Source organism: Cyprinus carpio, chromosome A13, assembly GCF_018340385.1.
Source record: "Cyprinus carpio isolate SPL01 chromosome A13, ASM1834038v1, whole genome shotgun sequence".
In the NCBI taxonomy this organism is placed as follows: domain Eukaryota; kingdom Metazoa; phylum Chordata; class Actinopteri; order Cypriniformes; family Cyprinidae; genus Cyprinus; species Cyprinus carpio.
In genome coordinates this window covers 16,763,936-16,908,114 of record NC_056584.1, presented here as the reverse complement: position 1 = coordinate 16,908,114, position 144,179 = coordinate 16,763,936, and the positions used below count along the sequence as shown (strand labels likewise).

The 144,179-nt window shown below is 37.0% G+C and overlaps 5 protein-coding genes across 13 annotated transcripts in view; 4 read left to right on the top strand and 1 right to left on the bottom strand.

Moving 5' to 3' along the window:
• Positions 1-11,592: 11,592 nt before the first annotated feature.
• On the top strand, positions 11,593-13,710 carry LOC109079609 (GTP-binding protein Rhes-like). Its single transcript, XM_042769032.1, has one exon. The coding sequence runs from the start codon at positions 11,740-11,742 to the stop codon at positions 12,364-12,366; it is 627 nt and encodes a 208-aa protein (XP_042624966.1). The 5' UTR covers positions 11,593-11,739; the 3' UTR covers positions 12,367-13,710.
• Positions 13,711-17,004: 3,294 nt separating this feature from the next.
• Positions 17,005-31,520, bottom strand: LOC109079608 (phosphoribosyl pyrophosphate synthase-associated protein 1-like). Of its 3 annotated transcripts, none has more exons than XM_042769028.1 (12): positions 31,286-31,520; positions 30,750-30,802; positions 28,897-28,963; positions 28,324-28,496; positions 27,969-28,084; positions 27,821-27,876; positions 27,004-27,149; positions 24,296-24,334; positions 20,089-20,159; positions 19,861-20,007; positions 19,293-19,481; positions 17,005-17,390 (listed from the first exon to the last, which is right to left on the bottom strand). In XM_042769028.1, exons 1-11 carry the CDS (start codon positions 31,366-31,368, stop codon positions 19,323-19,325), a joined length of 1,110 nt encoding a protein of 369 aa, XP_042624962.1. In that variant the 5' UTR covers positions 31,369-31,520; the 3' UTR covers positions 17,005-17,390; positions 19,293-19,322. The 3 variants fall into 3 exon arrangements, with proteins under 3 accessions (XP_042624962.1, XP_042624961.1, XP_042624963.1); XM_042769027.1 differs by having other exon boundaries at positions 17,005-17,386; XM_042769029.1 differs by lacking the exon at positions 24,296-24,334 and having other exon boundaries at positions 17,005-17,386; positions 31,286-31,517.
• A 14,378-nt stretch (positions 31,521-45,898) lies between these two features.
• LOC122147244 (NACHT, LRR and PYD domains-containing protein 12-like) lies at positions 45,899-109,904 on the top strand. 7 transcript variants are annotated; one of them, XM_042769023.1, is made up of 9 exons: positions 45,899-46,007; positions 46,635-46,731; positions 52,918-53,937; positions 66,410-66,481; positions 77,939-79,876; positions 102,091-102,264; positions 104,104-104,277; positions 108,105-108,278; positions 109,053-109,904. In XM_042769023.1, exons 3-9 carry the CDS (start codon positions 53,777-53,779, stop codon positions 109,246-109,248), a joined length of 2,889 nt encoding a protein of 962 aa, XP_042624957.1. In that variant the 5' UTR covers positions 45,899-46,007; positions 46,635-46,731; positions 52,918-53,776; the 3' UTR covers positions 109,249-109,904. The 7 variants fall into 7 exon arrangements, with proteins under 7 accessions (XP_042624957.1, XP_042624954.1, XP_042624958.1 ...); XM_042769020.1 differs by having other exon boundaries at positions 66,407-66,481; XM_042769024.1 differs by lacking the exon at positions 104,104-104,277 and having other exon boundaries at positions 66,407-66,481.
• Positions 109,905-126,559: 16,655 nt separating this feature from the next.
• Positions 126,560-138,133, top strand: LOC109101431 (erythroid membrane-associated protein-like). The gene is made up of 4 exons (XM_042769602.1): positions 126,560-126,780; positions 127,204-127,365; positions 137,155-137,201; positions 137,316-138,133. Exons 1-4 carry the CDS (start codon positions 126,560-126,562, stop codon positions 137,870-137,872), a joined length of 987 nt encoding a protein of 328 aa, XP_042625536.1. The 3' UTR covers positions 137,873-138,133.
• A 4,671-nt stretch (positions 138,134-142,804) lies between these two features.
• The window catches only part of LOC109064157, a 2,265-nt gene continuing 890 nt past the window's right edge, over positions 142,805-144,179 (top strand). The window contains exons 1-2 of the mRNA XM_042769601.1: positions 142,805-143,601; positions 144,030-144,179. The exon at positions 144,030-144,179 is cut by the window's right edge and continues 76 nt beyond it. Coding sequence (XP_042625535.1) covers positions 143,468-143,601; positions 144,030-144,179 — 284 coding nt within the window. The 5' untranslated portion in view covers positions 142,805-143,467. The remainder of the gene's footprint in view (positions 143,602-144,029) is intronic.

Sequence of the window (144,179 nt, the reverse complement as noted above, 5' to 3'; positions counted from 1 at the left end):
CCTTTGATTGCATTCCATGTGTTTAGTGTTGTGTTGTTACTTATGTTTGCCTTATTCCGTGATGTATCCTCAATGGTCACCATAGAGAGGGAACTAAACAAAGCCATTAAGACAGATAGAGGTCAGTTCACTGGAACTGGATCATTATACTCACCTCTAACCCAATTCAAAGATAGCTCAGAGCATAATTTGTATACCTGAGTTACATAATGCTATTCCTGTCATCACAATATTTGTTTTTTTAGTTGAGAGGTAAACTAAGCCACAGTAGTGCTGTAAGTGTGAAAATGTGTGTAGTAGTGAATGAAGATTCAACATGAAGTCAAAATCTATGCTGTTTTTAATGCTCATTCTTGTTCATACTGTGTGTGATTCATCAGTGCATGTTTTAAAAAATAATAATAATAATAATCAAAATCTAATAACTTTCTCCACCTCTGAAACAAATGTTCTGAAATATGTGTTTCATGTTGACTTTTAAAGAGCATTTACTGTATATGAATGCACATTTATTTGAATGCATATCTAGACGTGTGGACATATAGCGTTTCATTAAGTATGCTTAGTGAAATATTTAGATTATTACTTTTGTAATACATTTATAAAAAAAAAAAATTCTTACAGCATTTACTTCATATTTATTGTCAGTCTTTGAAAATTGATATGTACAGCTGAGAAAGCATATTCAAATGAAACCCTGGAACAGATGATTCAACCATCCCTGAAACACAATCTTCTAAAGTTGCACTTCTTATGATATTCTATTATACATACAGTAATATTCACTAGATTATTCAGCACATTAGAGTACACCACCAGATTTGAGGCATACATTACTTTTTGACCTCTAAAGGCAAAGGTTGCTCTGAAATATCCAGCACAAACAACATGCCAGAAATCTGGCAGTGAAGGACAGCCTGTGAACTTCAAGATTCAAAGCCAGCATTGTAGCAGATATCTCTGTCACCAAAGGGAGTGTGATAGCATCTCATGGTTATTCATGTAGGGAAGAAGGAGATAACACTGGCAGATTTACAGTGCGGTGTTGTATACTCGTTTGAGTTTCGAGTTAAATCCATCCACAGGGTCGGTTGCTATTCCTGTAGCATTCAGCTGGGCTAATCCATACATCTACAGGCTATGTACTCAAACCTCGCCATAGCTGCACTTCTAATAGCAGCCCTGCTGTCTCTAAGCCTTTCATTATGATTACAGCCAAGCTAGCGAGACCAGGTTTGTGATGATCCACAAAAGCCAATTCAATCCTCACAACAAAACCACTATCTACCATTTAAGAGAACCTGGTACTTTCAAAGCCATGTTTGATTCATGAATCAAGAGTGTCCCAGAATATCAAATGACTGAGAATTTAACATTCTCTAATCAGGAGCGTGTTATCCAAAAGCATCATTAGCCAACTATGGGCAGTTGTTACCATCATAGTTCAACAATTCTGTCTTTCCTGAATCCATAGTTACAACGAACATTCACAAAAATAAAATAAGCAAGCTAACATGCATAAAACAGCCAATTAAATTGCTGTATTTAAGAGTATATTTGCATATGTGATGTGATAGTACATTGGTATATAGGTACACAAACATCAGACATCATGTTTATTCATTAGGGATGTTGTAATGGCACATTGGTATGCACATATGCAAACATCAGATGCTACACTCTAAAAACTCCTGGGTTATTTTTATTTAACCCAAACGCTGGGTTGAGCCTTTTGGGTATTTGTTTTATTTTTATTTTTTTGGATGGGGGTTATATTTTCAGTGTTTGGGTTGTTTTTGTGTTATGCCTGGGTCCTGGATTAGAAGTAACCCAGCGGTTGAGTTATTTATCACAGGGATTTTGCGTCCTTTTCAGGAGAGAGCAGTTTTAAGCACCATCAAATAGACACATTTCTATACTGTATATCGTTCAGTTTTATGCAGAGCAACATAGAGGGGCGTGGTGTGAATCATTTATACAAGTGTCGCGTCGGTCTTTTCATGTGACGGAAAAGTCTGATGCTTTGCATAAAATAAAAAATTGGATTCATAAAGATACAGAATATAAATACTTTGGATGTTTAAATATGTCCTCAGAGCGGTTTACTGTTTGTTTATGGGCAGGCACGAGAACCAGCGTCGTTATGGTGGAAACTGAGACTGGACGATTACACGTGAATTACTTCTGTTTAATGTTGAATTTTTACTTCTAATGTTTGTTAAACGAGTTTAAATGTAGGCAATATGTATAGAATATGTATTAAAAATGACAAAAACAATGCTGTAAATGATATAAATAAAGGAAAATAAAGGAAGTCATCATGCAAACCAGTGGTTGTGTAGAGTATTTTACAAAAGTACAGAGGATTTAAGTTAATCTGTAAACATTATTTCATGTATGAAGTAAATAATACGCCAGTATTATAGTAAAAATGAAACAACCCATTATGCTGGGTAAAATGAACCCAAAATGTGTTCTGTCCTATATTTAACCAGCCCTTGGGTTAAAACCAGTGTTTTTTAGAGTGTATGTTTGTTGATGAGGGATAATGCATGAACAGTGTGACATCATTCTTATTTCATGATTTGTCATGTCCTTTTTAGTTTTTTTATTTTTTATTTATTACAACACTTATTAATACACTATAAAAAAATATATAACAAAAAAAAAACACAAAAAAAAAAAAAAAAAATAAAAATATGTGTAAAAATATAGATAAAAATACACTTAAAAAATTACAACATCTCTGAACATGGCCAGAATGTGTGCGCATTGAGAAACACGTTAAAATTTGTCATCTTAATAGGGTAAAACTGCGCGTCTTTAAATGTTTTACGGGAACATGGCAAAAACTGATTCAGTTAAGGCACTGAAAACTGCCTTAACACATCCAGAGTATGCGTGTCTACACATACAAAAGAAACATGTTAAGAAGTGCCACGTTAACACGGTCAAACACAGCTTGTTGACAGAGTCAAATTTCACCTGTCCTGTTTGAAGAATTTTGGCTCCGGCTGCCTTCCATATGAACGAAGAATGTGCGATGGCTGTGACTGGCTAGACAACTTCTTCAACAGTGCCTCATACTGTGGTTGATAAGCAGCAAGTTACATCTTTATTCTGGAAATGCACCTTTGATTACATTTATTTGCTTTGATGATTCTTTTCCAAAGTGATTTATGAGCACAACATATTGTGTCAGTATATAGGAATGCAACTCTTGAAGAATCAGTGAAATACTATAAGAATGCAACAAAAATTGTGAAATCAGTTACACTACAGACAAGACCCTGATACCTGGGCAAACGTTTAGATAAGCTGAGATTGGAAGATTTTGAAAGATTTCTAGTGAGGTCTGTGAATGAAACAAATGCCACTAAGCACACTTTCTAGCCTGCAAATGGCAGACCTTTTCTTCTAAAGGCTAATTCAAATACACCAACAAACAGCAGTGGCTGTTGGGTTTGGTTAAATCAGTGACTCTAGGTCTTTCTGTTTTTCTGATGGTTTTCTTTTTTTGGTTGTTTTTGGTTCTTGTTCTGTTGCCATTTGTTGGTGTTTGTTTTCACCGACTGAACATGTTCAGTCATGGTTGTTGGGTCATGAAATGTTTGAGCAATCTGGTATGATTTTCAACTCCAAAAAACCCTGGAGATATTGGATTTGATCACCATCTGTTGCCATAGCAATGAGGTAAGCACAGGGCCGTCACTAAAATTCACAAGGCGAGACCGACATGAACCAAAAGTCTGATTTATGCTATATACAAAGGTTTATAACTAATTTTAGAAGGTATCTCTGTATCCATCGCTGATAAACAGTAGTGTATAAGACTGATAAAAGCCTATTACTAAACATTAACACCTTTATACAGGTTTTTAGTAGTTTAACACTTCTAAAGCCAAGTGTATGTGTCATTCCTAGTGTTGCACATAGTGAATTATTAGGGCTTACATGAAATCAGAAATGGATCAATAACAGGTTGTGTCCATGCAGTGTAAAGGGCCCTTAGGATCTTGTCATACAGCTCAGTCTCGTTTGACAAGGCCAGTGCTCTTCAGTTTGAGTCTTAAACTATAATCTGAAAGACAAATAGGCAGAAATGCAGTACGATTCCACAGGCACGTCTAATCACAGACACGAAATTCAAGTCAGAATCTTATATTACAGTCAATATGGTGCTCAAATGTGGTAAAAAGGATATGAATCATAATTGTGTCTGTTTATAAAACTACATTCCACATTCAGCTATAAAAAAAATATACATATTCAAGTCACATTTCACTTCTTGATAGACTTGATTTTCTTTAAGCAAGGTATGAGTTGTCAAAAGAGTTCATGAGATTCACCGATCTATAGAAGGCAGTTGTGACTGAAAAGTCGAAGATAAAAATTCCAAATTATTTCTAATTCCATCCTGTCAAAGAAAAAAGGTTTAGTGTCTGATCATGCTTCCTACTGGTGATGGATGAGGAGATAAACCCATACAATGGAAAACGCTTTGAGTGCCTAGAAAAGCGCTATATAATTGCAATGGATTATTATTATTATTCCGTACTGAACTCCAGAGGACACAGGGTTTTTTTTGGTCACAATATAGGGTCATTTGAGTTGTGGATGGCAGAGAAACATGCCAGAGGACTATTTTTCTAATAAAAGGTTCTTGGATGTCAAAACATGTTCATATGATTTGATGAAATAAAGTGAAAGTGAAAAAGCCAAATATACTTAACAATAATCAAAATATGTTCTCTGCATTTAACCCATCCGAAGTGCACACACACAGAGCAGTGAACACACACACACTGAGTGTAAATACGCAACACAGTTGAACACACACACCGGAGCAGTGGGCAGCCATTTATGCTGCGGCGCCCGGGGAGCAGTTGGGGTTCAGTGCCTTGCTCAAGGGCACCTAAGTCGTGGTATTGAGGGTGGAGAGAGCGCTGTACATTCACTCCCCCCACCCACAATTCCTGCCGGCCCGAGACTCGAACTCACAACCCTTCGATTGGGAGTCCGACTCTCTAACCATTAGGCCACGACTTCCCCCATTAAGAAGCGACTGGTATGACATCTTTGGCTCTTGAGGCATAAATGACCTGAACCGAATGGCTACTATCAACTCTTGAAGAGGATGGCTTGACTTCTCCATGACACAATTATTCCAGCTAATGAATTTTAAATAATGGGATAATTATAAAGTATTAGCTAACGTCGTGACTTCAGGCTTTAGATAAACTAATTTATTTATTAGCAATCAGAAGATTAATAATAATAAAGTAATTTAAATACACCCTATAGACAGCACTTCAATTACCACTGAATTTATATTCACAGTACGTTTATGGTAATGAACAGACCATGAAGGTAAACAGAGTCAACTTTCTGGAGTGCTTAACATCCAGTCTATACTTTCGGAACTTCCAAGCCTCTTATTTCTCTGAGAATCTAAGAATGGGCAAAACAATGAAGATAAAATACCTATTTTTCAGCCTTTTGACAATACTAAGTATAAATCTCAGTATTTGCTCTGAAATGGCTTAGAGTAGTGGATCTCAACCTTTTTGACTCCAAGGACCCTTCAGTTATAGTTAGAGTTGTATATTTGGCAATACTAGAAAGAAATTAGATGTTTTAGCATATTGTCTTGTTTTTTAAGTCATCTTGAGTCTTGCTGGCTGAGAACCACTAGCTTAAGGATCCTCTTTTTTCAGAGGAGAGTACATGATTTATGAAAATGAATCAAACTTACCAACTCAGAAGCCATCTCTGCTCCTGATGATCAGACAGTGTTTAACGGCAAAACATTAAAAAATGGCCAAATATTTGGAAAACCCAGCTTAAACAAGCAACATTCGGTTTCTTGGTTAAACTGGTCTCTATATTATATATTATATATTATTATATATTATATTATATTATATATTATATATTATATTACTACATAACTTTGTTGAACAGAAAGAAAAATTCAGGATTTTCTCAGGAAACTACAGAGACATTGAGATTAGTGAACCTGTTAATAATATAAAGGTGATAAATGGGGATATCCAAACTAGCGAATGCTCATGATAAACATTTAGACATTTAATTTCAAACTTTATTCTGAATTTCCTATTAAATAGATTCAAATATAAAAGTTTGAAAGTTAAAAAAAAAAAAAAACAATTATATCAGTATATCATTTGGACACAAATGTTAGTGTTTTCTTGAGAAACAGCAACCAAGTTATGGACTCATTTCAACTAATTTTTTCAAAGAGAAACACTTTGAAAGCTATACTTCACAATGAATTTTAGATTTCCAGAGGAAAACAACAAAAGGAGCCCAGAGTAAAAGTTCATTCCTATTACTGCTGCATAAAGAATGAGTTGGCAAAGCCTCTCTTCCCTCCACCCTTCTATTTTGGGCTCAGAGACGTCAATAGAAGGTCTTTCAAGTCCGCGTAACACCACAGCCTTCCTATCATTTGTGGTTTCAGACCAAAAAGCTCCTGAATGATACAAATTCAATTAGACCGCATGCCTTCAGAGCTTCTGAAACTAGGTCAGATTTTGTGTGCAAATAAAAAAGTACTCACTTTAACATTTTGGATGAGTCATGTGGGTCAGTGCCTGTCTGGCGGAGCGGCCCGACGGACCCAGAAAACGAGCCTCTCATCTTTGAGTGTTTCTGCCCATGAGGCAGATGATGAACTGCTTCATCACAGTGAGAACGATGATGTGCACTGTGTTCTCATTACGACAGATAATCGTCAGTGTGATCTGCCTCTCAGTTGCATGGTTTGCTGATATGTGCAGTCCTGAAGGCACTTGTTTTAGAGTTCAGGGACTTTAGAGTCCCACAAAAGCCAGCCACATATTACTGTAGTTGGGTCCAGTCTCACACAATATTTCTGTTATAACATCTCTCAGAAAAAAAAAAAAAAAAAAAAAAGATAAACTCTCACTGGGGCGGTACCCTGTCAAAAGCTTCTAATATGTGCACTTTAGGTAAAAATATGTACTTTTAAATTATGTACCTTAGCTTTCGTACCTTCGGTTATTGCCTAGTCACAGCTTTCTACCCATTTTTCTGTGAGTATATTTTGTTGTAAATATTGCTAGCAGTTCTGAGTTTGAGGAAACAAAACCTTCCAGCAAAGCCATGATAAATTCCCATTCATTTACAGTAATACATTTTTTAACAATAACATAAAAAGGTCTGAGGTTATGTGATGACACATACTTCTGTACAGAAGTCAAAATTCATTGTGATTTTAATAGTTCTACTAATAGTTCCTTTTTGCATTTTCCAGTATAGAACATACCTTTAAAAGGTGTGGTTTTACATTAGTGACAGTTTGGCAAAATTTTGCGAGTCCATTCATTGTCTATTGTCAATAGTTTAGCGATGCATGAAGCATTAGTCAGTCACTTTTAAACTAAGCAGCTTTCTGTTGGTCAACACTAAATTTGCATGACCGACTTGAACCCATTGCGAAATGCATATGGGGAAATCATTTGCCCTCGAGTGAAATTTCCTATTGAATTCCTATTGAAAATGATTTTGCCCGCAAAAATTCTCCAAAAATTCTCCATTGATAAGTGGCAGCGTCAACGGCAGCGTGCAGTTTTATAACAGTGTTTGTTATGTGATTAATTTGTTGAGCTGGTTGGGTGGGTGGGTGTGGGGGAGGGGTACTGAACTAATTTTGAAAGGCCTTTTGGAAAACATGAATGGGAAAATACTTCTGAAACCAAGGCTGCTGAAAAATATACTGACAGACACTGCTGTTCTCTTGACCCACTGTATGAACATTGAGAATAAGTGTGCTGTTGAGCTGAATTTACTACTGCTGCACTCTCAAACACTTTTCACTGCCGTTCTAGCATTGTCAACTTATCCTGGATAATAAAATGCAGATGCAAGTGGGTGACACATCACAATGATATGTCTGGATCAGATGTGCCATTTCAGCTGAAGAGGGTCTTTCAGCTACATCCACAGTCAGCACTGCTGATTGTAAACGTAAAAGATGTGGAACACGAATAGGATCTTTTGATGAATCTCATCCATTGTCAACACAATTTTGAAACATGAAACTACTTACATTTGACGCTGTATGCCGAAAGAAATGTAATGCATTGTGCCTTACATTATGGTTCATTTACACCATCATGTATGAAACGTCTTAAAACGTCACATGAAAAATACACCCTGATACTTGGGAAACCAGGCAGTCTCAGCTGGACAACATACTGAACGTTCATTATATATTCATGAAGATTTTCCTTGTGAGCTGAAAATTTGCATTCTCAATATCACAATGATTTCAACTGCCTTTTTGTTTTGCCAGTATTTCCTGAAGAACGTCATTAGACTTGTTTTGTCAACCTTCCTTGTTAAGAGTGATTTTTTTTTAAACTCTATAAAGCCTTCTATATCATATTTGATGCAACAAATTTTAACCAAGTAAAAAGTATAGCTGTAATAATGTCTCTTGACAGGTTGTGGAACATGTCTTTTTTTTCTGTGAAATCTTTATAATTTTTATAAAGTAAACATAAGAAAAAAATATATAATCTTAATTCCATGAACTTTCCATTTTAATGAATTGATTCAAAACTGATTAAACAATATATCATGTATTAGCATTTGTCATGAATTAAAATATTTTATTAACAATATCTGTTTACTGATGCATATATATTTGATGCATGCATAAAAAAAAAAAAAAAAACATGATAATTTCCCCTTGTGTGCATTTGGTGATAAACATGCCTTTATTATGCTTAACAAGATTTAGATGTATTTAAATTAAAGGTGGGGTAAGTGATTTCTGGTAGCCTATGTTGACATTTGAAATGACCAAAACAAACATGGCCCTACCCCAAAAGGGTCTCGCCCCTATTTTGATAGCTCCGCCCCACACATACGTACGCAACCCAGGCAACGATTAGTTTTGTGAAACAAAGCAAAACCAATGTTATACAGTGTGTACACTATAGAACTCATTATAATCAGTGATGCTACTGTATCCGATCACAGGACTTCCGCTCCTTGAGTTCTCTCCAGCGCTGAAAAGCGGATCTGATATTTACACGGGTCCTATTTCTTGCCTTATGTCTTCTTTTGTTCCGCAGACGGTTTCCTCTTTTGTTTTTTTATCCGCCTTCTCTATCTTTCTGTCGTCGCCCGGCTCGGCTAATGTCCGTCCTGTGCACTGAATGCTCTCTCCTCCACATCATGAGTAGACACGCCCCTTACTGCTGATTGGCTACAAGTTTGTTTTGCTACTCGGCCCAAATCAGTTTTCTTAAGCGTCTTTGAAAAGTTGCTTACCCCACCTTTAAACATTTCAGATCTGTTTGGCTGTCTGACTGAACAATGGTTTTCAGACATTCAGGAGATTCATATTTCAAGATACTTATACTAGATTCTGGTTTATATTCTTCAACTCTAATTGGCCAAGTGATAAAATTATTTGCATCTCATGAATTTTGCTATGCTTGCACATAAGTTCAATGATGCTGATCTACTTATTAAAATTATAATAAATAGTAACAATAATAAAGCAGAAGAACCTAATGTCTTGGTATAAACAGCATTGAAGAATACAGAAATTTGAAGTTAAAACTCTACAAACACACTTCACATACTTCACACACACACTTGCACACCAGTTTAGGTGGTTTATGAAGACACATTTGTTACTCTCTGGACCACAAACCAATCATAAGGTTATATATATATGTCAAAATATAAAGTATGTGTCATCTGGAATCTGAATAAATAATCTTTCCATTGATGTATGGTTTGTTAGTATAGAACAATATTTGGCAGAGATACTACTATTTGAAAATCTGGAATCTGAGGGTGAAAAAAAAAAAAAAATTCTAAACATTGAGAAAATCACCTTTAAAGTTGTCCAAACGAAGTCCTTAACAATGCATATTACTAATGATAATAAATTTTGGATATATTTACAGTAGGAAATTTACAATATATCTTCATGGGAAATGATCTTTACTTAATACCCTAATGATTTTTGGCATGAAAGAAAAATTGATAATTTTGACCCATACGAAGTATTGTTGACTATATTGGTACACCTGTGCGACTTATGACTGGTTTTGTGGTCCAGGGTCACATTTGTATAATGACATGGGTATTACAATGTCAAGGTGGTTTATGAGGACACTTCCTGTGTCCCTATAATTCTTAAAAAACTATAAGACTTAGAAAACATACTAAATGCAGAATGTTTGGTGTGAGGGGTAGGTTTAAGGGGATACAGTTTTTATAGTATAAAAAACATTACGCCTATGGAGAGTCCCCGTAAACCACATATACCAACATGTGCGTGCACACCCTTCCGTGCACCACATGAGCTCACTGTGCCATATTATCTTTCACCAAGTCTCTTCTATGCTCATCTAATGAGCTAATTACTGTTCACAAGCCGATGAGCAGACATCTAAAATGTGAAAGGAGAAAAACCTGTTCACCTTTAGCCGAGTAACCCTCTCATTATTCACAACTGAACCTCTGAGAGTCATATCTATTCAGACACATTTGAATTATGGATCTAAAATCCAGAAAACATATACATATTTATTTTAAATACATAATTAAAATGCAAATTATGTGCAAGTATGCACATTTCATATGCAAGATCACTTAAATGTCTGCATTTCCCCTTTACACATACGCTTCTTGAACAGAAAATGGAACAGGTATGAGAGGAAACTCAAAAGGGCATTTTATAAATAAATAAATAACAATTGTCATATGAATAAATATACTGTTTGAGACAAAATGATATTACGCAATGCAGAAAATGCGCATTGCCACTGAAATATTCAGAATTTTTCCAGTATTAAACCATATTTTATCTCTATATGTGTAATGATAAAAAGATTTTACAGGACTCATAAAGAATCGTTTTATACTACAAAAACAGTGTTTCAATGATCAGTCCATCCTTTGCATTCACAAGACTGCCTTCTGCCTGAAGGATACACTCTAGTGCATTAAAACAAGGTATCTTGACAGCCAGTATGTGAAGAATAACACCCATGATGCCTTAAAATTCAGCTCACTGAGTGTTGGAACAGCGCTATAGTGTGCATTATAGATACACATGCTTTTTTAATGACTGATGCTGTTTATGTTACTTCAGGCAAAATCTGCAGCAATAATGAATTTACACACAATAACAATCATATGTGTTTGCCATATAATATCAGAAAATAAGATGCACTACTGCTGGACTAGTCATGCAAGTAACTTTACACTGTGCATGCAAATATACAAACTGACAAAATGCGAATCCAAGCTCTTTGGATATTAAATTCACAAATCTTATTCTAAAACACATGATAATTGAAGTATTCAAGGCACAAAACACATCTGACAACTCTCCACTACATCACCTCTCCTTCAACAGCAAGAACTTGTATCTCATCTGCATAGGGTCTTGTGATTGGCAACAGGAGATGCTGCTGCGAGCTGATTGGCTGAGCTCTGAAGAGGGCATGGAATCCCTGCAATTGAGAAAGGCCATAAATAGGGCACGAGAACACACAAAACACAGATGCAGCTGCAACAGCTTACTGTTTGACATTTCACACACACTGAGACAGCTACAATCCAAAGATCCAGAAGTCCGAGGTCTTCACAGGGAGCTGCAGGCAAATCCAGACTATAAGGCTTACATACAGTAGAGAGAGCTTGGCTTTGGGATTGGCAAGGATGTCTCTGGAAGTGAAGGAGAAGACAGAAGTGCGCTTGGTGTTCATGGGAGCTGCAGGCGTGGGAAAAACAGCTCTGATTAAACGCTTCTTGCAAGACAGCTTTGACCCGAAACATCGGCGCACAGTGGAGGAGCTTCACTTCAAGGAGTATGAGGTGGCTGGAGTCAAAGTGACAATTAACATCATGGACACGAGCGGCAGCTACTCCTTCCCAGCCATGCGGAAGCTCTCCATCCAGAATGGAGATGCATTCGCCCTGGTCTACTCTGTGGACGACCCCGAATCGCTAGAAGCCGTCAAGAGACTGCGTGAGGAAATCCTGGAGGTCAAGGAGGACAAGCTCACACCCATCGTGGTGGTGGGCAACAAAAAAGACAGACAACTGGAACGGAAGGTGTCGGCAGATGATGTGCTGGTAAAGGTGGAGCTGGACTGGAACAACTGTTTCCTTGAGGCCTCGGCTAAAGAAAACGAAAATGTGATGGAGGTGTTCAAGGAGCTGCTCCAGCAAGCAAACCTCCCCAGCCTTCTCAGCCCGGCTTTGCGGCATCGCAGAGAGACCTTTCCCAAGGACATGAGTCTACGACCGCCCATGAACAAGACCAACAGCTGCTCTGTCTCCTAAAGTTGGCAAGAAAAAGATTATTGAGAACGGAAAGGGTTGAAGCAAAGCAATGACGTGGAAGGCTCTTTGATGGCATGCAAAGATGCTTTTGTTACATAGCGAAACTTCCCATAATCCTGCTCAAAAATCAGCATCCTCGACGGTGATGAAGGAAAAGGGACAATGATCAAAAGTCAATGAACTGTTGCATTTGTACAAAGAATCTTGAATGTTTTGACAGTGGTTTTGAGTTCCTGAAGTTCAGTTGTGTGATCGGTGTAAAGAGCTACTGCAATATTCACTCATGTATATGTCAAAATGTTCTGACTTTTATGACAGTGCAATATTGTAATGTTGTAGCATTAATGTTTTTTTTTTTTTTACCATAATTTAAAATTTGACTCATTAGTTTGCAAATCATTGCACCACGTATTTAAGTCACCGTGTCCATTTTTCTAAATGTTTAGCACTGTGCACATGCACTTTTACTCTGTGGAAAACTCATATGATGCACTGATGCCTTTCTTTTTTTTTTTTTTTTTTTTTTTTGATTTTACTTGCAGAGGAAAATGTGCATATATATTTCACTCTCCATTCCTACACTCAGAAAAAAAGGTACAAAAGCTGTCACTGGGGTGGTACCTCTTCAAAAGGTAAAAATATATACCATCTAGTTACTATTATGTACACTTTACGTACAGATGTGTAACTTTAAGGCACTTATATGCATGTTTTACGGGTAAATAAGGTAGAAATGTATAACTTTTGAAAGTATACTAATCTATTTAATGAGAATGTTTAAATATTATCAAAATCTCTCTCTCACTCTATATATAGTTTTATTTATTTTTTTCCAAAGGCATTCATATATTGAATATTTGTCTACTAATTTCCAAGTACAAAGTAGAAGTTGTTAGATATGTTTTAAGATCATGAGAAATCAATCCAATCCAGTGACCTCAAATTGTGTCCAGATCTCATTTAATTATCAAATTTTATCAGTCCTAAAATCCAGAGAGCAAACAGCTCAAATTCCATGTCCACAAGTATGCAGAGAGAATCCTACAGGAATTATCAAATATTGCCATCTTGTGGTGCTTCGACTGACTTGAACTTTCTCACTTCACATGCTTTGTGTGTGACATACAGCGAATACAGCGAACAATAAAGCAACGGGGAAATGTGTTGTGTGTAACAAAGGCTCATTGTTCCTTATAGACAAAACAGGATGTCAACTAGTTCCTAAAACACAGTTAATGACCTATTGAATGACAATGTACGACCCATTATATGCATGTTGCATCAGCAGCACATAACGTTGCACTGCAGCTCTATCCAGAAAATAAAGTGATATTTGGGTTACCATGTTAAGTATTTTCTTTAATAGTGGCCATAACATATAAATGGCTGGGAGTTTTGGTGAAAGTTGTTTAATTTTTCAGACTCAGTACTGCCTGAGAGAAAAGCTGTTCTTATGTCTGTCTGTTCTGATTCCTCAGTGTTTTACAGCAGCAGCCAGAGGGCAACAGTTAAAAGAGAAAGTGGGCTGGATGTGTGGGCTCTGAACTGATTTCTCAGCCCTTTTTCTCACTCTGGAGGTGTAAAGATCTTAGAGTTTGGGCAGGGATGCATTTATTGCCCTCTCAACACTCCTGAGTATTTGTCTCCTGATGTCTGATTTGGTGGCTGAACCAAACCAGAGAGTTATAAATGAACACAGGACGGACTCATTGACGCGGAGCAGAACTGTGTGAGCAGCTCCTGCTCCTGGCAGGTTGAACTTCCTCAGCTGGTGTAGGAAGTACAACCTCTGCTGGCCCTTTTTAAGCAACACTGCTAAAATATTAAAGGAATAGTTTACCGGAAAGAAAAAAAAAAAAAAATTCTGATTAAACTTACCCTCAGATCATCCAAGATGTAGATTTAGAGAAATTCAGCATTACATCACTTGAAGTGAATGGGTGCCACCACAATGAAAGTCCAAACAGCAGAGAGTAACATCTAATAATCCACATAGCTCCAAAGCTGCATGTTCATAATAAACAATTTCATCAAGTCTTTTCCCCCCCTGACCATTGTATCCAGCAAAAATACCCTAGTCCCAAGTCCATAATATTGCTTTCTCCAGTGAAAAAGTCATCTTGTCTGAATCAGGAGAGAAATATGCACAGATCCAGCACTGTTTATAGGCAAAAACAGTTCAAAATAGTTCTAAACAAATGCGTTGGTGGATTTGGATGTGAGAAGACAACAAGGGACAGGCTTTACCAGGAGTGATGGTTTAAATATTGTTAAAATGTCTTTAATGGATTTGTTTCTTACAGACACATAACTCTCTGCTTTAAAATGCTATAACTGATGGACTGGAGTCCTGTGGATTATTTGTGAATTACTGTGATGTTTTTGTCAGCTATTTCGACTCGCACTCTGACGGCACCCATTCACTGCAGCACATCCATTGGTGAGCAAGTGATGTAATGCTACATTTCTCCAAATCCAATCCAGCGAAGAAACAAACTCATCTACATCATGGATTGAAATGTTCAGCTTTCTAACCTTAAACTTGCTTTTACTTTCTACACTTTCTGTATACTTAAAACAAATGAAATATGCCAAAGCGGCAAGTGAAAATGTAACAACGAAAAACAGTTTAATTCATAGTTTTCACGTGACGTCACACTCTTTCATCAGGAACGCCCACATGGAGGGCAAAACAAGGCTTTCTTCCACTGACCGCAGAGTTATTATTATTTTTTTTTTATATGAGGTCTGCATTAATGTGGTAAGACAGTGATATATCAAGGCCAAAATCAGTATACACCTTACTGATGATGCATACTTTGTACAGGCAAGCAGATGAACCCAGAATATAAATTCAATGCACATGCAGTTTAATATTAAATATTTCCCCACAGTGCATTGTGTTCAGATTCGGGGTATAAAGTATGCAGCATTAAAAAGGTGTGTACTGAAATTGATCTTTTAATCATGTTTTAAAGGCACCTTAAGTGTTTTCACATTAAACATTTTAGAATGTAAAGCTGTTTTTTTAATTAAAATATTGTGGCGGATGTTTTATATGTGTTGCAAATGGCCAAAACTTGTATTTTGTTCACATATCTTTGTTTTATCCTTTTGAGAGATGATATTAATATTTGTGGATTGTAAACTAATGGAAAATTGACAGGCGTGTGCACAGTTTTATTGATGTTTTTAGTCATCTTTGTATCTTTTCAATATGAATTATGCATTTTGATTGCCTTGAAACAAGACATTGTGTCAAACATCTCTTTTTGCACTGCACAGATAAAATGGAGGTTTGGAACAACTTTTCTAAGTAAAGACGTTTCACAAAATTTCTATGCACTAAAATACAGTTAGCCATTTATACACACAAACTGTGAGTATTTCCTCTTTCATATGAACAGTAGAGACAAGGTGTATTGTTTCCTGAGGCCAAAAGCGGGAAGTGACCTCTAAATGCTGCTTGTCTAGTTCCTCTTTAAGTCTGGTTTAAACACACAGCTGTCTGTTCGTCAGTCCTGACTTACAGCCATCCTCACACAGATAAGTGTTGCTCTCTCAACACTGTTTCACAGATAAAAGAGGTTTAGCCCTGCTACAGCTGGAGAACAATCGGAGGTATGGGTTTTTATGTTTGCATATTTGATCATCATTATTCTTTTGAGATGTAAAGATACTTGACAAAGGTATATATCTGACTGTCAATAAAAGGTCGATATTTGATCTTTTTAGTTCTGTAATGATGTTGAATCTCACAAAATCTGTTTAAAATGTTCAATTCTGTCACCGTTTATTCACCTTCATGCCATGACTTTCTTTTTTTTAGTAGAACATAAGAGATGATATTTTGGTAGAATGTTGGTAGGAATATAGTTTTGAAACCCACTGAATTTCATTGCAGAGACCAAAAAAATATATAAAATAAAATAAAAAATAGTATTAATTGAACATGGTTAGGTGGCATTTCACTTAAAAATGTAAAGAATTAAGAATTTATTATATTTTCCTCAAAGAAAATGTAAATTGTAGAACCATTAAGATGATTTGAATTCATCCAAATGAAATGAAATAATAAAATATTTATAAAAATATTTATATATATAGCTATATATATATATAAATAGTAAAAAAATACATACACATATATATATATATATATATATATATATATATATATATATATATATATATATATATATATATAGTATCATAATACTGACACCATCATTCCCAATAGAAAATCAAACAAAACACAAGTGCAGATGCATAATGGTAATGACAATACTCATGAATATAGAATGCAAACTACTTTCTTAAAAACATGCAATTTTTTATATACCAAAAAAATATATATTAATTTTGATTCAGTGGCAAAATGTAACCTGGACACATGTTTCTGAGTTTTGTTTGGGTCCCTTGACTTGGTCTAAGCTCCTCAGTGTCATGTGACTAAACCTGAGGAGTTCAGAGCAAGTAAAGGGTCTTTTACTAACTCATCCTCTAATACTGAAGACCACCGATGACATCACATCCTGACATGATGGAGATTCTCAAATAGTACCTTATTGCTTGAGTAAATTACATGCAATTTTTTTTTCTGTGAATTCAGTTCAATAAAGATGCACCTGAGCAGCATGAAGCAAATCACTTGTGTTTATTTACAAAAATAAGATTGCAAAGCAACAGCAGATTCAATACACTGTAGCAAAAACGCATGTTCTCCGTTAGGTTGGACCATATTTGCACTAATAAAAATATAGCTAGAACAGCTCTGAATAAGGTTGCCATAGCAACCACACTCGCTCTCACAGAGTGAGGCACTGGGAAACGGTTAGTTGATGCACAATTGAGGAACACAGAGAAGTGGAAGACGATGTTAAAAGAAAGAAGTATAGCTGTGCTTCAAACGAACATTGACAGACAGCTCGACGCAGAGACAAATGCACACAGAGGGAGTACAGGGACGTGCAGGGGCCGTGCTGGTCCACGTTTTCTTCATCCGTCAGTGATCCCCGGTCTACCTGACACACAAAACTCATGCATTGTGGTTATCAGCTTACCATTCGGTTTTACAATCCTGTCTCAACCACCGCTAAGGTTTAATCAGGAAGCAAAAGCTAAATGGTTTTATCTGATCGGGTGGATGTCACTGCTACAAAGCCATGTGTTAACAGTATACTGCATTTAGTTATGCTAAAAAATGTCTGTAGTATATAACTGGCTTAGTATTGCTAATATGTTTCATTTAAAGGGATACTCCACCCCAAAATGAAAATTTTGTCATTAATCACTTACCCCCATGTCGTTCCAAACCCGTAAAAGCTTCGTTTGTCTTCACAACACAATTTAAGATATTTTGGATGAAAACCGGGAGGCTTGTGACTGTCCCAGACTGACAAGTAAAGTGTCAAGGTCCAGAAAAGTATGAAAGACATCGTCAGAATAGTTCATCTGCCATCAGTGGTTCAACCGTAACGTTATGAAGCAACAAGAATACTTTTCGTAAGAGAGGAAAATAAAAATTCCTTGTGGCCGCGCCACAAGGATGTGCTGTTTTCTTTAAAATCAAAGCTAAATACACGTAGAAACAGCGCATCCTTTTGGCGCGGATGATACAGAAGAGTATACGCAGCATACAGTGATATGGAGAGACACAGAGGAGACCGATGACAAAGGAATTGTTGAATAAAGTCGCTATTTTTGTTTTCTTTGCTTACAAAAAGTATTCTCGTTGCTTCATAATGTTATGGTTGAACCACTGATGGCAGATGAACTATTCTGACGATGTCTTTCATACTTTTCTGGACCTTGACACTTTACTTGTCAGTCTGGGACAGTCACAAGCCTCCCGGTTTTCATCCAAAATATCTTAAATTGTGTTCGGAAGACGAACAAAGCTTTTATGGGTTTGGAACGACATGGGGGTAAGTGAATAATGACAAAATTTTCATTACAGATCTTAAAATTAGCACACAAATGTAATAGACTGAAACTGAGGAGCATGCCATTTTTGCTGGCTTAGTTTTGTTATGTAGGAGTACAGATGCATTTTACGAGAAGTATTCACAGTACTTGGTTCATTTAGAGCTCATTTGTTTGTCGTCTGGAGTAAACATTCATTACACAAATCGACCAAGCAAAAACATTTAGAAACCAGCATTTTCTGTAACATACTACATTTTGATTCCTTAACGTGCACCACAGATTTTAAGTGTTTAAGGAATAGTTCACACAAAAAAATAATAATCAGTATTTACTGTATTCACACTCCAATCCTGTATGACTTTGACTCTCACAGGGATATTTTGAAGAATATGCTGGACACTCTTATAATATTACCAAAAATGGACAGTTTGCCTTTAAGAAAAAGGCCTTTAAGACAAAAGTAATACACAATTTGAACGACAAGTAAATATGAAAAATATTTCATTTTTGGATGAACCACCCCTTTCGTTTTGAAGCAACTATGGCACAATTAAACCAAAATGAACCAGAAATACTGGTAAGCAGTGACATCATCAGTTTTCTGACAGTAAAGTAGACGTGTAACACTTTACAATACCAAACCATAAGCCAACAATAAACAAGGAGGTGCGAATAATAAGAATACTTCTAATTCATTAATTCATGCTAAGTTCAACATTCACTAATATTAAAATCAAAAGTTGTGTCTGTTCAAACTAGACTAATATGAACTAACAATGCACAGTATTTTGATTGACTAATGTTAAAAAAAAATTAATAAATACTGTAACAAATGAACTGCTCATTGCTAGTTAATATTAGTTAATGAATTAATCTTACTGTAAAGTTTTACCAGTAGACCTAAAACTGTTGATTTTACTGCAGAGTATCACAAAGTATAAAAAAAGCACCTCTCAAGTGTTTAAGGGGAAAATATTTCCCTTAACTCTACACCTCACCTTTGTCTCTAATGTAAATGTGCTCATTGGCTAGTCGTCTACTGTGATATTGCGGAACAGGTAGGCCATGGACTCCCCATTGTGAATGCGTCGGATAGCCTCGGCCAGGATCATACTGACATCCACTGTCTTGATCTTAGGACACTGCAGCTTTTGCACCTCATGAGGGACAGTGTTGGTCACCACAACCTAAAAGACCATAAAGATATCCCAAACATTTGGTCATCATTTCATACACTTTTTTTTTTCTTCTTTTTCTTCAAAATTCACATCAATATTTGATGCTGAATGTATTAAGCATCCATGTACATGAAGGTAAGCAACTGCTGATGGACATCAAACCCATTCTCTGGAAATAATGCCACTTGTGTAAGAAAACTTCATGAATTTTATTTTCACTCCATATGAAAGAGTTACAGCTGAACTCTTCTGAAGAATAACCTTCTCTTCCTAATCCATGCCCAAACTATCAGTTTCAACAGAGTCACAGTAAATCTGGAATTGTCATACTTCAAATGTGAATAGCATCACTTAGTTTCAATGTGCCATGATGAGCTGAAAGACTCACTTCATCTATGGCGGACTCTTCGATGAGGCGCGGGGCGTCTGCTGACAAGAGGCCGTGGGTGGCCATGACGTAGATCTTATAAGCTCCTCTCTCTTTCAGAATCTCAGCTGTTGCCACAAAGTCCTCCACATCATCGATGATGTCATCCTACAGGACGGACACAACATGCATGGTTTGTCCCATCAACCAAAAATGATCATCACACTGATAACTAGTCCAATTTCTTACGACAATGATGGCGATGCGGCCTCCAACATCTCCGACAACAGTGATGGGTGGTTTCTCCTTGGCCATCATTACTATAAAGACAAATATCAACTAGTTTGTCATCTTTTCAGGAAACAGTTTTCAGACCAAGAGGCCAAATCAATCACATGTCATCATCAAAGTAGATTGGGTAAGATGGGTTCAAGTTTATGCAGTGGCCTAGAAGTTTAGGCGATGCCCCAACCAACCCATATACTCAAATGGTAAAACTAGAATTCAAAGAGTCCAGCATGGTCCCCAGTACACATTTTGTAGCACTAGCTTGATGGAGAACGCTCCCCATTTTACCCCACCTACAATTCAATCCAAAAAGGAATGAAAAACTCATGCCATGCAGAAGTCAAAATGATCAGTTCTTGGTCCCCAGTATACCCAATCACAGAAGCGAATATCTAGAGGTTTACACTAAGAGTCAGTGCAGGAATCTACTCATCAATCTGTCCTCGAGTCAACATGACAGACTCCAGGACACTGCTGTAATTTAGGAGTGGTCAAGAAGGGCTAATGTCATTCATCCAGAGGAAGGACACAGGAACACAGCCAAAACACACACTCCGATCCAAGTAACCATGAGAGAGAAAGACTTGTGGGTCGATTTAAGAATACAGGGGGGTTAAAGGAGTTATGCATGCCTTCAACACATGCCTTTCAGCAAGAGCACGACCCACAGAGCTGTTCCATATTCATACATTCGCTTTTACAGGCTAATGAGGCTTACAGACACCTCTCCTAATTATATTCAATAGACTGCTGCTGTAAGGAGATGCTGTTCTGTAAAACTGCATCTTTGAAAGGTGCCGTTCACAGAGGACGGGTTCTTGGCTTAAAAAGAGCTACAGTTGTTGGGAGGGCAACGATAGAACCAAATTTTCTGAATGTCATAACACGCACGAGATGCTGCAAAGGTTTGTACAATATTTCCCTTCATATTTCATGCAAAGGTATTTAACAAGTGATTTTTTTTTTTTTACATTTACAGCATGTTGACTACTTCATGTGTACTGCACTTGAAGAACTTTCTTTAATCAGATGGTTTTTAATACGTTTTTCATAAAGATAATGTTACTTGAATCATGTTGTAGTTACATTTTTAGACTCACTAGTTAAATGTATAATAATAATAATAATCTTGAATCAGTCAAACATTCTATAGAGAATTCTAGTGGCAGATTTATTTGGAGAGCCTATACAAAAAAACTGTGAAATTGCTGTCTGCTGTCGTTGCAGACATCTTGTGGTGTTATCAGCCAATCAGCATGGCAGTGATGATATAATTTTCCTGCAGTGATTAGTTACATGGCAGAGTTTATCTAATAATGCAGCGACTATCAATGCAGACAGTGATCTGCTGATACTGTGGGATCCTGCAGTAAACAAAAGGGAAATTCTGCTTCAGCCAAAATAACTGATGGGCCAAAATCATTGACCAAAGTGTGAAATTTTATGAACACTTTTCCGGTGACTCATTTTGACTCTCAGTGTCATTAGTGCACACAGTGTGAACACACAACAAGTAAATGTCAGCAGAGATGTTTAAACATGATGGTAGAGAGGCAATATTTAACATTTGTTTGCCTAAAAATATCAAGTTGCTGAGGAACTTTACTACAACTGGTTTAATTTTCATCCGAGAACACTACACCCTGAAAAACATAAAAAAAAAAAATTCAAATTTAAAAATTAATTACCAAAATGTATTCAAATTTAATTACCAAAACTTTATTTTCGGGTTTTGCTTTTCTACTTATAAAAACTTATAACCTTACAACTTATAAAAAAAAATATTTTGGTGTTGGGGGGGGGGGGGGGGGGGGTGATATTGCAAACACATATCACGATTTGTTTTCAGGAAATTCACAATTCTTTGTCATGTTGGTTTTACTATTTTGCATGTTTTTCTTTGCAGTACAGCCAAAATGATTTCCCGATTTTAAAAATAAAGCTTTACAAGGTAACAAAAAATAATGGCAGATATTTAGGCCAAAGTAGGTGAAGATAAAAATCTTTGTCATTATTTTATATTTGTTATTAAAAAATAAGATCAAAGATATACATTACAAATGCACATAAAATACAAATAAAACCAACAGTGCTTTAATTTTCTGGTATGGTAGGTGTATTTAGCAGAAGTTCGCTGTATAAATCATACATCTATTCTTATTAAAACAACTGTATTAAAGTTCTTTAGTCAAGAGCAGTTTTTTTTTTATTTATTTTTTTCATTAAGATTAAATGAATCTTTCACCCAAACATGAAAATTCTGTCTTCATTAACTCACTCTCAAGTTGTTTTAAACCTGGATGAGTTTCTGTTGAACATAAGTTATTTTGAAGAATTTTTTTTCAGACTATCAAAGTCAATGGGGACCAGCAACTGTTTGGTTACCCACATTCTTCAAAATACCTTCTTTTGTGTTCAGCACAAGAATGAAATTAATACAGGTTTGGGACAACACGAGAGTGATAAAAAAATAAAAAAGTTATCATTCTATGGCTAAAAAACCCCTCAAACATCAAAAATAAACACACTCATCACTTTTAGTCTGCTGTCACTGTAAGAGCTGTACGCATCTAATATACAGACACGCAGCCGTTTTTCTCTCAACTGTTTGCTTTCATTTTAGACATAACCAACTGTGTTTATATGTAAACCTTGTGTGTTTTGGAAAGTATTAGTGTAATCAGATGCAGAAGATAACTTAGTCCAGCAATCAAGCGCTGTTTGACAGGCTTTTTAATGTTTAACCGCCAAGGCTTTAAAGCACATGCAAACAATGTACTTAAGTGCAGTGTGCCATGAGTGTAACTCTACCGCTGAGTTCACATTTGTACAGTATATCGAGAACCGACAGAATGTGTGCTGTAGCACATGATACTATGATATTTCTTCAAAAGCAGATTGGGGAGACATTTTAATTGTCCACGATCAAAAATTGTCATATGGCACATTTCGGTGCATCACTACTTGAGAATGTGGAGCTCATGGCTCTAGACAATGAATATAAAAATGGCTGATGTTTGTGTAGTGCCTGTCAACATACAGTAGACTATCAATAATTAAAAATAAATAAACAAATAAACAACAGAGATGGAATGCAAGATGACGTCCTGTGTGAGCGACCCCAACAAGTGCTGATATATAGCAAGTTTAAAGTATAACAACAGATATTGTAAAATTTTCTAAATACGGTTTCTCTCTTTGTACTTGTGAACACATAGCATATGCTGACTCCATATATGCTAGCTTATTTTTATCAATTTAGTTATTTTTTCTTGACCCTCTATCAGACCCTATAATTCTACATACTACATGATCTAACAGTAAACACCTTCCTCTATTTATTTATTTAAGGTCATGTGTTTCCAAGACGATGCAGGGACCTTGGTTACAAGCAGCTAAAAGACTACCATTTGAGAACTCTAGTCTAGGGGTTTTCATAAGCAGGCATGGAGTGTTGACTGGCAAGATGAGCCTGGATCACAAATAAAGGCATTTCTCTCGGACAGACATTCAATGGTTCCAGTTCTGAACGATGGTAATTACATGGAATTTGAAAATAAGCACTTCATTTGAGGCTTCTTAGTGCTGTTTGACAGAAGCACTCTGAAGCTTAGACATTTCTTTTTTACCATTATTAGGTACAAATTATTAAGGCTGGGTGGTATATAGGTAGATATATTTATATATAGAGCCACTATGTGTGTTTTTATTGCCTATTTTACAATGGCTTCTAAATATCAAAATTTAGTCACAAACTATGTTTTATTTCAAATGAAAAAAAAATGTATAAGATGAAGTACATTTCATTTGCAAAAGTAGTCATTAAGACATTGTTATAAAAAAGTTTATAATTTAATATTTGAATTTATATTGAAAATAACTAATATGTGATATATACTGTTAGCATGATATAAAAATACCTGTGATATTTTGGACATACCGCCCATCCCCACTTTGTATAATAATATTATTAAAACAATTTTTAACTGCTCTTCATAATATTGAGGGAATTCTAAGAGTAAATATCTCTTGCTGTTTACTCAGTATCTTGCTTCAGAGTGCTGGGATCCCAGACACTGAGAGACCTCACCCACTGCACACATGCAATAGGAACCATTTGAGCGTGTTCACTGCTGTGATCGGTAGCAAATAGAGTTAACCATCGTACTTGGGAGCTCTATGCCTGGGAACGGAGCTTGTTGTTTGCCTATTACCAATAAATAAACATCACGTTAAACAAAAATCCACACACAAATGATAAAACATACAGACAAGAAACCAGGACTTCAACAATCCTTATTAAACCATACCAAAATATACTATAAATAATGATTAACTGCGAGCCGGTTGAAAATCGATTCAAATATGTGACGATTTAAATCGGTTGAGATGCTAAACAAATCGCAATTCATTTAGGTGTAGGAGTTTATATGAATGCATGTCTGAGGGGAACTTACTGTCTTTGGAAAAGTTTAGATGGTATTTTTTCTTTTCATCTTGCCTCTGTATAATGCATATTAAAGTTCATAAGTGCAGCGCTGCTTTGTTTACAGCAGAAACCAAGGATACGCTTTAAGCTCCACCTGCTGGCAGAGAGTGAATCTGCATCTCATTCAGCTCATCCGCTGTTTCATGCAGATGTATAGTTTCACAAAACTGAAGTCAAACCATTCTGTTTTAGCTTAAGAATTTCTAAATTATACAATTTAATTTAGATTAAAAACTGCTCATATTGCATGAATGCAGCATCTTTTTTTGGATTATGATTAAAATGCAGTGGTTGCCTCTAATTTTTAATGGAAAGAGCACAAAGCCTTGTTTTGTTTATATGAAGAGATTTCTTTTTTGTGTGTTATTTATTTGATTTGGGCTTGTTTTAAAATTTCAATTTAGTTTTGTTATTTACATTTACATTATATTTTAATTTTGTCACACGCTTTTATCCAAAGCGACTTACAAATGAGGACAAAAGCAGCAATGAAAACCAACAAAAGATCAATAATATGCAAGTGCTATATTAGTATATTATTATAGTTATATTTCTATTTCATAAAGAAATGTGCAGCATTTTGTCCAAGCAATAATAAAAGGACACATATAATTTATAATTTATCTTAAATCTCATTTTGTTCAAAAATAAAATCGTGACTCGAGTCGTGAAATCAAAATCGTGAATCGAATCGTGAGTTGAGTGAATCGTTACATCCCTAACTATAAAAGCTTTCAAATTAACTTTTCTTAAACTTTTCTATTAAATTTAGTGCTTTGAAATTGAGCAAAGTGAGGGTCTTTTTTAAGGATTGTCAAAGTCCATATAAAAAACATAAATGTACATAGAGCCACTTGAAGTGAACTTCTCTCAGGCATTGTAAGTATACAAAGGCCAAGACACACATCACACTGGACGGCTCAGATATTAATATACTAAATATCGTAGTTTCTTTATGATCTTAATTCCCTTCAACACTGACGTAACTGTGCGTGCAAGAAAAACAATAAGTGAGAATCTTGAAACCTAGAACGATTAGCACATGGAATTGTGAAAATAATAGCTGTGTCTCAAAACCTAGTTTACTGGTGTCGTTCTAAACACACCAGAACTGAACTTCGTCATGGAATATAATTCTCGTGACAGGAAATAATTGTGGGTCCATAAATGCACATGCTTCAGACAGATCTATTTTTAAAGAATAAAAACTAACCATTCTGATCACTAGATAAAGCCAAACAGCCACAAAATTAAAACCAAGACCCCATTTTGACATATTTGTGTGTAGCTATTACTCGTAAATGTACCAGTATCATGCAATTAATGAGTTTTCATGATTGATCATTCCTGTCACTATTGAGTATTTGTTTTTTTCTAGTTGGATTGCTCAGTAGGTTTGGAACTGAACAGAGGAGACTGTGTAAGCAACTCATTTTAGTAGGTTTTGAGACAAAGTCTTTGCAAGCATCTAGAGACAGTGATAAATGAATGGGGGAAGATTTAACAAAAAAAACTGAACTCCCTAATCTCTGGAATCAGTCATTTTGTGAACTGAATGCTGCAGCCGAACCCTTAATTATCAGACTCATTTTATGAACTTATGAAAACATGTCCTGGTCACATTTCACCCAAAATCAATAGGAAAAGCAAACAGATATTTTCCAATTTATTTTGGATAAACATAATTTGCTTTCAGTCGAGTCTTTTCTACACTTTGTTTGCAATGTGGCATTATTTTCATGACAGTTAAGCACATGAACATTCATTAAATTTTCGTTTATTTATTTTTTTCAGCAAGAATTTAGCTTGATAGAAAACCTAAAAACAACAATAAAAAAATCAAATTGTATTCCTTTTTTTTTTGCTTTTAATATTTAACAAAAACACTTTTTTGGGGGGGTGGAATTTCCATTACTCATTTATTCTTAATACTGTAATACAATACAGTAAAATATTACTATAATACAATGTTTTTACTTATTCAAAGGCAATACAAAAAATACTACCATGAGGTCCAAATGATTCACAATTTAATGACTTTTTATTTATATTATTATATTATATTACTTTAATAAGAATAAAAATAAAAAAAAAATTTTGCTGAAAAAAGGTCACAATGTAAACAAAAAATCTCAAGTGTCCCACAAATATTAACCTTAAATTTCTTTGTGAAAAATACCATTATCTACTATTACTTTCTTTTGATTTCAGGGGTGAAATACAATCAGGACATATTTTTGACAGGTTTTGTGGTGTTGGGAGAAGCCCAATCAGCTGTCTGTCTGATCTAGTTTGTGCTCATAACCTGGGTGTGTCATAGTCAGTGGGTTTGGAGCTGTTGGGATGTGCAGCAACAACCCACAGATTCACCGTGTGCTGGCTCTTACATGGCAACTCCAATCCAGGGTGACCAAAGGTGTTGCGGACACATGGAGGAGAATGCCTCCCATCTGCCATGTCTGACTCTGAACACTGAGCTTCCCCATGCATGACGGCCAGGCCAAGACGCAGACGCTCTGCATACGACTGAGCCCTGAACAGACAACGGCAAGAGAGGGAAGACAAACAGAGATGTTCCTTATGATCCTCTCGGCTGTATTTTTATATGAGTGGCTTGTTATGGTGTCCCGAACACTTACTCAACTTTTCCTTAATAATCGTCAAGCTTTAAGTTCACTCAAAAATTAAAATTTTGTCATTTTTTCCTGCAAAAATGTCTTTCTTCTAATGAACACAAATGAAGATATTTTAAGGAACCAAACAGCTGCTGGAAGCCCTCTTTTTAGTTTGTTTTTTTTTTCTTCCATGGCTATAGTTCATCCATTAGTACATTAAACACACCTTTTTGAGTTGAAACAAAGAATATCTTTAAGTTGAGTTTACTCACATTTTTAAGGCAGCAGGTGAACTTTTGTTTCTAAGTTTAACCAACTTGACATGTTTTACAGTGTGCTTTTAACTGTTTGGTTACCAAAATTCTTCAAAATATCTTCTTTTGTGGCCATTGCATGTTTTCTTTATTCGTTTCGGCTGATTGAATAATGCTTTCATCTACAAATGTTACGCTCTCATCTCTCTTTAACAGATTTCACTATTTTCCACACCCAGATTTTCCCTTAAAATCAGAAAATGTAAATAATTTTATTTATTTATTATTTTTTTAAGTCTGCAAATTCCTTCTAGCACAATTCCAGGAGTTGTTACCTTTTTGCAGCAGATGGGGACTTGGCAACAATTATAGCATTTCTATAATCAGGAATCTAGGCAAAACAAAGGAGAAGAACAGAAAATTACATTAATACATATTTTTTTGCCTTTATATAAAAAGTGTAGTTAATACTGTAGTTATTACCTCCTCCTGAATGTACTGCAGCAGGAATGGAGAAGCCCGCAGGTTGTCCACAGGGAACGTAAAGAAGCCCTGGATCTCTTTCTGGTGCAGATCCATGGTGATTATATGAGTCAGACCTAGTTAACATTGCAAACAGTTAAGAGCTGCTAAAATAACACTCTGGATTATGATGATATAACACATCACAGACATTGGATATTGTATTATGTATCTAATTTAGAGCAGTCAGAAAAAGCAGTCAACCAGTGTCTATGATGCATGTATAATAATAAAGACTGACTGTGGTGTCCACATTTTTGACTGTTACGGTGAAAACAGAAGTAGGAACAAGACAGCCATCATCATAAGCCCTTACCTGCTTTAGCTAACATGGAAGCGAGCAGTTTGCACACTATAGATCCTCTCTTCCTCATCTTACACTGTTTGCTGTAGGGGAAGTACGGGATCACGCCGATGATGTTCTTGGCACAAGAGGTCTTCAGTGCATAGGCCATGATCAGCAGCTCCATAATAGCAGTGTTGACATCTCTGACAGTCACAGACAAATGGACTTTAGCTAATTGTTGGAAAGCGCTTCTGGGCCTGCTGAGAACTGCATTCTGAGACATGCAATTTAGCAAGAAGCTAAGACTTCACTTTAAACCTTTTGTGTTCCAAGGAAAAACAAGTGGTCAAAATGACATTAGGGTGCATGCTAATAATGCACTATTCACGACCAGAAAAATCTCGGCAAGTATATGGTGAATATATGGCATATAAAGCTCTAAGCAAGTCTAGAGATACTTAGATGACAGCACACGCAATACCTATGTGGGTTATGACCACACAGCTAAAAGTCACAGGCACAAATAAGTTTAAACAGTATGAAATTACACTTCAGATTAATAAGCATGCAGATCTAATATTCCCGAACTGGATCCACTCTGACCTGGGAATGGTTTGGATGATGAAGATCGTTTGTCCTCTCACAGACTCTTTGATCTCAACCCTCGTTTCTGTCAGATAAAAGCAAAAACATCAAAATATCAATGGAAAATCAGTTATTTGGTTGACTTTAACCTGATTGGGCGAACCTCATGAAGAAAATGCAATATTTTACCCCAAAATAAAAATAAGAAACTATATTTTTAATAATGAAATGAAGTCTATTTTCTAAGACCATCATTTCATTATTAATAAGATTAATTATTTCTTCTTCTTAACAATAATTATTATTCCATTCCATTATTAACCATTAAGACCATAACTACTCTTCACATCAACAACTGCAATTATATTAACTGCATTAAAAAACACGCATTCCCATTATTAAAATATCTTCAGATTTACTACATTTGATGTCCCTTGATAACATACTATGCATTTATTTATATATTTATTTATAGCCTTATGAACTTCAACAGTAAGTCTCATTAACTAAGCATGCATAATCACACATTTGTTAAAAAAAATGTGTTTTTGTATGAAAATAAGGTGTTTTCAAGAGCAAATCATTATTTAGCAATAACTTTCATACTAAAACTAATTCTTAATTTTAATAAATAATAATAATAATCAATCTGGGTGGCCATTAAATCATGTTAAGATGAAATTGTATACACAGATATTTAATCTAAAATACATTTCATCATAGAAGTTCTCCTGTGCGTACAAATACAAAAAAAAAAATGCAATGCAAAATGCAGTTTTGTGTGATGCACTAAAAACATTATTGTTATGAACTGTGCTGACTTTGAGAGCAATAAACATGAAGTGTTTGAAAATTATAAATCAGTAACTTAAATGACTGTAATGAGACATCTGTTTAAGTCCATGTCAAAATGCGACAGGGTGTAAGGGTCCAGAGCTGGGTAGATTACTTATGAATTGTAATCAGTTACTGATTACAGATTACATGACAAAATTTGTAGTCAGTAATATAATCTCTTAGATTACACATTTTTGGTAACGTAATCTGATTACTTTTTGATTACATTTAGATTACATTTGTGGTAACCCTTATTTTTGATATCACATAAATTGAATTAGCCTAATCTTGTACTATTTTGACAGATACAAAGAAAAAATATAGTCCAGAAAATATATTTAATTCACCAACAAGAGCCACAATAGCTTCTTTTTCAAGTGCAATGTATGGACCATTTCTAAGTCAAATATTTCATCTCAAAACACCTGAAGTGCATAAGGTAGTAACAATGAAGAAAAATCAACTTTACAAAAAATATATTAAAGAACATGAAATTCCCAGCAATAACTTTGCTAGATCAAAGATTTCAGTGGACAGCAAATTAATCCCTGGTAGGCAGATCTTACACTGAACAGTGACATTTTTCCATTTTTTTTTTTTTAAATGAAATGATGTCAGTACATCAAGTGATTAAAGGCTGCGTTCCCCTCCATTTTCCATTATCTTAGCTGATTTCTTCTGAGCGTGATTCTGACATCCCTCCCCCTCTCCGCTGGAAAAACTCGCAGAATCACAAACGTATTTAAGCGGCAGGTTTATTAGGAAAAAATATAAACATTAAAAATAAGGAAATTTAGGAGAATAAATGATTTGTAAACAACTTATTACCATTGTGTAAATAATATGTAATCCATAAAAAAGTAACTGTACTCTGATTACGAGTATTTTAAAAAGTAGTTTACTCTAATTACAAGTACTTGAGTTTTGGAATCTAATTACGTAATCCAGATTACATGTAATCCGTTACTACCCAGCTCTGTAAGGGTCACACTCCCAGCGACAGAGTATGTGTGTAAATAAAGTGCATTGATCACCTCTGTTTGACTCCTGGTAAACAACAGACTTCCCCAGCTCAACTCCCAGACGCCTGTGCAGACACAAGCAGACAATCAACACAGGCATGCCAAACCTTTCCTATCACGAAAGTCACTTTGAAGCAGAGCTGCATGACAACCTGATTGAATTATTTCAGGCACTGTTTGCAATGAATGCAGACTACTTTCATGCACAGCCCGCCCCACTGTATATGATTAGCCCAATGTTCACCTCTATTCCGTGGAGAAAACACTGCATTCACTTTCCACAGTAAGTACACTCAAACCCTGGTGCTCGTATACTTTATAAATCAATCTTTCAGTTATCAGTCCAAAGCCACATTGTATGCAGCAGCTGGCATCAAAATAACGGCCTGAAGAAAGCACAGGCCAGACTGCCGTGTGCTCTGCTGAATCTGATCTAACTTACAGGCAGAAATCCCAACAGCACTGCTGCACATTCACACAACATCAAGATCGGCATCTGAAATCAAGGTCCTCGTGAAATACTGAGCAGCTGGTCACGGGAGACTTACTCGGTAATCTTCTTAGCGAGTTCAGTGCACGCCGGCGTGGAGTTGGCACAGAAAACGTGGTAACCACTTTTAGCCACGTTCATGTTAACGTTACCTGACGGACAACGGCGAATCTGAGAGGTTTACGGGACTAGCGCTACAAAGCCGCTGCGTTATCTAGCAATGTGAATGATATAATAACCGCTGAAGAAGTGCAACTGCTGCTCTGCAGGTTTACTACAGTTTCCAAACAACCAGTCGATTTCTTCTGCGCGAGTTCCGCAACAAAATAGTTTATTACCGCCACCAACTGGTATGGAGTGTGGACCAAAATAACTGAGGAGCGTCTCGCTGCAGCCTGCGGTGGACATCCAACCCGGCCCACATCCAAGTGTGACGTCACAGACCACGCCCATGTCAAAATACGTCACATTCTCAATCATTTTGAAACAGGAAGAAGCATCGATAATAAGAAGGTATTGTTTGCCAACCGCTAAAAATAAGGTATTGTTTGCCGTGTCGGTAAGTAAAAAAATATCTTTGTTCTTTACCAAACGTTGACAACTTTAAGAACGTGTCCGTCATTTGTGTGCATGTGCATAAACAACAGTAAGTATTTTTAATTTCAACTTCACACAGGCACGTTATTGCTAGCAACAAACTTAATATATTATATATATATATATATATTATATATATATATATATATATATATATGTGTGTGTGTGTGTGTGGTGTGTGTGTGTGTGTGTGTGTGTGTGTGTGTGTGTGTGTGTGTGTTTGGGGGTGGGGGGTGAGATGAGTGTTTTTATGTTGGGGGGTCTATATCCACACATGTATGTATATATGTATGTATGTATTCGTGGCATGCATGTGTACACACACACACACAAATACATACATATATACATACATACATGTGTAGATAGATAGAGAGACAGATAGATAGATAGATAGATAGATAGAAGGCACAAGTCTTACAACATAAAATCAATTATGAATCAATGTGCAATATTTTTTATACCCTTCCCCCCCACACATAACACTCATCTCACCCACTCAGACACACACACTTCATCCCTCTCACACATATGTACTTACCTGCCCCCCACCACCACCACCACCACCACCACAACCACACACACACACACTCACACACACATACATATGACATCTTTAATGATATAATCTGATCACAGTACCCATGCACAGTAACTTGGTTGGGCAACCGCATCATTTCATTATGTGGTGCTGGATAACTCTGTGTATGTCACAAATTATCTTTGTATTCTTCTATATTAACGAAAAGATCACATAATGTTTGTTTGTCATGTTTTACAGCATTCTACACATTTTCAGTCCAAGCCTGATGCAGGGCAGTTCTCCCGGGTTAAGGGGTCCCTGCTGCAGTTTCACCAGTAAAGAAAATTACTTGTTACAGTTCACTTGAAGGACCACATAAGCCATGCAGTGGTGCATGGAGGTATGGTGAGAGCATTTCTTTAGATATATTGATTTTTGTGGTTTAAAATCATAAATATGTTTATGTAGAATGATGAGGTAAATAATTTTTAGTGGACACATATACCCCCAACACGTATGTATTCTCTATTTTTAACAGGAGCGCCAAGAGGACATAAAGTGGAAGTTTGTAAGGGACATTGGTCCAGCATGGTACAGAGTCATCGTGGGTTATTCTGTGGGGAGGTGACAGGACCTGCCATTCTCCAGATGGACAGTAAAAATCAACAGAATGCCATCAGAGACTACCTGGAGGGAGAATCGGAGGATATATTGAAGCAAGGAATCTCTCTGTGTAGTCTATGTATGTATGTGTGTGTACTGCATGTCAAGAACTGTTTATCTGATCATTCAGCTGTTCATTCAGCTGCTCAGACTTTATAATATTTGGAGCATACCTTTTGTTAAAACACAACCAGTCAAACGTTTTTGAACAGTGAGATTTTTTAATGTTTTTAAAGAAATATCTTCTGCTCATCAAGCCTGCATTTAATTTAATCCGAAGTACAGCAAAAACAGTCCAATTTTAAAATATTTGTATAATATTTTGCTTTTGTAATATATTTTGCTATTTAAAATAACAATTTTCTATATTTCTATTAAAATGAAATTTATTCCTGTGATTTCAAAGGTGACTTACTCCAGTCACATGATCCTTCATTCTAATATGCTGATTTGATGCTCAAAAAACATTTTATTATTATTATGTTCATACACTGAAGACTGGAGTAATGATGAAGAAAATTCAGCTTTGATCACAGGAAAAAACTGCATTTTAAAATACATTCAAATAGAAAGCAGTTCTTTTAAATTGTAAAAATATTTCACATTACTGTTTTTGCTGTGTTTTGGATCAAATAAATCCTGGCTTGGTGAGCAGAAGAGACTTTAAAAAATAATAAAAATCTTACTGTTCAAAAACTGGTGGTGTATATTATTATTATTATTATTATTATTATTTATTTTTTTTGTAAAATTGTACATGTAATTATTTTTGTAAAATAATAAATATAAAAATACCCAATGAAACAATGGATGCCTTTTTCATTCATCTTTAAGTATGTGGAGGACCTGGACATGTTTCATATCAAGTTGTGATGAACAAGGCCTGAAGGTCAATGTCATGTTACTTATATAATCTATCAATGCAATCTTTATTCAGCCTAAGTATGTGTAGCCTACTGCATATGGGGAAACTGTTGATTCTATCATTCAAATGTTAACACTTTATGATAAGTGGAATAAATCTTTAGAAAATTAAATGACAATTATACAATACCAACTTTTACAATAATTTTGCATACTTTTACAATACCAAAATCTAATTGTCCCCTTTAAATTTGATGCATTTCAATTTTGCCTTGGGTAGGTCAAAATCGTTTTTTAATAAAAGTGAATTTATATCATTACATAAATGAACAAGGTAAGGTTTAAAAGTTTTAATTGACAATAAGCCTACTTTAATCAACATAAGCGTTTTAGGAGCTGTTATGATGACAAAATCATATTAAATATATATTAGATTTAAGTTGTGCCATTTTAGCCTAGACATCCTTTACAAAAATAAGAAAACGTGTATTAGTAAAACGAAGGACAATATTATTTTATTTAAATCCCATTAACTTCCATAAACTGCATCAACATACTTCCGGGTTTCCAGGTACGGGGATGGGGAAATCACATGAGGAGACGTATTTGATATGGGCGTGACTTTCGTTTACGTCACACTTGGACGTGGGCGGGGTTGTGTCGGGATGGGCGTGACTTCTGACGTCACACTTGGATGTGGGCGGGGTTGGATGTCCACCGCAGGCTGCAGCGAGCCCTACTTGAAATAACTTGCTACCTATAACTATATATATATATATATATATATATATATATATAACTATATATAACTATAATATATATCCTCTCCCATAAATTAGTTATTTTAAGATACTGAAAAATAAAACTAAACATTAATTTCCCGAATTATTTTGTAAAATGTCTCCTAGTATAAATTGCATTTTTATTTTTACTAAATGTTGCAGTAGAATTCTTCTTTTAATCTTGTATTTCTGACAGTATAGCATAACACTGTTTCTTTACACCTTCCCGAATCATGTTTACCCATTTTATAAAGTGTACTGTTTAGTCTTGTACGTCTAAATGTCATCCTTGATATTATTATCTGATCTCTCCTGTTTTTTCCTGCACTTCTCATCTCTCCCACTGTCTGTAAAATCTGTTATAATTCTGTTAACATTGGGAATAGGTAACAATAAATATTCATAGCCTACTTATTTTCACAAATGCATGCGGTAAATATATAATATACAATATTTATGGACAATATTTTCATTATATATGAAAATATATCAAATATTATACATTTTGTCCATACTAATAAATAGATTAGGGTATTTATTTGTGATGTTGTGTTATTTGTTGTGCATTGCGTGCTGCTGTCTCGCTATAATGTGCTGAGACTGACAGTTGATCTCAGCGCATCTCAGTTCTGGCAAAGATGCCTGTGTTCTCACGTCCTTCCAAGTTCTTTCAGTGTAGCTCGACAAGACCGGACTCCACGAGAACGTAAATCAGTTCTTAGCGCTCTTGGAATCCCTCACGACACCGGGTGTACTTTCTCAAGATTTAAATCAATATTAAATTAAGATATTATTTTCTCTATTAACAAATGTGGCTTAAAGGATAAAAGATAAAGGATAGCATCCTCCACACCCCTACTTTCTGTGTAGGCAAATTGTAAAGGGTCAAAGCTGGTCTCTGTCTTCTGTAAAATCAAAAGAAATATACGCAAATATAGACTACGCACACACCGTCTCAGTAAGTTTGTCAATATTCAAGTCAATGAACTGTCCTCCGTCCAAACTTGGACTCTTTTTTTATTATTTTACTCGCTCTCTACGTAGCACTGATTTATACACAGGTAACAAATAAACTGTGTTAGGATCACTGATCTATATTATAGATCAGTGGTTAGGATATTTTTGCATGTGATGTCATATCCTGCTCTCGCCCCTTTTCGCATACTCAGAGTCTAGTGTGACCTGCAGCTGCACAACTCCAATCAGCATTGGGTGAGTGACTTTTCTGGTATAAGCTAAGGTGAGGATGTCACGGTCAATTGTACTTTTTGCTTAAAGTTAAAATAGTGCATCATTCAGATATGCCTTCAGTTAACATATAAGAATAAAAGAGCACAGACAAGGGGAAAAACAGGGTTAGCCAATCAGTTTTGATAGTTAAAGGGATACTCCACCCAAAAATGAAAATTTTGTCATTATTCACTTACCCCCATGTCATTCCATAACCCTTAAAAGCTCAGTTTATCTTCGGAACACAATTTAAGATAGTTTGGATGAAAACCTGGAGGCTTGAGACTGTCCCATAGACTGCCATCAGATGGCAATCTGGGTGAAGCTACAAGAACACTTTTTGTAAGCGAAGAAAACATCATCCACATCCACAAGGATGCGCTGTTTTATTTCAAATCAAAGCTAAATACACATAGAAACAGCGCATCCGTGTGGTGCGGATAACACAGAAGAGCATACACAGCATACGTTGATATGCAGAGACACAGAGGAGACCGTTGACAAAGGACTTATTGGATAAAGTCCTTATTTTTGTTTTCTTTGCTTACAAAAAGTGTTCCCGTTGCTTCATATAACCCAGATTGCACGTCTGATGGCAGATGGAGTATTCTGAAGACGACTTTTATGGACCTTGACATGGCCTATTTCCACTTATAAGTGAAGTATGCCGCGAAAGGAAATTCAAATTCACACTCACATGTTAACAGGCCATTTTTTGTGCATGCACTCTGAGGCAAAGTGGAACGCCGACAAGTGGTAAATTTATACTTTTGACTTTAAAGGGATAGTTCACCCAAAAATGAAAATTACCCTATGATTTACTCGACCTCAAGTCATCCTAGGTGTATATGACTTTCTTCTTTTTGACAAATGCAATCGGAGTTATATATATATATATATATATATATATATATATATATATATATATATATATTAAAAAAAAAATGTTGTGGTTCTCCCAAGCTTTATAATGGCAGTAAATGGTGGTTGAGATTTTGAAGCCCAAAAAAGTGCATCTGTCCTTCATAAAAAGTACTCCACACTGGGGGTTAATAAAGGCCTTCTGAAGTGAATTGATGTGTTTGTGTAAGAAAAATATCCATATTTAAAATTTTATAAACTGTAATCTCTAGCTTCCAGTAACTGGCAATACCCGCTTCCTACACAGGGCCGCGAATCTCACGCATTCAGCGTGAGACTCACCAAATTGACACTTTTCTCATGCCACACGTCCATTTTCTTGTTGAAAAAGTAATAGAATATTGGCGAAATAGATTTGGTATATGCTCATGTGCGTGTTTGTGTTTGCGCTCTGGAGAACATCAACATTTTCTATTTGTTTTTGTAGTGTTGAGCAATGTAGCCAGTCATAGACAGGTATGTTGATTCTTGAACAGCTGTGATTGCCCATTCCTTTCAAATAAATGCCGGATTTTGTTCCCGCTCGCTCACAAATCCTTTTACTGTGACAATGTAAATAAGAGGTTCATTGATTATAAAGGAACTTTGTGAGATTGTGATGAATTAAGACTGTAAAGCCCTAAGACTGGCAAGAGCGGAATCCAAATCTTCAATACTTATCTTGCTTGATCTATCTGCTGCTTTTGACACGGGTTAATCACCAGATCCTCCTGTCAACCCTACTGACAAAGGGCATCTCAGGAACCGCACTCCAGTGGTTTGAGTCTTACCTATCAGATAGGTCCTTCAAAGTATCTTGGAGAGGTGAGGTGTCCAAGTCGCAACATCTAACTACTGGGGTGCCTCAGGGCTCAGTTCTTGGACCACTTCTCTTCTCTGTCTACATGCCATCATTAGGTTCTGTCATTCAGAAACATGGCTTTTCATACCATTGCTATGCTGATGACACTCAACTCTACCTCTCATTCCATCCTGATGATCCATCGGTAGCTGCTCGCATCTCAGCATGTCTAACAGACATTTCTTGCTGGATGAAGGACCATCACCTTCAACTCAACCTTGCCAAGACAGAACTGCTTGTGGTTCCAGCAAACCCATCGTTTCACAATCACAATTTCACCATCAAGTTAGGCACATCAACCATAACTCCTTCAAAAACAGGCAGAAACCTTGGAGTTATGATTGATGATCAGCTAACTTTCTCAGACCACATTGCTAAAACTGTCCGTTCCTGCAGATTTGCTTTATTCAACATTAAGAAAATCAGGCCCTTTCTTTCCGAACATGCTGCACAACTCCTTGTTCAAGCTCTTGTTCTGTCCAGGCTAGACTATTGCAACGCTCTCTTGGCAGGTCTTCCAGCCAGTTCTATCAAGCCTTTACAATTAATCCAGAACGCGGCAGCAAGATTAATTTTTAATGAGCCGAAAAGAATACACGTCACACCTCTATTTATCAATTTGCACTGGCTACCAATAGCTGCTCGCATAAAATTCAAGGCACTGATGTTTGCATACAAAACCACCATTGGCTCTGCACCCCTTTTACCTAAATTCATTACTTCAGACTTATGTGCCCTCTAGAAGCTTGCGTTCTGCAAGTGAACATCGCTTGATTGTGCCATCCCAAAGAAGCACAAAGTCACTTTTACGGACTTTTAAATTAAATGTTCCCTCCTGGTGGAATGACCTGCCCAACTCAATCCGAGCAGCTGAGTCCTTAGCCATCTTTAAGAATCGGCTTAAAACACATCTCTTCCATCTTTATTTGACTCTAACTCTTTCACTCACTATTCTAATTCTACTTAAAAAAAAAAAAAAAAAAAAAAAATAAAAACACCTTTAAAATCTTTTTATACTATATATATTCTCTTCACATATAATACAAAAATAAAAAAAAAGACCCCAAACACTAGCTTGCTCTATTCTTTTTCTATTCTATCTGTTTTCTTTTTATTTTTTATATTATTTAAAAGCCCTTGCTATGTATACTGTGTTTAGGCTAACTGAGACTTGTTATAGCACTTATATATCATTGCTCTTTTGTTGTTTTTGATTGCTTCCATTGTCCTCATTTGTAAGTCGCTTTGGATAAAAGCGTCTGCTAAATGACTAAATGTAAATGTAAATGTAACTGAAGTGACACCCTTTTAGTGATTATAAAGATAGTGCTATTTGCGGACTTTCTAGGCTAAATATAATGCGTTCAGGATTTGAATAAAATATGATGTTTGTGCTAAGGGCTATATATATATGAAGTCTATATAAATAAGTATTCATGTCAGTCATTGTATTACACAATATGAATACATGAGTCTGAATAAATTTGTGGGAAAAAAAAATAGGCTGTTGTATATGCGTATGTTGTATAGCAGGGATAGGCAACTTCGGTCCTGGAGGGCCACTGTCCTGCAGAGTTTAGCTCCAACCCTAATTAAACACACCTGAACAAGGCAATCAGTGTTTTCGGAATTACTAGATAGATACAAGCAGGTGAGTTTTTATGAGGGCTGAAGCTAAACTCTGCAGTATAGTGGCCCTCCAGGACCGGAGTTGCCTATCCCTGTTGTATAGGCTGTAGGCATATATAGGCTATGATCAAAATCACCAAAGATTATAATAGAATGGTCAGTTAAAGTGTCTGTGAACCAGGAATTAATACAAAATGAACATGCACAAAACTACACATGCAAATATTTATTTGTATTATGATTTATTCTTTTCAAAGAAGTGAGTGACACTTGAAACTGCGCAAGTGGTTTGCGTTATTTGAATCAGAATATGAAGCAATCATGTGGTTGTGTGCAAAATTATTAAAGCTCCGGTACAGTGCTTCAATGTGAGATAGTTAGTTTTTTTGATACAAGCTTCAAAGCCTATGTGTTGAACGTCACACCACTACATGATATACCTGTTTGCCATTGTTGAACCCATGCCTGTTTTATGACCACATCTGTAAATAAAAGCATATGGATCCGCACGTCTCTCTTCTCGTTCACCCCGTAACAGAATACTCGGCCACACAAGGATCCAGTGGCTTTTCTAAAGGACTCTGGCCTGGTATGGACACAGCTAAAATGCTATTAGCTCTTGAGCAGGGCACATGATCACTCAAGAGCTATATTCAAGCGTATCTAGACATTGCTTATTTCTTTGATTTCCCAGACTGTGTTTTGAGAGACTTTTTCGGTGAGGGCATTAATCAACTCCAAAGTCTAAACTCATTCACGAGGGTCCGCGTTCATCTCTAAGTCAGTTTATGGACTATGCTTTGTTGTGTGTTGGCTCTTCATTCACTGTGGGTATCGCAAAGAAGGAATGCGACACCACGTCTGTGTCTGAAATAGCGGCCACACCGGAGCACGTTAACAAAGTGGCAGCGACAGCGGGGTCTGTTCACAAAATGGCAGCGACAACAACACCCTGTCATGTTGATCTTCAAGATTCAAGTCAGTTCACAGCTGATCTTCATGAGTCAAATCAAGTAACAGCTGATCTTCATGAGTCAAGTCACGTCACAGCTGATCTTCATGAGTCAAATCAAGTAACAGCTGATCTTCATTAGTCGAGTCAAGTCACGTCACAGCTGATCTTCATTAGTCGAGTCAAGTCAAGTCACAGCTGATCTTCATGAGTCAAGTCAAATCAGAGCTTCCATTCCTGAGTCAAGTCAAGTCACAGCTGATCTTCAAGAGTCAAATCAAGTCACAGCTGATCTTCATGAGTCAAGTAAGGTCACAGCTGATCTTCATGAGTCAAGTCAAGTCACAGCTGATCTTCATGAGTCAAGTCAGGTCACAGATGATCTTCATGAGTCAAGTCAAGTCACAGCTGATCTTCATGAGTCAAGTCAAATCAGAGCTTCCATTCCTGAGTCAAGTCAAGTCACAGCTGATCTTCATGAGTCAAGTCAAGTCACAGCTGATCTTCATGAGTCAAGTCAAGTCACAGCTGATCTTCATGATTAAAATCAAGTCACAGCTGATCTTCATGAGTCAAGTCAAATCAGAGCTTCCATTCCTGAGTCAAGTCAAGTCACAGCTGATCTTCATGAGTCAAATCAAGTCACAATTGATCTTCATGAGTCAAACCAAATCACAGCTGATCTTCATGAGTCAAATCAAGTAACAGCTGATCTTCATGAGTCAAGTCACGTCACAGCTGATCTTCAAGAGTCAAATCAAGTCACAGCTGATCTTCATTAGTCGAGTCAAGTCAAGTCACAGCTGATCTTCATGAGTCAAGTAAGGTCACAGCTGATCTTCATGAGTCAAGTCAAGTCAGAGCTTCCATTCCTGAGTCAAGTCAAGTCACAGCTGATCTCTCATGAGTCAAGTCAAGTCACAGCTGATCTTCATGGGTCAAATCAACACACAGCTGATCTTCAAGAGTCAAGTCAAATAAGAGCTTCCATTCCTGAGTCAAGTCAAGTCACAGCTGATCTTCATGAGTCAAGTAAGGTCACAGCTGATCTTTATGAGTCAAGTAAGGTCACAGCTGATCTTCATGAGTCAAGTCAAGTCACAGCTGATCTTCATGAGTCAAGTCAAATCAGAGCTTCCATTCCTGAGTCAAGTCAAGTCACAGCTGATCTTCATGAGTCAAATCAAGTCACAGCTGATCTTCATGATTCAAATCAAGTCACAGCTGATCTTCATGAGTCAAATCGAGTAACAGCTGATCTTCATGAGTCAAGTCACGTCACAGCTGATCTTCATGAGTCAAATCAAGTAACAGCTGATCTTCATTAGTCGAGTCAAGTCAAGTCACAGCTGATCTTCATGAGTCAAATCAAGTAACAGCTGATCTTCATTAGTCGAGTCAAATCAGAGCTTCCATTCCTGAGTCAAATCAAGTAACAGCTGATCTTCATGAGTCAAGTCAAGTCACAGCTGATCTTCAAGAGTCAAGTCAGGTCACAGCTGATCATCATGAGTTAAGTCAAGTCACAGCTGATCTTCATGAGTCAAGTCAGGTCACAGCTGATCTTCATGGGTCAAGTCAAGTCACAGCTGATCTTCATGAGTCAAGTCAAATCAGAGCTTCCATTCCTGAGTCAAGTCAAGTCACAGCTGATCTTCATGAGTCAAGTAAGGTCACAGCTGATCTTCATGAGTCAAGTCAAGTCAAGTCACAGCTGATCTTCATGAGTCAAGTCAAGTCAAGTCACAGCTGATCTTCATGAGTCAAGTCAAATCAGAGCTTCCATTCCTGAGTCAAGTCAAGTCACAGCTGATCTTCAAGAGTCAAATCAAGTCACAGCTGATCTTCATTAGTCGAGTCAAGTCAAGTCACAGCTGATCTTCATGAGTCAAGTCAAGTCACAGCTGATCTTCATGAGTCAAGTCAAGTCACAGCTGATCTTCATGAGTCAAGTCAGGTCACAGATGATCTTCATGAGTCAAGCCAAGTCACAGCTGATCTTCATGAGTCAAGTCAAATCAGAGCTTCCATTCCTGAGTCAAGTCAAGTCACAGCTGATCTTCATGAGTCAAGTCAAGTCACAGCTGATCTTCATGATTAAAATCAAGTCACAGCTGATCTTCATGAGTCAAGTCTCAGCTGATCTCCCAGTCTCGTCACATCTCAGATGATCTTCCAGAATCATGTCACGTCTCAGCTATTCGTCCAGAGTCATGTCACATCACAGCTGATCATCCAGAGTCTTGTCACATCCTGTCTGTTGCACCCAAAGTCCTTCGGTATCCCAGTCTGGTATCCAGTGTGAGGGATGCACTCCTGATGTCTGCACACGCAGCTGGTATCCCCCAATCAACTCACTCTAGCCCGCCTGTCCTTGAACTGATTCCCCTGTTTGAATGCACTTCCCATGATGGGGATCACTTTTTTGTTTGGGCTGCATACACCACCACAGAACCTCCTGAGGTGGCAGGGTCCACTATGGTGTCTCAAGAGGTGGTGGCTGATGCTGCAGAACCTCCCGAGGTGGTGGCGCTCACTCCAGATCCTCCAGAGGTGGTGGCTGATGCTGCAGAACCTCCCGAGGCAGAGGCGCTCACTTAAGCTTCTTGTATGGTGGTGGTGCCCAGCAATGCACATTCAGTCTGTCATGTCGTGGTCAAAGGAACCATTGCTGAACTTTGTACCTGTCCTGTTAAGAGGAACACTAATGAACTTTCCCTGTTTCCTGATGGTAAGCCTGTAGAATCTCCAGATGTGGTGGCATCCGCTGCAGAACCTCCAGAGGTGTCAGTGGTATCCTCTTGTGAACTTTCGTCCTGTTCTGTTCCGGCCAAGGAGACCGTCTGTGATCCCTCTGGCTTTCTTGTCATGGCTATGGAGGCCATCTGTTAACTCTCTGACTGTCCTATCATTGCTACGCTTATGAACTTTTCTCCTGCTCTGAACCGGCCAAGGATGCCACATCGGAATTCTCATTTTGGTCCGATCCCAACATGCAGATCAACTAACAACATGGACTTCCGTCCGATTGCCACCAGAGGTCACCCTTTCATTCAGTGACTCTCACACTACACAAACTGTTGCATGTCATCCCAGGCTACATATGACAGCATCCATTGGATGGATTACACACACAGCTGCTGCCAATCACACACCCTACATAAGCCATGGACTCTCTCTCTCTCTCTCTCACTGCCAAGTATTGTTTAACGCTTATCAATTACCAAGCGATAACTACTCTAAGGAGCTATTTTTAGTTTTCATAGTCTAGTCTTAGTCTTGCCTGTTTTCTCATTCTGATTCTTGCCTGTGTCTTTTTGATTGCATTTTTTTTGTCTCACCATTAGACTCTGTTTGCCCCTACCTGGACTACTTCTGTTTATCTGGATTTTATCTTTGCATTGCCCTGTTGGACTATGTTCACCGCTGATTGACCCGCGCCTGTTTCTGGATTATCTGATTGTCTGTTTTGTGTGTGTGTGTTCTCTACAGGCAGTACTACAGCACTTCAAGAAGATAAAGCTGATTTGACATAGATAACTGTTGTCATATTTTAATAATAATTCATGTGTGTGTGTACTCTACAGGCAGTATCACAGCACTTCAAGAAGGTAAAGTCTTTTAAGCTTTTTATACATCTTTATTTGGTAGCCAGTAAAAAAAAATGTGCAAAGTTTTATTATAAACCCCCGATGAAATGAAAACATTAATTTTTCATATTTACTTTTTAATCAACATTACTTCACCATCTTCCAAATGTCTGTAGTTTCAACAAGTTCACCAGACTTTGATTGCTGGGGAAGGACAAATGTTCAAACAAGGAACATAATGTTTAAATATCAAATATCATATCTAGCCTTAAGCAAAGCACAAAAAAAGTCATACTTGGATTGGTTATAAATATGATTAAGTATTAAAACATTTATTGACTATACAATATAATATATTTATGTATTGTTTGTTTTTTAGTATTAGTATTACTTTTGGACATTTAAACATCCATTTCCAAATGTATTGTTTGCTTTTCAGCATGATATGGCCCATATACAATACATCTTTATTATAAACCATGGTTGAAATTTGTCTTTGACCACACCAGTGATACCGAATACAAACACATACCACAAACAATCATATAAAAAAATCTCTAAATCCAATTGCAGCACGTACAAAGGATCTTTTATAGATATTTATTTTTGCTCTAGGTCAGGGGTGGTGAACCTGTTTGGCATGATGAGCCAAAAAATAAATAAACAAACAAAAAAAACCTAATACTGCAAAGAGCCACACAGATGTGCAAGCAACAGTATCTCACAATAACTTATATGCCTAATTACATAACACAGTAGATTTCATAAGTTTAAATCAGCCTACCTCCTTTTACTTGACTCAGTGGGACACCTGACAGTCCTTGGTTTCAACAGTCTTTTTATGTCTGGCTTGTATTAACAGCAGATTTCTGACTACAGTAAAATACTACTCTTTAATACTGTAAATTCCTGGCGATATTTTGTATTTATTTATTTATTTATTTTACACAGTGTAATCTAGACTGTAGAATGATTAATCCTGTGAAAGACAGTCATGTGACTTTGCATATCTGAATGTAAACATCAGAAAATGTATCATGTAACATTACCGACTCTTTATACTTGAAATATGTGTGTATTCTTCTGTTCGGGGAGTATGGGTAAATGAGTCCAGAGATAAATTTTTGATAAACTAAATGAACATTTGTTTCTGCAAAGAGCAATCAGTGTTTATGCTGCAGCATGAAGTAGAGAAGTGCTGAGGTTAGAGACAGTCTGCCAGTAAGGATTCTGTTTTCTTGGAATAGGCAGGATAAATTAGAAGATAGATATATTAAAGATTCTGTGATCTGTTTTGTTAGTTTACTTGCTCTTCAGACGGGACACCATAAGGTTGGTCTAGACCAGTGGTTCTCAACCACATTCCTGGAGGACCCCCATCACTGCACATCTTGCATGTCCCCTTTGTCTGACACACCCATTTCAAGTCTGTGAGTCTCTACTAATGAGCAGTTTACCTGAACCAGGAACCTTTGATTAAGGAAACATGCAAAATGTGCAGTGACGGGGGTCCTCCAGGAATGTGGTTGAGAACCACTGGTCTAGACCACCTGTGAGGTTGCCAAACACCCCAAGTGTCTGTGTATTAAGAATTTCCATGATAATATATATCAGAGTATATGAGCAAATGTAAAATATCAGATTTGAATCAGTATTTTAATATTTTATTTTATTTTATTGTTTATTTATTTATTTTTATGTAAATTGAGATGTGAAAAAAGAAATAAAAGTAAAATAAAAGTATGAGTCAGTCAATAAAATAGTGGTTGTATTTGGGGGTATTCAGGGAAAACATTTTATTGCATCTTATTAGGCTATGTTTTTCTGTTAAATTTGGTCATTTATGCCCATGTTTATATTTCTGTTATCAGCAGTTGTACCCTGCCGAATTTAAAATAAATCTTGTCCTTATACATTGACAATAAGTGCTTAACTTGATTTATCCTGATACAAACCTGAAATTATATTGCTGGATTTTCATTTTGATGTTCACAATAACAATGTACTTATATAACAGTCTGTATTAGTGTCCAGAACAAAAGCGTAGCACATAGCCCAACGTCTTCACGTTCAGTTTGGGGCGCTGGTAGCTTTAAGCGGAAGTCGTCGAAAGTGAAACCAAAAGTGACTGAATCAGAGACGCCATTTCGGAGGACTTGAAGTCTAACAAATGTCTTCAGTTGTCACGGTAAGTTTGTTAAAACGTTTAATGGCTGTAATGTGAAGACTTAACGTCTAAACAGATCTTATGTCGAACTCAAACACGTCAAAGTTGTTCGCTTCTGTCCAGAGAGCAACGAGCACGGTGGAAACTATAAAGGACAAACTCATGTCGCATACCGACCGCGATAGGCAAAAGTTCACTTAAATGATGACCAAAGAGCCGTCCATTAGTTTGGAATTTCGGGTTAAATAAAAAAGACTCTGCAAAAGACTTTTGTATCAACTCTGATACTTTACCAACTGCAAACCCACAGCGCCAATCCGAAAGCTAGTTTCAGTGATTAGTGTTATTACTTTGACAAAATACTTAATACAACCAAAAATAGTATGCATACTGAGCAGTGTTCGTTTCATTATCTCATCTGGGCTGACCCGTGTGGGGCCTTAATGGAAATTGAGGACAAAACTGGCTGGGCCCCAGTTAGCCCAGGTAACACCCATCTGGGCCCCACATAAGCTTGTACATCTTCAAGCATGTGTAATTTCAGAAATGAAAGCATTATAAAACTGACTGCTATTCTTTGTGGAGCATAAATTAGGCTACTGTAATTTATTTTGTACTTTGAAATGAGATGGTTTCTTTTATGAAAAGGGGCAGCCTTAATGCAGCCGACAGATGTGACATCTGGAGGATGTAGCCTTCAAAATCAGAGTTTAAAGACGTGGCATGACTCGACGTGACTCTTCCAGTGAGTGACCCTGTAAACACAATGAACTGGCACAGATTGTATTCTCTAATAGCAGCATTAAAGGGTTAGTTCACCCAAATATTAAAATTATGTCATTAATGACTCACCCTCATGTCGTTCCAAACCCGTGAGACCTCCGTTCATCTTCGGAACACAGTTTAAGATATTTTAGATTTAGTCCGAGAGCTTTCTGATCCTCCATTGAGAATGTATGTACGGTATACTGTCCACGTCCAGAAAGGTAATAAAAACATCATCAAAGTAGTCCATGTGACATCAGAGGGTCCGTTAGAATTTATTAAAGCATCGAAAATACATTTTGGTCCAAAAATAACAAAAATTACGACTTTATTCATCATTTTCTTCTCTTCCGGGGTCTGTGGTGAGCGCGTTCACAACAGTGCAGTGACGCTTCTGACGTGTTTTCTTTGTTATTGGGCGCACCAGAAAACACGTCAGCAGCGTCGTACGTCAACATTCACAGCAGTCGCGTTCACAACAGACCCGGAAGAGAAGTCAATGCTGAATAAAGCCGTATTTTTTGTTATTTTTGGACCAAATTGTATTTTCGATGCTTCAACAAATTCTAACGGACCCTCTGATGTCACATGGACTACTTTGATGATGTTTTTATTACCTTTCTGGACGTGGACAGTATACCGTACATACATTTTCAATGGAGGGTCAGAAAGCTCTAGGACTAAATCTAAAATATCTTAAACTGTGTTCTAAAGATGAACGGAGGTCTTATGGGTTTGGAACGGCATGAGGGTGAGTCATTAATGACATAATTTTAATATTTGGGTGAACTAACCCTTTAATTATTTATTTTATTTTAAATCCTGGTGTAGACTGCATGATTTGGGTTGACTTCAATAAAGTCATGTGAATATTTTGTTAAACTGTAATGTGCATGATAACAAAGCCATTTCAATTTGGCTATATTTCAGCTATATCATACATAAGGGATAGGCATCGTCATTCCTGGTGTGCCAATGTCCTGCAGAGTTTAGCTCCAAAAAAAAAAAAAAAGAAACTCACCTGCCGGTAGCCTTATGCTGTGTTTGAAATGCCATACTATCATACTACTCAGTACATACTACTTTTTATGCAATACCCAGTATGTATACTGTGCATAGTATGCAAACTTTCTGTATGCATGGAATACCTGGATGACCTACTATATTTGCCAGAATCTGCTAAATATACTGTAACCCAAGTAGGCTGAAATCAGTACAGAAGCTGTGTTTGGAATGGCATATGCAGTATGCAATGTGTATACAGGGAATAGTACTTATGTAAATTTTGTGCATGGAATTTCCGGATTACCTGCTACATTTGCTGAAATCTGATGTATGCATCTGAAGACACTGCATGGGATACTGTTTCCCAGAATGCAATCAACCTGCGTTCGAATCCGCCTTTTTACCAAACTCGTTCTTCTCCTCCCACCACAACACATAATATAAAAAAATCAATTATTAACAAAAAAAAAAAAATAAATAAAAAAAAAGTAAAAAAAAAACCCCTAATAAAAAAAAATACAGTGTTATTGGGTATGGTTAGCGATAGGTGTAGGAAGGGCTTTATTGTCCCAATATGGCGGTATCCATTTAATAATATTAGTAAATATAATAATTAACACTCAATATTTTATTACATACTGTTTTATAATGTACTACAGTACTGAAGGATAAATATCTGCCACCTAACTACTATTTACACTTAGCCTATAGCTAAAGAAAATACTCCTATTTTAGTGTGAACAGAAATGATTATTATTTGCACTTAGTCTAACTAGTATATATCACTTTTTCCACTTAGTGTAACTGCCAAAAATAAAATAATACTGTTGTTAAGTTAAAGACAGCTCAGTGTTAATTCAGTTATGTATGTGAAGTTAATTAACTATTAAATAAGTTCAATTGGGCAATATAACATCATTTACTAGTATGAACCCTTATTAACAAGCCTCTGTAAAAAGAATGGTTAGCACATTTATTTGTAAGGTAGAAGCTTCCACAGCTGTGCTGAATTAAGGTTCAGTGTTTGTAAAGTGACGACACTGTTGCATACTAATCTGAAACAATTGTATACTGTTTCACGCACTATTCTTAAAAAAAAAAAAAAAACAGTAGGCACTATACACTGTAGTAAGCAGTATGTTAGTATGCCAGTTCGAACACAGCCTTAGTATTCCTGAAGTCGTTGGTTAGCTTCTTCAGGTGTGTTTGATTAGGTTGGAGCTAAACTCTGCAGGACATTGGCACTCCAGGACCGATGTTGCCTATCCCTGTGGTACATATGGATTGCTCTGTTGATCAAATGACTAAAGGTATGATGATATTATGACTAATTATATGATCTCATTGCTAAATTTATGATGAGCTGTTATCAGATGACTGATGATCTCACTTGAAATATTTACCATTATTATTATTATTAGTATTATTATTATTATTATCGCTGAATGTTTCGAGGTATCTGAAAATATTATATCACTGACCCAGAGAATTTACATCAGAATATATTGTAGTGAAACATCTGATTTACAGCGATTATTTTTAAATTAAAATCACTATTAAAAACAAAAACAATATACAGTCCAACATTGACCCAAAGTCTCTTGCTGAAAGTACAAACCTGATTCCAAAAAAGTTGGGACACTGTACAAATTGTGAGTAAAAAAGGAATGGAATAATTTACAAATCTCATAAACTTATATTTTATTCACAATAGAATATAGATAACATATCAAATGTTGAAAGTGAGACATTTTGAAATGTCATGCCAAATATTGGCTCATTTTGGAATTCATAATAGCTACACATTCCAAAAAAGTTGGGACTGGCTGGAGGACCAATTTGCAACTTATTAGGTCAATTGGCAACATGATTGGGTATAAAAAGAGCCTCTCAGAGTGGCAGTGTCTCTCAGAAGTCAAGATGTGCAGAGGATCACCAATTCCCCCAATGCTGTGGTGAAAAATAGCAGAGCAATATCAGAAAGGAGTTTCTCAGAGAAAAATTGCAAAGAGTTTGAAGTTATCATCATCTACAGTGCATAATATCATCCAAAGATTCAGAGAATCTGGAACAATCGCTGTGGGTAAGGGTCAAGGCCGGAAAACCATACTGGATGCCTGTGATCTTCGGGCCCTTAGACGGCACTGCATCATATACAGGAATGCTACTGTAATGGAAATCACAACATGAGCTCAGGAATACTTCTAGAAAACATTGTCGGTGAACACAGTCCACCATGCAATTCGCTGTTGCCGGCTAAAACTCTATAGGTCAAAAATGAAACCATATCTAAACATGATCCAGAAGCGCAGGCGTTTTCTCTGGGCCAAGGCTCATTTAAAATGGACTGTGGCAAAGTGGAAAACTGTTCTGTGGTCAGACGAATCAAAATTTGATGGACAATGACAACCCAAGTTGTTATCAGCGCTCCGTTCAGAAGCCTGTATCTCTGATGGTATGGGGTTGCATGAGTGCGTGTGGCATGGGCAGCTTACACATCTGGAAAGGCACCATCAATGCTGAAAGGTATATCCAAGTTCTAGAACAACATATGCTCCCATCCAGACGTCATCTCTTTCAGGGAAGACCTTGCATTTACCAACATGACAATGCCAGACCACATACTGCATCAATTACAACATCATGGCTGCGTAGAAGAAGGATCCGGGTACTGAAATGGCCAGCCTGCAGTCCAGATCTTTCACCCATAGAAAAACATTTGGCGCATCATAAAGAGGAAGATGCGACAAAGAAGACTTAAGACAGTTGAGCAACTAGAAGCCTGTATTAGACAAGAATAGGACAACATTCCTATTCCTAAACTTGAGCAACTTTTCTCCTCAGTCCCCAGACATTTGCAGACTGTTATAAAAAGAAGAGGGGATGCCACACAGTGGTAAACATGGCCTTGTCCCAACTTTTTTGAGATGTGTTGATGCAATGAAATTTAAAATCAACTTATTTTTTCCTTAAAATGATACATTTTCTCAGTTTAAAACATTTGATATGTCATCTATGTTGTATTCTGAATAAAATATTGAAATTTGAAACTTCTACATCATTGCATTCTGTTTTTATTCACAATTTGTACAGTGTCCCAACTTTTTTGGAATCGGGTTTGTAAAACACCCATTACAGACAGAAGCCAAATGCAGCACTGAACTGTACTGGACCTGAACTGTGCTTAAATCTGCAGATTTATACTGTAACTTAAACTTGACTCTGATAATTTACACACAACTAAATGAAAGAAGAAATAACTGCATGAATCAGTGTATAGTATACCAGCTTTTCTTAAAGGGATACTCCACCCCAAAATGAAAATTTTGTCATTAATCACTTACCCCCATGTCTTTCCAAACCTGTAATGACAAAATTTTCATTTTGAGGTGGAATATGTGACCAATCACGGAAAGTAGGGACACAAGTCGGTTCGGGGGCATTTTGAGTTATTCACATATTCTGAAAGTGTAGTCTCCAAGCTTTTCAACGATGTGTAACACATGGAAATCTGATCATATTTGGAGAAGTTATGGCCATTTGAAGGTAGGCACACAAAAAAGCTCAAAAGGGAGAAAATGGCCTCTAAGATTGTGCAGTTCTCACCTGTTCTCACCTGCTGGGAGTGACAATAGGGCTCATTTACATCTCATTTAGATAAGCCATACCGCCTGTAAAGCTGCATGGTTGCATAACAACGACAGACGCAACGGGAAAAATCGGACCGCATACTATTAATAATAAAGGATAATGTGCATTGTAAAATGTCAGTAATTGTAAATCAGTAAAGACTTTTATAAAAATGATTTAGAGGCTGAAATATGTGAGTTTTATCATTTTATAAAAAATTTTTTGTCAAAACTCTATTTGAACTTGCATTGTAGATAACGTTGCAAGACACTCCTTTAAAATCTGGCCATCATTTTTAATTTTTAACACAAAACGACAAACTTTGATGTTTATGGAAACTCCCCCCACTAAGAAACAGAAAAGTATTCTTGCAGATCTCGTTGCCTCCAATGAAATAAGTCGTTCGGGCACACTCCCAAAAAAACAGGGTCTTCTTTGTGGATGTTATCATCTCCGAAGTTTGCACTGTGCGTCTGTTTGCCTCTAAATGTCCAATAATTCGCATGTCCTGCCACTCTTTTTCCACAGCTAAAGAATCCAGTCCTATGTTGTACATAATGTCTGGAGAAAGCTTCTGGCTACAGGACTGTCTCCCATGCAGAGAGTTCTCTTTTCTCCTCGTGTAGCATTTACAGTCAAAGTTACGCATTTTCCCCATTTCTCTGTCTTTATTGCCATCAAATGTTACTATCGATATAGCCTCTGATATCTTACGGTCCAACTCGTCTGACGCCAGTCCGATACATTCTTCCTCGTCTTTATCTTCGCTCAGTTGTAGATTAGGGATATTGTTCAGTCTTATTATGCCACTTTCATCGTCGCTCAGATCGTCTTCAGAATCAGTGAGCGCTTGTTCATAAGCATCCGGCTTGTCGAAGAAGTACTTTCAAAACATTTTCGCCGGCCAGAGCGCTGCATAATAATTAGCCACGCTTCCCTTGGAGGGCGGGGGCAATAACAAAAGAAACAAAAGCCGGCTTATCCAGTATGGAAATACACACAGACAGTGACATGCCCCTACTGCGTGCTAGAATCTCCGAAAAACAAGCTGATTTCAACCTCAAAATGTACACTTTTAAAAATACCAATACTGCTATCTCAAACACGGAGAGGCTTCTTCGTGATCTCAACTAACAGATTCTGCAAAAAAAACGAAAATCACCAATTTAAAAAAAAACGCTTCTTTCTCATTTTGCTCGAAAGTTGTGCTGCCGACTTGTGTCACTGGTTTCCGTGACGGGTCACATATCCCTTTAATCCTGTATACAGTATGAATACAGAAACAAGCAAGAGAAACATCTGTAAAAATATATTAATTTGAGAAGGAATGTAAAACTTGGTCCGCAGTATCATTTGGGATGAAGATGATAATTTGACGTTCAGCTTCAGACCTTTTTTTGAAAGAGCAATGTAAGTTACATGACACCGCCTGGCAACTTCAGTCACTGTGCCTATTTACTTCTGCTCATCAGATAGTACTGAAATTTAATTGTGTCAAAATTCAGTCTATGTTATCTGTTTCCACATACAGGCCTGAAATCATGTTTCTCATCTAGAAAGAAGAGAAGCAGAAGAACAGCGTGTAAAATGAGTGTGTATGAGGAGAGAGAGCAGGAGAATCCTGTTGACACTCAGAGAGCAGCATCTCCAGGATTCAGTTATGTGTCTATGAAGAGCAACAACTCCATGTTTCAGCCCCCTCATCTCAGTGATGTTGACGCTAAGAGAGCAGCATCTCCAGGGTTCAGCTATGTGTCTGTGAAGAGCAACAACTCCATGTTTCAGCCCCATCATCTCAGTGATGTTGACGCTCAGAGAGCAGCATCTCCAGGATTCAGCTCTGTGTCTGTGAAGAGCAACAACTCCATGTTTCAGCCCCCTCATCTCAGTGATGTTGACGCTCAGAGAGCAGCATCTCCAGGGTTCAGCTCTGTGTCTGTGAAGAGCAACAACTCCATGTTTCAGCCCCCTCATCTCAGTGATGTTGACGCTCAGAGAGCAGCATCTCCAGGGTTCAGCGGTGTCTCTATGAAGAGTAACAACTCCATGTTTCAGCCCCCTCATCTCTGTGATGTTGACGCTCAGAGAGCAGCATCTCCAGGGTTCAGCGGTGTCTCTATGAAGAGTAACAACTCCATGTTTCAGCCCCCTCATCTCTGTGATGTTGACGCTCAGAGAGCAGCATCTCCAGGGTTCAGCGGTGTCTCTATGAAGAGTAACAACTCCATGTTTTTCAGCCCCCTCATCTCTGTGATGTTGACGCTCAGAGAGCAGCATCTCCAGGATTCAGCTGTGTGTCTATAAAGAGTAACAACTCCATAATTCAGCCCCCTAATCTCAGTGATGTTGACGCTCAGAGAGCAGCATCTCCAGGATTCAGCTGTGTGTCTATGAAGAGTAACAACTCCATGATTCAGCCCCCTGGTCTCAGTGATGTTGACGCTCAGAGAGCAGCATCTCCAGGATTCAGCGGTGTGTCTCTGAAGAGTAACAACTCCATGTTTCAGCCCCCTCATCTCTGTGATGGACCTACTGTGACCTCTGACCCTGTGTGAGTATCCTGAAGTTAAATGTGAAATTTAAAACATGATGATTTACTCACTGAGGTTCTTTTCTCAAAATATAAATGATAATAACTTGGGCTGTCATGATCCCTTGAATAAATCAGAGTACTCTATTATAAAAAAAACTTGATTGCATTTTGGAGTCTGCCCTTGCTGCAGCCTGTAGCGTGATAACTTTCTGGATTAGATCCACTACGTAGTGGACATTTTACACCCATGCACTTTAATAGGTTCCGAATATGTCATTAAAGTATAACACTCATCCACAAATAACCAAAATTACATCACAATACAAAAACTTTAATGTCTGAATTTGTCCATGAGTACCCATAAGTTTTTCTTCCTACTGGCATTTTAAAAGCTTGTATAGTTTTTTGAAATACAGAATAGCCTGTATTTTGTATTTTATCACCAGGAGACTGCTCATATAAGTGCTGTAATATTGTAATCTGTATTGTATTGTAAAGAACTCCACAAAGCAGATCCATCTGTACTACAAAGTACCTCACATGGCTCTGGGAGGTAAATAAAGACCTCCTGTAGCGAATCGATGTGTTTTTGTAAGAAACATAGGGCTGCACAATTTGGGGAAATTATCGGAGTGTGGTTTTTCTGGTTAAAATTGCGATTTGTGATTTAAATGCTATTTTTAAAACAAATTAAAAAAAATAATAATAATAATAATTATATATATATATATATATATATATATATATCACACACAATTTATGATAATATATTAACAATACTAATTTTATTTTAAAGAAAACTATTGTCTTACAGAAAAATGCAGGGTTACTTGTTAAAATACAGGCCTATATCTGCACATCATATTATACTGTTATAATAAAAACCTTCGACAGTCATTCTTATCAGGAGGTATGTAAAATCAAAAATGAAGTCCATGTCTTAAATATGAAATATGAGCCTTTTATCCACTGTGGGGAAAGAAAAAAACAACAACTCCTTTACACTTCTATACACTGGAGAAAAACATGGATTTTCATATGTTTACTTAAAATGTATTTATAGAGAAGTATTATTTTTCCTATTTATGGCCAAAAGAGGACCAAGTGTGCATTACTGAGTGCTGAACTCTTGTAACGTCTGTTTCATTAATACTGGACACCAGTGGGCACCCTCTCGCAGAAACTCCACGTATGCATTACAGAAGTAATAGAACACATAATGCTTCAGGAAATCCCTAATATGGTGCAAAAGGTATCTAGCAATTAGTGATGGGAAGTCCGGTTCTTTTCCGCGAACCGGTTCTTTCGGACAGTTTGTTTCAATGAACTGGTTCAAAAAAACGGTTCACTGGTTGTTTTACTTCATCACGTAATGATGTCAATTCTATCATCCCAGCAAATGAAATACATTCAAACACATTCAAATAAAGTAATTTGTAATCATAACTTAAAATATATAATAATAACCATCATCATCATCATCTTGGATAAGTTTCTTACATTTACGTTTTGCAAAAGCACCCGATACTGGCACTGATGTGCAAACGCAGATTTCAGATATGAAATTAGAGAAAGTGAACTCTTCATCAACTTTTTACAGAAACCGTAACAGAACCTTACTGTACAGAAATCCAGCTCATAAAGCTTAAAATATAACCTGCATACACGATAGTAAATAGAACATGTCCGAAATATCAAATGTGTCCAAAAGAAAAGGTTCTGTAGCAGTACTGTTCGTTCGGTAGAACACACATGCTCAGTATATCAGCTGCTCCTACTCTGCACAGCGTCTTTCAGTGCTATTGGAGTTACAGCAGTAACATACTCTGGGACATTGGTTTATTTCGAGTCGTAGGGATAATAAGGCATGTCTGAAAGTGAGAAACTTTAGAAAATTGTGGATCAGTGCTGACTCGAGATGCAAACTGTTTAGAATGATTCAGTCCAATTTGGTGAACTCCTTTTCACTAAAAAGAACCGGTTTAAAAGAATGATTTGTTCATGAACCGGACATCACTACTAACAATCGCTCTGACTGAATTAAAAAAAGTTAGAAATGTATGAACTGATTAAAAATGAAGACAATAGACAAACGACTGTGACGGTATGTTTTTTTTTTTTTTTTTTTGTATTCTTCAAGCCATCTCTGGTATTTTCATAAAAATTAAGTATATTTATAATACAATGCTAATTGACATAGACGTTTTTACAGTATAGAGTATATTTTCTGTCTCATTCAGTAATAGGAAGCCACATCAGATCAGAAAATTATTTCACAACACTCAACTGATGTTTTGGAATAAAATCATGTTATAATGTTCTCAACAACAGGTTTATAAATGCTTATCATTAAGTTTAAAAGGATGTTTGGAGTATGTTGCTTAATCAGATGCACGTTATAAGCAACTCGAACTCACAGCACTTGCAGAGATGAGTAGCATATATTTATTTCATTAAAAATCGCAGCCTTTGTGATTCAATAATCGCATCAAGCCAAATCGCGATATCAGTTCGATTTCGATTAATCGTTCAGCCCTAAAACATATCCATATTTAAAATGTTATTACCACTTTTCTGTAACTTGAGCTAACTGTCGTATGCAGAAGCCTTACCAGGGCAGATGACATAGGACGTCGGCATAGTGTATGTGCCGGTGTCAATATGCTAGTCTCGTGAAAACCAATGTTTGTTTACAGAAGCAAAGGAAGCAAAGTTTCCTTACTTTAGCAAAGGAAAACCAGTCTCCTCTTGGCTTATATCGAAATCCTCCGACATTTTTCTTTACAAATCCTCATTTTGTACTTTTAATTTGTGCCGCTGTTTGTGCACTTTTTTTTTTTAATTAAGCAACTAGTTATTTACAAACAACACGCCAGTATCAATACATTTTTGCATTAGAATATACAGAACAGGTGCACAAAAAAATGCTAATATACCTATTTTATAATAGATATGATATCTTGCATTTTTCTTTTTCATCACTTTGAGGGCTTTTGTATAAGATATAAACTCATTATAAAATGCACAAAACATTGATTTGGCCTTCAAATACTTAGATTTGTGTATACAGGAAGTAATCTTTGTTATTGTTCATTACAAGTACATAGATAATGTTCTTCACATCGAAATTTCTAGTGTGAGGTATCTTTGGGTAAAGCCACATACATACAGTGAAAAAATAGGTGATCTGTGGTTTCAATATCATCACAAAATATACATTTATTTCAAATCCAAATCTAAGTCGTACATATTCACTGGATGAGTATAATCTGAGCTTGAATGTGTGCCGTCTAAATCAGGTCCGCAGAGATGTTCACTCCAAGATACTTGAAGCTGCTCACCCTCTCCACAGGGCTCCAGCTAATCATGAGAGGGGTGTAAGTCTGCTGCTGTCTCTTTCTGAAAACTACAATCAGCTCTTTTACTCACATTCAGAAAAAGACAGTTGTCCTAGCACCATGATGTCAATTTCCCTAATTTATCCTAGGTATGTGGTCTCATTGGCTATGTTTACATGCACAATTTTTGGTTCAATCGGAATGAATTCAGTCAGAGATGAATCTGAATGTAGTGTTTACATGAGCGCTAAATAAAGTGATCGGGCTGATGTGCACACTTATGTCACAAGCTTCAAATTGGAATTGATTTTTTTTTTCATGCACACTGCACAAATATATAGAGTTTCTCACTGTTTGCACATAATAACCACTCTCCTACATGGTTTTATTTGTTTTCAACAGCAGAAATAATATTTAGCCTTTTATGGACAAATATACATATAAACTGCTGCGCCATGCTGCTCATATTTATCACGCAGTAAAATGCCCCTTCCTGTGCACAAAAATCCAAAACAATGAATGATAATACAAAACAAGAACCCTTCTCAACTTCCCAGAACCCAGCTAAACTACACATTTCTAATTAAAAGAAAAACATTTATAATAACATAACACAAATATATTATTTTTATTTTTTTTATACATATTTGGGTGGTGTAAAAGGCTGTTATTGTCAGGAAATAAATTCTGAATCTAGTAGCAAAAGCAGTAATTCGTTTATTGAACAAAGGCAGGGAGTAAATAGACAGGATGGTCAGAATCGTGGGTCTCAGATGGATGAGCAGACCTTGGCAGCGAGGAGACTGCAACGGACTGGGTGATGACCGCTGATGCACACATCCGAGAGAGAGCCAAACACCAACCAGGAACAAAACAAAACACAGGGAGCCGGAAAGTGAACTGGACAGAACAGAACAACAGCAGGTGAGCACACCAAACGATCTGACAAAAGACAAGAGCAAACTCTCCACATAAATAGCAGTCCTTACAGCTTCAGGTGTACTGAGTAGATTAGCTCATCAGCTGATCAACATTACCCCAGCAACGAGCGCTGCCAACATGTGACAGGGATACAGACAAAAACAGGAAAGAACGCACAGACCTGTGAACCGTGACAGTAACCCTCCTCCTAAGAGCGCCTCCTGGCACTATCAGAGGAACCTTCCTGTCGATTCTTATCATCGATAAGAGAGTGATCCAGTATGTCCCTTGTGGGAACCCAACTTATCTCCTCTGGACCGTAACCTTCCCAGTCCACTAAATACTGGAGTCCGCGTCTCCTCCATTTAACCAAAGAAACAGGTTCCCCATCTACGAGATGTGGCGGTGGGGGAACCGGAGCAGGCGGATTAACAGGGGAATAAAAAACATGAAAACCGGAATGGATTCTCATGTACACCGGTGGAAGTTTGAGGTGGACTGCCTGCCACTGGACTAAGAATTTTGGTGACCGTGAACGGTCCAATAAATTTGGGAGCAAGCTTATTACAAACGGAGTGGAGAGGAATATTTTTGGAAGAAAGCCACACTTTTTGACCAACGACGTAGACGAGAGGTGTCGACCTGAAGGAGAGCCTGTCTGGCCTTCCTCCAGGTGCGGCGGCACCTCTGGACAAAAGCGTGGGTAGAGGGAACCATGACTTCAGATTCCAGATTGGGAAAAATTTGTGGATGGTAACCTAAACTACACTCAAATGGAGATAGGCCCGTAGATGACACTGGTAATGAGTTGTGTGTGTACTCCACCCATGAAAGTTGCTGGCTCCAGGAGGACGGATTCTGAGAGACCAAACATCGCAACACCCGCTCCAAAATTTGATTGGCCCTCTCCTCCCTCGGGAGGCCATGTATACGAAAGACATGATCAATGACAGCAGTCGCTGTCTCTCTGGCAGAGGGTAATTTAGGCAGAGGAATGAAATGGGCCGCCTTCGAGAACCAGTCCACTACGGTTAAAACCACTGTGTTGCCCTGAGAGGGGGGGAGGGCCGTAACAAAAATTGAGCGAAATGTGGGACCAGGGTCTCAAAGGGACTGACAGCGGCTGAAGGAGTCCAGCAGGGGGTCGATTGGAAGTCTTACAAATGGCGCAAACAGAGCAGGCCGAAACAAAATCCTGAGCATCACGAACCATAGATCGCCACCAGAATCTTTGCTTCACCAGAAGCAAGGTGCATCTCATCCCTGGGTGACAAGCAACCTTAGAGCAATGGCCCCACCGGATAAAGTCGGACTGTAAACTCTCAGGCACAAATAAATGACTAGGTGGACAATCGGACGGAGGCATTATCCCTTGTAAGTTAGAGTGGACCTTCGACTTGATCCCCCAAGTTACCATAGAAACAACAAGTTTCTCGGGCAAAATGGACTCTGGAGAAGATGGACGCTCTGAATAATCAAAAATGTGAGACAAGGCATTGGGTTTGATGTTTTTAGAACCCAAACAGTACAAGATGGAAAAATCAAAACGACCGAAAAATAGTCTTTATGAAACTGATAACCACTAATTCAGAGAGTGAAAGGCATTGCCTAGCAATGTACTATGTTTAAAACATAAGCGGCATGAAAATGACAGTGCGAACATACAGGCATTATATAACGGGTAAATTTGGCCCGTAAATTTAAGATTTAAAAATCTATTATTAACGTTTTAAAAACAGCCACGGGTAAAGTTCACCCTGTGGCGGTTCTAGTGTTAAAGCTACCATAATTCCAGTTAGTGTCACCTTTAATTGGGCTCTTGAATCTTGATGCCTTGTGTTACTTTTTACTGTTTGCTATGGCTGTGTGTTTATGAAGCACATTTGTTATAACAAAACAAGACAAAGAAACATGTGATTGGATGATTCTGTTAACCTGCTGGTGATAAAATCATGTGAGTCACTGAGCTCGTCTAGTGTCTAATCTCTAATTATATGTTACAGGTCCCGGGCAGTCGGGAAGACTGTAAGCAGTAATCAACTTGACATTAAATGAGAGAGAGAGACAAGAGTTAGTTGTTTCCTTAATGGTCCTCTTTGTTGTCTTTTAATACACATAAATGTTTGCATTTCAGAGTCAGTAAGACACTTTGAATCACAAAATGATTCATAAACATGTTGGTACAAAATAATACACACTGTATAGATCAAATAAGCAATAAATAAATAAATAAATAAATAAATGATAACAACCTTAACCAAATGTACAGGAATGCCCTAATTCTTACAACTTGCCTGAATTCAGGTAATGTTAAGTATATTAAGTAAACAACTCAAGTGAGTAACTTATTTCAGGTAAGTGATAGTGTTACATGAGCAAACTTTTCTATGACATACTGTAAGTGTCTCAAAATTATTAATAAAATAAATAATCAATTGAAACAAATTATTTGGACATTAAAACATGTAAATTACAGTTTGGTATAAAATGTAATTAATTTAACTAACAAACTTGACATTAAATGAGAGAGAGAGACAAGAGTTAGTTGTTTCCTTAATGGTCCTCTTTGTTGTCTGAGGATGCGCTGCAGTCGTCATGGTAACTCTACTCTCTCAACTGCCACCCAGAGTTCAGAAAATGCAGCTGAACTATTCAGTGCAAAACTCATCATATATTTAAGTAATTAAAATAAAACTTATATATACATGTAAATAGAAATGAACATATGTAAAAATAAAAAGGAAATATATATAAATAATTTAATATGTGACCCAAACTATATGTAGGGTGGTCACATATAGATAGTGTTGTTATTGATTATAGTATTCCTGGACTTCTTCAGCATTGTTGTGACAATTAGTTATAATGAAGGATTTAAAAAAATAAATAAAAATATTTTGCAAACACAGACGTCAACAATCAGTGTGAGGTCTTACTATTTTGTTTATTCGGTTGTATTTTTTGCTGTTGTTTTTGTTGTGAGTTTATATGAGTTCTGTTTTGTGATGTTCATAGTTTTGTTGATTGTCACCATTGTTGAGATTCACATGCTGTTTTTTGATGTCTTGTGTGTCGAAATTGTGCAGTGATTTAACAGGCGTTAAAACTTATTTTTATGCATAATTTGTTTGAAATCTTTTCACATTTGGTTGTTGTTGCATCTCTTGCTGTAGTATCACAGTGTTGATTAGTTAATATTGTATTAATTGTACACTGTAAGAAAAAGTAATGAGGATATTGAAGATCATGATGAAGATGTTTATTGCAGAATAGCATATACAAATTAAATTTACCACCCTTAGTCAAAATGAACCCAGAACATCCTAAGTTCAAATCTTTTATACATTTTCAGTTTACTACCCTTCATGTAAATGAAGTTGCTCCTGTTGTAAAAGCTGTGGTCTGTATGTTAATTAAGTTCTGACACCCCTTTGTCTGAGGTGGTTCTCAGTGTCCCACACCTGTCCCATTCACCATTTGCTCAGGATGTGATCATCCCAAATGGTCTATAAACAACATAACTTTTGACTTTCTTCTTCTCTATAATTATTAAGCCATTTTTGGAAATGAGCATGATCAAACATATTGTGGAGTGGAAGCTGGGTCGAGGCAGACTATAATTTCTTACAACACTTTTGGTAAGAAGTAACACACTTCATGATATAATGTCAGCATTAATATATAATCCAAAAACCAGTCAGCATCTTGTGTGACCACCATTTGCCTCACACAGTGCAACACATCTCCTTGACCTAGAATTGATCAGGTTGTTGATTGTGGCCTGTGGAATCTTGGTCTACTCCTCTTCAATGGCTGCCCAAAGTTGCTGGATATTGGCAGGAACTGGAACACGCTGTCGTATACGCCGATCCAGAGCATCCCAAACATGCTCAATGGGTGACATGTCCAGTGAGTATGCTGGCCATGCAAGAACTTGGATGTTTTCAGCTTCCAGAAATTGCGTACAGATCCTTGCAACATGGGGCCGTGCATTATCATGCTGTAACATGAGGTGATGGTCGTGGATGAATGGCACAACAATGGGCCTCTGGATCTCATCACGGTATCTCTGTGCATTTAAAATGCCATCAATAAAATGCACCTGTGTTCGTTGTCCATAACATACGCCTGCCCATACCATAACCCCACCTCGACCATGTGCCACTCGATCCACAACGTTGACATTAGCAATCCGCTCACCCACACAACTCCATACATGCTGTCTGCCATCAGCCCTGTACAGTGAAAACCGGGATTCATTCGCGAAGAGAACACCTCTCCAAAGTGCCAGACGCCATCGAAGTGGCTGGTCTCAGACGATCTGGGAGGTGAAGATGCTGGATGTGGAGATCCTGGGCTGGTGTGGTTACACATGGTCTGCAGTTGTGAGGCCAGTTGGATGTACTGCCAAATTCTCTGAAACGCCTTTGGAGATGGCTTATGGAAGAGAAATTAATATTCAATTCACAGGCAAAAGCTCTGGTGGTCATTCCTGCAGTCAGCATGCCAATTGCACGGTCCCTCAAAACTTGCGACATCTGTGGTATTGTGTTGTGTGATAAAGCTGCACATTTTAGAGTGGTCTTTTATTGTGGCCAGCCTAAGGCACACCTGTGCAATAATCATGCTGTCTAATCAGCATCTTGATATGCCACACCTGTGTGGTGGATGGATTATCTCGGCAAAGGAGAAGTGCTCACTAACACAGATTTAGAAAGATTTGTGAACAATTTTTGAGAGAAATAGACCTTTTGTGTACATGGAAATAGTCTTAATCTTTGAGTTCAGCTCATGAAAAATGGAGGCAAAAACAAAAGTGTAGTTCTGTGTAGTTGTTTATTAAGAACTGAATATTTCAATTCAGAACATTTTACACCAGTGGTGTAGCAAATCACCCCCGGACCCAAATGCTCAAATATTTGTACGGCCCCCCCCCAAACGTTATAGTTTAATGTGGGCTCCAACACTCCTTATTATTTTCTGAAGTAAATAAAATTACAGGACTATTCACAAGCTGTATTATTTACGGTTTAAATGCTTGGAAATAATATTTCATGTTTTTAAATGTATTTAAAGTCTGTTCTTTATGTGCAGCGCGCTAGCAACCCAATGTTTTTTTTACTTTTAATAGAACACAAATTGTCTTTTTTATCATGAAACACAAACAATGGATCTATTTTTCCAAATTAATGTGGCATGAGATTCAATGCATTCACCGCATGTTCAAGCGGCATGTGAATCAATCATCTTTTTCCTCTTTTCTACTAGTTCCAGCACAAAATAAAAATTAATTAATATCAGAGGGCATGTTAAAAAAAATCAGAACAACTTAAAACGAATGTCTCATGTAATCGAAAAATTAGTATTTCGAAAATCGTCAATCAAACAGCTTGTGAATAGTCATAACAGTCGTAACATAATTTACCTCAGAAACGCCAACAATAGAAATTTGCCAGCAGTGTTTTATCATTTTTATATAGGCTATCAGTCAGTTAACCGCCACATTATTTTTTTTTTATAACAATATAACAGCATTTTTTCGGCAAATTAATTCACAATGTCCTTGGTATTTAATTTATTCTCAAGGAAAAAATGGCTACTTTCAATAGTCTTTCAGTAAAAGATAATTAAAATGAAAGAAAGAGAACTAAAACGGTGCCAGTGTCGTTTAAGCTAGATGTGATACAGTATTTTCTACTAGCTAGATTGCTAAAAAAAATTTATCCCAGTCTGAAAGAAACTTTTCATGTTTTTCATAGTTTTCAACCATAAGTTAACAAGACCTGTTCACACCAGTATAAGACAGGTGATCTGCAGAAAAACAATCTGGGGCTGAATTTTCTCAAAACATTTTATCTAAGCAAGAGTTATCATGTAACAGCTTAAGCTTTTAGCTAAGAGTTTCCTCTTAAAACCCTTTGTTTCGATCACCAGCTGGAGTGCCCTTGATAACCACCAGAGGGCACTCCATCCCATACCTCTTTCACTCTTGGACTTCATTTCCCATAATCCTTTGTAGGCATGGGCCGATTACCGGTTTCAAGGTATATCGTAATTAGAAAATTACACGGCTTCAAAACCACTAATATTGTCCATTATACCGGTCCTGCGGTATGTGCCATTTTCCATGTCTCCTCAAAGACTGGAAGAGTAGGAATCCCTCAGGCTGAGTGCAGTGTAGAGAGGACCCCTCCTCCTCCTGTTGGTGCAAGCGAGTGGTCAGTCACGTGTGTGTGAAGGTTGGCAGAACTTAAGGCCCAGGTACACTTCACATTCAGCGTTCCTTTCCGTCTCGCGCACAGCCGCGTTCGCACAACTTTCAAAAGTATACTCAACTGCAGATGAGCGCGGACAGATGAGCTGGACACATGCGCAGTATCATGGGGTTTGCGGCTGTCCGTGAGCCCTTTGATGACAAAAATAACGTAATGCCGACGGTGCGCGGATGGTCGAAATATACTTTGGCCTTTACGCGATTGGCAACCGGACGTTTTTTGTCTTATTGAAACTCTCTGTTCTGAACTTGCACAAACTGCGTTGCAATGCCATCATTTTCCAAATTGTCATTTAAGTGAAAATATGAAGTCTGTTAAACGTCCGTTAACACAGACCAGAGACGCTGAAGACGCACGCACAGAGAAAAATACTGCAGCAGGCAGATCACTCACTGTTCATGATACACAAACTATTGAAAATCCTCAATATTGATTTGGGGGTTTATATGAATGTGTTTCTGAAGGGAGCTGACTGTCTTCTGAAAAGTTTACATGGTATAATTTCACAAAGCTTGTCAGAACATTCTGTTTTTGCTTCAGATTGGCTTATTATTAAATCAAATTGTGTATGACTATTGTTATATAACTAAATGATATGAAATTATATAAATGATATGTAGACTAATTATATAACTTAAATAACTGTAATTACATATTTAGGTTAAATAAAGATGTCAGTCTTTTTTTTTCTTTTTAGGAAACAAATCAAAGAAAATAATTAACTAATACTACTGTTTCTAATATTATGTATGTTGCTCAAAAACAAAATATATTTTCATTTAAAAATAACACATTTCAGAGCTGTAACAACAATACTGTGAAACCGTGATATTTTTGCTTAAGGTTATCATACCGTCAAAATCTCATACCGGCCCATGCCTAATTCTTTGTATTGATTTATCAGCACTCATTGTTTGCACCTTTGTCTCATTAGCATTGCCTGCTCACCATATATAAGCCCAGTTCTCAGTGTCATTCATTGCTAAATCTTGTATATCATTGCTAAATTTTGATAACCCGTGTTATGACCTTTGCCTGCTTTTGGGCTTTAGACTCATATCCAAGTGTTTTTGCGGAGTTTGAAAACTTTTAGCGCACAGAGGTGCCAGCGCAATCACTTGACATTTTTTCCTGATGACTGTGGACTGTAAAGGGTCTACTTTTATTTGTGTGCGTCCACAATATCAACAAAATGTTGTGCTTTTGTAAAATAAGGAAAACAAACAGAATGTGCTTTTAGTCATCTGGGTCTCAGTGAACTGGAGCGTGGCACAAAAATTAAACACAGCGTATAGGCTACTTGCCTTAGAGACGTGAGAAATATATCTATAGAAAGCTTGAAATTTCTACTTTTAAACAAACCAATTCAAATCAAAAACAAAAACTCAATGAATATGTAATCTGTATTAAAGTTGCACTGCTCTCTAAAGGCGTCTCACTGTATTATGGAGATAAGTCAGCATAATCAGCTTCATCTTTGCAGCCAAGAATGACTTAGAAAACACTAGTTTAATAATAAATAATTAAAATATCACCTTACTAATTTTTCCCCTTACACAATTATGGTCAATCCCTTTGCCATTGCTTTGCGGCAAGCTTTATGTGTGTGCTTGAGTGTGGAATAGGCTATGAAACCTCATTATGGTTTACTTCTTGCCCAATTTGTACATGAAAAAAAAGACAATACTTTTAAAGGGAAATTATCGTGAAATGTTTCTAAAATGTTTGTTTTGAGGTGATTGCTGGAAACAGTCATTTTAGGATGGTTTGTGATTTTGTGAACTTTTTACAGATTTAAGAGCTGATTTTAGCGTAAAGATGCGTAAAGATGGAAAGTTAGGACTGACACGCCCATTAGTGTCTCCTAAATCGGCAAGTTAGGATCTAATTTTACCCTTATGTTTTGTGAATACGACCACTGAAATATTTCTCTCTTTTTCTTGGTATTATCAGCAGGAAGAGAAAGAGAGCAGCTTCTCCACTGCAGCCCCTTGATCTCAGTGATGGATCAGTGGCCTTTGACCCTGTGTGAGTATATTCATGTAGAGTGAGACATTCAACACAAGAACACACAATGCACATTTTAAGTACATTTTTAGTTTATTTCTGAAAGTTCTTTAGATAAATTAAAAAAAGGAAATTATATTCACTTTTTTAACAGCAAATATAACACCAAAACGAAAATCATGATGTAAAGAAAGAACATTAATAGGCTTTTTGTTAAATAATGCTCTTGTGTGCTTCACTATGTCTTTTCCCTTTTTGTGTAATTACACAAAAATAAAGGGACACAGTGGACAGTAAGAAAAAAACCTGTGAAATATACGGTAAAAAAATGGCAGCTGTGGTTGCTGGTATTTTACAGTGAAAAATACAGTAACACCCTTTTATGTTTTATGGGACTTAAATTTATGGCAAAAACTCAGCGGAACTTAACAGTAAACAACATTAGCTGTGGTTCCCAGCACTTTACCATAAAAAAAATACAGTAATATTTTATTTTTTATGGGATTTAAATTTGTTAGATTTTTCGGAGCTGCTCAGGTAGACCTGTTTGCTTCTCCAGAGATCTCACACTGCCAGTTGTTCTACTCCCTGACCGAGGGAACACTCGGCACGGACGCACTGGCACACATCTGGCTGCGAGGCCTATGCAAATATGCATTTCCCCCAGTGAGCCTACTCGCAATGACACTGTGCAGAGGACAAGGAGCGAGTCTTGCTAGTGGCGCCGTATTGGCCCACTCGAACCTGGTTCCCCAAACTAGTGCTCCTCGTGACAGCCCCTCCTCGGCCAATTCCTCTGAGGAAGAATCTACTGACTCAGAGACGGGGCACCGTGTGGCACCCACGTCCAGACCTTTGGAAACTCCATGTCTGACCTACCCCAGGAGGTAACGAACACCATCACTTCGGCGAGAGCACCGTCTGCGAGTCACGCTTACGATTTGAAGTGGAACCTGTTTGTCGAGTGATGTTCTTCTCGCCGAGAAGACCCCCGAAGATTCCCAATTGCAGTCGTGCTTTCCTTTCTGCAGCAAGAGCTGGAGCGAAGGCTGTCGCCCTCCACCATCAAAGTTCAGGTTGCTGCTATTGCTGCGTACCATGACCCTGTGAATGGGAAATCTTTAGGTAAGCATGACCTCGTCATCAAGTTCCTTAGAGGGGCCAGGAGGTTAAATCCTTCCCAGCCCTCCTCTATACCCTCGTGGGACCTGACTCTAGTGCTAAAATCACTACAGCAGGGCCCATTCGAGCCTTTGCATTCAGCTGAGCTAAAGTTTCTTTCATTGAAAACTCTGCTCCCGCTTGCACTGGCCTCCATCAAGAGGGTAGGGGACCTGCACGTATTCTCGGTCAATGATTCATGCCTAGAGTTTGGGCTGGCTGACTCCCAAGTAATCCTGAGGCCCCGGCCCGGCTACGTGCCCAAGGTTCCCACTGCACCCTTCAAAGTCCAAGTGGTGAACCTGCAAGCACTGGCGCTGGAGGAGGCAGACCCAGCCATGGCTTTGCTCTGTTCTGTCTGAGCATTGAGATGCTACGTAGACCGGACACAAAGCTTCAGGACCTCAGACCAGCTTTTTGTCTGTTATGGAGGTCAGTAGAAGGGGAATGTCATCTCTAAGCAGAGGATGGCCCACTGGATTGTGGATGCCATCACCCTGGCTTATCAGGCACAGGGTGTTCCCTGCCCATTCAGGTTGCAAGCTCACTCAGCTAGAAGTGTTGCATCCTCCTGGGTGCTGGCTCATGGCGCCTTGCTGACAGATATTTGTAGAGCTGCAGGTAGATTCTATAGTCTTCGTGTAGAACCGGTATCCTCCTGTGTTCTCACCTCAAATGGGTAGTGGCACCGAGAGGCCCCGGTTAGTGTCGGCTTGTTAAAACTGCTCCAGGGTGTCCGTACTGTAGACCCTGTTGAGATCCTCCATCACCCTCGGCAGCCGGACACCCGAAGGCTAGGTTCCATATTGAGACCTAAGCGGTATTCGTATGTGTATACTCCACGGTATAGCCTTAGGGCCCGTGTTTCCCCAGCAGACTGCTGCCTTCACAAGAGGGTTACAATCACCTCCAATTTCTCCATATACACCTTAACGGATGCTATATGTCTATTTGCTCCCGAAAGATGGGGCTTCCACAGTGTCCCTGTTCCGGTTGGAACGGGTACGTTTTCCCAGTGTTATCCAATCTCACCCATTGAGGTGGTGCTTTGAAAATGGTGAGTGGAACTGCTTGTTCCGAGCCCCAGCCTACACCAAATAGGGGCGCAGGCCGCTCGAATAAGGCACTGGAAGGGGCAGCACCCATGGCGCTTTGGTAGGGATCCCAATTCGTCAGTCACCGACGTGACGTCAAGAGTGACCGACTGAAAGGGAACGGCTCGGTTACGTATGGGAACTCTCGTTCCCTGAAGGAGGGAATGGAGACGTCACGTCCAATCGCCATGGTTGCTGTACCACCGCTGAGCGGCCGGGTCACCGGCTCAACTCCTCAGTGAAAACCTGGTATCCATTGCACCTGCTGCCTTATTATACTCACGCTGTGATCAGCGGCAGCTGGATGCAATAATTGCATGCCAATGTGCATTGGTTTGTTTAGTTTACACTTGAAGTAGTTTGGTCCATTGAAGAGATATCCCAATTTGTCGGTCACTGACGTGACGTCTCTGTTCCCTACTTCAGGGAACGAGGGTTACCATACGTAACCGAGATGTTTTTCTCTGTTTGCTGTAATTTTGTTTATGAAACACATGCACTGTAGCCAAAAAAAAAAAATAACACAGAAAGCAAAGTAAACAAGTAATATTATTAATGTATTAATGATATAATCATGAAGAAGTCATCTGATTAACTGATCTCATATAGAGTTGTTTTTATTATAACATTATCACAATGTTACAGTAATCTGAATAGTTTTACATTACGCAAAGAAAAAGGAGGTAATCAACCCTTTTTATTTTTATTTTTTCAAACAAATACAGACATTAAGATTCAGCTTATAAATCTCAACAATGGTGACAATTTAAAAAAGCTTCATGCTGCAGTGCATGACGGGAGCCACCAGTCACAACTCACACGTGGCTTCCAGCATGCATTGCAGCATGAATAAATCATGCAGCTGATTTGCCCTAGTATTTTCTTTTATTCTTACTACCTGCTTTTATTTTTGTTGTAACGTTTTAGTAGCTTGTTTTATGATGGTCAGTTTTATCTGAATTATTTTATTTTATTTTTTTTCATATTCTATGCAGCCACCACTGGAATCATGATCCATGAATAAATGGATCTGTTATGATATTATAGGTAATAATAAACATTGTCACTGTCGCGAAAAAGAAAAAGAAAGGGAAAAAAAGCCTAATTAGTTTTATTTCAGTCTTGTCTGGGCTAAAATTAGCCTATATCAATAGCTATAGCATTATAGCATAAAAATAATAATAGCTATTATTGTTATTGTTGTTATTATTATTATTATTATGGCTATTTTATCATAACATTGAAGTAGGCTATTATTGATAACAACCAGACTATAGTCATCCAGCCTAACATTGCCTACCTGGAACCGTGGCAGATTAAATGACAGCAGTTGTTGTATTGGAGGTGTCCACCCGGCTTTTTTTTTTACGAACAGGAATTTTAGCTTAGCAATTGAATAAAAAAACAACAAGAACAAAAGTTGCTAAGCAACACTGACGTGCATCTTCAGCCTCAGGAAAAAGTCGCAAAAAAGCAGAAATTATACACCGTCTGTAATGCGAATGGTCAGTTTGACCGCTTTGACCATTCAAGGTATAAATACTCAGAACTCTTTCGTGTTTTGTAATTTTAATAAGATAACTGTTATAATAAAATATACACACTTTTAGGAAAAGTCAGAGTATTGTAGTTAAATGGGTTTTATTTCAACGAAGTTGAAAGTTAAATTTAAAAACGACCAAAGAATTTTTTCATGTTTTTTTTTTTTTTTTTTTTTTTTTTTTTTTTTTTTACTATAACACACGTGCTTTACAAACACACAAACAAAATAAACATAAATAACAAAAATAAAAAAAAAAAAAGTCAAGAGCTCAACTAAAGCAAACCCTGATCGCCATAATGGTGAGGTCAAACGAAACATTTTCAATAAAACATCTAAACTTCTGTTCATTTTAAAAGAATTCTTGTAGATACAGTAGGTGGCCATCCAAAACGATGGTTCTACTGCCGCACGTACCGCCGCCACCGCATCTGCAAAGTGCATTTGCAGCTTTTGACCGCTGAGTGGCGCTTTAATCACAAGTTTTCAAACATGCGCATCAAAGCACATTTTCACAAATAGACATCAGCTTTGCCTCACCGATGTGTTATATTTGACTGCAGTTGGGGAAAATGAAAGAAAAACAACGTAGGCTAGTTAAAATATTTAATATTCACAGTCCTTATGAAGATGTGTGCGTTTCTTAGAACGAATTCAAGCAGGATAAATGTCAAGCCTATGAGCCTGTGCTTACATTTTCTCTACACCATATTTTAGATTAGACACATTTAAATAGTGTGCAGTATTATTTATATAATATGAATTATGTGTTATATTATTCAAAAGAAATTGTGGTTTACTTTGCATCGGAGGATTAAAAGTGGTAGAATAAATAAATAAATAAATTGCAGCCACATTTAAATGCAGGTTTGTATAATATTCTGTAAAATATCAGTGCAAGATTTGCTCTGCACGCATGATGCTGAGTGCATGCGCAGCCAGCATTTATTCTTATTTGTCTAAATATTTTATCTTCATTACATATCTTGTTTGGTTTTATTTTGGATAATTGCATGTAAAAAAAATTTTACTTTGTAATGCATATCCAAAATGTGAATTATTATTCATATTCAAGTGTTTGTGCGAAAATTATTAATGCGCATGCATGACAGGCAGGCGCCCTCTCGATCACGTGATTTTTTTTCCTAATAATGAAATAACTGAAAATTGGGGTGTCTCACATACATGAGAAATATATCTACAGAAAGCTTGAAATGTCTTTTAAACGAATCAATTCAGAGCGAAAGCATTATGTAATCTATGAAGGTTGCATTTCTCTTTAAAGGCGCGTCCATGTGGAGAGAGTCAGCACTGTGAATTTCATCTTGCAGCCAACAAGAAAAGATTTGTTTATTAATAAATAATTAAAATGTCTCCTTTTTCACAATTATTAGGCTACTTCTGCCTGTGCTTTGTGACAAACTTAATGCATGTGCTTGAGCGCGGAATATATTAAGGCTCATTATGGATTATAGATGTAAATTTAATATAAACCTGCGATTAGTTGAATAATGACAAATGAACGACTAGTAACTAGAAAAGTCTTACATGGGAGGTAGACCTATTAAATAGCCTCTAGACATCTCTGTTAAAGTTTTTAAAGCATTTTATACGCGTTTGCATAAATTCTTCTTTCAGAACGGTCTGTAATGGAGAGATGTCTTAACACTGATTTTTCCTCTGAAACACAAAAACGAAAATTGAAATAAAATCAACATTTTATGTTTTGAGAATGGCCAACCCTTCTCTGCAGATATTGTGCTTCTGGTTTGTGCATTTTTAATCACATAAAGTCTACAAAATATAATGTCTCCCAAAACTCTGGTGTTGTTTGTCACGTCTGTAACGCATGTGTATTTCCCAAATCTAAAAAAAACCTATAAAACATGTTCATAGACGGATACTTTACTGATGTCTGGACTCTGTTTGGGATATAGAAAAACATAAAGAGATGGTTCAATATATTGTTTATGAATTGGCTACATTCTGTGAAAATTTGTATTTAACACTCTAAAAAATATTGTATGGACACAACAAAACGCAACAAAAAGGGCTCCTGTAGTTCTGAATTTAAACAGGTACAGCACATTCACACATAATCGCTGTCACAATAATGCATTCAAGCAAATGTAATTTTACAGTGCTACTTCATCTGTAACTGATTTTGAAATCTGTAAGAAATGCATCGATCTGTAGATAAAATAACTGACGAAAATGTACTGTTATTTTCATCACAAACAAAATTTGCACAGCAGAAAGCAGCAAATAGACCTTTTAATGGTGACAATGTTATTAGTTTGGTGTTTGGTAGGAAAAAAAGTTTGCACACAATAGCCTAATCCCCTTTGAAATTCTCCTGTTATTTTATTTATTTTTTATTTTTATTTTATTTTATTTTTATAGGCTACGTTATGAACATAACATTTCAACTTTAGCCACGGAGTGAAGGCAGAGCGGTGTTTCTCGTATCAATGAACGCGGAGCGGAGTAATTATTAAATGCTCGAAACGCGGAGGGAAATTGTTGCTGCTCCACTCTCACATACTCTGCTGCCGAGTGAGAGATGTTTCGCTCCATGAAATGAATAAGCCACGGTTAGACAGTGTCTGCTATATTTACAAATAATTGATATAAGAAATAAAAATAAATACATAACCTAAACCAGCGGCATAACGAGATGAAAATATAGACTAGAAAATTGATTTACACTTGGTCTGTCCTACGTCCATGACACTGACTCACTGCGGAGTCACCAGTTTTAATCTGAACAGCTCTTAACGCCGAGTGGATGGTTAGATGCATGATGGGCTAGTATTAGAAAGAAAGAAAGAAAGAAAGATAGAAAGAAAGAAAGAAAGAAAGAAAGAAAGAAAGAAAGAAAGAAAGAAAGAAAATAAAGGTCTTTCCAGCATTAAGGTAATAACGTTACTGCTTTTTATTAATCATCTTGTCTCAGTTATAAATTTGACTGGTAAATGATAAAGAATTATATTAAAACTTGTTTTGAACAATTTCTTTGTCATTTGAATATTGATTTTAAGTAGGAAGGCAAAAAAATTGATTTAAATCATAAATCAGATTTTTTGTGAAAAAAATTGGGGATTTTTTTAGGCCATAGGCCTATTGCCCAGCCCTAATGCAACAGTTTGCATCTTTCTTTTTTTTTGAGTTAAGGCAACTTCCTCTGAAATTAAGTTATGATAACTAATAAACTTTATTGCGCTATACAGTAGTCAAAATTTGAAGTGGATCAAACCTTTCTTTAAAGTTATTTTAAAACCAACAGCCTATGTCCTAAAACCTGTTTTGCAAGTTTGAAACCCTCATAAGACACTGTCCATATGAAAGAGCAAGAAATTCACACCTTTATCTCAACCCCCACAAGCTATACAGAACTACCCCAAAACCCACAACCCCCCCTCCAGCTGAACTGAATTCTGTCTGTTTTTTTGGGCTGTGAGGAACAGTGTGTTGTCATGTTACTGGGTCGAAATGTGCTGTCCCACTCACAGCAGCCGTTCTCTTTTTATTCATTATTTTCTCGCAGCCCATATTATTATTTTCACTAGACCAAAATAGTAACAAATTATCAATTGATAATTAATCATTATTTTTGCGAAAATCATTGTTAATGAAACTCATTGATCATGAGCCCAACATTTAGCAAGGCAGGAAAACATTCAGTCTACCTGAAGGAAGACGTATTTCATTGAGATAATGCTGTTAAATAGAGAGTAAAAAAATAAAATAAATAACTAGTGTAGGCTATTCTTAAACTTGGAGCTCATTATAAGTACAAATCCAAACACCAGAAACAACTTACACTCTCTAAGTGTTCTTTCATTGAAAAGTATGCATTTTATTTATTCACCGGCTATATGGTTGAAATAATATTTTAGTTGAAAACTTTAAGTGCCATTGTTTAAAAAAATGCATCATAGAAATGTTCTTATAGACCTTCAGTTGTCATGCTTTAAAATCCCATGCCATTTGTAATTTCACTGTATTTTCACCTCCTAAATTACTACCCCAGTTCTATAATGGTAAAATTTATTCAGGCCGATGGCATTTTTTATGACATTATTTATTTTTATTTTTAGAATAATTGTAGCCTACATAAATGGGTGAATCAAAACAAATATGAGAACTTTTTAACTGCAGGCAGATAGGCCTATATTATTGTACATTACAAATATTTGGATCGTCCCTTATACTGTCCATTATTTTATTAAAGAATAAATACTTATTTTCTTCAAGAATAAACATTATAAATATATAATAAAAGAAAGAACCTCTATTAGCCCTTATTTTCCATTTCTGAAGTTAACTGGCAACTCTAATGATGATGTTATTATCTTTTGACTCCCTGACGGCACCTTCTTTACAAAAAAAGGTTGTAGGAGATAAGCGAGCGAATAATAGATTTAAAAAAAGAAAAAAGTGGGTGCTTGGTTTCAGAAAATGCATACAGCTTGTAAAAAATGCTATGATGAAAAAGTCATGCTAACATATTAATTCATAGAAATAATTTAAGCAATTAAAACATTTTTTATACTAGATTCGACTTGAATTTCAATACTATTAAACTGACTTTAAAATCTCAAGGAGCTTTTCAATGAATATGTGTGCGAGGCACCAGCGCGATCAGTCACAATTCACATTTTTTCGTCACACAGTAAAGGCATAATTAAAAAATGCAAAGTGTTTGCAGTTTGAAAAATCAAGAATAATAACCGAGTTAATAAGAATTATTTGTAAATGCTGCACCGTTCTCATTTCGCTCTGCAAATGGAACTTGAAGATTTTATTATTTTTTAACCAAGAATGAACCGAAATGAAAACATTTAGCTTTTAATACGTATATATATATATATATATGTGTGTGTGTGTGTGTGTGTGTGCGTATATAAATATATATATATATAATGACTGTTTAATAACAATAGCATGCATACGAGACAAAAGGTCTTTCTTTAAATTTTTGATGAGTAGACTGTAACCTAAGACTATCCTATTCTTTTTAATGGCTTTTAAGGATGTTATAATGTATATTATAATGTTATTGTTGTTTTACGTCTTACTTTCATTTTACAATTACATTCAGTTTGCAATCTGTCCCTTTGCGCCACCTGGTGGTAGTTTCACAAATGATTTTAACACGTGACTGACTTGCAGTTAATGCCGCGGCCCTGTGGCGGCATTACACGCAGCGGTATTACCCATTTTGGTTGTTTACCTACTGTAGATGACAGAAATAAAGTCAGACTGTAATAGGTGAAGCTGGTATTGCTGTTTGTGGAGTTGTTTAATCCTCTGCTGTTTTATTTCAGTTGATTTTATTTAAAGCCCAAGACACACTGCTCGATTTTCGACTGTCCCAGACAAAAGATTGGCATCGTGAAACAATCGTGCCGATTTCTGTGATCGTGGCTCCTAATCCGAGGTCATATGACGTACAGTGAGAGAGGTTCAAACATGGCCGTTGTCACAGTCTTGCGACCAAAGATAGCTTACGATAATTTTCTGGCAGTGTCAGAAATTCAGCATGATCATCGCACAGTGCATTTGCAGTTACGACCCACGTTTACTGACCAACCAATAAAAATGCGACATTGCGCTAAAACATAAAACTGCTTACCTCAATCTCTTATTTCTTCCACTTTCACTGATTCTACTTTTTTCAGCACACACAAAAACTACAACTGTCTAAGTGTGATTCATTATACTCTTTTTGTTTACCACTAGCAAATACTAATGATGTTTTATTCTTCTATAGAAATGTGCGTCATAGCCTACGAGTCAATAGGTGTCATCATCATATAGTCTACATATGTCGTACTCAAGTTTATTAGATCCATGTCACACAGTGTGACCAGCAATGATCTTATAGGATTGCTAAAATCATGCAGTGTGTAGAAGGTTTAAGGCTGTGGCTGTATGTCTATTCTAATTTAATTTCTTGCTCTTTCTTTCAGTGATTATGCTTGTAAACCACAGCTGTTATTCAGCACCTGAATTCACTCATTAGTTTTCATTCTCTCTGTCAGGTGAACTATATTAGTAAACTCATGTAGGGACTAGTGAATGAGGATGCAGGGTGTGATTTGAAACACTATCTAAACTGTCAGATGTCAAATAGACATTTATTAGAATGCATTTAAAACTGCTTCTGAGACGTTTATCAGAGTACACAGCAGATGATTCCCAGATCTTTAGCAGACGTCTTACAGATGTAATAAATATTACATCTGATAAAATGTACTTTTATTACTGTCATTCATTATGTCAAAATATATATTAGGGATTGGAAATGGCCTGTAAGTACTTCTCTGCAGCCATCTACTAATGGTAATTTAATTTTTTTTTTTTTTTTTTAAATAATTGTTTGCTTTCCTACATTATGAAACTTTTAGTTTTATACATGGGGGAAACCTATGAAGAATGAACAAATATAGTCACATTAAAAATAACTTTCAAATTCGGCAATACTTAAAGCTTTGAAGCGCTGGGAAAAGTTGTGTGAAGCATTTAAAAACACTCAAAAACATTAAACCATTTGTGCCACAAGTTGTTCCTATACTTTTACTATGTTAAATCAATGGTGAATGGTGGTGGAGATTTGTGGTTATTGAACAATGTTTTTCCTGGTTTCCCCATCAGTGGCGTCTGTTCTGTAGCTTACTGTAGCTTAATCAGAATTCTGCACTGAATTTGGATGCTTCTCACATGATTTAACAGAGATGTTGATTCTGTGGCGAATTCGACTGCTTTCTTCACACTGTATCTCCCAGCGCTGTGTACATCAGTGTTGCGTGATCGAGATCAGCCCGTGACTGTGGCTCGAGCAGATAAACAGTCTGCGCCACGTAGCCCAACCTAGTAGTGCGGATTCGTTCTGTTTTGGGTTCGTTCATCCAATGTAGCTCTTATAAATCGGTCATGATGAGAACGCAAGGCTGTTCATTCCATTTTTGGAACTGAGAAACAACATTTCTTTGACTGAATGCGCATTGCGATGACGTCACGGGACACATCTCAGCCCAAATTCTGCATAAAATTTGCGGCAATTAAGAAAATTTGTGAACTTATGCAAAATTTTGGCGTTTGCTCAGTTTATTTTTATTTATTTATATATATATATATATATATATATATATATATATATATATATATATATATATATATATATATATAGTGACGAGTCGGCTGCCTCCCCCCTAATTATCATCGTCACCCCGTCCCTTAATCACTTCCCTTCACCAGGCTCCCGACAGGAGTGGGTGAGTGGGGCACTGTAAGTATCAGTGTTATATTGACAATAATAAGAAAAATCTATTGTCTACTACAGATTCATTATAATTAAAATGAGCCAATCAACCAAACACTCTTAAGTGTGGTATAATTTTAAATAAGATATGTTTTCTAATAGTTTAATATGTGTTCCTCAGTGGTAGAGCATTGCATTAGCAGTGCAAAATGTTGTGGGTTTAATTCCCAAAGAACAAACAAACTGCTAAAAAAAAAAATTATACCCTAAATGCACTGTAAGTCACTTTGGATAAAAGTGTCTGCTAAATGTGTAATTGTAATATTAGAGACATTTAAATATTTTTGTTTTCATAGTTTTGATAAAGCTTGTTTCTCTTTGTTTTTATCTCTCTGTTCATCTTAATGTCTTTTCAGTGGCTGGAGAGCTGATCAGATCAGATATGTGTCCTGTCAGAGCTTCACATCCTCCTACAGTCAGAACCACTTTAGTCATCATGACACAGAAGCAGATCTGCAGCTCGATTCTCACCAAACAGTGCATTATGATCTTCAGAGAGTCAAAGACCAGCACAAAACCAGCATGAAGAACAGGTATGAGAGCTTATTTGAGGGAATCAAACTACAAGAGAATCAAACCCTCCTGAACAGGATTTACACACAGCTGTACATCATAGAGGGAGAGAGTGAAGGACTGAATGAAGAACATGAGGTGCTACAGATGGAGAAAAGTTACAGGACACTCCAAGACACTCCAATCAACTGCAATGACATCTTTAATCCTTCACCTGAACTAGGATATGAAGAGAAGAGAAGAGAGAAGAACGACAAAATAAAGACTGTTCTTACTAAAGGCATCGCTGGAATTGGAAAAACCGTCTCTGTGCAGAAGTTCATTCTGGACTGGGCCGAGGGAAGAGCCAATCAGGATGTAGATTTCATGTTTGTGCTTCCATTTCGAGAGCTGAACTTGATTAAAGATCATCATTACAGTCTTCACAGACTTCTGCTTGACTTTCATTCTGAACTTCAATATCTGGACTCAAAGATTTATGATAAATGTAAAGTTGTGTTCATCTTTGATGGTCTGGATGAAAACAGAATTTCTCTGATGTTTTCAGACTGTCAGAAAGTTTCTGATGTGACTGAGGTTTCATCAGTGAGTCTATTATTGACGAACCTCATGAAAGGAGATCTGCTTCCCTCGGCTCTCATCTGGATCACCACCAGACCAGCAGCAGCCAATCAGATCCCCTCCAACTACATCAACCGTGTGACAGAAATTCAGGGATTCAATGACCCTCAGAAGGAGGAATATTTCAGGAAGAGAATCAGTGAGGAGCATCAAGCCAGCAGAATCATCTCACACATCAGAAGAGCAAGAAGCCTCCACATCATGTGCCACATACCCGTCTTCTGCTGGATCTCAGCCACTGTGCTTCAAAACATCCTGAAACAAGATCGCAGTGCAGAAATCCCTCAAACTCTGACTGAGATGTACATCTACTTCCTGCTCATTCAAACAAATATGAGGAACCAGAAGTATGAAGAGAGAGATGCAGAGAAACCCTTGCGGTCCAACAGAGAAGTGATTGTGAAACTGGCTGAACTGGCTTTCAATCAGCTGATGAAGGGCAATGTGATGTTTTATGAAGAGGACCTGAGAGAGAGCGGCATAGACATCACTGACGCCTCGGTGTATTCTGGGATTTGCACTGAGATCTTTAGGGAGGAATCTGTGATTTATCACAGGAAGGTTTACAGCTTTATACATCTGAGCTTTCAGGAGTTTTTTGCAGCACTGTATGTGTTTTACTGTTATTTACGCAAGAACAGTGAGGTTCTGAAAATGTTCCCGACAGGAAAGTCCAGAACTCAGTGTGAGAATGTTCCTCTGGATGTGTTTCTGAAGGGAGTAATGAATGAAGCCTTAAACAGTAAAACTGGACACCTGGATCTTTTCCTTCGGTTTCTTCATGGTGTCTCACTGGAGTCCAATCAGAGACTCTTACAGGATGTGCTGATACACACAGAGAACAACCCAGAGAGCATCAAGAAAATAATACAAAACCTCAGAAGAGGTCAAAAAAACAATATCAGTCCTGAAAGATGGATGAATCTGTCACACTGCTTGATTGAGATGAAGAATAATTCTGTTGTTGAAGAAATGCAGGCGTTTTTAAAATCTGACACGAAAGAAAAAAAACTTTCTCTTGCACAATGCTCAACTTTGGCAAACATGATCCTGATGTCAGAGGAGGTGCTGGATGAGTTAGACTTTAATAAGTACAACATCAAATCAAAAGAGGGCAGAAGAAGACTGGTACCTGCTGTGAGGAACTGCAGAAAAGCTGTGTGAGTGTGAAATTATGAACATAATTATATTTGACAGAAGTTGTGATGGAGGATTGATTAATTGGTAAAACTTTAGTTTGGAGACAATTATTAACTAGTTGCTTATTAGCATACATATAACTAGCATATTAGCTGTTTATTGGTACTTATACAGAACATATTAATGCCTTTTTCTGCATGACCATATTCTACATCCCTTAATCCTGCCCCATACACAGCAAAAAGCCCAGTGTGAGATTTACTGTACTCAGAGTTTGAGTCCACACTCGAGTGTTAAAATTAACACTGACTACGTTTACATGGACATCAGTAATCTAATTATTTACCTTATTCTGAATAAGACAATATTATGATTAAGGTGTTTACATGAGTTGCTTTTAGAATATTCCTTTCATTCGATTAATGACATGCGTCATTACGTCACCACGCGACGCCATCCGACGTATCCTCCAGAATTTCAAATATAAACATATAGTTCATCGTCATTATAATGCCATATACAGTTTTGGGTGTTTCATTTTTAATATACTGAAAGCTTCAAGTGCAGTTAATTATTTATCATGCTATACATGCAAACAGACGACGGCGTTGTTGAAGCCATTCTTTTGTTTGCCGTCAAACGGTTAACCACTGGCATGTGTGTATCTGTCGCAAAATGTGTGAAAGTCCTACACGACGGTAATAATGTGATTAAGGTGTGTACATGTCTTTACTGCACTGCAATAATGCGACTAAAATAAGAATACTCCACGTCTTAATTCCATTTTGTTTACTTCAATCATGACTTTAGCCGGATTAAGGTAATCAAAAATCTCTGTTTACATGGTAGATTCTTAATCAGAGTATTGTTTTAATCATATTAAAATCGGAGTATTGTTGTCCATGTAAATGTACTGACTGAAGCAGTGTTTAAGTTAACAAGACAATTATGTGATTAATTGAATGATGATTAGTGAAGACACCTGATGTTAACAAGCAGAATCACTGAAGTGTTTTTATATCACCATTATGTTGGTCACCATTTTGTTTCATTGGACTCTTGACCCTTGAAATTTAATTATATGGTTATGTTGGTTATGCTGGTTATGTTGTGATAACATAATCCCCATGTGGTGATCTCATTAACTGACATCATTCTGAGCTCATTCTCTGATTATATGGATTATCTGTAAGTTTTACATTATTGATTATCACAGCCCTGTGATGCACACATGAGAAAAAAAAAAGTTTTAATATTTGAAAAAAAAAAAAAAAAAAAATTCTCAGGCTGTTAATTCTCTCTAAGAACTTATGTAGACCTCTAACAGAAATAAAGTCAATCTGATTAGTAATAAGTGAAGCTGTAAATGCTGTTTGTGGAGTTGTTTAATCCTCCTCTGCTGAGATCTTCAGAGATGTAATATCTTTTATATTCAGCTGAATTCATCTAAGGCTGTGACTGTTGTCAGTTGTTGTTGTGATTCTGTTGGTCTATTTTTTTCTGTTCTCTTCTTTCCTTCAGTGATTTTGCTTGTTAACAAGCTTAGACAAGCTGAGAGGACCCTATAAATAATATATAAAGATTATGTGGCTCAGAAAAGGTCCAGTGTGGTTTATTTCTTTGCTCTTGGCTGACATGTGGCATTGCTATGGCCTGCTTTTGCCCCAGATCTGGCAAACAGGAGCGTTCTGCCCAAGTACCATCATTCCACGCTACATGTGGGCCAGATCATCATTCCACATGTGCCAGATGTGGGCTGGATCTGGGAAGACAATATGTTGCTATCTGGGAACTAAGAAAGCCAAAGGCGACAGTGGCAAGAACCAAAACTCCATCTGTGACAGAAATGGAGAAAAAACTTTGAGAGAAACCAGGCTCAGTCGGGGGACCAGTTCTCCTCTGGCCAGATGAAACCAGCATAGCATGGTTTACCGTATTGACCCAAATATAAGATAATGTTTTTTTCTTGGAAATACATTTGAAAAAATGCAGTCATCTTATATTGAGGGTCTATACTTTGACACAGTGGCGGCTTTAGACAAATTTTACTAGGGGGGCCAAGGAGGGGCCAGTGTTTAACCAGAGGGGCACATTAAAAATGGCAACCCATTTTATTTAAAGATTATAAACTTTATTTTACTTTAAAATCATATTAACATTCATTTTGTACAAGAGTGCGTGCAGGTGCAAAAGAGGTATGACATAAAAAAATGAAAAATACAGTACAGGGTACAAATACAGGGTGTCAATTCAATGCGAAAATAAAACACCAGGGTACAACAAAGGGTACAACAATGTGCCATTTCCTATTTATGGAAGCCTCCCTTCTGTGGACAGTTGAGTCCACACTTAAGTTTTTGAATTGGCACAACAATGCTGGAACAATTGAATTTTAATAAAATATAGATACACTACAGCAAGTAGCAACAATACTGACATTTAGATATTCGCTTCTGCTTCGATAAGTTTGCTTAGATATCAGGGATGTAAACATGTATGGGCAAAAAAGAGAGAGGTTATCGAAGCCCTCGCCCATGGCAATATCCAGATACTTACATAATTGTGATGAATTTAATCCTTTGTAAGTTATCATTTTGCAGTGTAAGATTACAGTTAACACCTAAATAAATGTATTATGTATTTTTATTAAACTTAGTGAGTGTATCAGCAGCAATCTGCACAGTAATTTTATACAATCTAAACGTTAATAAAAACAAATTACTATTAGTACTCTTATAAAATTCAATCAGGCAATCATACATTTCACAATTTTATATTTATATATGAATGTCAAGAATTCAGAAGTGTATATATTTATAATGCTTACACGACACTACACTACACAGAATTAATACAGGTCCTTCTCATAAAATTAGCATATTGTGATAAAAGTTCATTATTTTCCATAATGTAATGATAAAAATTAAACTTTCATATATTTTAGATTCATTGCACACCAACTGAAATATTTCAGGTCTTTTATTGTTTTAATACTGATGATTTTGGCATACAGCTCATGAAAACCCAAAATTCCTATCTCAAAAAATTAGCATATTTCATCCGACCAATAAAAGAAAAGTGTTTTTAATACAAAAAAAGTCAACCTTCAAATAATTATGTTCAGTTATGCACTCAATACTTGGTCGGGAATCCTTTTGCAGAAATGACTGCTTCAGTGCGGCGTGGCATGGAGGCAATCAGCCTGTGGCACTGCTGAGGTGTTATGGAGGCCCAGGATGCTTCGATAGCGGCCTTAAGCTCATCCAGAGTGTTGGGTCTTGCGTCTCTCAACTTTCTCTTCACAATATCCCACAGATTCTCTATCAGGTCAGGAGAGTTGGCAGGCTAATTGAGCACAGTAATACCATGGTCCGTAAACCATTTACCAGTGGTTTTGGCACTGTGAGCAGGTGCCAGGTCGTGCTGAAAAACGAAATCTTCATCTCCATAAAGCTTTTCAGCAGATGGAAGCATGAAGTGCTCCAAAATCTCCTGATAGCTAGCTGCATTGACCCTGCCCTTGATAAAACACAGTGGACCAACACCAGCAGCTGACATGGCACCCCCAGACCATCACTGACTGTGGGTACTTGACACTGGACTTCAGGCATTTTGGCATTTCCTTCTCCCCAGTCTTCCTCCAGACTCTGGCACCTTGATTTCCGAATGACATGCAAAATTTGCTTTCATCCGAAAAAAGTACTTTGGACCACTGAGCAACAGTCCAGTGCTGCTTCTCTGTAGCCCAGGTCAGGCGCTTCTGCCGCTGTTTCTGGTTCAAAAGCACACGCCTGTGCACGGTGGCTCTGGATGTTTCTACTCCAGACTCAGTCCACTGCTTCCGCAGGTCCCCCAAGGTCTGGAATCGCTCCTTCTCCACAATCTTCCTCAAGGTCCGGTCACCTCTTCTCGTTGTGCAGCGTTTTTTGCCACACTTTTCCCACAGACTTCCCACTGAGGTGCCTTGATACAGCACTCTGGGAACAGCCTATTAGTTCAGAAATTTCTTTCTGTGTCTTACCCTCTCGCTTGAGGGTGTCAATAATGGCCTTCTGGACAGCAGTCAGGTCGGCAGTCTTACCCATGAGTGCAGTTTTGAGTAATGAACCAGGCTGGGAGTTTTTAAAAGCCTCAGGAATCTTTTGCAGGTGTTTAGAGTTAATTAGTTGATTCAGATGATTAGGTTAATAGCTCGTTTAGAGAACCTTTTCATGATATGCTAATTTTTTGAGATAGGAATTTTGGGGTTTTCATGAGCTGTATGCCAAAATCATCAGTATTAAAACAATAAAAGACCTGAAATATTTCAGTTGGTGTGCAATGAATCTAAAATATATGAAAGTTTAATTTTATCATTACATTATGGAAAATAATGAACTTTTATCACAATATGCTAATTTTTTGAGAAGGACCTGTATACAATTAAATTATGCTTATTTTAAATGTATTGTGCAGGCTAAAAATATATAAGCTTTTAATAATCTTTCAGTGCGCAAAACCATGATAATATGAAACGCTTCAAAACAGAGCTCACAAAGCGTTTTTAAAAGTTCACGGCTTTTAAAACATTTAAAAGTTCACGGCACAAAGCGAAGAAATGTCGAGCATACAAATCCTAGTGTATATCTGTCCAACAGTTTATTGATCATTTGTTTCTTCACAGTTTTAAATTCCAGTTATTGTGTGTTTGATGCTGATTCATAGTCCTTGTGATGTGTGTGATCTAACAGGCACAAGCGAGTTTAAAAACAGCAACAAACATAAAATACAAATACACAAAATAAAGTCATTTTATGCAAATCCACAGCCTTTTAATCTACAGATTAAGCATTATAATGTGAATATATCATATTGGAGAGAGTTTTACCATGCATCCTGCTGTAACCGGACGAGGCGCGCGCGCTGTTTGAATACTGAATGGAGAATGATTGACAGCGGCAGAGGAGGGAAAACAAGGTTTCCGTAAACTTTAATTTAATAATGTAAATAGTCTTTTGTCCCTCACATTAAGATATGAAATGGCTTCAAATGACTTTGTGAAATTATAATCAGACCCTCATAGACCCAAGTCACCCAAACTGACGTGAAAAAAGCGGGAGGCGCCGAAAAGCACGCTGTTTGCATCCCTGAAAATGATTAAGTTTCTAAACCTATCGAGACCAGACATTTACAAACTTGATTTCATTATCAGTGTGAGGAAGAAAAGTTACACGGTTATGTCCAAGAACAACAAGTCACTTACAAGATGAAATAGTTTTGCTTACCTTCGACTCTTGCAAAAGAAGAAATCGTAGCTCCTCTCTCCAGTAGTTGCTGAGCTCTCATTCACCGAGCAGCACTGCAGCCAACAGTGTTTGGGTGCACTGCACTAATTTACCAGTGTAGAACGTTCCGTCGCATTAGGCGCTTGCATGTAAAATCATATTACATTTTTTTTTTACAGCGCGGGGGTGGCCACAGGGGTGGCCAGGGACATGGCTACAGAGGCACGGGCCTCCCTAGGCCTCCGTGTAGAACCGCCACTGCTTTGACATGTCAGTAATACAACCACAACAAATGGTGGCGCCAAATACGCGGAAAACTTTAACATTTACGCAGACGCATTTATCCAAAGTGACTTACAGTGCATTCAGGCTATAAATTTTTTTTTTAACAGTATGTTTGTTCCCTGGGAACCTTTTGCGCTGCTAGCTCTATGCTCTACCACTGAGCCACAGGAACTATACAGTTTTACAAAACGAGTGTGCCATGAAATACGTAATTAATGTGTGTTGTAAAGATCGCGAGTGAAAACAATAGGAAAAAGAAAATCTTACAGCGGCATGAGTAGTGACTGTCATTTTAGCGTGATTGGAAAAAAAAACTTCCTCTGTAAGTGATTTTAAAATGTAAGACAGTACCCAGATTTGAAGACTACAATAAGATTTCACCTTTACTGTTAATGTTTTTTTTTTTTTTTTAGGCTACTATGAGATGGAAGTACTAAATGTTATAGGCCTATAATTCAGATTGGTTATATACGGGTTATATCTAAAAGTTTACATTTTTAAATGTGATTGTTGGTACATTTTACCAGTATTTAGGCTACCATACTTTCAAAACAAAAATTAAAATAGGAAAAATATGCAATATGAAAATAATTTAAGAAAAAAAATATTTATATATATTTTTCTAAGTAAAACACAAGATTTGGTTTTCAAAAAGTCTTTTTCCAAAAGGTACATCTGGAAAAAGGGGGGTCGTCTTATAATCAGGGTCGTCTTATATTCGGGTCAATACAGTAATTCCAGGCTGCACAGAAGTCCAGAGGACTTGTCTGGTTCCTGTGGTCTTGTGCCGATGGTCGTTGAGGTGATGAGGTCTTCGCAGGGTCTTTCACTCTGGGGTGCATCTAGCTGACATGGTCTCCGCTGACATTCGGGACTGTAGAGGTCATTTCTAGGTGCTGATCCACCATCTGGTCTGGATACAGACTGGATCCGTATGGTTACATTGACCTCGGAATAAGAATGAAAGAGACTAATATTAGCATAGATGCCATTCTTCTTACGATGTAGCGAGAACATCAGGTGTTATGGGAGTGTTCCCAGTTTCAGGTTGATCTAATTAATACAGCCTAACAATCCTTTAATGGATTTGAATTATAGAAATGTGATGGTGTATTATGTGTATGCCAGGTTAAAGAGATGGGTCTTTAATCTAGATTTAAACTGACAGTGTGTGTCTGCCTCCTAAACAATGCTAGGTAGATTGTTCCAGAGTTTAGGCGCTAAACAGGAAAAGGATCTGCCGCCCGCAGTTGATTTTGAAATTCTAGGTATAATCAAATGGCCAGAGTTCTGAGATCACAACGGAGGTGAATGACTATAATGGGATATGAGCTCGCTCAAGTATTGAGGAGCTAAACCATTCAGGGCTTTATAAGTAATTAGCAAGATTTTAAATTTTTTCATTGTTCAATAGGGAGTCAGTTTACAAAACCGGGCTAATATGGTCATACTTCCTGGTTCTATTAAGAACTCTAGCTGCTGAATTTTGGACCAGCTGGAGTTTGTTTATTAAGCGCACAGAGCAATCACCCAATAAATCATTAAAATAAACTAACCTTGAGGTCAAGAATGCATTAATTAATGTTTCTGCATTTCACATTGAGAGCATAGGTCATAATTTAGAAATATTTTTAAGATGGAAAAATGCAGGTTTACAAATGCTATAAATATGGTTTTCAAAGGAAAGATTGCTACTAAATAGCACACCTAGGTTCCTAACTGTTGACGAGGAATTAACAGAGTAGCCATCAAGTGTTAAACAGTGTTTTAGGTTATTACATGCAGAGGTTTTTGGTCCAATAATTAAAACCTCAGTTCCCTTTCAAGGGAACTTCGAACTGCGTCCTCTAGGGCTCGCTATGGGGAACACCTCGTCGTGACCCGTGTCTGAAGCATACATTGAAAAATGTCTGAGGGTGAAGAAGCTGAGGCTGAGCCTTTTCAATCCTCCTGCCCTGCGTATGAAGAGCTGTTAGAGGTTATGGATCGTACCACAGCAAAGTTGGACTTTCCATGGAAGCGTGCCAGCAAAGTGATGCCATGTGGTCGCCTCGACGAGCGTTATTTGTCTGACCATAGCCCTCCAGCCCAGGTGAGCCTTCCATTCTTGCCTGATTTATATACAGAAATCGAAAAAGAATGGAAGAGGCCATTTTCTTCTCGCATACATCGGTTTCAGCATACGAGTTATGCCAACATCGAGGGGATGCGCGAAAACGGCTATGAGAGGATGTCCCCTGTAGAAGAGATGCTGGCTAGCTATCTCTCTGTGGGGGAAACATCCTCTCTTAAATCTCCCTCTTTGCCATCTAAGCCCCTACAGGATACATCCCGCTTAAATGGCAGAGCATACGCAGCAGCAGGTCAGGCTGTGGCTTCGTTGCACACAATGGCAGTGCTTCAGGCTTATCAGGCTGATCTGCTGAAGGACCTGGATAAAGGCGAGGGCCTTTCAGCTGACCAGGTAGCCGAGCTGTACCGCACCACAGACCTCTCTCTCCGTGCTACCAAGCAGGCCGCCTCTGCCATGGGTAGGTCTATGGCAGCCATGGTGGTAACGGAGAGACATCTGTGGCTGAACCTGGCAGACATCAGGAGGAAGGAAAGGGGCTTTCTTCTCGATGCTCCGGTCTCGCCTTCCGAACTTTTCGGTACCTCCGTCGAGACGGTGGTCGAGAAGTTCAGGGAGGCAAGGACGCGCTCGGCTGCCTTTAAATCCTTCATTCCACAAAGGTCCAGGTCTGAGCCCGAACAACATAGGGGTCCTGGCCCTTCTCGGTCTGAGGATCAAAGATGGGCGCAGAAGGCTAGTTTCGCGGCTCGCGCTCCTCCCCTGCCTGCAGGCAGGGGTAAGAGGAATCGTGGGTCACGAGGAGATAAGCAGAACCTGAGGGATGTGATTCGGACGAGGCAGCGTTCTCGTCCAAATCGGAGCGATACCTAGGTAGCTACTCATTCCCTTTGGGTGGTTTTTAACTTCTGCTTTTATCCTCCCCTGCCTAATTCCCCTGTAACCACCAGCTCTCCACCTGATCGAGGTTAGGTGGAAAATTCTCGACATAACAGTCTCCTATGCTGGACCTATGATGTTTTGGCTGGTTCTATGTTCATAGCAACCACCTTACTGATGGTCCGGACTGAAGGAGGCACCCCTTGAGCGGGCTGAAGTGCAGGAGGGTGGGTGAGTATGTAACCCTTTCTGTATATATTTATGTGTATTAAATTTCTGGTGGTTATGTGTCTACTAAGAAACTCTGTGAGTTTCCTTTGCAGTGCTCAGTTACGGTGTTTACTAAACACTCGTCAGCACCGGCCGTCCGGCCTCGTGCTCTGGTATTAGGCGACAGAGATCACAGGCTTCTGCGGGAGCCTCGCTGATCATCATTCATCACTGCAGGTAATTTTATGGATGTCAGGCCAGGTCACCCTGAGGGGCCTCCTGTATATACTGCCTCAGGTGATGCAAAATTCGAGCTTGCCTCTCCCGTGCGGTTCAGCGCCTCTGCGATGCTTAGGAACCTATAAGTACACACGCTAAGCTCTGTGTACTTTCTGGAAACCAGGTGGTCAGTGTGCACGTGAACACTTTGGGCACTTTCTAAAATCCACGAAAGTGGATAGTGTGTACGCAAGACTCTGCGCACTTTCTGAAATCCTGTACAGTAAGGGTTACGTGCTCCGCCTCATTCCCTTTCTTGAGATGATTAGACCTTGGTTCCTTGGGCTCCATTCAGCCAGTATGTATTTGTTTATACACTTCAAGCATCGCTTCCCTCAACATGAGGGGCTATTTGGGCGATTCTCATGGTAGTTTAGCAGCGCTCCCCTTTTCCAAGAAGGGTCGCCTATGAGCGCGCTACTCTGAATTCGGAGTTCTCCTCTCATATGAGACTGAGTTTGCTGTTTTTCCCCAGAGCGCTCCAGCATTATTTCCACAGATCGAGTTGATGACTCTCAAACATACTGTATTTGAGATGCACCATTCCATCTATGAGCTGCTCTATCAGAGTGCCACGAGAGCCCCTCCTTAGAACAGTATTTAAAAATCCATGCTATGGTAAGTGTGCACGTGAATTCTTTTGCACACTTTCGGAAATTCACACTGTGGTAAGTTCACACGCTAGTACTCTGCGTACTTTCTAAAAATCCTATATGGTGAGGGCTTTGCGTGGTTGCTTCGTGCCCTTTCTTGAGTTGGTAAAAGCCCCGTTCATCTTGGGCGCCACTCCACCTATTTATCCTCGGATACCTATCTAAACAGGGTGTTGGTACTGGAGATCTGTTGAGACAGCTCCTTCAGCAAGCTTATGCAAAAGCAAGCAGTAGCCCCTGTGTGACATCCAAGACTTAGTATAAAATACTAGGTTCTTAGCCGTATCCCTTAAAAAGAAATCTTTCCTGATTCCAAGCCTTCAGCTCTACCCCGGACCAAGGCCCTAACAATCAAGTTCGGTATGTAGCTTAGGCCTTTGGCTGTAAGGGGTACTGTCACAGACAGCCGTCTAACGTCCCGGGGGCAACTCCCATGGAAATGGTGGAGTTGGTAATTAGTGTTCGCCATTATTCTGGCCTGCACTCCCCTCAGCATGGCGGCATGGGTATACTGTTCCCCATAGCGACACCTAGAGGACGCAGTTCGAAGTTCCCTTGAAAGGGAACGTCTCAGGTTACGAATGTAACCATGGTTCCCTGAGTAGGGAACGAGACACTGCATCCTCTAGCTCCCTGCCATGCTTCAGATGCAAGCTTCAGACGAAGAAGTAAATGATGTGTTCTCCCGGTGCCTGTTTTATAGTCGCGCCGGTAGTGACGTCAGAGGCTGTCGCCGGCCAACTCGTTGGTGTTTTTTCAATGTATGCTTCAGACACGGGTCACGACGAGGTGTTCCCCATAGCGACCCCTAGAGGACGCAGTGTCTCGTTCCCTACTCAGGGAATTATGGTTACATTCTAAACATCAAACTTTTTTTTTTTTTTTTTTTTTCAGAATTTAGCAGTAGGAAATTACTAGTCATCCAGTTTTTTATATCAAGTTAGTTTTGCAAAATTGTATGTTTCATTGTGCTGCAAAGAAATATAGAGCTGAGTATCATCAGCATAACAGTGAAGGCTAATACCATGTTTCTTGATGATATCTCCCAAGGATAACATGTAAAGTGTGAAAAGCAATGGTCCTAGTACTGAATCTTGTGGCACTCCATACTGTACTTGTGATCAATATGATATCTCGTCATTCACTGCTAAGAATTGATGACGGTCAGATAAGTAAGATTTGAACCATGCCAATGCAATTCCACTAATGCCAACATAATTTTTGGTCGAAAGGGTCAAACGCATCACTAAGATACAGTAGCAGATGGTGGCTCATGAGTTTTAAAATAGAGAAGGCACACTAATTGTATTGTAATGTCCACAATTTGTAGAACATGTTCATACATTCACACAAACACTAGACCTTCGAATCATATGATAGACCTCCTCATTGTGAACAATTTTGCCTCTGGTAGTTCATTAAACATTCACAAATATGTTAAAAACATACTTTTGCAAACTTTTCCTAGGTTTTTCTCTCAATCTCATTCAAAGCTTTGCAGTAATATTATCTGGACTCTCTAGATCAATAATTATCAAAAAAAAATTGAATTTTGTCCTTTGGTTAGCTATAAGGGCACATTTAAAAAGGGGGTTTGGCCACATGTAACCAAAAGCCTATAAAACCTAAAGAAGAACTCAAAACTTTAAGAGACTTAGTGAGAATATATGTCAGATGACTCTTAACAAGCATGCAAAGTTTCATAGGGATTGGACTATATGTGGCGGTATAACTTCATTGTATATATACTGTTTAAATGACAGTTTGGTAAATCTGTTGCTGATCAAATATTCAATATCTCTACTCATCATAAGAACTTGGTACATTATCAGCGCAGCGTGAGACGTTCAAACTAATAGCACGTAATTTACGTCTCTATGATGATTGGTTGATACCAGAAGGGAGGCTAGCCTCCTCTACGAGGTTTCTTTCTCAACACTCCTCAGCGCTGAAAGTGAACACTCGATGGTGATTGGCTATTTTTTTTACCAACTGAGGCACGAGAGCTCAACTTTCCACCGGCCTCCCCCTCCCCTTCTCTAACATTAGCGGTTATTATTACATCAGCAGATTCTGCACATTTGCAATAGAAAAGCAGCGCTTTCCAACTTCATTAACATGTTATGGTATTACAGCTGTGAAATTACAAACAAAAAATACAGATTCTGAGACATGAACTGAAATGAAATGTGAATTTTATTAACATTAAATAGTCCTCCCATTTTCACCAAAAAATTAGCCACCACTGCATGTTGTAGGTTTTGATGATTTGACAAGTTTATACAATTCTTCCTCTAATTTTATCTCTAATAGAATGGATCTTGGAAGTAAAGAAGTTCATAAATTACTGCTGTGCTGTTGGGGAAGCTCTGCGTCTGCAGTGTTTAAGTTAATTATGCTTTATTATTCATTAATTCAACCACTGTATTGAATAAATTCCTGGGGTTGTGTTTGTTCTCTTCTAAGAGAGATGAAAAGTAAGTAGATCTTTTTAGAGCTTTCCTATAAGTAGAAGTACTTTCCTGCCATGCAATATGAAATACCTCTAGTTTTGTTTTCTTCCAGCTGCGCTCCATTTTCTGGGCTGCTCTCTTTAAGGTGTGAGTGAGTTAAATACACACAGCATCAGACTGTTTTCCTTAATCTACTTTAAGCGTAAAGGAGCAACCATATCTAAAGTGCTAGAAAAGAGAGAGTTAATAGTTTCTGTTACACTATCAAGTTTTTCTGAGCTATTGGACATGCTGAGGAATTGAGACATGTCAGGAAGATTATTTACAAAGCAGTCTTTTTTGTTAGAAGTGATGGTTCTACCATATTTGTAACAAGGAGTTGAATTTGCAGCTTTAGCAATATGGAGTATACACGAGACTAGGTAATGATCTGAGATATTATCACTCTGCTGCAGAATTTCAATGCCATTAACATCAGTTCCATGTGACAGTATTAAATCTGAAGACAATGAGTAGGTCCTGACATGTGTTGTCTAACCCCAATGGAGTTCAGAATGTCAATAAATGCTGATCCCAATGCATCTTTTTTATTATCAACATGGAAATTAAAATCACCAACAATTAAGACTTTATCTGCAGCCAGCACTAACTCTGATAGAACAAACGTCATAGGGAATTTATCATGAATACATGTTTCTCTGGATAATGTTATATGAAGCATCATTACTTCAAATGAATTATACTTGAAACCAGAGCTCTGAAAAAATACAGAATATATTACTATAAATTGTAGCAACACCTCCCCCTTTACCTTTTGAATGCAGCTCATGTTTATGTCATCAATGGTTTCCTATTATAATTTTGGGAAACGCAACCCTGTTTGAATGCACTGTCAGAAGTGAGTGAGCACTCTCTGTGATTGATTGGTTCTGTCTTGCAGCATTTGCATGTGTTCAGATGAGGAGGAAAGTAGTTCTATCCTACTCAATTATTCGTTCATAAGTTCATCTGCCTTGGGAAAGCTAGCATGTCTCCGACATAGTGATAACACTTGTTACCTTCTCTGGTGCAGCTCAAACAAGTCTTGTCCCATTCGTTGATATTTGTTATATTACAAATCCCAGAATATATGCGTTGTAGTCCAAACGAGTTGTTTGTTGTAGTTTTTGAAAAGTGATTCCTGTTAAATAAAATCTCATTTTGAATTGGTCTTTGAGCTTTGTAACTTTGCAGATCTTTTTTATGCTCAAACAGCAACATTACAGACAAACTAAAGTTGAAAAAGGGAAAAACCATAATAGCACCCCTTTAAACTAAATCACAGGTTAATTTTTTATTTATTTATTTTTTTTTTTTAAACACACACCTTAGTATCAATATTTTTTATTTGAGCATCAGTACCACCATCCCTACTATAAACAGGATCAATAATTCTGGGGTGTATTCCAGAAAACACGGTTAACTTACCGTCAGCTATACCCGAACTTTTGGTTGATTAACCCCAAAGCTTGGTTACTCAAGGTATGTGGTTCCAAAAACGCGTCTGGGAATAAGTTGCAACGAATTGACGAGTCACTATGGAAACGGACGCTAAAAAAAAGCGTGCCATGCTGTTTCTTTCTTCTTTTTTTGTTCATTGGTTGTTTACATGCTTAGTGCATATTGCCACCTAATTGATGGTTGTGCAGTATTTTTTTTTCTGTTTAAATCTTTAATCCTTGAGAATATGAATTATATTGTTTGTTTGATGCTAATTTTATATTAAGTCATATCAGATATGTATTTTGATTTAGAATTAAGACATTATAGAAAATGCAGATCCATGTGTGAAATGATAATATAAAATGTAATAAATATATATAATATAATAAATTAAACATTACCTTGTCATAGTGTTTTATAATTTATACAGATAACTGTTATATATGCCAATAAAATAAATATAATAACCATATTAAAATAATATATTACCTTATTTATTACTTATATTAGTGCATCATCATTAAATCATACATACACGGGCGTATATATATATATATATATATATATATATATATATATATATATATATATATATATATATATAACATAGGCTATATTACATATTGTAATATTATGTAATGTTGTGCGCTATCTGTCATGCCCACTGAAGGCTCGTCAGTAGATCACATGTGCGCTGATAGCACTGAAGTGAACTAACCCTAGAACATAACCCTCTCCGGAGAAGGTTATCTTCAGAGAGCAAGTTACTATGGTTACTAACATGCCCTGAAAGTAACCTTCAATTTTGGAACCAAAAGCTGAGGTTATCCTCTCGCTTATCCTCAAACATACCTGGGTATGTCACATAACCTCCTTTTTTGGAATACCCCCCAGCTCACAACATGATGAGATGTAAAAACATATCAAACAACACCTGACCACATTTTCTCTTGGCTTGTCTAGCTTCCATAACTCTGTTACAACAGCCACACAAAGTCTAACATTAAAGAGTCAAGGGCCAAGAGCCCAACTAAAGTAAACACTGACCCTCGTAATGGTGGTCCGCTTGTTAACATCATGTGTCTTTACTAATGGTCAATCGTCATTTAGTTAGTCACTTAATTATCTCATTAACTTTAACACTGCTTCAGTGTTAATTTTAACACTCTTGAGTGTGGAATCATATAAACTCTGAGGAGAATTAATTTAACACTTGGGTTTTTGCTGTGTACCTAAACTTAACAACTAACTTACTAACTATTAATAAACAGTAATTAGGAGATTATTGAGGCAAAAATCATAGTTAATAGTTAGTAAATAGTGAGAACTGATGCCCGTTTCAATAAGGAGGTTCAGCCAACCAGTTGAAACTTGAACTCTGAGTTGACTTACCCTGAATTTTTTTTTTTTTTTTATTCACTACTACTAAAGTTAGTTCAATCAAAACTGAGTTAGCTCAATCAACACTAATATTATAGCGTGCACCACGACTATGAAAATCCATGATCAATGGAGCTCCGAAATTATGATTCACCATGGCAACAGCACCCGATAAAAAGACGTCTGCATACTTCCGAGTCAATACGTAACTTTAATTCTTAATCACTGTTATAATATCAAAGGTAAAAAAGTGGAAGAAAGGTGAATTATTTAAGTAATATTAATTTTAATTGTATTCTACAGGCAAAAGAACAAAAAAAAAAAAAAAACCTAATCATGAAGTATAAAAACATAATTTAATCAAGGTAAAGCTTTTAGCATAAAAGATTCATGAATGTAGGCTACATGACTTTACAAGCAATTGACAAATTAAATAAATATAAATTGGTGTCTATTTCAGTTTGCAGCAGCTTTTTCCACATGGTTTAACGCTCTTTTCACATAATTAAATGTTCTTTAATCCAAACTGTTGCATTTCTTAATTAATGAAATTAACATTTGACTTCTACTCAGCCAAGAAGGTTTGCAAAAATAATGAAGAACAGATGAAGAGGAGATGGCCACAATAATGAGTCTTAGGAGAATATTAAAATCCAACAGGAAAAAGAATAACTGTTGCTTTTGTATTTGTAGGAAATAAAGATGACCTAATAAATTTAACAGCTGTGGTGGTGGTTACGGCATATATCTCAAACTACCCTTCCATCTGGCATCCTTCCATTCCATACAGTAATCAGCTTCATTTTCAATGGGTTTGTGCTCAGAAAACACCACATATATTATAAGAAAAGCATGAGAGTGAGACACTCTTTCCTTACCGCTCTGCGGCCTTGCATCCTTGATATTATATAGCAAAATAGCATTTAAAAATGGTAGCGCTCAAATAAATATGCATGCGGATATGGCATTAAAAAAAATCTAAATAATCCTCTCCCGATATAAATGTAACTCTCTACAAATTAATGTATCCTCCTCATCTACAGGATTCAGTATTAGAGGACGTGCCGTTTTTGTCACTTTAAAAGTGTCTGCATTATGAAAGTATGTGCAAAAAATTAATGTACCTGCACTGCAAAAAATTATGTTCTTACTTAGTATTTTTGTATTGTTGTTTCCAGTCAAAGTATCTAAAGATTCTTAAAGATTTATTTTCTGCATAAGAAAATTTTTTAAGGTTTTTAGTCTAAGTGTATTTTACTTATTTTCCAAATTATCTGCCAATTGGTTAAGAATAATCTTGAAAAATAATCTTGTTTCCATTTGCATTAATATTATTTCTCTGGTTTTAAGTAAAATTAGCTTAATTTAGATTCGAAAATACACACTAAGAAATGCATTTTTGCAGCGTGAATGAATGACTGGGGTATTTAAACATAGCTTATGCTTTAAATAGGGGGAGGAGACTGAAATAAACTTTTGGTTTAACGAACAAAACCTGCTCCTGACCAGGTTAAGTTCACAGAGTATATTACCATAGTACCTGACTCTAAGTTACCTCTCTTTCAGAAACAGGCTTGACCTACCCTGCTTTCTCAGGTTTGACAAACCTCCCATTCTGAAACGGAAAACCCAGAGTTTCCCTCATTTCGGGGTTAACATACTCAGAGTTTTCACTTAACCTCCTTGAGCCTCTGGTCACAAACTACAGTGTGACTGATTAATTTTATATGGGTTTGCATTCACAAGCATAAAATGTTAATTATTGCTGTTGAGTGATGTTTTCATTCTCAACCCATTTTCAACCTATTTGGCGGCGTTTACACTAGCAGAATAAATCCGATTTTTTTTGCCCACATCTGACACAGGTTGGAATTTGATGCACGTGTGTAAACAAAAAAATCCACATGAGATCCAATTTTTTTTTTTTTTATTTTGCATCCGATCTGAGCCGTTTACAAATGTGGTTTTAAATCAGATACATATCCGATATCTGGACATCTGACCTACGTCTAAACACACATATCCAATTCCCTGCAGAACTCCCAATGCAAGGGCAACACGTTTGCCCATAAAAATAGCGTTTTAATGCTGGTGTGCTGTATGCGCTCGCAATTTATTGAGATGGAAACTTTAAATAATTGCACATTCAGGAGCTGGTTTTCGACCTCTGTCCCATGAATTTTATAAATACAGCAGCTTTGCTACTAAAAGCTACATTATATTTCTTAGCAATAAGGTGATAACTTTCACTTGTTTCCATGCTTTACACTCGCACGGTCTCTCTCTCTTGTTAATTCATTCAAATTCATTTAATAAATATCTTCTTTTAATTTATTTCGGGAGGAGAGGATGAACCCAGCCCGCAAGCTTATGTGGGGCCCAGTTTTGTCCTCAGTTTCCATAAAGGCCCCACATGTGTCAGCCCAGATGAGTTAATGAAATGAACACTGCTCAGTATGCATACTACAGAGTGCTAAAAATAAGACTGAAGCAGTACTGCAGTTCATTAGATTAAATGATTAATCAAGTACTGATTGAGCATTAGTGATGAACACCTGCTTAAGAAAAAAGAGATGAGCAGAAACACAAAAATAACTATTGACTTCCAGTCAAAGCCTGCAAAACAACTGCAAATTAAAGACATTAAATCTCTCAAGATCTCAACAGAGGATGATTAAACAACTCCACAAACAGCTTCACCAGCTTCACACATTACTAGATTGACTTTATTTCTGTCATTCGTCTACAGAAGTTTTTTTGAAAATTACAAAGGTTCAGATGTTGATGTTTTCTTTAAATTAAGAGTTTGGTTTGAAGTCACCATTATGGTGAATAACGTTTGCTTTAATGGGGCTCTTGACTCTTTAGCTACTCCTTGTGTTTATTTTCTCTGCAGCAACATGTTTATGAAACATTATTGTTTGCAAAGAAACTGAAAATCAATGTGATCAGCTGATGTTGCTTATTAATCAGTGATTATGTGAGGTTTTATTATTATGAGGTAGGTTCAGTCACAGCTAGTCACTGATTGGAAGTAGCTTGATGTTATCAGCAGATTTTTCACATTACTAATCCTGAGAAACTACAGACAGGATATTCTGAATTTGGATTTTTAACCGCTGAATCATTCAGAAACACAAACATTAAGAATCATTTTGTGAATCTCAACAACGGTGACGCTGATTCATGCTGCAATGGTAGCACGTGAATTCAGCATTAGTGAAAACAGGCAGAGACAATGGTAGCTTTAGCAACATTAGCCTTACAGAGAGCCAAGGATCTCTTATGGAAAACAAAATATGATGCGTGAGGCTTGCTTTGTCTGGACGTTTGCGCACAAAGCGTTGGTATCGATCCCTCTTTCAGAAGCAATCTTTGCACAACTCCAGCGCTAAACTGACCCTCGTTTGTGAGGCAGTAGAGTCCGGTGTAAAATGTTAGCACAAAGTATAGGACATTTCCTTAGAAAATGAAAGTTAATCACCGTATCCTCAGCAGTCTATGGATACTCCTATGTTCGTTGGGGTGGGGTGCATCCCAACACACAACACTTTTAATGGTCTTATTGGCACTGACATTGTATCTCCAGCAGCTACAGCAAGAAAGCAGTAATGGCGGACCGCAGCGTCTCACTCAGGGCTGTGTATATGCTAATAGGCCAGAGAGCGTCACAAATGGGCAGCACTTTCACTGATAATAAGTGATAATAAGTGATAATAAGTGATACGATAATAAGTGAGTCATTGTGACTGAACCGAATCATTTAAACGGTTGATTAACTCAGGAACAAAACAGCTTCATGTTGCCCAGAGATGTAAATTGGAATTATATTTGTTGGTGAAATACAGCAAAAACGGTCAATATTGTGTCTAAAACATAAGTTTCTTAATATTAAATAATTTTTTTATTGAACTGCTGTATAAAATCAACATCAAATTGCAGTCATGCTGCTTTTTGGTGGAAAAAAACATTAGTCTTCGCGTGATACTGATTATCTATATGAAATTATATAAATATGCATTTCTGCCCCCATATCTTGAATTTTATCATCATTCTAAAATGCATATTAATAAACTGAATCATGCAGTGAAAGAACGCACACTGGTCTAAACTTCTAGACTTCCTGTTGCTTTAGCTAAACTTAGCTAACTCACAATGGTAGCGCTCATGAGTCATAGATGTTAGCAAGACAAATTAACTATATTTGCCTTTTGTCTTTTGGATTCGAGCTGTAAATTCGAGTCACAGATAGCTTAGTCTTTTGTTCATCACCACTCACCTCCACAGCAAGAGAAACACAACTGGAAAGGGAGGGAGGCTCTCTGCCTGTCCCCTCTCTCTCTCTCTCTCTCTCTCTCTCTCTCTCTCTCTCTCGCCTCTGCCTGTCTTCTCTCTCTCTCTCTCTCTCTCTCTCTCTCTCTCTCTCTGCCTCTGCCTGTCTTCTCTCTCTCTCTCTCTCTCTCCATCTCACTCCCAACTCAATTCAAACTCCTTCTGCCTGTCTTCTCTCTCTCTCCCTCCCTCACCCTCTCCCTGCACTCCTCTCCCTATAAGCTTCCACTGTCTCTCTCTCTCTCTCTCTCTCTCTCTGCCTGTCGTGCTCCACTGCTGTGCCGTGCACCCGCGCGAAGACACGGAGGAAGAAAGGCATCGTAACTTGACAGTTTTCTCAACATTTCCTGACCTGACCTGATATTTTTCATTTTTTATTTGTTTGATAGGGAAAGCTGTGCGCAAACAGGAACACACACACACACACACACACACACACACACACACATATATACATTTATTTAAAAAAAAAAAAACACTCCCCAGAAAAAAGGGGAATTGCTCTCCAGAAAGAAAATCGGCGGGTGCTAAAGCCCCCTTTGATGTCTATGTGTGCATGTGCCTGTTAACTAATGCCTGTTTCACACATCCTCCGTCTTTAATGCATATGCGGTCCATGTGTGTTACGTATGCGGTGCAGAAGCAGCACGGACTCATTGTGCTTTCACACAGGACATGTTGGCAGTCCGCTACTGATCAGTGGGTGTTTAGGCCACAAACACAACATTTATCCATTATTTTGATTTCAATCCAAACATTGCTACAGAAAATGCCTTAGCAGTACAATAACAACACTTTATAGACATTAGTTTAAACTTAATAAATATAAACAACAGCCTATTATTCATGCATTTGACTTCTAGGTTTGTATAATGACTTGCTCAAGCATGTGACACATTAAAACACAGCATATAGCCTACTTTTCTTGCGTTAGAAGAAAAGTAGGCTATCACAAACAATTAAAACTCATTACTGATAGAAACAGTCGACTCTCATGCCTTGTATTTAAATCTTTACAAGCAGTCCCAAAGGTCTTAAAGAACTTTGTTTTTCTACCACCACAAGTGCATCTATTATCTAAAAGTGCACTTTTCCTTTTTTTAAAACTAGCCAAAAAGCCACGTGTTGACTGTAAATGTGGTAGACTTTATATCAATTTATTGTGAAATTACTACATTTCCTTTTCAATCCATGTTCTTTTTTTACTGCGAACAATGTGCTGTCACTTTATTTCTGTGTGTGCAGCACAGCAAACGATCTCTCCACTGCTGCAGACGTACCGCTCCTGGGGCCTCATTTATAAACGTTGCATATTCACAAAACCTGCCCTGAAAGAGCCGTACGCCACTTCCTATGCAAAAGGTGGGATTTATTAAAAAAAAATGACAAATTTGATGGGAAAATTTGCACACATGCAAGCAAACTCTGACCCATACTTACAGACTTTTTTTCTGGAGAGAGAAAAGTAATGAGGTAAACAATGATTTTAAACTCTGTTTTCATGTCGATATACACATTAAATTAAATATTTCACTCTCATTAATGGAGATAAGAACTGAAATTACATAAAGTCATTATGCAGAAGTTAAACCAAAATTATATGAGTTTAGACATAGCCTATTTGTAGAGGATGCGCTTGATCACTTTTCCTGTGGCGTGCTATGTTTTAATGACAGTAAGGAGTGCTATAGGTGCACAGACTGCAGATCTTGTGTTATGAGAAAATATTTTTAGTGAGAACAATGATTAAAGATGCGCACTTGTACAATAATACAATCTTCCATAATACGAAATTATGGCAGACACTGATGAATTCGGTGGTCAAAAGGTCCATTGTCTGGTCTGAATAGGTCCAATGATATTAGCTTACTGTACAACCGCAGCTGAGGTGTTGATGTCGTGTGAAGCATCTCCACATTATTATGAAAAATACCACTGTATTTGAAGGATACAACTTGAAGAAAACTGTAAGATTTGCACATTTCCTTTTTTTAAATACTTTGTCAGTGACATGCGAGTCAGACAGTTGTATTTACACTTCAATAAATATAGACTTATCTGTTTCCACTAAAATAGATAAAATATGTTCACCTTATCAGGAAAACGTCATAAATTTAATTTAATTTGAATTGTTTAAAACAATCAAAATATCATTTGGCCAGTGGAAATGAATGAGATCAACTCTATTTTAAAATATTTTTCTGAGAACTATTTAAACAGTTTTTTTTTAATGGATATTTTGATATATTTATTCTAAAACATAAAAAGGATACTGGATGATTTTTAACAATAAAACAACAAATGGCATTTATAGTCCATATCCCCATAATGTGATGTACATTTGACGGTGTTAAACATGGTGTCACGTGGATGGGAATATGCATGGAAATGATATGCAGATGAGGTTATGCACAGTAAAACTAGGCGTGGTAAGCTCCATATAAGGTGATTTCGGGGTCGAGGTGGAGATGCACGTACGCACAATCTTCCCCTGACTGAGATTTATAAAGGGATTTTTACGCCGGTTCTGGCGTACGCATGATTTTATAAATCGGAAAACTTTTGTGTGTATGCAAAATCTAGCATTTGTACGTGCATACACTTTTAGGATGAAATCTATGGAGAATTTTATAAATGAAACCCCTGGAACGCACTGACGGATCGCAACCGCATGCAGTGTGAACAGTCTAGTATGTGTGAAACAGGCATAAGGCAGTGCTTCTCAAAGCTGTCCTGGGTACTCCACCACTGCACATTTTGAATGTCTACCTCATCCAACACACCTGATTTAACTGGTTTTACCTTCAGCTCATTAGTAGAGACTAATGTGCAATTATGGGGGTCACCAGGACAGGTTTGAGAAGCACTGGACTAAAGAAGTCTTTTTGTCTGGTGGGGACATCAGCACACTGGCATGCCTTTAACCAGAGTCCTTGCTGTTTTCAGATTGACAGACTGTTCTCTCACTGATCAGCACTGTGAAATTGTGGCTTCCGCTCTACAATCATCAAACTCCCCTCTGAGAGAGCTGGACCTGAGTAACAATCCTCTGCAGGATTCAGGAGGGAAGCTGCTCTCTATTGGTCTGAAGAGTCCAAACTGTCAACTCAACGTACTGAGGTTTGTGTTTCACACTGATTCATTTTGTTATAATAAGTAAAGATACCTTGTCAAGCATGTTTATGAAGAAAACATTTTGTTAAATGAGAAATTATTCTGTTTTTCCCTTCATAATCCTGCTACAAAATCTACCTGCCCTCCGGGAAATGAGTATACAGTGGGCTCCAGAATTTTGAGGAAAAAAATACTTTTTTTTAAATTATTTTATTAATGTTAAACTTATTAATGTTATTAAGAGTTTCACGCACTAGACTGTCATCTTCATTCCCAAGTGAACATGTTTTTATATTTTTAAGGATGTTTTATAGAAAATCTAATTGTTTAGAGAAATCTCCAGTTCATGCTTATTGCATGTTTGTTTAAAAATGGGTTAACAATAAAAAATTTGTTCGCCATCAGTTGCATATTAAAGTAAATGTCACTCAGTGAATTTTTCAGAGCACTTCCAACCAAATTTGACATTATTTTTCAGATTTACTTGGACATTCGATACTTGTACTTTTTTTTCATATTCTATAATATGAATAAAATAATATAGAGTAATATAATATGGACTTTATATATTCTTAATTTTATTTCAGTCGATTTCAATACATGTATATTTACTTTTACTTGAATATAGTTATTGGATACTTTATACAACATTGCAAACTAATGTTGTATGTAAACATACTCAACAACAGATTTTTTGTCTCTTTTTTGCATAAGTTGTAAATCACAAGGATGAAAGTGTGAATGTTTGTGGAATATTCCAGTAGTTCAAAGGGTTCATGAACTGCAAACACTTTATTTAAAGGTCATTTTTTTTTTGATAATTGTAAAAATTTATAGAGTTCAAAGACAACAGCAGCTCCATGTGCAACTTCGGTACTAGTTCCAGATGCATTTGAGTTTAATGCACACAAGTCTATTTAAAATCTTGTTTATGCTGAATAATTGTGTTTATTGTGAAAGTTCAACAGCAGAGATTGGGCCAATCACTACTCATTTTGTGTGTGACAGTAACTCACTGCAAAGTGGTTAAACTCACTGCTGAATTTTGTGCAGACAGTGCTCTCATTTATCAGGCAGCACATTGATTTCAATAAATTCAATTGGAGGGCCATTGCATTGTATATTACATATATGTGATCCTGGACCACAAAACCAGTCATAAGGGTCAATTTGTTGAAATTGAGATTTATACAATCCCTGAAAGCTGAATAAATAAGCATTCCATTAATGTATGGTTTGTTAGGATAGGACAATATTTGGCTGAGATACAACTATTTGAAAATCTTGAACCTGAGGGTGCAAAAAAAATCAAAAGAGAGAAAATCTCCTTTAACGTTGTCAAAATGAAGTTCTTAGCAATGCATATTACTAATCAAATATTAAGTTTTAATATATTTACAGTAGGGAATTTACAAAATATATTCATGGAACATGGTCTTTACTTAATGTCCTAATGATTTTTGGCATAAAAGAAAAATCAAGAATTTTGACCCATACAATGTATTTTTGGCTATTGCTACAAATATACCCCAGCGACTTAAGACTGGTTTTGTGGTCCAGGGTCACATATGTAGTTTCATTTAATTGTTATTATATTCATCTTGCTTAATACATCTTACTGTATTGGAGTCTGTTACTAATCTCTGTCTCTATCTCTCTCACACACACACTCACTCACTCACTCACACACACACACACACACACACACACACACACACACACACACACTCACTCACTCACTCACTCACATACACCATGTACCTAGTGCTTTTCCACAAATGCCAGATATAGGATCTAAATCATCTTTAAATATGAAGCATGCTAACATAAACACTGTTGTTGTAGATTATCCGGCTGTTTGGTGAAAGAGGAAGGTTGTGCTGCTCTGACATCAGCTCTGAGTTCAAACCTTTCACATCTGAGAGAGCTGGACCTGAGTAACAATCATCTGCAGGATTCAGGTGTGAAGCTGCTCTCTGTTGGACTGAAGAGTCCAGACTGTCAACTCAACATACTGAGGTTTGTGTTTCACACTGATTCATTTTGTGATGTTAATAAGTAAAGATACCCTGTCAAGAATGTTTAAGAAGAAAACATTTTGTTAAATGGGAAGGTTTTTCCCTTCATAAGCCTGCTACACTTTCATACATATGACCCAAAGCTAAAATCTTATTCATTTGTATGTCTGACATGCTCACAGAAGAACTCTGGTTTGTTAAAATCTTCTTCATGCTGAACAATTGTGTTTGCTGTGAGATTTCAACAACAGAGATTGTCAATCTCTACTCCTTTTGTGTGTGATAGAAACTGATTGCAAACTGATTGAATTCACTGCTGAGTTTTGTGCAGACAGTACTCTCATTTATCAGGAAGCACATATATTTCAATCAATTCAATTGAGCGCCATTTAAAAGTGTTTGAAGAGTTTGATTTGGCAAGTTGAAGATCCCTGTTCAATATTATATTGTATATTACATATATGCTGTTTTATTGAATTGTTTATTGTATTAATCTTTCTTAATACATCTTACTGTAATGGACTCTGTTACTAATCTCTCTCTCACACACACACTCCCTCTCTCTTACTTGTCCATCTAAATCTGTACATTACAGTTTTTGCCTATTGCTTGAACACTTTTTGCAAAACTTCGGCTCATTGTGTCAAAACTTTACACACAAGCACACAAGACACAACACTGGGAAATAAACCATTCACATCTATGTCGATACACTATCAAAACCTAACAATCCTTTGTCAAAATGTCACACTGATGACAAAATGATACACATTGCATCATATGAATACACTTTCAGATTGGCAGCAATACACTAGCGTACTTTATATAAAACACTGCAGTCTTTAATTTTCACTGTTTTTATTCAGTTCATCAGTTAGCATTCTGTGAAGCTCAATGCAACACTTACAGTTTTTGTTCTGTTTTTTTTCCATCAAAGGGTTTCACAACAACCAAAAAAATGAAAGTACTGAAAGGTTACAAATGACATCAACTCAATACTGCACATAACAGTACTATATTTTAAAGTACAGTACAGTAAGTGCAGTAACGCAAAAATACAAATAAAACACAAAATACACTATAGTAAATACAGAAAAACAGGCCAATTGTGCGTGGGTGGGATTACAGATCCTGCCATCTGTTTGGGTCTGGCCACAGGATCTCATCAACGTCTCATCTCCAAGCGGAAAAAAATTCTTTGATAGGGTTTAGAAATGGCGAGTAAGGGGGCAAGTATACAACTTTAAATTGATCATGGTTGGTGAACCAGTCCCGGACCAGAGCAGCCCGGTGGAAACTAACATTATCTCAGACAACAACAAACCTGGGCTGCTCTGATCTGTCGTGTACAACTGCATCATGAAGTGCATCGAGAAATATGAGTTTATGTTGCGTATTGTAGGGACCTTGTAGTTTGGCATGATGGTGTAGTAGCCCTCGAAGGCTTATGGTGGCACACATTGTGATGTTTCCCCCACGCTGCCCCGGGATGTGCACAATTGCCCTTTGGGCAATTATATTACGACCCCATTGTCTTGTTTTGCTGAGGTTGAAACCAGCCTCAATGTAAATAAATTCATGAGGCTGTGCAGCTCCATCCATGTCCAAGATTTACAGTTTTTCTTGATTGTTTAAACACTATAAGCATGCTTTTGAGCTAAAATTTCAAGACCATAACGCCATTTTTCAGAAAACACACCCATTTTGCTGAACTAAAAACACTATTCCCCTGTTTTAACACATGAGTCAGATTTGGTAAACCCTTACTGCAAAACTCTACACACAAATCCCTGCGTTTCTCAGTGCTTATACCATGTGGTCATTTAGAAAGCACTAGCATTCAATATTCTTTACTCAAGACAGCATAACTTGAGCTCAATTAGCAAACAGATACCCACGTGGAAACACTAAGAGTCAAAATTTATCACACACCAATCAGAACCTTCAATAGATAGATAAAAGAGCCCCATTCAGTTCATTCAGTTTTGGAACAGTGGATCCAGAGAAATGTGATTGAAAAGATCGAGGACACCAGAGAGGAGGAAGAGGATGAGCAAGAGCAGGAAGGAGTGGAGGAAGAGGTGAAGGAAGAGAAAGAGGAGGACGACGAGGATGAGGGGCAAGGAGACAAGGAGTCTCAGATGAAATTTGTGCCATTAGTTGACCATGTCCTTGTCCATGGTATGACTATGAGGGAGGCTGGGCAATGAGTTCAGCCAAACTTAAGTTGCTTCACCGTCACCTCGATCATAAGAACATTCAGGGAGGAAAACAGGTAGATGTACCTCAGTGTACTCTACTGTAACTTTTGAGAGCTGTACTCGGTTACAACACATGCATTAAATTTCCTTACATACGGATAGAGTTCTGTCTGCTTCCATTTTGTAAAAAGGATGTGTTACAGTCACAGTATTCAGTACTTCTATTTGTGTAGGACACAGAGACGATGGAATGGAAGAAGCCTGACGAGACATTACAGTTGATGTGTGACAGCGGTGGATCAGTCATGCGAGAGGAGTTTACCCTCTCTGCATGTATCTATGTGGTACTGATACAATGGTACATATTCAGCTATTACTGTACTGGATTACATAAATACTGTATTGTAAATGTAAAGGACTGCAACACTTACATGTACATATTCTTGTCGAAGTCCTTTGACCCTGATACAGTTCCTCTCAAATGGGACCTTGTACAATTGCTTCAATGTGATTTTGTGCTTTACCAAGACACGTCTGATCATGGTAATGCCTACTCGATTGATGTTGATGAATACTTGCCTACCTGCAAGTATTTGTTCCCGTAGCTGGTGGAGACGGATTGCATTGTTTGCTCCAGGCATTTCCACAATGGCAAGTTCCTGCTGTTGGATGAACAGGCATTGCCGACCACCCCCAGAAGGTCTTCTAGTCATTCTGTAGAAAAATGCAACCACAAATTATTGGTTTGGTTCTTTTTTACAGTACTGTATACTGTACACAGCACTGTAACATCTCAATGGTACAGTGCTATGTACTATACTGTACTGTATGTTCCACAAAACTACAATTTTTTGTTACAAAAGGAGCACTAGCCAACTTGCAATACAGTAAAAATACATGTGATACAGTAATGTGATATGGTACAATACTGGAGTGGAGAGTTGAAGACATACCTGTTTTCCAGTCTGATTGTCCTTATGAGGGATGCAACTGTGAACCGGCTTAGATGTGGGTGGGCTCTCTGCCCAGCTTCCCTCATTGTCATGCCATGATTTATCACATGATCCACCAACATCGCTCTAATATCATCTGAAATATTGTTCCATGCATAGCCTCTTCGACCATGTCCTACTCCTCTCTCTTTTCTTTGTCTTTGTCTGCCTCTGCCTCTGCCTCTTGCTCTCCCTGCCTCCATGCTTGCAAAGTTCTCAAAATGGCTCGAGGCCTATTTGTGGTTGGCTGATTGATAATCAGTTTTGTGTTTTCAGGTGTGTGTCTAAGTGGTTTCAATCACCCAATGTGTTTTGTGTGTAGTGTGCAGGAGCAAGTGTGTTATAGAATTGCAACTGAAGTGCAAAGCAGCGCTTTTGTTTAAGGTATAGTAACAAAAGCTTCAAGTTTTGTTACTTTGGTCTAAGCACGTGTCTATAGTGTTCAAGCAACAGGCAAAAAACTATATATAGGCTAATTTTTGTACTAAGCTACAACCTAACGCTAACCCACATTCTAAAACTTACTTAAGCACAATTTTAGAATTAAAAAAGGAAACTTATTTTTGTTGTGCCATAAATAGGATCTAAATAATCTCTAAAAATGAAGCATGTTTACATAAACATTGTTGTTGTAGATTATCCGGCTGTTTGGTGAAAGAGGAAGGTTGTGCTGCTCTGACATCAGCTCTGAGTTCAAACCTTTCACACCTGAGAGAGCTGGACCTGAGTAACAATCATCTGCAGGATTCAGGTGTGAAGCTGCTCTTTGTTGGACTGAAGAGTCCAGACTGTCAACTCAACATACTGAGGTTTGTGTTTCACACTGATTCATTTTGTGATGTTAATAAGTAAAGATTCCCTGTTAAGCATGTTTAAGAAGAAAACATTTTGTTCAATGGGAAGGTTTTTCCCTTCATAAGCCTGCTACACTTTCATACATATGACCCAAAGCTAAAATCTTATTCATTTGTATGTCTGACATGCTCACAGAAGAACTTTGGTTTGTTAAAATCTTGTTCATGTTGAACAATTGTTTTTGCTGTGAGATTTCAACAACAGAGATTGTCAATCTCTACTCCTTTTGTGTGTGATAGAGACTGACTGCAAACTGATTGAATTCACTGCTGAGTTTTGTGCAGACAGTACTCTCATTTATCAGGAAGCACATATATTTCAATCAATTCAATTGAGGGCCATTTAAAAGTGTTTGAAGAGTTTGATTTGGCAAGTTGAAGATCCCTGTTCAATATTATATTGTATATTACATATATGCTGTTTTATTGAATTGTTTATTGTATTAATCTTTCTTAATACATCTTACTGTAATGGACTCTAATCTCTCTCTCTCTCACACACACACTCTCTCTCTCTTACTTGTCCATCTAAATCTGTACATTATATAAGCTAATTTTTGTACTAAGCTACAACCTAACCCTAACCCACATCCTAAAACTTAAACAAATTTTTAGAATTAAATAAGAAAACTTTTATTATTTTTATTAATATTTTTATTGTTGTGCCAGAAATAGGATCTGAATCATATCTAAAAATGAAGCATTCTTACATAAACACTGTTGTTGTAGATTATCTGGCTGTATGGTGAAAGAGGAAGGTTGTACTGCTCTGACATCAGCTCTGAGTTCAAACCTTTCACATCTGAGAGAGCTGGACCTGAGTAACAATGACCTGCAGGATTCAGGAGTGAAGCTGCTCTCCACTGGACTAAGGAGACCAAATCAACTCAACATACTAAGGTTTGTGGTTGTAGTGTGTGTCTGACTATATGCATTCTTTCATAATGAAATAATTATACATACATAATTTCATAATTATCCAAATGGACAACAATAAGAACTACACAATCATTTACTATTGGATCCAAGTGCGCCCTTTGTCTGATTGTAGCTATTGTCCCTTGTCTTGTTCTCCACTGAAAGGGGGAGTCCTTCAGCTACCCCTGTACTAGTGGCGACCCATGTTGTACCCCCAGCTCCACACTTGTTGTATTTTTCCCCGAATCAAACACACCTGATTCAGTTCATCAGCTTGTTGGTAGAGACTTCAGGACCTCAAATGGTTGTGTCAGATTAGAAACACATTAAAAATATTTATTGTTAGGGTATTACAGGATCAGGGTTTTAGGGGACCACTGCTTTAGGATAAGGATATGTTCCCACTAGCTCTTGTCACTTGCACTCTCCCACATTTTCTAATGATTACAAATAAACACATTCTGCACAAACAAATTACAGTGCCTTTTTTAGGATATTACATTTTTTATTAGCAGAGATGTAAAAAGTACTCAAGTGAAAGTATGCTGAAAACGTTACTTTGTGTCTGGCCAAAAACATACTGGAGCAAAAATAAAGAGTACAAGAGTCCAGCATTAAAAAAGTAGAAGTAACCTAGCAAAAAAAAAAAAAAAAAAAAGTCTAGTGCAACAACAACAATTAAAATGCAGCACAGGGGAACAGAAACATACAGTCATTAAAGGGAAACTCCATCCTTCACACCCTCATGCCATCCCATATATATACAATTTTTTTTCTTCAGATTAACACAATCTAAGAGTTTTAGAAAAAAATAATCCATCTCTTTGCACATAATGCAAAAATTAAAAAAACACACACACACAAAGGGAACATGACTGTAACCCATACAACCCAAGTTGATGAATCAATGTCTTCTGAAGTAAAATGATTTTATATTGTAAGACAAATACAAATACTGATATTTTAAACTTGACCGTTGTGTTCACTTTGTGTGGTTTTTGAAAAAGTCCCATACACTTGCATTATGTTAGGGTAGGAACGATGGAAGACCAGGGCGGGATGCAGTTAACAGTCTTTAATGAATAAAGTAAATTGTCTTCACTGAATAATTAGAACACAAATCACAGGCATTAATCAGAGCCAGAACAGAAACTGCCAGACGACTGGATCTAAGAAAATCTGCATAAACTTCCACGAGGACAGAGGCAGGGACCCCGAGATGCATTCAGCCAGTCAGAAATAGTGAAGACAGCAGACAGGGTGAACAACCAAGGGCGGGCGCTGAACAGGTACTCTGCAAACAGGCACAGCTGGATAATACACAGTCCAATGGCAGTATAACTCACAGCAGAAATTATGATTTCACTTTCCACGGACAAGACAGGACAGGAAGAGAGAACAGACGTCTCTCACGAGAGGTCATTGAATAATCCGACAACAAGACAGGGCTAGGAAGAGGGAATAAGAAGCAGAGACAATCAAGAGGAAAAAAGGGGACAGGTGAGGAGAAGGGAACAAAAGGGGAAACAGCTGAAAGAGATAATGAGTGGAGGAGTGGATGTGTGTGCGTGATTGTGTGAGTGAGTGTGTGACCACAAGAGGGAGACAGAGAAAGAGGAGAAGAAGCCAGGATCATGACACATTATATGGACTAAAAATATATTTGTGTTTATCTAAAGAAAGAAAGTCATGTACATATGGGATGGCATGAGGGTAAGTAAATGAAATTTCTGGATGAAGTATCTCTTTAAAGAGAAAGTTGTGATGCAGAGGCATCAAATTAGCTCAAAAGGTAAATGTGTGTGTATGTATGTGTGTGTATAATATATATATATAGTATATATATATATATATATATATATATATATATATATATATATATATATATAGATATATATAATTACAGTGAATTATCATTTATTACAATTATTTATATCAGCTGCCGGTAGTAACTGTAGCAGAATTAATATTACCATCAACTAATCTATTCTTCCAGTGAACATTCAGTGTAATTTCATGTCAACTCCAATAAATTATATTTTTGTGGTCACGGAAAATAACTTTTTTTTTACAGTTTTAATGCATTAGAGTATAACCAGATAAAATCATAAAAGGGACATACATTTACAAACAGTGACAGAATCAGAAACTCAGGTAAGTTGTGCGTACAAGTTTTATTAACTAAACGCTAACACAAAACTAGTCTAAACAAACAAACAAACATACACTCACGCATACATGGGTCACATTGTGCCTACTGTGAGAAGCGAGGAACTAGGAGAATCAGGATTCAAAGTCTTTATTGACGTCAAGGTAAACCACGTAGGACACTGGATCGACGTTCAAGACAGCACGCTAGACAAGGAAGCACACAGGGCTTAAATCATGAGACTAATCAAGTAATAGACTCTCATTTAGATAATGAAAATACTATTTCTTAGATACCAAACATGCTATAGGTGAGGTCATATTAACTAAGGATTCTATCATAAGCATGCATAAAACAGTATACAATACAAAAGACAACAAGAACAGTAATAATAAACACAATGACCTGAGGATAGGTGTGTTCATTCAAAGAAAGGTTTGTCTATGAATTAATAGGGAACAGTCAGTTTTATGGGCATTATGTGAAAATGATGCATCAGAAAATGAGTGTTGCTTAGCCTGCATTCCTTTGAGCAATAAAACCAGTGTTATCAGATGATTTGTCTTTGTTTGCCATGGAATCAGAGGCCTGTTCTGTCTTTTTGAGGTGTTAGTTGCATTCTGGGGGAAGGGTCCATAGACCCTCATAGTTAGCTTGCTGTTTGGGTGAGGGGTGTTAGGGATTATTTGTTGAATATAACAAATAATTGTCTGTCTGATTGGTCCATACGCTACAGGAGAGACATAGATTTACTTACAGAACAACATTAACAAAATATACAAAAACACAGTACAACAATCACTTATTGAATGGGCACTTTCTTCTGTCTATAATGATAATTAAAATAATTGAACCTTTGAATGGTTTATTTGGGGCATTTATAGTTTTTCTCAGTAAAAATTGCTATATAATTATTTATAATATATACTCTATCTTGTGCATTCAGCCAACAAATTAAACAGCAACTTTGCTACCTCAATATGCTTCCTTAGATTTGATGGTGAACTTCTGAAGCCAGACATTTAGCTGACAGCAAAAAGCCCAGTGTTGAACTCTTCCAGGAGTTTATTTGAGTCCCCACTCAAGAGTATTCAAATTAACAATGAAGAATGTCAAATTAACACTGAAGCAGTTTTAAAGTTAAACTGCGACTAAAACAGTCGCATTTGCGCCCATAAATATTAACCTTTTGAGCGGTACGGTCCCACATATGGGATTCTAATTTCCGTGCCCCTGGGCGTATGGTCCCACATATGGGATTTAGAACGTTCGGTGACGTCGCATAACTGCCAAATTCAAACTGCGTTTTCACGCGTTGGCTGGCGCTGAGCCAGAGAGAGACGTGCACTGATCTTGTCATATTATCACAACTATGCAGTATTATTAACCACGTAATGCATATTTTAGTTTTCAGATTTAAATACACATAAGTACTAGTAAAACAATACATTTAGAGTTTGAAAAATACAGGCATATGTCTATGGAAGCAAAAATAATAATCAATTCAAATTTAATTTGCAGATGTTTTTATATTCATATCAGATACACATAGTGTAAGTTACTATAAAGTTCACTCTATTCTTCACCCAGTTCATCGGCCACTTATTAGTTGTATTTCGGGAGAAATCGATGAATTCACGTGCTGTAAATCCGACTGACAGGACTCTGAACTGCAGCGCGAAAAAACATGGCGGTGCCCGTCTCACATTTCAGATCCCGATCAAGATCATTTAGAAAGCTTTTTAAACGACAAAACACACTCATTTACACATATTTATGAATCGGAATATCAGATTGTTCATGACATGGTATGCAAGTTTGTGAATATTTTAAATAAAAAAAGGAAAAACTAAATAAAAGCAATACATCTGTAATGCAGTGTTATTGTAGACGCGGGGTGTCACGCGACAAGCCTGACGCGTCGCCATGAAAACAGTAAGGGGAACTTTCTAAAATAACGGTCGTCTTAAAAAAACTCACTCTGGGGGGACAGCTGGAATATTTTAAACTCACCACTGAAAAGGTTAATTTGCGATTGAGGTTTTTGCTGAGGTCGCCACTGGCGACTACCCGCCGAAAGCTCCTCAGGATTTAACCGTTAAAAAAGCTTTCTCAGGCGGATGATTTGCTTCATTCTAGCAGCGCCCCGTCTGTGATAAAACGAACTCGGGCCGAAGGTTAATACACACAACTACACCGAGTGTGGACCTGCCACGTGTACAACAGCTTTCAGCCGAGATCGGCCCATAGAGAAAAAGCCGTCTGTCAGCCAGAAGTGTTTTGTAGAGACGGCGCGGCTCTGGCCCATTATCTTCTCACCGATGCCGAGACTGAACCGACAGAGACGCATTTCAGCCAGAATCAGCCCGAGTGTTATTGCTATCTGGGTATATATTTACATGTTATAACTTAAAAATTTGAATGTAATGCCTTTTTTCCTAATTGTTCTGCGATCAAATTTTTTATGTTCACGTATTAAACTGAGACGATGCGCATTAAAGTTTTAGTGGAAAGAGAGTTTCAGACAGTCCTCATCTCTGCCGCACATCAGTGCTGACGCTCACAGTCTGATAAATGCAGCTCCGCTGTGCAGCGAGAGAGAAATGACGGAGACGGAAGAAGGGAAAGTGCAGAAAATACAGCGTCTATTTCGTGCACAACTTGAACAAACTAGAACAGGTAAAGCTGTCAGCTGTGTGAATATTGGCAATATCGTTAACAATTCTCGTTTATAATAATTACTAATATGGCTTCCTTAAACAAGATCTTGGTCTGTGTTCTTTTAATGCGTGAACTTCATTATTTGAAGTGCATTTGCCTTCCAGTAATCGCAAAAAGCTCTGTGCTTTGTCACTTTTTAATAAGCTTTAAAATTATTCCGAATTCATAACGAAATTCAAACAATACAGTTTTGGCGCTCCTTAATGGGGCAGGCGCGGTCGCTTTAGCGCCTCAGTTCAAGGGCAAGTGAACCCATTTAATCTTTCTCTTTACTAATATAGTAAGTAGTGAACATTAATTAAAATCAAAAGGTAGGCTATTTTATAAGAGAGCCTACAGTACAACTTACTGAAATATCTCATGTAGGAGGAGCCCAAGCTACACTCAGTGGCCAAGTGATGCTTATGCTCCATGATACTGGTACAGATTCTGTGTAATGAACAGTTCTTTGTGACTGTAGATCTCAAGCTGGAAAAGACATTTAGTTCCCACTTTAAGTGAACCTTAGTTCCCAGGTCATCTACAAGATGGATTAAAATGCTGATAAAGTCAAGAAAAAATGAGACATAAAACACGACAGTATGATTGAAAATGTAAATAAATAAATAGTAATAATCGTAAAATAAATAAAACACGTTTATTCTTTGGCACCTAAAAAAATATTTACCTCCTAAGTTTTTTTCTTATAGTAGCTAATGGCTCCTTACTCGATTTTTTTGTTTGGAGCCCTGTAATGAGATAATTACGTGATTAACTGAGTGATGATGGGCATTATTGAAGACACCTGCTATTAGTGTCAGTAATTATGACTGTCAAATGTCTGACTTGACTCTTGTTAATGTACTGATTCAGCTATGAAAATCCTTAGTCGGGGACACCCCTACACATTATAAGTGACTCAAACTCACAGCGCTTGCAGAGATTGAGCAGCATTTATTACTCACAAGTCCACAAGAACAGAAAGGAACGCATATTGAGAAACGTCTATTGTCTGTGTGAAAATATAAAATTATAAAATATACTGTTATATTTTTTTTTTGTGTTTGCACACTCTGATGTAAATCCCAACCCTCATGGACAGCAGAGAACGAGTGAAGGAGAAGCTTTATCCCCTTGTATCGCACAAAAGTGATGATTCTAGTCAACCAATCAACGTTCTGCAGTGAGTTTAGCTTCACCATTTTGGTACCCTTTGCTGTGCTAGGTACCCCAGTGGAATGGTACCAAAAAGCGGTACGGTACGGTTCGCTATTTTGGTACCATTCACAACTTCTGACAAAGGAATGGACATAATTGTGTACCGTACCGTACTGTACTTGATGCAGGGCTTTAAGTATTCCGGCGTGTGGCCGTGAGGGGAAAAAATATTTGAGAGCCTGCGCAATGCGGTTTAATATTTTCGAGCCCATTTATTTTACCTACCAATCATATGAGAGGAACGCAGCTTTAACAAACTTTACAAGCCTATCAGAAGCAGAGGAGGGCGGGTCCTTGCAACACAGTATGATTAACACCCATACGTCAACGTCACGTTAGCGTTGTCGGAGAAAAAAAAATGGAGCGCAAGTTTATGAAGCCTGGTGATGATCTCCTAGCAATAGATAAAGGACTCAAAAATAAATGGCGCTGGGCGTGGATCGAAGAAAGATGGCAAGCCTTTTGGCAGTTAGTGCAAGAAACTGAGAGAGCCCGGGGCTTGTTTCTGCACGATTTGCTCGAGGAAGCTACTGTATGCCAGCAGCGGTAAGAAAGTGCTTGCTCGTCATGATTAATGGTGCGAATAGAGCGTCTGGCGCGAGTGATTTCAATGTTAAGTCAATGCAAAGACGCGAAAAGACAACCTGCGGCGCGAATAGAGCGTTTCGGGCGTTTTGACACGCGAAACGCGCAAGTTGAAAAATCTGAACCAATGACAAATCCCACGCAGCCTACTAACAAATCACTATCTCCATACTACAAAACAGATAACTAACTAGACAGAATACAAGAAACTAGAGAAGGGTCTGTCTGCAGACTGCAAGACAGGGACGTAACTTGACGAAAGAGGCGTAACTTGAAGTTGTCCAAATCACACAGAACCACGCGAGATGTCAAAACGAGATTTTGTCTGGCTGCGTTCGAAACCGCATACCCTTTAATTAGGCACTTAATTTCAATAAGAACTAATTTAACGAGCGATAAAAGAGTACATACTCTACAGCCTGAATGCGTATTTGTGTATGAAGCATTAATGCGATTTGGATATCATCATCCGCTATGTTGATCATGTGACCTACAAAGTTAAAACGAGCTTAAAAACTTAAAAGATATGAGTGACAGGTTTAATGAATGTATTTGTATCTTGATAATGAAGATTGTAGTATAGCCAATGCTGTTAATTTAAGTTTTTATATTTTTAACTCCACTAATGTGATTTTTTTTATAGAATTAGAAAACCCAAAATCGTTATCTCTAGAATATTTTTTCAATTATTTTATGTGAATTTTTTTTCTTGTATAGTATCTCATACTATGATGAACACGTTAAATTTTTATTTACTGTTTTATGGCGTTATGATTGTTATTGTTAGATACAACCGTCTTACCATGATCTTTTATGTAAAAAGTTTGGCAATAATAATAAAAAAGAGGTACAGGTGCACTACCACCTCACAGCATCACTAACTCAACAGTCCAGAATAGTTTCTCTCAGCGACACTGCAATATCTGCACAAACGAAACATCGAACAGCTGCTCGAAGATCTCACCTTTGGAGAAGATTGTTGATTTTATACTCTAAAAATGTAAGTATTACTACTCAAAAATTAACATTACCCCATAATGAATTGCATCTTTTGCCCACCCCAACACTTACATGCAATTATAATGATAAATGCCAACCAATAATTATATACATTTTTTTCCTTAAAATTACATTTTAGTAAAAGAAGCAAAATGTATTTTCTGTCGTGACATACTGTAGCTATACATGAATATACACTAATGCAGTTGATGTGAATACATCAGTTTTCAGTCAAGCAATTAATACATGAATAGATAAAATATTTATATTTTATTTACTGACAACAAGAAACATGTCTAAATGATTAAAAGAATGTATAAGTGTTGGCATCACAATAAATGCATACATGTACAAGTCAACAACACATGAAACAAAGCTTCATTCAAACTTACTGTTCTAACAATCATGTATTTACAGATGGTGAACCCCACATCTTACTATCATCTCAACACAGCTGTGTCAATTCTTGCACTGCGCTGTGCTTCACAATCTCACTCTTCTCAACGAGGATGACGTTGAGCAACAGGTAAGGAAGACCATGATGTTGGCTCTCACCACACAACCTTGAAGCGAGAGCAGAAGAACACATGCAGGACAATCTGACTGCTGCTGCGTCTGCTCCAAACAATCGTGTGCTGCTCTCCATGAGCACCACTACCTGTAAAACATTTACACAGAGTTTACAAGTACATGCATTGATTTATTACTTTTGTAGTGTGCTAAACCACTGAAACTGGTTCAAAACTGTGCTTGAGCACGGCTCTTTTCTCCAGCTTGATCAGAGGATTGTAGGCCTCTGTAATAAGAGCACTGTCAATCACTTCAGATAAAAGCTCCATCACATTTTTTGATGATGCTTTTGAAGCTTCTGAAAGTCAGCCTTCGTCTTATAAACTGAAACCAGCAGAACAAACTTTACCAAAATCAAATCCTCAGTGTCTTTTGGTCTTTCTCTAGATGGTCTCGTTGCTCTGGGGTCACTGATGATGAAGAGACCACAGCAGCATCTGGTCCTGATGAGACAGTAAGAGCTGGAGTGATGGAGCGTCTCATCCGTGTCTCTGGACCATTTCCGGATGCTGCAGTGGACTTCTCCATCCTCAGTCCACACACCAGTCTGCAGACATTTTCATAACCTACAGAAATACACACACACAATACAAAAAGTCATTACTTTATTCTTTTGTTTCAGGTTTTTTCTTTTTTTCCCCTTTCCTTGCAGGTCCTGCTCCACCACAAAAGATCTGCAGCCAATGCACAGAAATCAACAATAAGAAAAGTGCTGTAATAACTGTTTGAAATTACACTAATTAAAATGTTTTATTTATTTTTGTAGTGTACTTACACAAATCCTTTGATGGCAGCATTCCTTCATCAGTCACTCTACAGCAGATAAACATAATCTGTTCCTGTAACATCCAGACAAAAGTCAAGTAACCTCTGTGATTTATCTGTGATATACAGTACTGCATCTGCATGTTGAGTTAGTAACTGATGTAACTCGCTTTTTATCCAACACAAATGTTCCTAAAATTATCAATATTGCAAATGGACAAATAAAATAGATAACTAGTGTTTAGTTACTGTATGTAGATTTGTTTGTTTACGTGACTTACACTCATCTAAAGCAGTGTTGACAGTGAATTCTACATAATAGCACACAGACATCACTCAGATGTCTGTTAAATGTGCTCATCTGCCATACTTATCAAAGACTATCCTGTCAGATGATAAATAGACAATTAGTAATAGTCTTCAAGATGTATATATGGTTTATGTAAATCCACTTTTGAGTCGTGTACTTAATGGAGCTCCCCTGTTAGTTATTCACTATAAAACATGTTTTTACAGCACAATCACAAATATGCTATATTATGTAAGCAACAAACAGGGTTTAGATTAAGCCAGGATCAGGCCATAGCTCAATTAGTATTGTCTGTGAAACCGGAGGATAGCGTCTTTACACCTTTTGCTTATATGTTGCTGACTTTACACCTTAGTTTTAATAGATTATTAACTCCAAAATCACTGTATGAAAATAACTTGTACTCTTAAATTTAAATAATTATTTCGTGAAAAAATATATTCTCACCATTGTAACTCATTGTAACTTCTTTCCAGTTTAACGGCGGTTGGCATCCAGCTTATTGGTGCAATACCGCCCACTTCTGTCCCGGAGTGTGGATCAGATAATAGGTTTTCCTACTAAACGTACACATCACTTGTCATTTCCCCTAACATTAATATCTACACACACCTTATGCATCAAATCCTGCCTAAAACCTCTGCTTCCCTTAAAAAACGTAATCAATATTCTACTCTGTGCCATATTGCCAACAACTTATCGTTTTGACATCTCCCGTGATTCTGTGAGATTTCGACAACTTCAAGTTACGCCTCCTACTTCAAGTTACGCCCCTTTCTTGCAGTCTGCAGACGTACACGCTTGGGAAAATCCGAAACAACAATGGAGGACACACTTATCATCACTGTATGTGGATACCCGGAGCTGTATGATACTTCTTCATACTTTTATACAATGAACAAAGGTTTTGGTGTGTTGTTTTGTGCACAACATAGTAAATCATAATTTGTATTTGTTAAATAAAAATATTATTTGTATGTTAAGACTAGAATACTTATGGCAAACATTTGTACATTCATTCTAATTATATCCTATTGCAAATACACTCATAATAGTATAGTAAAAATAGTTATTTGTGATTAGACAAGTGTTGTGGTATAGTGTAATGAGAATGCAGCAACGAGACCGATTCCTTTTGGAGGCAAGCTCTGTTTATCATTTGAAAACAAGAAAACTATAACAATCTAAACTTGAACAAAAGAAAGATTTACAAGAGTTAATTATGAAAAAAGATAGCAATATTTACAAGAGAGGTTGAAAATATTATTTACAATATATAAAGGGTGTAAATCAAAAGAAAATTTCACTCTTCCCTCTTCCAATCAAGAACCTATTTATTCCTGCATGTAAATAGTTTTATATATATACACACACACACACACACACACACAGAGACAGTAGGTAGACAACCAAAATGGGTAATACAGTCGCGCGTGCCGCCGCCGCCGCCGCAGGGTCGCGGTGTTAACTGCAAGTCAGTCGCGTGTTAAAATCATTCGCGAAACTACCGCCAGGTGGCACAAAGGGACGGATTGCGAACTGAATGTAATTGTAAAATGAAAGGAAGACATAAAACAACAATAACATTTATAATATACATTATAACATCCTTAAAAGCCATTAAAAAAATAGGATAGTCTAAGGCTACAGTCTACTCATCAAAAAATTAAAGACCCTTACACAAAGGCTCTTATGCATGCTATTGTTTTTAAACAGTCATTATATATATATATATATATATACAGGTCCTTCTCAAAAAATTAGCATATTGTGAAAAAGTTCATTATTTTCCATAATGTAATGATAAAAATTAAACTTTCATATATTTTAGATTCATTGCACACCAACTGAAATATTTCAGGTCTTTTATTGTTTTAATACTGATGATTTTGGCATACAGCTCATGAAAACCCAAAATTCCTATGTGTGTGTGTGTGTGTGTATATATATATATATATATATATATATATATATATATATATATATATATATATATATATATATACAGATTAAAATGTTTTCATTTCGGTTCATTCTTGGTTAAAAAAAAATAATAATAATAATCTTCAGGTTCCATTTGAAGAGCGAGAAGAGAACGGTCCAGCATTTACAAATAATTCTTATTAACTCTGTTATTATTCTTGATTTTTCAAACTGCTAACACTTTGCATTTTTAAATTATGCCTTTACTGTGTGACCAAAAAATTGTGAATTGTGACTTTGATGGCGCTGGTGCCTCACGCGCACTTCATTGAAAACATCAGTCGTTCACCGAGCCATGCGGCGCAAGCAGCGGGCCACTTTGGCATATTTTTGCTAATTATGATTTTTTTCCCCGTCGATACTGAAACACGTGTGAAATCCAAAGCCTATTTTCCCTAATGAATAAGAGTTTAGCTTCAAATGGGCAACATGTTTGGATTTGTCCGGATTGAGAGAGATAAGCCCAACCTTACATTATGTATCGCTTTAAATTATTCTTAATTATTATTATTTTTGTTGTTGTTTATAAGCCTATATTATTATATAGCCTGCTGCAATTATATTTATCCATTAGAATTATATATTTGTAATTCTTGTTCTGTTCTGATAATTTTTTACATTTAAAGGATTTGTTGTAAAGTGAAGGGAACTAAAACATGTCCTGTTGGTACATTAGCCTACAGCATTATTAGGCCTGCCGTTATTATTTCTGAATGTAATAAAATGCAACTCTCACAAATGTAATTTATTTTTTAGCGTGTTTTCATGTGTTTTTATCCAGCTTTATTGCATCTAAAAATTACTTTGTGCATCACATTCACTTCGTGAAACAAACAAATATAACTTCAGATCCGCCTCTCGCGTTGCTCAGCTGTGGACGATTTCAAAATGTTTGATATAAAGGTTGCTGTCACATTTTATACAGGAATTGTTCATTTAAAAAAAAAAAAAATCAAATTATATTGTTAGTTTTATGCTAACATGCACTCAAGTCTTCGGATACTATATAAGATACAAGTTCATTTAGACGATTTAACATGCCCTGTGACATTTTACCGTTTCAAATTATAAACTTTTTTTAAATCTATGAATCGCTCGCATATATCCTACAACCTACAAATAAGGGCTAATAGAGGTTCTTTCTTTAATTATTTATTTATTATGTTTATTCTTGAAAAAAATAAGTATTTATTCTTTAATAAAATAAGGGACGATCCAAATAATTATAATGTACAATAATATAGGCCTATATATGCCTGCAGTTAAAAAGTTATATTTGTTTTGATTCATCCATTTATGTAGGCTACAATTAGCCTATTCTAAAAATAAAAATAAATAATGTCATAAAAAATGCCATCAGTCTGAATAAATTTTACCATTATAGAACTGGGGTAGTAATTTAAGAGGTTAAAATTACAGTGAAATTACAAATGGCATGGGATTTTAAAGCATGACAACTGAAGGTCTATGAAAACATTTGATGCATTTTTTTAAACACATGGCACTTAAAGTTTTCAACTATAATATTACTATTTCAACCATATCGCCTGTGAATAAATAAATAAAATGCATACTTTTCAGTGAAAGAACACTGAGAGTGTAGGTTGCGTCTGGTGTTTGGATTTGTACTTCAATATAATGAGCTCCAAGTATAAGAATAGCCTACTCTAGGTTTTTTTTTTTTTTTTTTTTACTCTCTATTTAACAGCATTAATTTACAATGAAATGTCTTCCTTCAGGCAGACTGAATGTTTTCCTGCCTTGCTAAATGTTGGGTCAGTTTGCGCGAGTCCCGCGCGCTGTGAAGCGGGAGCAGCTGACGGAGGATTCCTCTTGGTCTTAAAGCCTTCCGCAAACGCTACGTTCACAAATAACAATGATTTTGGCAAAAATAATGATTCGTTATCAATTAATAATTTGTTATTATTTTGGTCTAGTGATAATAATAATATGGGCTGCGAGAAAATAATGAATAAAAAGAGTAGGGCTGCTGTGAGTACAGGCATGTTTCAATCCAGTAACATGAGAACACCGTTCCTCACAGCCAAAAAACAGACCGAGTTCAGCTCAGCTGGAGGGGGCTGGGGTAGTTCTGTATAACTTGTGGGGGTTGAGATAAAGGTGTGAATTTCTTGCTCTTTCATATGGACAGTGTCTTATGAGGGTTTCAAACTTGCAGAACAGGTTTTAAAACAACTTTAAAGAAAGGTTTGATCACTTCAAATGTTGACTACTGTATAGAGCAATAAAGTTTATTAGTTATTATAACTTAATTTCAGAGGAAGTTGCCTTAACTTAAAAAAAAAAAAAAACTGTTGCATTAGGGCGGGGCGATAGGCCTATGGCCTAAAAAAATCCCCAATTTTTTTCACAAAAAAATCAGATTTACAATTTAAATAGATTTTTTTTTTTGCCTCCCTACTTAAAATCAATATTCAAATGACAAAGAAATTGTTCAAAACAAGTTATGATATAACAATATATTATTTTTTAATACTAGCCCATCATGCCATCCACTCGGTGTTAAGAGCTGTTCAGATTAAAACTGGCGACTCCGCAGTGAGTCAGTGTCATGGACGTAGGACGGACCAAGTGTAAATCAGTTTTCTAGTCTATATTTTCATCTTGTTATGCCGCTGGTTTAGGTTATGTATTTATTTTTATTTCTTATATCAATTATTTGTAAATATAGCAGACACTGTCTAACTGTGTCTACACCGGACGGCCTTGTTCATATAGGGCGAAACATCTCTCTCACTCGGCAGTACAGTAGGCCTATGTGAGCGGAGTGGAGTAGCAACAATTTCCCTTCGCGCTCCGAGCATTTAATAATCACCTAAGCTCCGCGTTCATTGATACCAGAAACACTGCTCCGCCTTCACTCCGTGGCTAAAGTTGAAAATGTTATGTTCATAATAGCTTATAAAAATAAAATAAAAATAAATAAATAAATTAAATTACAGGAGAGTTTCAAAGGGGATTAGGCTATTGTGTGCAAACTTTTTGTCCTACCAAACGGCAAACTAATACAATTGTCAGCATTAAAAGGTATAATTGCTGCTTTCTGCTGTGCAAATTTTGTTTGAGATGAAAAAAACAGTTTACATTTTCGTCAGTTATTTTATCTACAGATCGATGCATTTGTTACAGATTTCTGCTCATTCAAAATCAGATACAGATGAAGTAGCCTACTGTAAGATTACATTTGTTTGAATGCATTATTGCGACAGCGATTACGTGTGAATGTGCTGTATCTGTTTAAATCATGCTTTAACCCGAAAATAATCAGTAAAAGGAACAGACAAACTCCTTGAGAACTAGCCTGTAACATCCCGCTCGACTATTGCCGTCATTATAATCTTCGTATCAGAGAGATTATGTGTATCAAGATATAGCTAAATATGTTTATCATGTGAATTCTTGCTAAATATGCAGTTATATTACGGGCTGTTGGCATGAATTGTATTCGTGATGGAGCGGTGCTGGAGCGAGTGATAACCACGATGCTCCGACTTTTAAAAAATCCGCTCCTCTTCAGTGAGAATCACTCCGCTCCGCTCATACTCTGCTCGGCAGCGTGTCTCAAACACGCGGGGGAGGCTTGAGCCCAATCATTCTCAAAACATAAAATATTTATTTTATTTCAACTTTCGTTTTGGAAAAATCAGTGTTAAGGCATCTCTCCATTACAGACCGTTGAGAAAGGGGAATTTATGCAAACGCGTATAAAATTCTTTAAAAACTTTAACAGAGATGTCTAGAGGCTATTTAATAGATCTGCCTCCCACGTAAGATTTTTCTAGTTACTAGTCGTTCATTTGTCATTATTCAACTAATCGCAGAATTATATTACATTTACAACTATAATCCATAATGAACCTTAATATATTCCACGCTCAAGAACATGCATTAAGTTCGTCACAAAGCACAGGCAGAAGTAGCCTAATAATTATTGAAAAAGGAGACATTTTAATTATTTATTAATAAACAAATGTTTTCTTGTTGGCTGCAAGATGAAATTCACAGTGCTGACTCTCTCCACATGAACGCGCCTTCAAAGAGAAATACAACCTTCACAGATTACATAATGCTTTCGTTTTGAATTGATTCGTTTAAAAGACATTTCAAGCTTTCTGCTGATATATTTCTCATGTATGTGAGACTCCACAATTTTCAGTTATTTCATTATTAGGGAAAAAATCACGTGATCGAGAGGACGCCTACCTGTCCTGTATGCGCATTAATAATTTTTGCACAAACACTTGAATATGAATAATAATTCACATTTTGCATATGCATTACAAAGTAAAAAATTTTTTTACATGCAGTTATCCAAAATAAAACCAAACAAGATTTGTAATGAAGATAAAATATGTAGACAGATAAGAATAAATGCTGCATGTGCAAATCTTGCACTGATATTTTACAGAATATTATACAAACCTGCATTTAAATGCGGCTGCAATTTATTTATTTATTTTATTTATTTATTTTTACTTTACTTAAATTATATGAAAGTAAAAGTAAAGAAGACTCCATTTAAAATCACTGAAGTTGTCAATTAATGAAGCTCTTTTTTTTTTTTTTTTACATCGTGTGCACTTTGTTGATAAGTGAGGACGTTTTATTAATCCATCCATTCTTTAGAGTTTCAATGACTTAGTTAAATCATGCAGGTTTAATTTATTCGTTTCTTGTTTTAATTAGGCCTAAATAATGGGAGTGAAATTATACAGTGCCTCACGTTTTACTGAAATAAAGAAAATAATTTATAAAACAGCAAGCCTAGCTCACTATGGTACCACTTTTAATGCTCCAATGCAAAGTAAACCACATTTTCTTTTTAATAATATAACACATAATTCATATTATATAAATAATACTGCACACTTTTTAAATGTGTCAAATCTAAAATATGGTGTAGAGAAAATATAAGCACAGGCACAGGCTTGAGATTTATCCTGCTTTAATTCGTTCTAAGAAACACACATATCTTCATAAGGACTAAACTTTTATCTGTGAATATTAAATATTTTTTTCTTTCATTTTCCCTGACTGCAGTCAAATATAACAAAAAGCTGACGTCTATTCGCGAAAATGTGCTTTGATGCGTTTGTTTGAAAACTTGTGATTAAAGCGCCACTCAGCGGTCAAAAGCTGCAAATGCACTTTGCAGACGCCGCGGCGGCGGTACGAGCGGCGGTAGAACCACCGTTTTAGATGGCCACCTACTGTATGTATATGTATGTCTATATAAACTATTTACATATTTGAGTTTAAAACAACTACATTCACGCCTGAAATACTTTTAAAACTACATTTCATGACACGATAACAGTAATATTTTTAAAATTATCCGAATAAAAATGGCGGTTGAAATCACAATACTGCGTGAACTCAACTGGCAGAAGCCCCTCCCATGACGCGAGTTCACGTCTGTTGTGTTAATTTCACGCGCGAATGAAGTGAATAAACTCAAAATGTTCAAGCGTCCAACTACGCGCGAATAGCATGATTTATTCGCACAAGTCGCGTCTGGTGCGGACGCACAGTGACTCCGGTCATAGAGCCACTGCCTGTGCACTCAAACTTACCACAACCTTGCCGGAAGCAACTGTTACAGCTGACACACCATTGTCTATGACTGACCGTGTCTGCGATTTAAAAATACGTCTGTGCACATTTATAGCAGAACATGATTCGTCATTCAGAATTTCACAGCCACTGGTCACCCTGTGTAGAAAACTGGCAGAAGACAGAAAAGCGTTAACTAACCTGTCGGTTTCAAATCAACATGCGAGTTACATGAACACTCATGGCATTGCACTACAGTTCAAAAAATGTTTGTCTGAGAAGCTAAAAAAATGCATGTTCTCACTCAATGTTGATAAAGCAACAACCTTGAATATAGATAAAATACTCAATGTGCTTGTTCGCTTTTTTGATAATGAAAGCAACAGAGTAATAACACAACATCTGGCAAGCAGAAAAGTCAACATTGCCAGTTCCCCAAACCTTATGCTGGAACTTAAAGATGTCATGCAGACTTATGGTCTTGAGTGGAGACAAGTTACCAGCATCCTCCTTGACAACTATGCAGTCATGAGAGGAAAAAAGTCTGGCCTTGAAACTCAAGCAAGGAAGGAGAACCCATACCTCCTTGCCGTATCTGGAGACACAGTGCACATAGTTTCCAATGCTGCCAAGGCCCTCATGATAATGGCCTTGATTTCACTTCTAATCTTCAGTTTAGCAGTTCAGTTCTTTAGCACTTTGAGCACTTGTTATTTAAGCACTTGTTATTGTTTAGAAGAAAACACTTTATTTGACAGTACTTTTAAATAAATTGTGCAAAGCATAATCATTGAAGAGAGTCATGTCTGTCTCAGTTTACCAGTTTTTTATGCACTTTAAGCTCTTGTTACTGTATTTTTGTTATTATCGTCAATATTTGAAGTAAGTCTGTCTGTGCAGTTTCTCTCCAAAGCCCCACCTCAAGCTTTTTTTGCCAGCTGAAAAAAAAAATTGAAAATGACCAGCTGGTGACACTTGAGAATGCTTTGGTGGCACAGCCTTTTTCCAGCTGAGACGCTTTGGTTAATATGATTTGGAATATCCATGGCAGTAACTTATTACTAATATCTTATTTTGCACACTAACACGAACACTTACTGTTGTTGTAGATTATCTGGCTGTTTGGTGAAAGAAGAAGGTTGTGCTGCTCTGGTATCAGCTCTGAGTTCAAACCATTCACACCTGAGGGAGCTGGATCTCAGCTACAATCAACCAGGAGATTCAGGAGAGAAAGTGCTCTCTGATACACTCAAACATCTGGACAAACTCAAGTAAGCTGAGCAAAAACAATCATCCTGTGTGCTTTGTATGTGTGAGAGGTTTTTCATTTCAGTCTTTTATTGTTGTTGTCAGGAGATGCTTTGTTTCTCACAAAGACAGTCCGAAAGACTGTACAGTCTTGTTTTGCTCCATCCACTTAATGCATACAACAAATAATGTTCATAAATATAACAGTTATCATTCAGAGCAAATGAACAGATTACAATGTAAAATTAGCATTATTGTGTAGGCTACATAAATATATAAATGCCTTGATGTTATAATGGACAGTCATTGCAGGTATCAGATTTAAACTACCTATTTGCTCGTGCATGAGCAGCTCGCGTTCTGTCTTTGTGCTTGCCAATTCCACCGTGTAAATAGCAAATCCGCCATGGCACGAGCACAACTACCTCTTAAAGGGGATGGGAGATGACACTTTGATTGGTTTATTGCATGTTACACCCAAAAAACACCCATTACTCATTAAGAGAATAGGGACAACCCGTTTAGACCATGCCCCCAGGCACGCCAACAGTTTACCCGTCAGTAAACTAGCAAAAGTGGATTTGGACACACCCTGAGTGCACCTGCGCTGTGCGCTTTAGACCATGCGCTTAGATCATTAAAATAGGGCCCATTGTGTTTTCCTCAGTACATAACTGACACGTCACAGGTATATTTTTCATCTGTAAATGTTATGCAAATATATCCATTTTGCTGTCAGGAGTGTGCAAGGCTTACGTGAGTGAACTAGCGCTGCTGTGCACATGTGCTAAACAGATGGAACGCAATAGAATAATAGCGCAATAATTCTGAATAAAATATTTGTTGTTGGACATTAGGGGTGGAAAAAATTGATGCATCAATTAGGTGATTTCAAATATGAAATTTAATCGTAAGCTTAGTAAACAGTTTTAGAGAATTTGATGTTTCCCCATTCAAAGAGATAGGAGTTGCACTTGCATACCCAAGAGGTGTTTCAAAGATGGCCACCGAGTGACATGACTTGTCTTAAAAGGACTTTGTTTTAATGCACTTGTGTCTCAAAATGGTTTTATGATGCAAAATTAATGTAAACACAGCCAGTTATTAGGGTTGCTACCCGTCCCTTAAAATACGAAATCGTCCCGTATTTAAAGGTAAAATTATGCGTCCCATATCAAAACAATATGGGATGCGATTTGTCCCGTATTTTACAAAGGCCAACACATATTTAAATAAACAAATAAGTATTTTGCACTGTTTATAATACTAATAGCAATTATAATGAAATAAATTTCATAAGAAGTAGATTATTCACTTTCATTATTATACTTTGATTCACTTTCATTATTAGAGAAGCTCATTTGCGTGTGATTTTGGCGTCTTTGTTTCCATAGCAATGGAGTCTCCAGAACACGCGCCGTTAAAGCACTTTAACACGAGAGCAGCATGCGGTAAACAAACCAGCGCAGTTTAAAACATCTAAGAGCTCACATCTGCCCTCTGAACACAAGACTCTCCAGATGTAGGGCTGAATGGGAAAGATGTCAGTGTGTCTGTCCAGTAACTAATGATGAACACGCAGTTTGCAGAGAGGCATTTCAGTTGTTCACGGTGGACTGTCTGACTTAAAGGGACAGTTTACCCAAAAAATAAAATTTTGTCATCGTTTACACACACACTCACAAATTATTCTAAACCTGTAATAATTTCTTTCTTCTGTTTAACATTAAAGAAAATACTTTGAATAATGTGGGTAACCAGACAGTTTCTGGTCCCAAGTGAATTTTATTTATTTATTTTTATTCTTTTTTTTTTTTACCTTACTATGGATGTTACAACCATTAGCTGTTTTGTTGAGACATGTTCTTCTTTTGTGTTCAACAGAAGAAAGAACTTTATGCAGGTTTAGAACAACCTGGGTAAATTATGACTAATTTCATTTTTGTGTGAACCATATCATAAAAGTGACGGACACATCCGTGCTTCTAAAGTTATAGGCCTATTTTATTAACATTTGGATAGTCTGTTAATATAATATTCCATACATTATCAGAGCTTGGTAGACATAATAATTATATTTTTAGACATGATTAGACAGATAAATTAATATATTATAATTAATGTTAGTTAGTTATGTTTTGAAGTTATATTAGCCTAAAATTCTTAACATACAACTGTTTTAATAATTTTTTTCAATTTGTAATTAATTAAAGTACTAAGTTACTTATATTAGGATATGTAAATGTAAGGATTTTAAGATTCTCAAGTCAGTAAAACTGATTAATTAATGAGGGGGAAAAAGTAGATCAAGAATCATTCTGGAATCGGATCAGATCGTAAGGTGACTAAAGATTCCCACCCCTACTGGACATTAAGGGCCCTATTTTAACGATCTAAACGCAAAGTGTAAAGCGCACAGCGCAGGTGCAGTCAGGGCATGTCCAAATCCACTTTTGCTATTTTAACGACGGGTAAACGGTTGGCGCGCCCGGGCGCATGGTCTTAACAGGTTGTCCCTATTCTCTAAATAAGTAATGGGTGTTTTTTGGGCGTAACGTGCAGTAAACCAATCAAAGTCTCATCTCCCATTCCCTTTAAGAGCCAGTTGTGCTCGTGCCATGACGGATTTGCTATTCACACGGCAGAATTTGGAGAGCGCAAAGACAGAATGTGTCTCCGAGATGAAACGGAGCTGCTCGTGTGCGAGCAAATAGATAGCCTAATTCTGATACACGCGATGACTATCCATTATGACATGTAGGCATTTTTATATTTAATTAACCTACAAAAAATTCTTATGCATTGATATCCTTTAATTTTTAATATTTGGCATGTTTGTGTGCTGCTGTATGTCCCTGTGTTTAATAAGCAGTGTGTACGTGCGTTGTGGACCCGCCTATAGCTACTAACACACTCTTTAAATAACAAAGAAAAAACATTGCGCCAGACTTTAGACCAGGTTTGAGTTGGTCTATGGCGCAGTCTATTTTCAGCTCCTTAAAATAGCAATGCGCCTGAACACACCTCTTTTTTAGACCGGCACGCCCATGGGCGCACGAATGGGCGCAAATGCATTTGCTAATTAAACGACGTGGCACTGGATGGGAAAATGTGAATGGCACCTCAACTATTATTAATCACAGTCTTTCCACACACCTTGCCTCTCATTGCTCCGTTTAAATCAAATATCCCTAAGTGTGATGCATGTAGAATTTTAATCCTACATATAAGTGTATTTTTAAGATAAAAGTAACTGTAAATCAAATGAAAGCTAGCTAATACAGCCCTACTAGCTCAAATGAGTTAATGTGTTTTAGTAATTTTAAAACATCTATATTGTAATGTTTAAAATTTATACTAATAACCTTTACTTTTAATTTTGTGTTTTTAATGCTTTAAAGAGCAGTTTTATATTGTAATGTTTCGATGTTCTACTAATAACCATAAAGTACAGCTCTCATAAAACCAGAGAGAAAGGCTGCATGACTAGAAACTGCTGATCAACTAAATGCGCAAGTAGCAGCATGTTAAAATGATTTCAAATATTTTAAAATAAAGTCATTAAATCTTGGGCACAATACATACAGTCGGTTTTAGCCTATATTTTTATTTATTTGATTTAAGTTTTTTAAGATACTTTTATTTTTGGAATGATAAAGTCAAATAATTGTATGTGAGAGAGTCAGTGCTGTAATATCAATGCATTCCTATTGGTCAGTGTTAGAGGAGCTCAGTTTAGCCTGACAGTTAGCCTGCCCTGGAACAGGTTAGTTTCCCAGCATAAGTTGCCAGAGTGACTGAGCTTGACCTATGGTAATTTTGCTTTATGAAGTCAAATCAAGTGAAAATATGTCAGACTAACTGTTTTCTAAAACAGCCCCCAGGATGATCTGTTGATCTGAATATTTTGTTGATTGTCACCATTGTTGAGATATAATGCAATTCTTTATGTCTGTTTGTCTAAATGACACAGTACTTCAAAACTGTTTATGCACAATATGTTTTTGAAATTGTCCAGAACTGTAACATTTGCATCTAAAACAAAAATAAATAATAATAATAAAAAAATAAATAAGATGGGGCCTGAAAATGTGTGAAATACTAACGAGTCTGTCTCCCCCATTTACATATAGTTCATTTAACAGCATAAATATCTGATCATTGTGTAAAGTGAATTATAATTTCGTTTGTGCATTTGATGTTGTTGTTATTATTATGGGTTTAATTGTAAAATAATAATAATAATAATAATAATAATAATAATAATAATCACTATTTAACAAGAAAAATAAGTTTTATTAAATGAACTATGATTTAAAAGCTGTTTTTCTTTTGGGGCCTGAAATTTCAAGTTTACTATTTTTTTGGAGACATTTGGTCCTCACAATGTAGGTTAAACAGCCACACATATGCACACACGCAATCTCTGTGTGCCATACAACCTAAATGATGCCTAAACTACTGGCAGAAAATTATATCTCTGTATTTTGGGTTTGTTGATAACGATATTTAAACAATATTTTGCTGAATGTGTTTTTGTTGAAACTTTTACTGGTCTTGTGTTGGAACTTTTACTGGTTAAGGCCTGTCATGCAAACAAATTAATACAGGAAACGATAGACTTTATTGTCAGACTGAGTCTGAAATTTGTCAAGGTATATGACACTAAATGTGCCAGTAGGTGGCGGCAAGTGCCTGTTTAAAAAAATCACTGAATCATTCAATTAAAAAATTTTGTTCAAAACAGCAGATTCAATTATAAATGAAGCAGGTGGTGTCTTCATGGATGTTTCTCAAACGGAAGGCTTCATCCTACCGAGGCTGCGTCCTTCCTAGTTCAGTCTTTCAGAGTCTTGTAGGCTAGAGTCCTCCTCGCCATTAAACGCTAGAATGAGACAGTCTAGTAAGTGCATGTGGCTACGTCACATATGTTCCCGCCCTCACCGTCACGGCATGAAAATACTAATAAAACTTAGTTTTGGGAAAATACTTTGTGTTACAAATCATTATATTATTTGTCTTTCTATTAATGCAATACAGTAAATCACAGCTGTCTACAGTCTCCCGGAGGCTTTTTGGCAGTTTAGCGTTTAGTGAATAATTTATACCAAAACAAAAACTAACATCTATGCTTTCATGTCTGAAAACATTATTTTTGTCTTACATTTCATAATAATTTCAGACAAGCTCAGCATTGAATAATTTTTGTCAGTTTGTTTTCATGAAATGGAATGGGTACAAAGGATTGTGGGTGATTGAAGGTCGCGGAGGATACATGCCATGCATCCTTTAAACTCAGCTGAATGCAAGAAAGCATTGCTTCCTTTGTGATATTATTTAACTATATCATATCTTATAAAAAAAAAAACATTATAAATAGAATTTTTTTTCTTTCGTAACTTAAATTATTGGAACATTCCACCTGCATTCTAATAGTCTTTATCAGTGAATGCTTTTGGACTCTTATAGCTGGTGCTGTTTTTTTGCATAGTCAGTGCCATACTTGATAATGTCATCTCTCAGTATACAGTAGATTATATAAATTTTGATATCCCAATGAGTTCACACCTCAATCAATCCATTAGATGGTGGTAATGCACAATTATTATTATTATTATTATTATTATTATTATTATTATTATTAATCTTTTTGATTTTTATTTATTTATTTATTACATTTTCATTTTATATTTTTTACATTTTTTATTTTATCTATTTTTTCACGACAGAGTGTGTTGACCTTCCCAAGCTTTATTGGGAATTCGAGCTTTATGCTCTGCGTATCTTCTAAGAAGTACTTCATTTGTTGTATCTGTTTGTAACAGTTCCATTTACTCAGAGTTGAGTTCCAGTACTATTTTTAGTTTGTGTTTCTCTTGTTTTTCTTTGAATGTTTGGGGGCTACGTGACTTAAACAAACAAAAAGTTTTATTTACCAAAATGGACCCTTAAGGTACAAATATGTACCTTTTGAAAAGGTACAGCCCAAGGTACAACTTTAAGTGTAGTAAGTTACCTATTAAACTGTCAAATTTTCATAAACAAGCCCTAGAATCCTGGAAGATTGCTTTTAAACATAATTTCTCCCCGCACCTGTATTCTTTGGAACAATGAAAATATTTTGTCTGGTAACAAATCACTTTTTTTCATTGAATGGGTGAATCAAAATATCTTTTTTGTTTCTGATTTGTTCAGTTCTGATGGGGACCTTCTTTCCTTTCCTGACTTTGTGTCTGTGAAAGGTGCAACAATCTCACTAAGAGATTTTTATAAGGTGACTAAAAGTATTCCTGTCAGTTTAAAAACTTTGTTTTAAAGCACATTTATGTTATGGCTGTGTAAACAAATATTTTCCTACACTCGTTTAATGGTGTTTATGTATTAGATAAAAAATGCAATAACTTTATTAGAAATGCCCTTTCTTCAACTCCAGGATGCCCCTCTAAAGCACAATCTAAATGCAGGATCTGTTATCCGAACTCTGAATTAAAAAACTTATGGACCTTTTCTCACAGACTATTAATCCCAAGTAAAATTAAAGAACTCCATTTCAAAATTGCTCATAGATACTACCCTTGTAATTTATTTTTGAGCAGATTTTCTGAGAATATATCCTCAATGTGTTCATTTTGTAATTCTGATGAAGAATCTATTCTACATCTGTTTTATCATTGCCCATTCTCCAGATCTTTTTGTTAATTTTGTTAATTTTGTTAATCATGTTAATTTTTTCTTGCTGTAACAAAATGATAGAAATAACAGAATCTATTATTTTTTTGTCAGATTTTCATTCCAAGGACATTACTCTGGAACATATTGATTTATTGCTTTGTCTTCTGGGTAAATTTCACCTTCATAAAGCCAGAGCCATCCATTGCAAACCTAACTTTAGAATGTTTTCATCTGATATAAAGTCCCTTTTGACTTCCTTTAAGAATATGTCAAATCCTTTGAACTCAAAGGCTTCAAAAACTTTTAACATTCTTAAGTCTATCTTTAAAAGTAAGCCATCTTTAAAATATCTTTTCTTTCCTTTGATTTTTTTTTGTATTTATTTTTAATTTATCTTTGATATATCTTGTAAATTTGTGTAGCTTGTATAACTTCATGTGATGCCTCCTGTTACTTCAAACCTATTGTCATTCTTTCAAAAAAGGAGGAGAGCAAATACTAGAGAGATGCAAACACAGGATTACTCCATCAACAGAATCATGCAGATGATATTACAAGATTATAAGACACTGTGAAGTGCAAGTTGTGAAAAATATTCTTTGAATTGCGTCCTTGTAATCCTCACATATCTAGATCGGACGCAAGCGCTGTTTATTTTCAACTTTTTGATCATTTCCTTAATTTTTATTGAAAATAAATGCCTTTCCGGTGCGATATGAGATTTGAAAAGGGAGAAAAAAAGTTTGGCAAAAGATGGGTTCGAAGTCCGGTCAATCGCACAAAAAGCTCTACGCCACTGAAACTGATGTTTAACAAGCGTCTTTTTTCAGTGTTGACTTTCCCAAACACATGTTGGTGGGCGGAGTTTGCGTAAATAGTCTCTGCCATCAAGGTGGGCTATTTGCACTTAGTGTACATAGACACTGTTAAAATTATCATAACACATTTGATTTAAACTGACAAAAAAAAAAAACGGAGAGAGAGACAGTGAATCACCAGTGACAACATGACAAACATAAGACCAACGATCATTATTATTCAACTATAATTAAGTAGATGAGACTACACTGTTAAATTTGTCATTTGGCAATTAGTGAAAACAGTTCACTTTTCACTTCACTGGTGTTACTCATAAGGAAGATGACACCAGTGACAGTAACACCAGTGACAATTTTCATGAAAAATGCATTTTACAAAATGTCTGTTGTAGGGTATCAAACACATGTTGTCAGTCATGGTGTACTCACTCAATTAAGTAGTTTAATCCATTCGTATTCTAGTTTTTACAATTCCCATTACAATAAAGTAGGTCACACCAGTGAGTTCAACTAAAAGCTTCGTATGAAATCATGAGATGAATGAGAACATTTCTGATAACTGAAGAGAGACAGTGGACTTAGCATGGGCCTTTCTTCATAGATCTTCAGGAAACAGGAAGAAGGAAGTCAAGTGATGTCATCAGTGTGATTTTTATTCCAAAATAAAAGATCTTTGTTAAACGGTAACACCAACTTCAGGGGACCACTACTTTCATTATATTTTATAATATTTATTTGGCATTTTGTTTTTTATGTCATTTACATCATATATTTTGTAGTTATGAATACATTATTGTATTTTAAATGGTAGAAAATCCTATTTTTGACCTCAAAATAATGCACTTTACCTCTGTATAAATGTCTGTCGATTTAGTTTTGCCTTGAATTCAATACAATAAAAAAAAAAAAAAAACATATTGCCAAAATTAATGCCCAAAAAAATTTTAATTTTCAAAAAAAAAAATTTTTACATCTTAAAATACAAAGAAAATTTTATCCCTAAAGTGTTTTTCAAGTGTAATATTTCTGTAAAGGCTAGGGACAGAAAAATTGACCTTTCCATCGAATGACCCGAATCCAGGTCAGAAGCGGTGCGAATGCTTGTGTGTCAGAAATAGAGCGGGACATCAGTTTACTGCTGGAGATGTGTTGTCAAACCTTGCCGCGTCACCGATTATAATGAGTTCTGTTGTCTAGAGTCTCATCCGGTGAAAACACGGGAGGATAAAATTAGCAAAGAGCTCCGGATGGCATCAGTGAAACTCCATTTTATTTGCTTTACTTTGCTGCGGATTCATTTTCAAACAGGACAGGCTTTTCAGAGAGACTGAAAGTAAAGGATGATGCAGCGCTGACAACACAGAAGTGTGAATAAACCTGCTTTTACCTCTGCTGCATCTGCTCCAGACCGTGTGATAAACACTGAGCATGTATGTGTTTTTAACCCAGATGTGTTGTTGTTAGAGTACGTCACAGCAGTGTCCATGTTATTTTAATAAGGAAACTGTCAGCCAATCACAGCAGTGGGTTTGAGTTGAGTCTTGAATGAGCCCCGCCTATAAAAACAGAGCGCTCTGCAGAGGCTCGAAAACAGCATAGAAAATAGACCATTACTTCTAAATTATGATGATTTTGATATAAAATCACACTAACATTATAAGTGAACCACAGAGAACATTATAAAATAATAAAAAATGCAGTTCATGACCCCTTTAATGACAAATAACAGTAATTCACATTTTTATGAAGAAAAATTACTGTATTTTATAGTTTTTTTTTGTTTGTTTTGTTTTTTAATTACATACAAATGTAAATACAACAAATTAAACTGTTAGAAGATAAAATGTTCAAATGACTGTCAGCAATAGCAAAAACAATAACCAAAGTAAAATCTCTTTATTTAAATTAGCTGAAAACACTGTTATTTTACAGGGATTTGCTGAATTATTACGATCAAACGCTTTAAAATAATAATGAATAATAATGTTCAAATAAAACACCACGACTGGCAGCAACAGATAGATCTCTAGATCTCAGCATCTTCTCTTCTTACAATCCAGTCTGACTTTACTTCTTCAAAAACAGAACTTCTCATTGAGAATAAACCGAGGTTTAGATGTTGAAGTTTTATTGAAAATAATCAAGTTTGAAGTCACTGTTGTGGAGAGAAGCGTTTGCTTTAGTTGGGTTTCTAAAGCTTGTTTATTAGAGTAAAGATCACAAGAGAAAAAAATCTCAACCTTGTGTTAATTTGTGTGTGTGTCTGTGTGTGTGTGTGTGTGTATGTGTGCGCGAACGTGTGTGTGTGTGTGTGTTTTCTAGTGTGGATCATGGAGGAGAGTTCAGGATCAGAGCAGGACCTCACAAATGTAAGTCCACAAACAGTCACACAGTGTTGAGTGTTTTATGTTCAGTTGTTGTAATGTGTGTGTTGTAATGTGTGTGTTGTAATGTGTGTGTTGTAATGTGTGTGTTGTGTTCAGACGCCTGTGATCTCACACTGGATCCAAACACAGCACACAGATACCTCGTTCTGTCTGAGGAGAACAGAAAGGTGACGCATGTGTCTGAGTCACAGTCATATCCTGGTCATCCAGACAGATTTAATGTGTGGGATCAGGTTCTGTGTGAAGAGACTCTGACTGGACGCTGTTACTGGGAGACTGAGTGGAGTGGAGATGATGTTCATATATCAGTGGTTTATAAAGGTATCAAGAGGAAAGGATGGAGTGATGACTGTGTGTTTGGATGGAATGAAAACTCCTGGAGTCTGAGCTGCTCTGATCACAGATTCACTGTCTGGCACAATAAAAACTCCACTGTTATATCTGCTGCTCCAGGCTCCTGTAAGAGAGCAGGAGTGTATCTGGACGAGTCGAGCGGCATTCTGTCCTTCTACAGCGTCTCTGACACAAACACACTCACACACTTACACACACTCACACACACATTCACCAAACCACTACACGCTGGATTTAGATTTCATAATTACAACTCTTCAGTGTCTCTGTGTCACATTAAACACACACACACTGACTGACACACATCTCTGTCTGTAACAAACACACACACACACACACACACACACACACACACACACACACTGACACACACACTTACACAGACAGACTGACTGACACACACACTTACACACACTCACAGCAACGCATTCACTCAACCACTACACGCTGGATTTAGATTTGATAATTACAACTCTTCAGTGTCTCTGTGCCACATTAAACACACACACACACACACACACACACACACACACAACTGACTGACACATACACACACACACACACACTGATAGACAAACACTCGCACACATACACACTCACACACACCTGACTGACACACACACACACACACACCTGACTGACACACACACACACCTGACTGACACACACACACACACACACCTGACTGACACACACACACACCTGACTGACACACACAAACACACACACACCTGACTGACACACACACACACCTGACTGACACACACAAACACACATTATTGGTGTGTAATCGTGTGAAAGTGTGTGTTTTCATCTGAACCCGGAGAGAGAATCTCAGTCTTCAGGAAGTTGAATATCAGACACAAGACAGTTTCCTGTTTCAGAGCGTCAGGATGAAGATGTTTCTCAGTCAGAGACACTTTCTGTGTTTCTGTCCTCCAACAAACAAACACTGATGTTTGTGTAAAACCATTATATGTGTCATATTTACACGATTGTGTCATGTTTCTCAGGCCGTATTTCAGGAGATCATGATATTTTAGTCTTATAGAATTCAGACTAAAATTACATTCAAAATTACTCATTTTATTCATTAAAATTAATTAAGCTCTTCATTTCTGGGTCACACTTGCTTCTTGAAATATTAATCTCTTTTTTTCAGGAAAATCACTGTAATATACTTTTGTTCAATAATATTTTTTGATTATTATTTAAAATTTGGAGAAGATTTTATGATATTATTCAATATTTATTCAAGTTTTTGTGGTATTTTATTCATTAAAATTAATTAAACTCTTCATTTCTGGGTCACACTTCCTTCTTGAAATATTAATCTCTTTTTTTTCAGGAAAATCATTGAATAAAATACTGATACTGATTTTCAAATTCATTAACTTTTTTTAAGCATTTTAATAAAATCTAACTTCTATCTAACTACTTGTTAACTATGTGTGTGTGTTTGGACACCTCAGTCTCAAAAATTATTGCGGGAAAGTGGTAATTAGGGCCAGATGTTAAAGCTCCTTAAGAAAGCGTGAAGAACCAAATCAGCTTGAGGTAAATACATACAGGATTTAGTTTAATAATACCTTTTTAATAACAAAATGGTTTCCAGTGTAGCCTGTTAGCTATCCCACAGTCCATAGCAACAGTAACTGTATAATTTAGTAAGAAAAAATTAAAACAAAAGAGGATGGGGTTCAATTTTTATTTTATTTATGTAGCAATGGTCATTTTAACCTCTGTGCAGTGTTCAGGATATTTCAGGACCCCAAATTAAATTTGTTAAAAAAAAAAAAAAAAAAAGTGTTCCCTTCATTTAAATGTGTTTTCCAGTAAATGGCTACCACTAAAGTATGGCACGTTCTTCATATAACCATGTATGAAAGCAAGAAATGTACATATACTTTAACGTTAACTACATATTTATTTTGTATAAGCATTTCATATAAACATGTAATACTTTTTTTTTTTTTTTTTTTTTTTTTTTTTTTAAATTAAGACAAAAAAAAGAAAGTTTAAACAAATTCCATACCAAGTGTATAGTAAAAACATGAAAGGAAGTGATGTTACAATTCATGATTGTCTAGATACTGGCGTTTTTAATTTCACATCTTAAAGCACTCTCTATTTTTATCATTTCAGATATCAGTATTCGACATTTTAGGATTTAAATATCAAAACATTATGCATTTGTTTTTGCAGGTTAAATGCATTTATATCTTGCATTAAACCGTATGTGTAGATCTGTCTGGGGTCTCTAGAGGGAGATGTGTAGAGCAGAGCTTCCCAAACTTTTCCATTCCACGACCCACCTAGACAAGTATAATCTATTTCACGACCCACCAAAATATTTGAGATAAAAAAAAATTTTTACATTACTTTAAGCCTAATCTTAATTAAAAGTTTGATATGACAGAAATTAAAGAGCAGGTCATATGGTATTTTAAAGTGTCCTAATATTGTGTTGGAGTGCCCTACATCAGGTTTAAATGCATCTAAGGTCAGAAAACATTGTAATTTTCTCAGAATATACATTTAATATTAGAGTCACTTGCCAATGATTAGGAAATGATTTGTTTCAAGCAAGTTTGCAGCAAGCCCCTCCCTTCCTCAAGCCTACTCTGCTCTGATTGGTCAGCTGACCAAACCTGTTGTGATTGGTACAGAGATGAGTCCTTGAGCCAGTTAGCCAGCGCTACCATTGACAAAGCACCTTTACATAAAAACAATAATATAGTCAATCCGTTCTTATAATGACATAAAATACAAAAAACACTTATGCAAGCGATTCGTGCCCACAGCTAAAGTTTAGCTGCTAAACTGTGAACACTAGGTGGATACGTTAGCCGAGTGCTAACGTGACTAACTGATTAAACAATACAGTTTGTAAACCAAAATATGTCTACTGTAATGTTTGAAGAACGACAGACACAAAAGACGCTTGGTCTTAACTTTTAATCAGAACGCAGAACAGTTGTATCACAGGAGCACCAGCCGAAATCACTCATCTCTCCCGCATTAACCCTGTAACTGCCAGTGCAGCACAATAAACAGCAGTTTCACAATTATTATAAAGTCTGTGTGCTACACTACATTCTTTATTATTAAACAAAGTAATTAGAACAACGTCAGTCTACAATAATCTACACATTCTTAGGTTCACTGCGAATTTTTAGAACTACTTCAGTAAGACAGAAATATTGTGCTTTACCTGGAAACCTAAAGCTGCACTAAGTATAAATCACATATTGACAAAAAAAAAATATATTTTGAGCACTCAATTGAAAATGTACACCTAACGTATCAATCGTACTACTTACAGGTCGTGGTTCAGAGAGCTTGTTAGTCCAAATTAAGAAGATTAGAAGCCAACGAAGATAAAACCCCAGATTAGAGAAGCAGTCCTTGATAAAATGACATGCACACAACAAAAGGCTCGAATTGTATTTCTGTGGTATCCTTGAACACCGCGTCTTCTCAACATCATGTAAACGCACTAATAGCAAAAGTGTTTGTGGGCAGATCAGACTCTGTTCGTATTTCGCGGGCAGGCGGGGATTATGCAAAATGTGTACCCAGTGACGTACACCGGTAACAGGCAAAAGAGTCGAAAATATAACGACTCGTTACGGCGATTCAGAACCGACCCTCTCTTTTGAGAGACAATATCTTTATTTATCATGCACTGTTTTGATTAACAACTTTGCAGATTGTTTTCATTTAAGGATAGCTACGTTATAAACTGCAAAATAGAGATTTTTCAAAAACCCATCTGACCTGCTCTTTAAGTATTTAAGAAAAATAACCATTTTATTTTAGTGTACAAATATTTAAGTTTGAAATTCTTTGTTTACAGATGTTAAAATATGAAATGTCCATAAAAACGTGAAACAGGCTCACTCCAGTGAACTGTAATCTGCGGGCGTGTTGTTAAACTCATCGCGGGGTTCAGCGCAGAAAATGCATTCATGGTCCTTCCGTGTGTGTGTGTGTAAGGGAGAGCGGTGCACAATCCAACACTTTTTTAGGAAAGCATAAGAAGTAAAGCAGAACTAACTAAAACAGTTTGGAGATTAAAATAATTGTCAAATATGTAAAAATAATAAACAGATGTGTCTCATTTTAAATAAACACTAAAAAATCGAACACTTCCGGTGGCTTCACTGCCTGCTGGCAGTTTAGAACGCGATGAGCGATCCAGTCATATATAGATCAGTGGCCTATATATGGAGTTTCTTTTGTGTCTTTTTTATTCAAACAAACATATTGTGTTTGAGAGTAAAACTAATTATTTTGTAATTAAAATATATATATATTGCAAAAAAAAGTATTCTTAAGGCTCAAAAATAAAGAAAATTATAACAAAATCATTTAAATCTCTTAAAAATCTCTTAAAACCTTTATTTTTCCTTGTGCACTTCGAGAACTTTTCATCCCAAACCCACACATTTTGCTCTCTTTTCTGCTGTCTTTTTTGCGGGTCAAAATATTTTGCTTGCGAGGTGAATAGGTTTGCAAGCTTAAAAGTTTTGCAAGTTGAAAAGTTTTGCGAATTGAAAAGTTTTGTTTGCACGTGAAGCTGTAGCTCAGTGGGCGGTCTCTACCAACCAGGATGAAAGGCATTTTTCTATTGGTCACCCTCGATTGAAGTGACAAATAGGCCACGCCCACTACGGTTTCCCGCCGCTGCTGCTGCCACCCAGAAGATAAGAGAAGCGAGAATGGCGAGCAACAGGTCGTTTACTGGGTAAGATAATTAATTTAATATCATAAACGCAGTGACAAGTGAACTGAATGATTCTCTCTTCTTATGCTGTCCCATTTAAATACTTAACGTTGGCTAGACCAGTCTGTAGTTAGTGTTACCGTTGACTAGATTTTATTAACGTTAGCCAACACTAGCAGCCAGAGCCACCATTAGTAACGTTTGCCATGTGGTCGATGTCCAGTGTTACTAGCTGAGCTGACATTCATAATCACATTTGGATTTTCTCAGCATAAAGGTTGAGAGGCACTATTTTCGATGTTCGTAGAGTTGGGCCTAGGTTCTGGGGTAAAAATATAGGCGTCCCGCGTGACGTCACGCCATTTGGAGCAGCCATCTTGGCGGAATAGAAAATGCTAAACCGCCGGCGAAATATTCCTATCATGCCCGAGCGATGCTGTGCAGTTGGATGCGATCAGATACGTGATCATACAAAAGGAATATCTTTATACCGTAAGTGCGATGACATGACGTGAAGCGTTAGCTGACGGCCGCTGCGCTAATAGTGGTGGGGGGAAAAATCGATTCTGTTCAGTATCGAGATATTTTGCGCACGCAATTATATACTGTATCGTAAAGTATTGCAATATTTAGGCTAATTATAAAATGATCTCTTTTACTTTCGAGTTATAGGGCTTTGACAGTGGCAGTTTTTTACCACTGTGGTGGTTGGGGGGTTGTTTTGAAAATTGAAATAAAAAAATGTAGCAGCTAACGTTAGTGTTTGAGTAATTCCATCAAAGAAGCAACACATTAAAGCCTGTAAAGCATTGAAGATGTTCACAGATTTAATGGGACATTTGAAGTGAGTTGAGCAGTCTTATTTTCCTCATTTTTTGTAATGCCTTGAATATTATGGGGGACATGAATCGCAATATATTGCAGAATCGAATCGCAATACTTGTTGTATTGCAATATGTTGTTGACGGATGTATTCAGTCAAAATGTCTGACACGCGGCTAGGGGTCATGTGATTGGGAGATCCCTATAATCTGTATTTACACGACTTTTTATTTATTATTTATTTTTTTATGGCGGGTGCTAGAGTTTCTTGTGTGTTCAGCCAATCAGCGTGCACTAAAGTCACTGGTAGTGTGTGTGTGTGTGTGTAAATTGATCTAGCCACATGGATTGTTTTTTTGTTTTTTTTTTTCATAGTGTATTGCATATAGTTATTGTATGTTTAACATTGAATTTGAGTTTGTTTGTTTTTTACTTAATGGTTAAATTGAAAACCAAACAGGCAGATCACAACCACAGGTAAGTTATTAGCTTATTTCTACAAATTAATCAGATGACAGTTCGTTTTGCTCAGTATTATAATATTAGTGTTTTGCACCTAAACCTTTTTTCCCCAGTATGACCAACGTGCTGTAACTGAAGCAGCACAACATTTAATTTCCTTGGTGGCCAGAGTAATCCCCGAGGAAAATGCAAGGCAGGGTCAGACTCCGAGCCAGATCCAGCAGTCAGGAAGACCTACTGTGGAACATGAAATGGCTAGGTAGATAGCAAGCATATTTAAAAGGGCCAGTTCAGGTGTTTCAAAGAATAGTCAAACATTCCTTTTTTTATAGCGATATAAGTTTGGCATAGGATGCAGCAGCTAAACTTAGTGTTTCTTGCTACTCAAAAATAAACACCGAATACACGCACATTAATAGTTTTACCTGTTCTACAATTTGCAGATCTTTTCCTGGATTTTTTAAAAATGCTGGCAAAAATAAAAGACATCTTGCCAGATGTCACAGGCCAACAGTACCAGCAAAGGCGCATAAATATTTTGATTGTTCTGTGTCTTTGCTGGGCTCTAAATCCGATACAACCCCATCTATATC

Coding starts and splice junctions, on each gene's coding strand:
- LOC109079608 (XM_042769028.1), bottom strand. CDS start 31,368: ATGAACGTGGCTAAAAGTGGTTACCACGTTTTCTGTGCCAACTCCACG. Junction 28,085..28,323: donor TTCCATGTTAGCTAAAGCAG/GTAAGGGCTTAT, acceptor AATGTTAACTAG/GTCTGACTCATATAATCACC. Junction 19,482..19,860: donor AAGAGTCCGCCATAGATGAA/GTGAGTCTTTCA, acceptor ATGGTCTTTTAG/GTTGTGGTGACCAACACTGT.
- LOC109101431 (XM_042769602.1), top strand. CDS start 126,560: ATGCAGACTTATGGTCTTGAGTGGAGACAAGTTACCAGCATCCTCCTT. Junction 126,781..127,203: donor ATCTTCAGTTTAGCAGTTCA/GTTCTTTAGCAC, acceptor CTGTTGTTGTAG/ATTATCTGGCTGTTTGGTGA. Junction 127,366..137,154: donor AAACATCTGGACAAACTCAA/GTAAGCTGAGCA, acceptor TGTGTTTTCTAG/TGTGGATCATGGAGGAGAGT.
- LOC122147244 (XM_042769020.1), top strand. CDS start 53,777: ATGAAGAGTAACAACTCCATGATTCAGCCCCCTGGTCTCAGTGATGTT. Junction 53,938..66,406: donor ACTGTGACCTCTGACCCTGT/GTGAGTATCCTG, acceptor TGGTATTATCAG/CAGGAAGAGAAAGAGAGCAG. Junction 79,877..102,090: donor AGGAACTGCAGAAAAGCTGT/GTGAGTGTGAAA, acceptor TGCTGTTTTCAG/ATTGACAGACTGTTCTCTCA.
- LOC109079609 (XM_042769032.1), top strand. CDS start 11,740: ATGTCTCTGGAAGTGAAGGAGAAGACAGAAGTGCGCTTGGTGTTCATG.